We start from the raw sequence: 144,179 nt of genomic DNA, 5'->3' as shown, positions 1-144,179 counted from the left end.
TTACTAAATTTGTTTCCTATGACCAAAATAAAGAAATCGAGAAAGGAAAGAAGGCGTAGAGCCCTCACATCTACCATTCTCAATCTACCACATGAATAATGATAACTCCACTTTATCCAGACAGAATCCGGAGGTTGTGTGTGGGAAGCATGGGAAGAGAGTGGGATGTTGGTGGAAAGAACATAAAGTTGGATCAGGTCAAATCAGGATAGAAAACCTCTAAACAGAGATCCTGGGTTTAATGTTGTAGCTGGGGGGGCTTCAAAAGGGCTCCCACAATTTGTTCAAAACATGGACCAGAGGTGGCCCCCACTAAGTGAGGCTGAAATGCCAGAACTATCTATATCCTACAGAAGAAGACAGGCAAAGGTGTAGGAAGATTGGAATGAGGGAGTCCTTGTCCCGTGAGACCTACTCATCCACCCAGGAAAGGTCGAGGACGCACCTTCACCACAAGTGGGACGGATTTGTGAGGGGCCCCAGAAAACTTGAAAACTCCTCAGGTGCCTGGGTGGCTCAGTCGTTAAGCATCTGCCTTCTGCTCAGGTCATGATCCCAGGGTCCTGGGATCAAGCCCCGCCTCGGGCTCCCTGCTCAGCAGTGAGTCTGCTTCTCCCTCTCCCACTCCCCCTGCTTGTATTCCCTCTGTCGCTGTATCTCTCTCTGTCAAATAAATAAATAAAAACCTTAAAAAAAAAAAAAAGAAGAAAGAAAGAAAACTCTTGTGGCCACTCTTCTCTGCAGGTCACATACTACAGTGGACAGTGCAGCCACTGAACTGGGACCATTAGATGCAATGGGGATAATTGGATTCCAGGGTGGCAGGGGCCAAGTGGCAGCACTTCATTGCCAAAGGCAAGGCAGGTGTGATTATCTCCATCACAGTCAAAGCAGTAATGGAAATAGTCTGACTTGCGGAGATCTATGGTGTTAGCTAATTGATCGTGACGTCCTAAGAAGAGAAATAGATTGACCACCTACTAAATTCTTACTTGATCTGTAGACATGGGAGATTTCTAGGGTGAATAAACAGAAGACTGACTTGAATGATGAAAAATGGATAATCCTAATCCCTCAATCTATTCCCAGACTTGAGCCAGTTTATAGACCCCTTGACTGGAGAGGAGACCAGTTCCCTTGAGGAAGGATCCTGCTACACTGCCAAAAATGTAGACAGTGACTCTTCCACCCAGTCTTACCAGAGGAACCCTTAGCCTTTACACTGTGCAATGCAGGCAAGAAAATAATCAGACTTTTCAGGGATTGCTGGACACTGACTGAATTGACACAAATTCCAAGATTGCTGTGGTCCTCCAGCCAGAGTAGGAGATTTTGGAGGTCAGGTGATCCATCACTGGAGCTTTTGCTCATGTCCATCTTCCCAAACCCACCTTCTGGTTATGCATCTGCAACGCAGAACCCCCAGATGTCAATTTCAAATATATCCTCCAACCTGACTATAAATTAGCGCAAATTTTGTTCATTACCATAAAACCATCTGAGGCTCTTTCTGTCCTTCCTTTTTTAAATTATAAAGAATCTGTGATTTCAAAAAGTTTTAAAGCCCTAGGCTAGATAAAACCAGGTCACGCAGAGTCTTTTTATAGTGGTCATGAGACCAAAGGCTTGTTGGTTCAATTTGGTAAACTCTTTTAGAGAAGGTCTCTGCTCCAAGCCAACACTGATAGAGGAAACCCATCACTCTCTGGGTCTAAGAGGTGCATTAATTCATTGGGCAACTGTGGCTCTTCTAGGCACTTCCAGGTGCATTAGGAGGCCACAAAGTATCAGACAGAAATTATCTCCCATTTCCTTCCCTGTCAGAGTGCTCCCACGAGTGCTCCTCTCTGGATTCTGCCTCGTTTGAGAAGAGCAAGACCATCCACCCATGTCTCCATCTTTTGTGCTCAAGTGTATCTGGGCTGCCCTGGTGACCACCACCATCCAGGGATCATCCACATGTCAGAGTGGCGATGTTGTTGCCATCAGTCATGACCCAACCCCCATCATCTCTTTTGGGTTTGAGGCAGGAAATGCGACATCCCCTGAGAACAGCCCATTACAACATGGTGACTTCATCGTCTCCCTTCTCCATCCATGATTGCTCATCGCTCTGTAACAATCAGGTCCTGCTTGGAAACAAACACCTAAACCCCCCTGTTTGGGCCCCACACACACCAGTCCTCACAGACCAGACCAAGCCTATATAGATGGATGGATGAGGGAGCAGAGGTTCCCAGAGGCTAGAAAGCTGCCAAGGGCACTCCTTCTCGAGAGAAACAGGCAGCACACAATGCCTGTCTCCAAGGGAAAGCCTTGGAGAAGGGGAGCAGCTCGCGTGGGAGGACGGAACCCCCGGCACGCCCAGACCAGGGTCCTTGGCTGGGCCTGAGCTGCTTCTCACACCCAGTTCCTTCTTAGCTCCTGGTCTCGGAGGCCTCGGTCTGATCCTCTTTCCTCTCTGAAACTGGCAGAGTGTCCTTGAGGGCTACCCCAGAGCTACGCAATGGTGACATTCTTCCCAGTCTCTCCCTCCCTTGCGACCTCTGAAGATGGGCCTACGGGGCATCGGTTTGAAGTGTCACATAGCCGATGCCAACAAGGACACGGGATGAGAGAGTCACATGTGAGATTTCAGGATCTCACTGCTTTCATAGCTGCAGGCAGGTGTCAAGGTCCAGACGCCCTTCTGGTATGGAAGGCCATGGGGCGTACACTTAAATTCTGCCTCTGCGATCCTCTTCCTAGGAGGGGTGGATCAGCCCTGCTGTGCCCTGCCAGGGAGGACCCCACAGGTAACACCCAGCAGGGCCAAGTGATGGGGTGTCCTGCGGGCAGTCCCAGGGGTTCTGGTGACAGAAGTAGGGTCCAGGCATGCCAGACGGCTAACTTAGACAGGGATTCAAGCCCATGGGGGAAATGCAGAGACTCAGCCGCTGGACACGAAGTACAAGAGGGCCTGAGTCACAGACAATAAAGGCCAAGTTCTTTCATTCACATATCCACTCAGCAAATATTTCCTGAGCGCTTCTCCACGCCGGGTCGTCTGAGGACCCAGACAGCCACTGGACTGAGTCCTTGGCTTCCAGGGTCTCTCACCCCATAGGGAAGACAACTTACTGGAAAACAAAACTATAGAGTAAAAATTCCAAAAGCCCCCACACTTGTCCGATCCTTCAGTGTTAAAGTGTTAGCATATATTCGTTGAAAAAACATTTGGTGACCCAACCAAAAAACAATACAGAAACTTCTAGAAGCCCACTTTACCTGCAGCACAGCTTCATATCTGGAATCGTGGGCAGAGCAGCATTTCCAGGGGACTAGCGCCAGGCGGGAGGAGCAGGTGAGCCCTGAGGCTGCAGCAGAGGGAGGCTGCATACTGCAGGGAGGGACAGGCCCCCCGCAGGTGGGCAGGAATGCAGACACAGGGCTGGGTTGCTGGGGCCAACCATGGGGTCCCCTCTGTGCTCCCCCAGGTCTGGATGGTGCCCTGCAGGAGCAGCCTCATCTGCAGGTGGGCTCCAGGCCCCATAGGAGCCAGAAGATGGGACAGGGGCTTAGAGCTCTGCAAACCCCAACTCGAGTGCTGTGTTCAGAGTCCCAGGGCCGCCCGGACGGCAGAGAGGGAGGCTGCAGTTCTCAGCGCAAAGTAGTGGAAAATGCTCACGGACAGGCAGTGGAAGAGCTCAGAGCCCGTGATGAGTGAGTGGCAGGGCAGCTTCGTGCAAAGCCCTTTCCTCCAGGAACAGACAGGAGCTTACACAATGTACCACACGTGCCCCCCAGCTCTCTTCATTGGCGACCTCCTAGAGAGGGGGACTGCCCGCCTGAGAGCAAGCAGCCTCCGCGCAGGGCCTCCGGGTCCACAGAGCATGGGCTGGCTCCGCTGTTCTTCCCCGGCAGAGGGGGTGAAAGCCAGCTGGGACCAACGAGAGGTGGCGGCATTGACCTTGGCCTCTGGATTTGATTCTGCTTTACTCACCCCCTCTTAGCTGGGTGGTCTGGAGTACAACCCCTCCCCCCTCAATCTCCTTTCCAAGAAAATGGAGGTAATCAGACTTTTCTCCAGGGTTTTCGGAGAATGAAGCAAGAGCACATATTAAAAATGTGCCGTCCGGGGCTCATCGAATAGTGGGGCTCATGGTGACCTAGAGGAGCAGTGCGCAGGGGGCGGGCTCTAAGCCTGGGTGCATCCTGTCATTCAATCCTGGCAGCAACTCCAGGAGACAGATGCGACCATTATCCTCGTGTTATATGCGTAGAAACTAAAGCACAGAGAAGTTAAGTACAACCTCTTGGATGCCCAAGGTCACCAGACTAAAAGGCAAGTCAGGCCAGAAGCTGCTCCCAGGCCACCGAGTCTGGTCCCTGTGGCCACAGCCACTGGTGCCCACGGCTCACTGAGCAGAAGTGGGGGTAGCCTCGCCGTCTGGCCGACCTTGCATGTTTATTAAGAGAATCAGAAATGAAACAGGGGACGTTCCTAGAAGAGTGCCGGGCCCACTTTGTCGGTATTCAATAAACAGGAATTAATGATTAGCATTACTGTCATTATTATTGCCAGGGCAAAGTGTGTATATACACTCCCTTACCAAGTTCCTGTGTCAGTGAGCTCTTGCCACGATAATGCTGTGTAAGCAATACCCAGGAAACTTCAGTGGCACACAGCAACAAATGTTCAGTGTGTCATCTGTGAGATGCGGGGGTTTGGGCTGAGCTCACATGTCCAGGGCTGGCCAGCTCGCAGCTGATCCAGGATGGCCTCCTGGCAACTCCACTCTGCTCTGCTTGTCTTTCATCCCTGAGCTGACTCGCCCCGGCTTGTTCTCCCAGCAATGACGGAGCGCAAGGGCAGCAGACCCAACTGAGCAGGGGCTTTTGAAGCCTCTGTTTGCATCCCGTTTGCTAACTTCCCGTGGGCCAAAGCAAGTCACATAGCTGAGCCAAAGCCAGGTGGGAGGGTTCTCTCCAGTTGCAGGAAAAGGATGTGGGTAAGAAAGGGTAAAACCATCTATCACAATTCTAACCCCAGTAGCTGCCTGCCACCAGTGTCGTTGCCAGAACCCTCCACCCTCCGTCCCCCGTAAAACTCCACCAGTCCCTTTTATGTTGTGGTTCCTGAACTGCTGGTATGTGGTCAGCACCATTATGCTCCCTGAAGCCAGCCTGTTTTATCTCCAGATGCCAAACACACTGGTAGGCATGAGAGCACACCTGTGAACAAGACAAACAAGGTCTCTGCGTCCCAGGGGAAGAGACATGCAAAAAAAAAAAAAAAAAATCATATAATTTCAGATAATGAAAAATTCTATGAAAAACAGGAACCAGAATTACTTGACGGAGAGAGCCTGAGAGTGGTCTCAGATGACAGCGACCTTTGAGATTCATGTTTATATCCTCAGCCCTAAGCCCAAAGCCGAATACAGAATAGGCTTCAACAAAGGTTAAAAGGAGGATGGATGGATGGATGGATGGATGATGGACGTACAGACACTGAGACCTGCCTGGCACTTCTTGCCATTGCTTCTTCACCACCTTTACTTTCTGTAGCCCACAGGGGCCAGGAAAGATCCCAGAGAGGAGATCCCATGTGCCCTCCACATCTGGAGAGCCAGCCCTGAGACTTCCATTAAGTGTCCTCTCCGCAGACCCAGAGGGTGGGGCATCTCAGCTCTCTGCGGCTAGCAGAGGGAATGCCTTCCTTTTGAACTCCCTGCTCAATGTTGGAAAAGAGTCCACAGAGCTAATGCTGCCCACTGACCCTTTGGAGAAGTCCAGAGCCACTCCTCACCCTTCTGTGTCTGCTCTGGTGTTGGGTGACATAAGGGACACAGAGAAGCATGCACGTTGCCAGCCAACCCTCCCCACCAGATTGCCCGGAGCCCCAGCAGCAGGTTCACCTGCCCCCATATCATGGCTTCTCACCCAAATTTACTGAATGACTGGGTGCCTCGTGTATATATATATTCTTCACAATAACTCACAGATGTTGGTTTTATTACTAACTTCACTGAGAAGTGATGGTAGAATGGAAAGAGGACAGTTCTGAGTCCAGCCGACGTGGATTTAAATCCATATCCCAACCACATCTTAGCCCTGTAACCAGGCATGCTGACGCAGAGTTGAGTGTGACAGTGACAATTCAAATCCTAGAAACCAGCAGACTCAGTGGCGTCTAAAGCGTTCGCAAACATGTTCCAGAAGAGTGCATCTACTGAAAGTTCAGATGTCAGCGGCTTATACTTTTCTTTTTTAAAATACTTACAGAATTGACTGACAAAGTCCATTGAAAACTGAACAAAGTAATAAAAATTACCCAATCGCATCTGACTACAAATAAAAAATTATTTTAAACGATACTTTCTCCCTGACTAAGGCACGGTGGCTTATCAAACGAAGGCTCCCGATGTGCGCTCTGCGGGACAGGAGGGGCAGGTGTCTCATGGGGGTCCTCTTCGCCCAGGTCTCTCTCCTGGGTGGTGAAATTCAAGGCAGACGTGAAGTCAGGGGTAACAAGGGGATGGAAGGGTCTTTGAGCCATTTTCTGGTACAATTTGTACTATGGAAAGTTAGTTTTAATTTATTCCATATGAGTCATGAAAAACATGAAATATGCAGGGGGTTTATCGTAATTCTTGATGAGATAAATACTGTGCTCATGCAATAAAAAAAAATGGAAAATATGTATTTAGTCCAAAAACTTCATTTAAAAAAAGTTAACATAAGGAAATGATTTCCTAGAGAGCCTTTCAGTCTGAGACGAAAGACGGACCCAGCCATCTTAAGGATACAGATCAGATTCATCACTCTGAGTATGTCCCCTGACTAGGACAGGGTTAAGCAATGAGTTTTCCAAGCAGCAAGGTTAAATTCTGCAGAACCCAAGTACATGCTTGCCTACGCTGTGCAACTTAAACCTTGCGCAAACCAAGTCCTGCAGTCCCAACTACCCTGCTTCAAAATGACTAGCCGTGCAACCATGGGCAAGTCACTGAGTGTCTCTGAACTTCAGTTTTCCTATTACCATACTAACTACTTCCCATAGCAGGTGAGAAAAGCAAAGGAAACAATAGAGCTAATTAGGTAAACCACCTAACTTATTTACAGATGTTAGCTACTGTTGCTTTTATAGACTGAAAAGCAGATGCAAAATATTTCCAGGACCTATCATGAGCTCAGCAATGTGCTAGACGCTAAGAAAAGAAATGCAAGAGAAAGCAGAAGATGTGGTCTCTGCTTCCAAGGAGATTGTAAGCAAGTTTTCAGGCACAAAGAGGAAGCAAAGAGGGACTCCTGTAAGATACAAATAAGCAAACTAGTATTTTATGGAACAAGTTACGAATGGCTAGAAGATTCTGAGAGTCAGGTGTGTGTGGGCAGTGAGAGGAAAACACAGTGGGAAGGAAGGTAGGTACCCCATGGGATAGGAGCAAGGCTGGGAAAACTACCAGCTCGGATGTCAGCTTGGCAAACACTGGGATCTCATTTAAGATCTGGTCATCCCCCCAGAGCTGCACGTTTCCCAAATGCGGCCATGGCCCAGCCAGGCCAAGAAATCAGAAGGAAGACCTGGGGAAAGCCTGGTCTCCAGGCTGGCCATGCAAGAGTACTTCTCTGGACCCAGATGCCTCATCTACAAAAGAGGCCACCAATGGCCCTTGCCCACCCCCACCTCTACTGGGAGGAGCTTTGAGAGAGGTCATGCAAACCTTATAGGGACTAAGGACCACCTCCAGGGAGGCCAGCTGGCTGACGGTGGAAACACAGACAAAATGGGGTAGAAGGGAGACGAGGAAGACGTGCACTGAGAGCCTGCCATGCGCCAGGCACGGTGTCATGCACCTGCCACACTATCTCATGAATTCTCTCACCTGGAGCTGAAATTAGTATTCCCATTTTACCAATAAGAAAACTGGCCCTTATAGCAGTTGAGAGTATTGCCCAAGATCCTGTACCTAATAAGTGGAGGAAAGATTTGAACCCAAGTCCTTGAGACACCAAATCACACACTCCACATCACAGAGCTGGAACCGGACCCTGAGTGGGGCAGACATGGCAGGGAGGGCCATAAGCCTCTTCCTTTGTTCTCTCCTCCCCTTGGATGGAAGGGGGAGAAGCTTGAGTTGGAGACATTTGCTGGGGCCCTTGGAAAGGTCTTGGGGGCTAGGAGAGGTAGAGCCAGAGGGTAGCACTTTAAGGGTGACTCACGGCTCCCCCCGCAAGACAGAGAGGGGAGCATCCCAGGGGACCCAGGGCAGGGGCCTCAGTGGGGAAGGACTGGAACTATATACTCTGTCCAGAACCAAAGATGGGGCATCTGACAGGGTGCTCCCTGGAGGGCATGTCTGGGCAGACAGAATAGGTAAGGCAAGGGGCTGGTCTCAGGGGCCACCAAGGTGAAGAAAGCCAGGAGCCTGGGCCCAAAAGTTAGGGAAGGCATCACCTAGGAGGGTACTCAGCCGGATCAGAAGTGGGAAGAGAGGGCACCTGGGTGGCTCAGTCGTTAAGCATCTGCCTTCGGCTCAGGTCATGATCCCAGGGTCCTGGGATCGAGCCCCACATCGGGCTCCCTACTTGGCAGGAAGCCTGCTTCTCCCTCTCCCACTCCCCCTACTTGTGTTCCCTCTCTCGCTGTGTCTCTCTCTGTCAAATAAATAAATAAAATCTTTAAAAAAAAAAAAAAAAGAAGTGGGAAGAGAATTGAAGTCAGGAGCTGAAGAATGCGGGAACAGCACACATAGACTCCGCTTCTCACCCTTGGTACATCATGGGTAGATATGGGTGCAGCCAACCGCAGGGTAAACATGCCCCATCTCCCTGCAAGATCGACGCTAAGTAGTTCCCAACGATATTTTTACATTAGCAGATGGAATAGAACTCAACAATCGCATGAATTTTTGGAATGAAACATGAGACTTCAAAGAAATGTTACAGTTGAGGCAACCACTGGAGCTGCCCCCCAAAACCTCCCAGCCATTAGGCTTTGCAATGGGAAGTTTCTGAAAGGAAACCTAAGGAGGCAAAGAGGTAACACTGCAGAGGGAGGAGAGCAAGGCCCATGCTCAGGGGAGGGCTGAAATTAGATATCTAAAGGACAAGACGGGGGACACAGGAGGCTCAACAGGGGAGCCCTGGACTGGTCTCTGAGGGTCCACTTACACAAATATGGAAAGGTGCCAGCCAAGATGAAAGTCATCTCCTGCTCATCCTGGGTTCTAATGCCAAATCAGCAAATCGAGTGTGTGTCTAAATTGCAAAGGACTCCAGGACAGAAGGAATTATCATCCTTATTATGTAGCATTAACCGGGACAGCCCTGCCCGTCTCCTGATTGGTCCTCGCCTCCCTGGCCACGCCTCCCTCCTCTGTCGCTCCACCCAGCTCCCCGGCTGATGCCCTACCCCAAACACTGCCCCAGGGGCTCTCTCTCTCATCTCCTCATCCACAAGTTACAGGTGTGAGCTTTGCCAATATTTGTTCTCTTTGGCCACTGTTGCTTGGACCCACCGTCCAGACACGGGGTTCTGGCTGAAACACCTCTGCTGCTAGGCCACCCTTGGGGAAGATAGGTCCACAGCATAAGAGGACCAGCAGGGAAGGGAGCCCAGCAACACACACAGGGGTACCCATTATGGGTTGAATTGTGTCCTCCCCCCCCCCAAAAAAAAGAAAAAATTCATATGTTGAAGTCCTAATCCCCATATTTTCCAAATGTGACCTTATTTGAAAGAGAGTCATAATTAGTTAAGATGAGGTCACCCTGGAGTAGGGTGGCCTCTCATGCAGCATGACTGGTGTCCTCATAGACAGGGGAAGTGTGGAGACACAGCACGCAGACGGACATCGTGTGAGCATGAAGGCAGAGCAAGGTGCTGCTTTCACAAGCCACGGATTGCAGAGAATGCCAGCGAATCGGTAGAAGTACCAGCACGGAACAGAACGAACGCCGCTGTTGACACCCTGATCTTGCACTTCCAGCCTGCAGAATGGTGAGGTGACAAGTTTCTGTCGTTGAAACCCCCCAGTGTGTGGCCTTTGTCAGGGCCCAGCCTCTCACCCAGGACTATGGAGGGCTTATGGAAGCTGTGTGTCTGAGCTGGGGCTTAAGGAAACAGAGGGTTCCAGATCGAGAAGGGGCGGGGCATGAACGTTGTTCTGGGCGGAGGAAAGAAGGTGAGCAGCAGGATGGAGATTTTTCCCAATTAAGTACCGCTCGCTTGCTTCCCTAAGTACCAGGCTTCTCGACAGGAAGTGAGAGCTGGTGGTATCCCACGGACCACAGCGAGACTTAGAGCTGGAAAGGCCCTCAGAGATGTAGACACATCTCTGGTCTTACAAATAGGAAAACCCAGGGCAAGGGGGGCAGAAGCTTCTGGGGTCACCCAGGAATCAGAGCCCAGCCGGACCTGGAAGCCAGGCCTCCAGAAACCTGCTACGTGCACTGATTTCTGCCTGCAACATGACTGATGGGACATGGGCTCTGTGTAAGAGCAGGTTTCTCTTTAGAACAAGGCTTTTTAAAAAAATAAGTAAATAAAACTCCCTTAGCCATAGCTTTTGTTGGTATGATACAAAGTATTTTGTGTTCCAGGGTAAAGCTGGCCAGGACGACATGGGAATAGGAGAAGCTGTCGCCCCTCATGGCCTGGGGTGCTGGCACCTGAGGAAAGGGAGCTTCATCTGTGGGTGTTCTCACCTTCCTGAGGACCACTGAGGAGGAGACAGCGTCCAGAACTTCCAACCGCTCACCTGATGACCTAGAATGCACTCCTTTTTCCGCTCAAATTCAGGCTCAGTGACCCACTCTTCCCTGAGATGGTTTGGACTCTTAACTGGATTTAAGGAGAAATTTCACTGTAGAAATCTTTGGGGAGGTTCGACAGGGAGACTCCGAAACTTCCGTAGGTTCACCGGGCTCCCTCATCTGGAGGCAATGTTCTGGGCCGGGTGGGGTGGGGTCCGGCCAGCCGGGGCGCCTCGTCCAAACTAGAGGAGTTGGCTGGAAAAATTCTGAGTCCACCCACACTATTCTCACCCCACTGTCTCCTCTCACGGGCTGTGTGACATCGGACAAGCCCCAACCTCTCTGGGCCTCTGCTATACTGTAGAAGGCAGCTTGGCTATCTCACCTGGAGGGAGGCAGAGGGCTGGTCAGATGAACCTGACATTTCTCCCCACTCTAAAATGCTGAGCTAATTCATAAATGCAAACATTAACATTAAAGATTAAAATGGGCTTGAGTTTGGGAACCACTGAGAGAAGCTCCTCTGATTTCTCTCCTCTCCTCTATGAGCTCCCCTTCCTCCCTTCCTTTGCTTCAAAATTAACCCCTCCTCCATGAAAGGGGGAGGACAGCACCAGTGTGCATGTCCCTCCTGTCTGTCCCTGTCCCCGGCTCTGGATTAACCCTTTATGCCCTGTACATCACCTCATTTAATTCTCAGAACCCTGGGAAGGACTATGGTTGAGCCCATTTCACATATTTGAAAACTGAGGCTCAGAGAGGTGAAACAGCTTGAGGCCAAGGTCCTGATCTCCAAACACACTGGCCCTCTTGCCCTAATGTGACACTGCATCATAGAAGCAAGTTCTACCTTGGATTCTCAACTCTATCCGCTTCTGCCTCCCAAGGGCCAGGCTCCAGCCCCACCCCCACCCCCTTGCACTGTGTCAATCTTAACCAGCTCCCTAACTCTGGCCAGCCAGCCTCCCCCACCTCTATAATGCCCCATGTCCTCCCAGAGACCCAATTCAATGGCCTTTCTTCCAGCCAATGCATTCGTACCATCAACAAGTGCCCCCTGTCTCACGCCACCACAGACACTTCTTTCCTGGAGATTTTTTCCTGTCCAGAGCACCCCTCCTGTGCTTCTTTTATTCTGTAGGATAAGGGGTTGGGGGCAGGGGTATGGACTTAGAGGTTCTGGGCTCATCCCCGATCAGCTACTTCCAAGTCTCACTGATTTTTTTTTTCTCCTAAAGCTTTCTCTGATTCCTGTCTCTTCCCTTCCTGAACCTTCGATATTTCCTCATAAACGACTGCCTTGTGGGAAACACCACCGCACAAGCTATCCACCAGACATGGGGGAAAGGCGTAATCATTTTGTGGATTCATCACCATGTGCTTACAAGAGAAAAATAAAAATCAGGTCATCTTGCTTTCTTAAGAATGCTGATCTGAATGCAAAATTCCAATGCCACAGAATTACACTGTTTATTCAGATAGATGCCAGGGGAAAAAAACTTAGCCCTTCCCAATTCAGGATGCATTCCCCTGGTTAGAAAAGTGGCCTCTCCTCAATGATCAGGAATATTTACAATGTTTTATAGAGAAGAGACTAATATCTTTGAGTAAGAGAAGCATGGGGGGATGGGAGACAACTAAGCTCTAAATTTTGAATGTGGTATCACACAATAGCGTCCTATCTGGAATAGAGAACATGCTCTATTCCAAAGTGTTAAGAATAAGCTTCAGGAATAGAGCTACCATACGATCCAGCAATTGCACTACTGGGTATTTACCCCAAAGATACAAATGTAGGGATCCGAAGGGGTACGTGCACCCCGATGTTTATAGCAGCAATGTCCACAATAGCCAAACTATGGAAAGAGCCAAGATGTCCATCGACAGATGAATGGATAAAGAAGAGGTGGTATATATATACAATGGAATATTATGCAGCCATCAAAAGGAATGAGATCTTGCCATTTGCAACGACGTGGATGGAACTGGAGGGTGTTATGCTGAGCGAAATAAGTCAATCAGAGAAAGACATGTATCATATGACCTCACTGATATGAGGAATTCGTAATCTCAGGAAACAAACTGAGGGTTGCTGGAGTGGGGGGTGGGGTGGGAGGGACAGGATGGCTGGGTGATGGACACTGGGGAGGGTACGTGCTATGGTGAGTGCTGTGAATTGTGCGAGACTGTTGAATCACAGATCTGTACCTCTGAAACAAATAATGCAATATATGGTAAGAAAAAAAAAAAAGAAGATAGCAGGAGGAGAAGAACGAAGGGGGAGAAATTGGAGGGGGAGATGAACCATGAGAGACGATGGACTCTGAAAAACAAACTGAGGGTTCTAGAGGGGAGGGGGTGGGGGGATGGGTTAGCCTGGTGATGGGTATTAAAGAGGGCACGTTCTGCATGGAGCACTGGGTGTTATGCACAAACAAGGAATCATGGAACACTATATCTAAAACTAATGATGTAATGTATGGTGATTAACATAACAATAAAAAAAAAAAAAAGAATGAGCTTCAGTTTCTGGTTCTGACTGCTCCAGACTATAAAAATACACTCCCTTTCTTCTCAAGTTTTCCTAAATGAAGTAAGATTAAAAACAAACAAGCAAACAACAACAACAAAACCTTAGCCAGGAATATTATTTGAAGGTAGAATCTGTCCCAGCTGGAGTACAAACAGTTAACAAAGAAGAGAGAGAGATGCACCAGGAGGCTGCGAATCTTATATTGCCAATTAAAGGACAACCCAAAGCACCATTTACAGAAAAACCAAGTCTACATTAATAGAGGGAGCAATAGGTTCTCATGAAAACCCACGGCCGTGACTACTACCTAGAATAATAGAGTTCTTACACAAGCAGAGGTATGAGAGTGTTGTCTAAATTCTGAAGAGCCCAGATCATTTCTTTGGTTTCTGTTTTGTGATCTCTAAGATGCAGGTAATAATGACATCACAGGGTTGTTGAAAGAAGCAGTTCATCATTTTTTCATGCTTTTCCCAGGGGAGCTCAATAGGTCCTTCGGGACTTTTGTCCTTATTGTCCACGTGATTGAGGGAGCAGAGAGCTATTTATTGAGGGCCCACCGTACATTCGTTGCTCTACAAGATACAGTATGCAGTGGGGGGGGGGGGGGTGCAACCCACGTGATGTTTGGCATGAAACGGTTCAAGAGCAACACACCTCCTAACTTCCGACTCTTGCTGCCAGGACTTCTTTTTAATGGTGTGATCTAGAAGACGTCATGGTGTCTATGTTTCTACCTGACAGCAGAATCTGTTTTCAGCTCACGCGCCAACAAGGAAGTGAGTCTTGCTCCCAAAAGGCATTCACAACACCCCTACTTTCTCCACAGAGCAGTGGAATTCAACACTGAAAGGGAAGTGTGGGAAGCTAAGAACAGAAAGGGAACCATGCCTACATTCACAAGGAGAGCAGGCAGCCAGCATTTTTGCAGAGCGAGGAAGGAAGCTACCCTGCTCAGAGACACAGTGGGAACGGCTGCACTGAAGGAAAATGGGAGCAGGTGCATGCACGGACAAGACAGACACGGGTTCCTGGGCAGGAAGATGCCCGCCATGCCGCCTCAGCGGTGGAGGTGTGTGGCATTCCCGGAGGACGGGCAGAGGGGGCAGTCCTCCCATCCCTGGCCAAGCTGGTTACCAGGAATTCCTTATGGGAAGGTTCTCAGCCCTGGGGGCCTGAGCATTCATCAGTCCAGTCGTCTGGGAAACATGTCTGAGTGCAGCCCAGCCTTACCTAACGAGGATCTCTGGAGGGAGTGCCCTAGCATTTCACAAACATTAATGCCCTTATCCGGTCTTCTGACTCTGCCTCCAATTCTTCTCTATCTTTCCCGCCTTCGTTCTCCTTACGTTTGAACTTGAAGAGAACTCCAGGTTGTGGACCCCTCCATCTCCCTGTACCCTCCTGGTCTCTCTTCCTTTCCAGCACAGTCTGAAGCTCTGTCTTAGTCTGGGTTCTTCAGAGAAACAGAACCAACAGGAGATAGAGAAATTTATTATAAGGACTTGGTTCATGTGATTATAGATGTAGTCCCAAGATCTGCGGTCTGCAAACTGGAGACTCAGGAGAGCAGGTAGCTTAAGTTGAGCCTGAGGGCAGGAGAAGAGCCGTGTCCCAGCTCAAGCCCTCAAGTAGGCACAGTTCCCTCTTGCTCTGCCGTTCTGTTCTATTCAAGTCTTCGACTGATTAGATGAGGCCCACCCACATGGGGGAGGGCCATCTGCTTTACTCAGTCTTCCAATTCAAATGTTAATCTCATCCAGAGGCACCTCTCACCAGACACACCCAGAAGAGTGTTTGACCACATCTCTGGGCATCCCCTGGCCTGGCCAAGTTGACACATAAAATTAACCAGCACAGACTCCATGGTCAATCATGTGGACTCTAGTGAGGGCTTCTGTGATTCCTGCCCTGTAAGATCCAACATCTTCTGCATCTCTACACCCAAGGGGCTCAGGGCTCTTGGGGGTTCCTGGACCTGAAACAACCACAGATTTTTCTCTCCATCGCCAGCTGGATCCTCAGCACCTCCTTTCAACTACTCTCTAACCCTAACCTTCTAATCAGCAATGCCACACATGCACTGCCCCTCTCAAGACCCCCACTTAGACCCTTCCCATGGCCCTGCCACCGCATGCCTCCCTAACTGTAGATCCAGACACACCCACTCTTACCCATCAGGGCTTCATTTTTCCCAATTGCCCAAACTTCTCCACCCACTCTTGATTACGGTCACTTCCTCCCCTCTGACTCTTACCTCTTTCCCTCCCTTTCCCCCTTCCCTTCCTCCTTCCCTCATTCTCCCTCCCTCTCTCCCTTCCTCTCTCTTTCCCCCCCTCCCCATCTTCTCTCCCTACTCACTCTCTCCCTCTCTTCCTTCTCTCTCCCTCTCTTTCTCCCCAGCCCATCTTGCTTCCTTTCCTTCAAACTTCAAACATGCTCAATTCCCTCCCATGCTGTGATTATGAATAATGCTTCCACCCAAAGACGTCTGTGTCCTAATTCCCAGAGTCTGTGAATATGTTACCTTATACAGCAAAAGGGACTTTGCATTGATTTAATCAAGGACCTTGAGTTAGGAAGCTCTGCCTGGATTCCAGGTGGAGCCAATGTATTCACAGGGGTCCTAACAAGAGGAAGGCAGGAGGGTCGGAGTCAGAGGTATGACTACAGAAGCAGAGAGGTCAGAGTGTGGCAAAGAGGGAACCATGAGCTGGGAAGTGCAGATGACCTCTAGAAGCCAGAAGGGCAAGGAAACAGATCCCTCCCCAGAGAGCTTCCAGAAGGAACACAGCCCTTTAGGACTTCTCATCTCTGTAACTTAAAGAGAATATATCTATGCTGTTTTAAGCCCCAAAAGTTGTAGTAATTTGATACAGCAGCCATAGGAAACGAACATACATCTTAAAAATAATCTCCCTCAATCTAAATCCCTCCTTAGGCCACCAGCCAAAACTCTCCTTTCCTTCTTATCCAAACTTTTAAAATTAGTCGTCTGATCTCCTTACTTACACTTCTTCAACCCCCATTCAACCTACTGCTTCCCGTCCCCTCCCTACTGATATGGATTTTATAACTTATTGGTTAGAATAACCTATTGCCAGTGCCATGGGAACCATCCAGCCTGAGAATGTTCGATGAGTTTACTGGAAGGGCGGGGTTGACTGCCACCTCCATACTCACATCTTGAAATTGACAGCTCCACGCCAGACCTCTCCCCGTAGCTTCAAACCACATGCCCACAGCCAGCAGCACGTTTCCACATAGGCACCCGATAGGAGCCTCAAACCCAAGTTGTTTGAAACAAAATTCATTGCCACCGCCTGCCCACTCCCCCCCCCCACACACACACACACAAAAGCCTTGCACTACTCTATTTCAGGTTGCACTGCAATATAGAACATATAACCAAGGTTACAGACCCACGGTTCAACTCGATTACTTACCTCTCCTTCAGTCACCCGTATCCCACCAATCTTGCCAGTCTTGCACCCAAACTATCTCTTGAATCCATACATTTTTCTTCATTCCTCATGGTTGCTATTTTATTTGAGGTCACCATTACTTCTCGCCTGGAATCACCTCTTCATCTATCCACCTGCTTCCACGAGGACAGATCTGTTTTTCCCACTGCAACCAGAGTAATCAATCAGCAGTGGAAAATCGACCGTTTACTCCCTGCTTACAACCTCCCGTGGCTTCCTAGATGAGACAGAGTGTGCTGCGTGGCTTATGAGGCTTTCAATAATCTAATGCCTACCCAGCCTCCCCTGCCCCATTTAACTTCAGACCTTGCCTCGAGCTTCATGCCCTGTCTACACTGTGTGTACCTGGCTCTTCCTTGCTCCCGTGGCTCTTGCTTCTGGTGATTCAGATCCTTCCAATCCTCGTCTCAGTTACTTGTCCTTCAAGACTCCATTCAAGCACCATCTCCTAGAGAAAAGTTTTCTAGACTCCCCCAGGCTGAGCTAGGTTCCCCTCCTCCCGGCTCCCAGAATGTGTCTGCCAGCACTGGGCACAGTGCCTAATGCATCAGTGTTTGCTGAGTGAATAAATGAATACATAACCAGTCCACTAGAGTTAGTAGGTGTGGCTAACAGGTGAGAGAGACGCTTTGGGAGCCCGGTGGAGGCGCCTCCCCCTCCTGGAGAGTCAGGGAAGCCTCTGTGAGAAGGAAGCAACAGATCTGAGCTTGGGAGTGACATAGAGAAAGGAGAGGAATTATGTGCTAGGCAGATAAGCAAAGTCTGCTCCCTGGGCATGTCACCTCTGCAGGTCACACAGGGACCCTGCTTGCTTTAAGGCTCTCTACCACCACGACCCTGAAATTCTTCACTTTTGAACACGGGCACCTGTGTCTTTCCCCTCGCACTGGGCCCACAACTTCGGTACCCAATCATGCAGGTAAGACTGGCTTGTCCAAAGGCATAGGAACATGAGAGTTCAAACCTGACCATAGTTTCAGTGTCTGCCCCTCCCAGCCAGACACTTAAACACAGTAAGAGTGCATCTTGATCTATTTATAAATGTTTAGAGTTTAGGCGGGAAACACCAAATCCACATTTCCAAGCCTTTTTCTGCTCATCACTTAAATACGCGTATCATGGGGAAAATCAAACCCATACGATTTGGATTCATTTACACTTTGCTCATCAAAATGGCCTCCTGCCCCTCCCCACAAGGGCTATCTCATGTCCACGAAGCCATCTTCGCTCCTGTGGAGTCTCTGGGTTTAAAAAAAGGGAGTTTGAACAATCTGAATCTGACTAAAGAAAACTGGATTTAACCCTCAAAAGGTCTGATTACATTTTGCAACTCTACCTCTCCCAGATCAAGGCCGGGGGAGCGGACTTGGCTCAACTCAGTCCCCCAGGTCACCCCAATATCCCTGTGGCAGGCACAAACCCCAAGGAGGGACACTTCATTCCAAGGAGGCAGTGCCTTGATTATGCATTAAGAACTAGAAACTTGGAGGAAATCATATCAATAGCTGCTTGAGGGAAAATAAGCCTCTTGCTCACACTGCTGCATTTAGAATCACAAATCTTTAGGACTGAAAGGGATAACTGAGATCATCCACGATAATGACGACCATCTGCGCAGCACTTTACACTTGATAAATCACTTTCTTATCTAATCTCTGCAGCTATTTTATAAGAGAGGTACTATTATCATCACCCTCAATTCTATCGCTAGGAAAATGAGGCTCAGAAAGGTTGTGTGGATTTCCCAAGCTCACACAACAAATACAATGGTGGGACTCAGACTCATGCCCTGGACACTCCCCCAGGGCTTGTCGCCAACCCTACTCACCACTTCTCAGGGTGAAACAAGGTCAGGATTGTCCACACCCCGGCCAGGCTGGCCAGCACCCATCACGCGCAGGGAGGGGTGACAGAACCAGAACACCCACCTCCTGCCTGGCGTCCTTTCTGCTTCTCCAAGTGATGCTCTTCTCCCTTGTTTGGAAGAAGTCAGGAAGGAAAGGAGCTTATCTCTTCTCATGAGGTTCAAAGAAATAGCTTCATTGTTTCTGACATTGCAACACCCACCCCTTTGAAATAGTCACAAACAGAGTGATTCGCTTTAACATATGTTATCTTTCCCATTCTTGTAACAACCTGGTAAAGTAGATATTCTGTAACCCATCTTCCTCCAAGAGGAAACTGAGAGTCAACGAGAATAAATAATAGCCCCCTATGACCTAAATGGTAAAGAGCTAACAGTGCCAGGACTTAAACCCAAGTTTTCTGGCACCAACCGAAAGATCTTTCCGCTAAGCCACACTGATGGCATTTGGCTGCAATCCCACGAGGACAACCAGTGGCAGAAGATGGAGCTGATGGAAGGAAAAGGGAGGGACGAAAGTTCTCTCCAAGGGCCTGCAAATGCGACAGATTACTATACAACCTGCCTGTTTGGCCAGGATCATTAAAAACTATGGGAGAATTGTATGCATGAGGAACAAGACAGACTGAGAAGAACACAGACTGGCTTAGAGCAAAACTGGAGTACATATGTATATGTATGCAGAAGACTTACTGTTTTACCTCTTCCAAATATATGCAAAGTAAGCTATAAATTAGTACTAATCAGTACCCATGAGGTGAATTAATTAAAAAGTTACAATTCACAAGAGGCCTATGTTACTCAGTAATGGATCACCAAAGCTTATGAATATGAGAATTAATTACTTGCACCAGATGTTGAAGGAATGCTTAATTTCTTGAGCTGTTGGTTGCAAGCATCCACTGATTCTATACAGCTTTGAAATGAAGCTAACATTATTGTGTTTACTAAATCATTATTTTAACAAACTTACTAATGACTTAATATCCAGTGCCTTGCTGTGCTAGGGATCTTATACTCATCATTTCACTGAACCCTCACAACAACTATGTAAGATGAACATAATTATCATCATTTTATATGTGCTAAAAAAAAAAAAAAAAAAAGGCTCTGTGACCTAAGAAGCCAAGGTCACACAAATTACATAAAGGACTGCACATATGAACTCATGTCTGCCAAATTCCACCCAGGCAATGGCATTTGGTTCAAATGAACCCCTGACAATTCTGGTTTCCTAAACTCCAAATGACTGAGAATTTATCCCATTTGTAAACCATTTGGTTTTGCCTGTTTTTCACCCGAAGCTTGGAGAGACTCTTGAATCTTAAATCTGCAGGCACATGAGTCCATTCATTTCATGCTATGTGTTCATTTCCTAACTTGTTTCTCAATTCCACTTGAACCAAAACCAAAATCAAATGTTTTCTGCCTGGTGGGTTGCACACATACAGAGTCAAATTCCAGTCATCACTGCAAGGGCTGAGAAGCAGCATGAGCATAAATAAGCCACAGCCACAAAATCCCAAAACCGCACTGTGTGCGGCTGCAGGAAAAAGGAAGCAGTAGAGAAATTACAATTTAAAAAAATGGATTCCATGTGGTTTTAAGTTTTATGATGTTTTACATTTTAATAGTACTTTTTTTTTATTTTCTACAAGAAACCATTTTTCTTGGGTAATAGAAAACACAGGATAATTATTAAAATTATCAATGACAGTTTGGCTGGGTATAGAATTTTTGAATCACAGACTTTATAAATGTTGTTCCATTGACTGCCTTTACCCAACATTGTAGAAAGAAGTCTGAGGGATCCTTGATTTTGTTTTCCACTGTACTTGTTTGGTGGTGTTTTTTGTTTTTTGCTTTTTGTTTTTTCCTGTCCTGTCTGAAGTTTTTTTAGGATTCTTTTGTTATCCATGGAATTCAGTATTTTCACAGGCCAAGTCAATATGTTTGTCAGACTTACTTAACTCTTCTTGATAAGATTCTCATGACAGGTTCACAAATGACTTGTGGAAACATTTCATTCCATACGATTCTGAATGTTGCTTTCATCATCTTGTATCTATGTCATTTTTTTTCCTCCATCCAATGCTTCACTCATTGATTTGGTGCTCTACCATTATTTCTTCATGACTTGGAATTTCTACTCTGCTATTATGTGTGTCCTTACATTATTTTCTGGCATCTGCTTTATCCCAATAATGGCAATGGAATGTCAGTCAAAATGCAATGAAATATCTTAGGAGATTTAATGTCCTAAAGTTTATAAGAACAAATCCATAAAATGAAATGGGACATTATGGGGGAGGAAGTGGGAAACAGGAGAAATTAAAAGAGGAGAGAGAGCCAGCCAATAAAAGATATTAAAATGAGTTTTAAAGCTAAAATAATAAAAACAGTGGTAGCGCATTGCCAATCTAAGCAGGCAAATCAAGGGAACAGTATAATTTTGTTTATTCTTCAGAAGGTATTTCAACTAGGAAGGGAAAGGACTCTACCTGGCAATGGCAGTGAAGCTCCTAGCTAAGCACTGAGGGGAAAAAATACCATGCTAGAACCTGGACCTACATTTTATAACTTCAGTTCTGAATGAATTTAAAATGTAAATTAAAAAAAAATAAAAATATTTAGCTAAAATTAATAAATATTTATATAATCTTCATCTATAAGAAGGCTTTTTGAAGTATTTCCCCAAATACATTCAAGACCATAAGGTAAAATCTGACAAATTTAAGTCTATCAAAATCAATTAGAAAAATAAATACGGAAAGCAATAGAGAAAGATACCAATGGGAAATTCACCAAAAAAGAGAGAGAAAGAAATACATATGGCCAAAAATAAGAAAAACATTTAACCTCACTATAATCAAAGCATTATAAATTGAAGGAAACTCTTCACATGTTCTCAGCTTCCATCTCTTGCTTCATAGTCTCTATTTTTATGCATTTGTGAGACATAAAGGGAAGATTTGATTAGGAGAGCCTGGTGAGAACTCAAGGTGGCAGAACTTGATGGAAATTGGTCAGAGAGAAGACAAACATGAGCTGGAATAACATAACCATGCCCTGTAATGAGAAAGACAACAGGTAGGACTAGGCTCACATCACAGAAAATTCACCATGGACTGGGGTAGTCAAAGAAGACATTTCAGGAAAATTGGACCCTTGAACTTGAGAAAAGATAACAAGTATGGTGGACTTGGGTATACTCCAAACTTGGCAGCCTGCCTCAGGTGATCAAAATGGCTATGAATTCACAGAAGATAACCAGACAGTAGGAAATTAATTCAGTCTAGATGGCAAGAAAATGTGCTTGTGAGTCATGCTTTATAGTTCAAAAATGTCCTTTGATGCATTATTTTCACATAATCATCTCACCAGTCTTGGTATTAGGCAATTCAGAGACCATGCCCTCATTTTAAGAAGAGGAAACCAAGGCTTAGGGAGATGTGCTCATGTATGTGCAGCTGTATGACTAGATGTTACCAGAGGAGGTACTTCAGCCCCAGCACAGAGGGCAATGCTGCCTTCTTCTTCACCACCTCTGTTGCCACGTAGAATAACAATAACCAGCTCCGTACTTCTACATCACAGCTGCATGGAGTTCAAAGAGTGGATTCTCATCCAAAGTTCAAGTGCTTGTACTAAGGAACACCAACTGGTGTTGGATATAAAACGTTAGTAGACAAGAGTGTTCTTAAAGAATCCAGATGCTCTTACCACCAAGAAACACTTTTTGCTATATATCTAAATCTCTTTCTAGAAAGAGTAGGGAAACATTGTAATGGAAGTATAAAAGTTGCTTGCCCAAGGGCATCATAGCTATAAACACATAAATTAGAATACAAACTAAATGTCAGATACTCTCTAAATTCTCTTTCACCTCTGACCCTTATAGGTACCACAGATTGAGTAGGAGGTAAGCACACACTCGAGAAGAACAAACAGGGCAAGAGGATTGGAAACCATTTGATGATAAGGAGTGGCCAAGGAAACAAGGGACTAGAAATAAGAAGATACTGGTAGACAAGAGTGATGTGTGTGGTGCTGTCTTAGGAAAGACTAACTCAGTTCAAATCGTGTGGCCACAAAGAGGGAAATTGAGACTGAAGTTAAAAGGCCTGGGAGTCAGGGTTTGCTAAAGGGTAGAGCCATCCAAAGATGAAATAAGCAGCTTCCAGGAAAGGGAAAGAGAAGGAGAGGAGGAAAACAGCTGTTGAGCTCCTGTCTTGATCTTTGACGTGCATGACTTCTAAGCCCTACAACAATTTTCATACCTGGGCATTATCAACCCCCTCTTCCAGGCTGGAAAACTGTTACTCAGAAAGAAGCCATCTGATCAACATCAGGGGCACTGAGTTACTGAATGCCCCATCAGGAGGATGTTAAAACAGAGGATGGAATACCAATTTAAATAGATTTGGGCATCACATGTGACAGGTTGTGGAAAAAAAACTTTATGATCCCTTCCAGCCAGGGAATCCCATGATTCTGTTGTGTTTGGGTGTTACTTCCTAATCACAATGAAGTACCGTTTACCTCAAAATACTGAATGGAAAGACAAAGCCCCACTGATACTCAACTGCTGCCACCACCACCATAATCACCACCATGACGACCACCACTGTCATGACCACCACCATGATCACCACCACCATGATCACCACCACCACACCACCATGATCACCACCACCATGATCACCACCACCACACCACCATGATCACCACCACCACACCACCATGATCACCACCACCACACCACCATGATCACCACTACCATTATCATCATTATCAGTAGCAGCATCTGTTGTATGCGGGGGACTAGTATAAACTATAATTACAAATATTGATTGCCATTAAACACAACGGCTGCCGAGGTAAGGATTTTTGTCATCATTTCATGGATGATAAAACTGAGCCAAATTATTTACAAAAGGTCATCAAGCAAGTAAATGGCAGAACTCAGACTCAAGCCCATTGTTGTCTGATTCCAAGCCTGGTACCATCTTCAGAATGCCCCATTCTCTCCCTAATTCCTCCTGCATGCCGCCATGCCAATCTTGCACCTGAGCGCAGAACATACTGCATTAGGAAGGAGAGGAGCAGTGGTTGGAGCAGTCCCTGCTCCCATGGATTTTTTAAAAAATGTGTTCTCCTGCGCAGAGCTACCACAACAAGCATTACTTCCACGCTACTGTACTCCTTGAGAACATAAAGAACTTGATGGCATGATAAGAAGCTGACAGGCTTCTAAGCTCACTGTGACTCCAAAAGGTGGCTCCAGGACACAGTAGCATGCCATCTGAAAGTCCTACCCACAGAACCTCAGGAGGCAAGATGCTACCTTGCAGAGTGCAGCTCATTTGAAAGATTCATCCCCGCAATGCCACATTCCCCTCTCTGGGGATGCTGACTTGGCTTGCCTTCCTTGCAAGGTGCGAAGGCCATCCGTAACTTTCCCCACACTCAGCAATTTTTCTGACTCTCTGGCTCTTTCAGCTGAGGCTGCAATGTTAAACATGTAGTTTTATAAATTAATTCTTTGACGATTCACTCTTGTCAGCTAACTTTTCTCACTGCAATAAGCCAAGGAAGTCGCTTACTAGCAGCTGAATTTTCCACTTTCATGTACTCCCGAGTCCTTTTAATTTAAGACAGTGTTCCAAAACCCCTATTCAGCAAAACTCACCAGTTATACACAGGAATCTCTAAAATGTTCACTTAAAATTAATGGGGAAAGTTATCATCTCATCGTGGCCTTAGATATTTTTAAAAAGTGTCTCAGTATATCCTCAAGAGGAGAAAGGAGACAGAAGACGAATAAGTCTTCAGTGATCATTCAACTCAAAACAACCGCAATCTTTCAGTTTTATTCTCCTCTCCTCAGCTATCATCTGCCCTGTGAATAGCCTGTGCCAAGCTCTAGAAAAGTGTACTACAGGTGAGAGCTCAGAAGAATTCACAGGTGAATAAGGAAGGGACATACAATCCACCATAGGGCAGAGCAGGCAGCCCTCAGAGGTGCAGGGGTGTCCTGGGGCAGCTCTGGGCTGGGAGGCCTGAGCCCTGGGTTTTGGTTCTTCAGCATCCCTAATTTACCCCATACGTTTGCACAAGTTGCTTCCCCTCTAAACTTGCTCATCTATTAAAACAAAACAAAAAAGTAGAATCAGATCATGCTAAGATTCCTTCTACCTCTAGCTTTCTAAGAGTTAAGAATAGCAAAATGTTCCAGGAGAAAAACAAATGTTCTAGCAGAAATGAGGAGAGTGGTTCTCCCTGGCTTGATCTGAGAAAGTGCTGGAAAGGCTGCAGTCATGTGCTGGTCTGTGTGGAATGCCCAGGATGTGGGTGGATCTGGAGGTGAAGAATGTCTGAGAGACATTCTTGTCAAAGGAAACAGATGATACCCCTACTGCTGCTGAAGATGAATGGAGGGGGAAGTAAGGAAGGGGGAGGGACAGAAGGAAAAAGAGGAGCAGGATAATAATAATAATAATATCTGCATAGCCCTTGGTGGTTTATAGACCAGTTCCATACACACTGGCTCCCTTAGCTCTCAGAACTAAGCTGGGAGGCAGGAATCGGCATTTTAGTCCACCTTTATGGACTCAGGGTTGACCCTACATCTAGTAAGTGATGGAGCCAGGATTCAAACCAAGGTCTGGCTGACAGCCAGCCTCACATCATACAACCATGATCACAAGCTCAGGATGCTGCCACCACATGACGTAGTGTCCAAAGGACCTCGGCAGACATGCATTCAGCGGTGTTCACGACAAACATGGTCTCCAGAGGCAATGAAAGAGAGCCCCGCTTGTTCTGTCTTGACCACCTCAGGACCACGGCTTGCAGTTCTGGGTCCCACACTTCATAAGGAAAATTGCCCAACTGGAACATTTCAGAGGATGGTGAGAATCTTTATATCCAAGTAATATTAGGGACAATTGAGGCATGTTGGGTGGCTCTCCTGGAAAAGGGAGGACATAGCCAGTACCTAGCATTGTTTCAGAGTTATCTTAAGGTCTATTGTATCAGCCAGAATCCCAACTGGAAACAGATGGCTGTATCAAATTAGGTTAATCAGAGGAAGATCTGTTTACAGGGGAACTATTTGCAACGGTACAAATGTAGAGGAACCAAAAGGATAAGGTTGGTATCAGAAGAGCTAGCTTGCCTAGACACACAGGATGTTGAGAGGAAGTCATCATTGAAACCTGAAGAAAGTCATGTAGAGAGAAGATGTCCCTGAAAGAAATGGTGACCATCAGTTGGACAGGAAGGACAAAGCCAGTCAAAGGTGACCTCACAAGTAGGAGCCTAGGGAATACAGACAATGAAACTTATTCTTCTCTCTCCTGTCAATTTCCTGCTAAGACACCGTTGTGGCCAAATCCAACCAGAAGTCAGAGCATACAGGACCCCATGGATGAAGTTCCAAGTTAGCCCCCCAGGGCAGACAGCAGAGTGGAGAAGGTGAAGGCAAGGTCCGGAGGGACAAATGGAAGACATCAGACACAGCTAACCCATAGAAGAATTAGACATGGTGTGAGACCACTAGAGAATGGGTGGGGGACCGGGAAAAAGAATTAGGACCAAAGGGATGTTACAAGGAAATGAATTTTAGCTAAATTTTAACATAAGAAAGGAAGAAATTGACAGCCAAAGAGAGCTGAACTAGGAAGGAATATTTCCATAAAGACTACTGAGCTCCCCAGCATTGAACTTCAAGTCAAGGTTAGAAGACCAGTGAGTCAGGAATGCTCTAGAGGAAATCCAATGTTAGGCTGGATTCAATGACTTACAAAGTTTCTTCTAATTGCGATATTCCAACATTTTACGAAAAAATGAAATAAAAAGTAAAATAATAGAAGGGATTTTTTTAATTAATCTAGTAATATTCCCCCCATTTTCCTCCTCAACCTCCTCCCAAATTAAGTATTTGCATTCATCTTACCTGGCAGCTAATAGAAGATGCCTCCTGATTAAGGATGGTACTGGAGATAAAGTTCTGATTAGGCAAAATTCTGGAGACACTTGAGTTGTTTTTAACAACCTTCTGCCTTGTTTATTGTGGCACTAGGATGACCTTGGCCAGGAGAGGGAATGTACTCTCTAGTCCAGACCGCTTCAAAACACTTTCTTCATCTTCTTGAGGAGTGTCACATTTGCTCACAAGATTCTGCTCCGTAATTCCCCACAGTGTCTCTAAAGTGGGAGCAGATTATAATGAGAGAGTAGCTGGCAGATAATTTGACGACTTTATTAATGTTTTAAGTTTTTTCTCTCTTGTTTTCCAAATAATAGTTTTCCCCTTCTTAACTACCAAAGGAGTTTCACTGTGATCACTATCGAGCTTAGTTAAAATCTAGATTTGCTGATGCTTCCATTTCCTGAATTTCCAAACCAATGCTTCAGAGAAGTTTAGCAATTGCATAATTACCCATAATGTACTTTATATACTAGAGGCATCTTGTGGGCTTTGTATTAAGTGAATAATAGCAATGTTGTTTTGAGTGAATAATAGTTTCGTTAACTCCATTGTTACTAATTTACACTTAGAAAACCAAGAAGGTCGTTTGGAAATGTATGCACTGGAATCTGCCATATCTTGGTTACACAATATGCTTTTCATTATTTCACAATGTCTTGAAGAATGGAACTAATAAAGCTGATATTTCATGGTGTCGGGTGCAGACTAGCAGTTTGATGTAATGTTTCAGCTCATGACTCCTTGTATGCAAAGAACAGATTAATCTATTCAACTGGAGAGAAAGACCACCCAAGGTTTAACTGCGCAGGTGAGGCGCAAAAGACTGGCTCACAACTATTTCCTCCCAGAATGAATGTAACCAATTGGCACAACTCCAAAACAAGCATGACAGAGCCATAGGTCAATAGATTCAATTCCTATTCTAGGAGAATAATGAATTAATTCAGTCATGTTCAGTAAGCCAAAATACTGTAGCCATTTGGGGAATCTTTTAGGAGCAATGGTTTGGATTTCTTTGTTCCTACATAGAAATAGTAAGTGGAGGACTTGATCTTGTGACTGGTCCGTGTTATAGCATGTTAGCGAGGAGCTGTTCATGCACAGGCACGCCCCATAAAGGAGGCAAAATGAACCCCGCGTGCCTGGCAAAATCATCAAAATGTGATTCTCGGTGCCAGAACTTCACCCAATCACCAAGAAATCCTTGTCACATGCATAATCTCTCCTACCCTCACTCCAGTATGAGCTTGTTAAGTCCTAAGCTGAATGGGCAATGTCTACCTCTTCTCTACATTTCTTGAGCAAAATCTGCCTTCACTCACACATTTATTCAGACATCATTTATAGATACTCACAGGCACTCCGCCTGCACCGTGCAGGAGGCTTTCACAGACCAGATCTCATCTCATCCGCATCCCGATGCATGCCACTGTGTCATCCCTGGTTTGATCATATCTTCACTCTCTTCCAGCAATGTTGATCCACATGCTTGCTAATGCAGATGGGGAAAACAAACTCAGAGCGGATAATGTGCTTGCCCAAATCACCTGCTGTCTTCGCCTGTTCAGGCTGCTATAACAAAAATACCTTATCATCCACAAAAATTTATTTCTCACATTCCTGGAGGCTGGAAGTCCAAGATCAAGATGCCAGCAGATTCAAAGTCTGACAAGAATTCTCTTCCTGATGCTTAGACAATAGTCTTTTTGCTGTGTCCTCACATAGAAAGGAAGAGGGGGTTTTCTGGAGGTAGGGCACTGATCCCATTCATGAGGACTCCACCCTCATAACCTAATCACCTCCTAAGACCCCCACCTCCCAATACCATCACCCTGGGGATTAAATTTCACCATATAAATTCAGAGGTGGAGAGGGAGGACACAAACTCAGCCTTATCACCCCTGGTAGGAAGTCATAGAGCTGAGGTAGGATTCCAGGTCCGTCATAATGCAAATTTCATGATTCTTCTACTATATCAAACTATGTCAGACCCTGTAGTCTCCCCTAGACTGTAACATAATCCTTTTTCTCATGGGCTCTAACAACATTACAGGGCCCTGTCCCTCACACCCACACATTCAAATGGCTAGTACTTACTGAGAACTTCCGGCATGCCAGGCACTGCTCGAAGTGCCTTACAGGTTGTTGACACATCGTTCAGTCTTCATGACAATAATGAGGAAAGTGACTAATATTATCCTCATTCAACAGATGAGCAAATGAGGCACCAAGATGTTCAGTAACTTTCCCAAGGTCACCCAGCTACAAAGTAGCAAAGTTGAAATTCAAATCCGAGTGTGTGGCTCGAGGCTGTGCTTTTTTAGTCTCCAAACCACTCTGCTTTGAGAGTTCCTCCAACAACACAGAGGCGTTTATTTATGGACAAAGCAACCATTTACTAAATGCCTCCTGCATGCCAGCAGTGAGCAGGTCCTGGGCACCCAAGAGCTAACGAGACAGTGTGGTCCTTTCCGTGCTAGAATTTTAGCATAAGGGGAGAGACAGATATTAAACAAGAGCTATGAAGGAAAACACTTACTACTGGTGAGGCAGAGGTGGGAGACAAGATCCTTTTTAGACTGAGTTGTGAGAAAATGCTTCCTGGATCTAATGGGAGGAGATGCAGCACTTTGGAGAAATGTAAGTGATGCATGGGAATGAGACCCATTCTGTCTCTACAGTTCACGTTCTCCGTCTGAGTTTGCATCTCAACTTGGACGCTTACTAGCTTGGTGGCTTTGACTAGGTTACTTCTTTGAGATACCATCTTCTCATCTATAAAAGGGAATAATAAGGACTTCATAGGTTGCCAGGATCATTAGAAAGAATATAGAGAAAGCACCTAGTCAAGTCCTCACCTCTGTAGATACTGAACAAAGCTTTGTCCTTGCCTTTCCCTCTCTGAGCTGGGGACCATTGTGCCACGGGGGCATGTGTCCATATGAATGTTACAGCTCAGCCACTCTCACACCTGAATTTTCGTGGCCAGACGTGTGAACTGCTCTCAATAAGTGTCTGAAATAAAGCAAATCTGAGTGTGGGCTGTGAATACAGCCCTGTGAAGGCTACATGGGCAAAATGATGCCATCTACTTTTCAGGATCTGCCCTCAAGTGGTAGATCATCAGAATAAGCTCGGTTCTGCTTCAATAACAGGAAAAAACAATCCCAAATGCCCAGAGACTTCAAACAACAAAGGCTTATGCGACTTGTCACCATAACCGACTGGGAAGTCCACTGTACATCATCCTCATTCAGGGACCCAGGCCGACAGCAGTTCCATCCCTGTTTCCAGGGTGGCTGAGACTGGTCAAAGCAAAATGGCAAAGTGAATGCTGGCCCTTGAGGCTTCTGCTCAGACACGACACACATCACCTCTGCCCATGCTGTATCATCCATGACAAGTCACATGGCCACACCTAATTTCCAGAGTCCATGGAAGAGTGATCCTATGCAGTGCCCAGAAGAACAAGAGACAGTCGATGGACCGCTCCAGTGACCCCCACAAAGAGTCTGTAAAGATACTGCACATGCCAGGTGATGGCAGGAGGTGGCTGCGGGGGGTGGGGGGGGAGTCTTCCAGGAGAACCATCAGCATGGCAGCCCAGCAGGCTCCCCTCCCTTCTGGGAAGCTTCTCAACATTACCCAGAGCTTTCCAAGCACTTCCACTCAAGTAGCCCTACTGTCTGGGAAGACAGAGCTCACCCCTCTTCACATTTGAGACCACAGACACCTCCCACTGATGTGCAGTTTCTCTCACGCCTGTGGTTTCATCTTATTAGTTCAGTGGGTTTTGCATCCCGCTCCATCACATAGCACGGTGTGTTTTAACAGCAGAGTCAACGCTTAGTGACAGTGCGCGGTGCTTACCCAGTGTTTCTGCATTACCACTGACCTTATCACCTCCTGCTCCTGGAAAAGCTCAGTAAGAGATCCCTGACAACTACTCTTGGAGTTTTCACAAATTGCCCAAATCTCTAAACCATCATTTTCTTACTTAGATCGTCTTTCTTTTCCTGAATAAAAATATTGCCATTTACTGAGAACCTATTATGTGCCGGCCATTCTCTTATTATCTGATTCAATACATTATCTACATTATGTCATTCCCAAGTCAGAACTGTTTTCTGAGGAAGGCACAGAATGACTGTGGTTTCCAATGATGACAGGACGTAGAGGCTCGGGAAGGCTGGTTTGTCAGAGCCACGCAGTAAGTGGCAGAGAAGGAACGTGAACCCCATTCCAATGCCTCTGAATCCCCCCATTTTTTTCCACTATGACCACTTAGCTTCACTAAGAAATTCCACCTCAGGTTTCCATCAACACAAGAGAGAACCCACAACACCAACTGCATTTCCTTCCATCCTGAGTGTGTGATCTTGGCTTGGTCTCTTTCGGGGACAAACCGAATATAGTGTTGTTCATCAAGAAACACTACATTACCTCACAAGTAGCACCGTGAAGCTCCAGTAACTTACAGGAGCTGAACAGGATGGCCCCGCTCATCAACCCACTAAACAACTCAGATGTCACGCATCAGCCTCACAGCCCCTGGGATGACAATTCACACATGGGGAAGACAAACTCCTATGCAGCACAAGCCCTTGGAGTCCCCAGTGATGAGTCCCACTAGGATTATGTATAAAAGACCCTGCTTCCTGGTCAGGGGGGTGGGGGGTTGGGGCCAAGGGAAAGAAGCAAAGCAGTGGGCTTAAGTGCGGTGTAGTTTTCCTGATGGGCTTACTGGGCTTTTGCTGATCATCCTTGTGTCAGTTAAATGGGGACCCTGGCGGCAGTTCACAGGGGCTCAGCTGGAGGGAAAATCAGCACACAGATCAGCTCCACCTGTCAGGTCCAGTTCCAAAGACAGACAGCCTTTCTGAACACGGTACTGCTAAGTGACAAAGCCACTCCATCTTACATTTTGTAAGAGATGGATCAGAAATGACATTGTAAACATAAAAGCAAAGGCTGATGTAAAAAAAGAAAGAAAAATAGATTGAACAATGAAAAATTGTAAATCCCTACACATCAAAAAAAATTCCCCAAACAAAATTAAAAGGCAAAAGACAACCTAAAGGGGAACATGTTTGTAACTTCAATGATACTGTGTCAATCACATTAATACAGGGTGATTCATACTAATTGAGTTAAAATGTACATTTTTTTTTTAAGGAAAAGGACATTCACAGAAGAACTCTAAATGGTCAGTCAGCATGTCTAAAACATTTATCCGTAATGGTAATTAGGAATACAAATTAAAATAAGGTACCATTTTTCACCTAATTGATCTTTTTTCTCTTTTTAAGATAATTCTGAGTGCTCTTCAGAGGGCCATAATGCAGGCCCTTTCCCTGTGGAGAGTGCTATGTAAATTCTAGGAAAGCAATTTAACAAACTGTATCAAAAGCCCTATGAACATTGTCATCTTTGATCTAGTAATTCCCTTCTGGGAATCTGTCTTGGGAAAATCATCAAAAATGTGGGTAAAGATTTATAGTCCAGAATTTTCAATGTTATTTATAATAACCAACATCAAAAACAAACAAACAAAAAAGAATGGGAGCAACCCAAAGAGCAAAAATAAATAAATTAAAGGCAGGGTAAGGTTAGATAAAACAGGGCAGGGAGCTACAATAGAGTATTGAAAGAATTATATGATGACATGGGGAAATATTCATAATATAGTGTCAGTTTAAAGACAAGCTTTGTTACAACTCTCCTAAAGGAAAATATACAAACATATATGTAAACAGTCATAGCTCATAGCTCACTCGTATGTTCATAAGACAAGAGCAAACACACTAAATTACTGGCAGTGATTATCTCTGAAAGGTACATTATGGATGATTTTTTTTCCTTCTTTAGATTTTTCTGTATTTCCCCAATTTTCCAAACTAACATTATATATATTATTATATATTATGTATTTATTAAATATAGATTTATTAAATATATTATAGATTTATTATATGTAATATATTTATATATTTATTAATATATTATATATTTGTTATATATAATACATATTATACACATATGCATTTTTATAATAAAAATGGTTTTTGAAAACAGTATATGATAGATTGAAAATTTTGCCCCAAATTATTCCCTCCCTGCATCCATGCCCTTGGGTGGTATCTTACCACTGATTCTGAGCTTAGCCACATAACTTGACCAGAGGGATATGAGCCACTGTGTTGCAAACAGCTTACAAGGTGCTTACACCCTGAAGCTTGTCTTAACTTGCTGGACTTGGAATCTGAAAACAACCATAGCATGAAAGAGCCTGAATTAGTCTATTGGGTGCTAAGAGACACATGGTCCAGGTATACCCCTCATCACCCCAGCCATAAGCCAGCTAGCCTCCAGAAACAGAACTTACCAGCCGACCAGCAGCTGACCACAGATGCATAGGGCAAGCCCAGACAGCATCCGCAGAAAAACCACCCAGCTGAGCCAAGCCCAAATTGCCAACCTGGAGAATTATCAAATAAATTGTCATCATTTTAATCCACCAAGATTTGGGGTTTTTTATTATGCAACAAAAACTAAATGATACAGGGAAAAATGTACTCCAGTAGTAAAGTGGAAAAATCTTGGGTTTCCCCATTGGGGGCATTATTTGACCTCTCCAGAACCCCATTTTTTAATCTACAACTTGGGAATAATATCACAGGCTTCCCTGGGTAGTTGTAAGCACCAAATGAATTCATGTACGGGATATATAGTAAGGCTAAATAAATATGCAATGAGTTGGAATCACCATTAATTGTTAGGAACTGTTAAGAGGAAAGAAGCTTTTAAGAGCATGAAGAACAGATGCTCAGGATACGTCCATCTCCACAGCCTAGGAGTGGGTTAAAAATATTATTTTACTAGTCAAAGGATTTCATTACTATGAGCAATGGATAAAGCCTTGGGCTGGTCTATATCCTACCTTTTCTGCTGACTTAGAATATGACATCGGATGCCTTTTATATTGATTAATGCAATTAATTCCTAAATGGTGGTCCCTCACGTCTGAGCCCATTGCAGTGGAGCAAGGGAAGAGCTGTGAGCAGGGTTATTTCAGATGTAAAGCTTAGACTCTCGCAAACTGGTGTCCACTTAGTTCACCTGCCACTCACAGCCCACCCCAGGCCATATGCTTAGCACTCCAGCCAAAGAAAATAGCTTAATATTCTCAAGACAGAGTACACAACTCGTGTACCTTGCTTGTGCCGTTCTTCTGCTTAGAATATCTTTTCCTATAATCAACTCCTAATCATCCTTCAAGACCTACCCCCAGGAAGACTCCTCTGAGCTCCCAGACAAAAGTATCTCCTTCCCTTGTCTTCCTACAGCTGTTTATCTTAGGCCAGGTTCTCTAGAAGTAAGAACTAAGACAGGGATGCTTATGCACGTGATTTATTAAGGAGCTCTCAGGAGGACCCTTAAGGAGGAGAGGGAAGCAGGATAGGGCAATGGGAAAAGCTAAGCAAAGATGTAGACTCAAAGATGTGGAACATAAAAACCACAGAGTTGTGCCACCTTGAGGCAAGAGGTCCATCTGGTCCTCTGTAATCGCTATATCCCTGTGTCCCCATAGGAGTCAACCATTGGCTAGAAGCCATCCTCAGGGAGAGGGCCTAACCTTCCGAACACTTCCAGGGCTGCACCCATGACCCAAGACAATTCTCAAGAGGAGGGAGGAGCCATGGCCAAAGGGATCTAGATGGGCACCAGCAACGTCTGCCTTGGTCCACTCAGCACCACTCAAATGCCTTTGCTACTCACATTAAGTCCACTCCATTTAGGTACAGCTTCGTCAAGATGCTGATGGGTCATCTTTCCTGGAGAAACTTACAAGAGAGGCTGTTCCACTGGTGCCAAGGTCATATCTGAAACTCACCACTTCCCTCCTCCACCGCCCACACTGACTTTCTCTGTTGGCTAGCACCTCTGCTCATCTGTGTGGATTTTCCCGAGGGAGAAGGAGACCCAGATCTTTGCCTGAGGGTGTCTGATGTCTGAGACCTTAATTACCATGGCCTAATCGGGCCATAGCCATGGAACTTGTCCATTTACTGTTAAAATTGAGTGCGGGAGTGCCTAGAAATGCCCAGAGGATCACCTCAGTGCCAAACATATTTCTTCCCATCCTGATTATGAAGCAGCCATCCCACTTCTTCATGATGGCTAGAACCAATTACCGCTACCAATACGGCAACTCCTTTCTTTGCCCCATGATTATGGGCACAAAGAGCCCAAAATGACCAGCAGCGGCTGTAGCTTTAAGTTTAGTGGGCTCTTACTGTACTCCCTGGTGGTAACATTTCCACTGTGGGACCCACGATCTCTAGATCCTCAGAGCCCAAAGTTGCAGAGCTGGCAGGAAGCACAAATTCCTTAAGTGGGTCCCCAGGGGTGACAGTGAGCAGAGCTACTCCTGCTTCTATCTCATAGCTCCTGGACCCGTGCGTCCTATGTATTCCACAGCTCGACTCGCTCCAGAAGCTACACTTCCCACGCCTCCTTGCCCACCGGCTCCCTGAGGGCAACATCTATGTTTATTGATCTCTGTACATATAACAACTCACATTCTACTCACGGTGAGTAGAAGAGAAAAAGTGCTTTCTCATACCCATATACATCATGCGTCTGGATGGTCTGACTCATGTTCCTCCATCAAACCATCAAGAGTATGGTCCTAACTCCTAATACAGGGACAATAGGTCAGAATATTAAATTGGGACCATCCCAGGATACCCGAAAAACAATTGGCTACCCAATTTGGGGGCAGTTCTGTAAAGAGCTAGCAAAGTTAAAAATACAGTTAGCAGTGTATGTGTGGTCTGGAAGAGGGAGGGAGGTGCCAAAGGCCAGGGTTTCCAAGGGCCCTGACCCTGGAGAAAATCTGACTTGGAAGATGAGCTCCGTTTCCCTGCCAGGCAAGGCTCCCTTATGTGGGAATCAGGGCCGAAAGGGGTCACAGCAATGTCAGGTCTCTGTCCCCGGGCCACATCTGTTCTGGCTCTGGGAGTGAGGGCAGGATGGGCGGACCGGTGACTATGGAAATCTCCCTGGCCACAGCCAACCCTGAATATCCTGCCTTGGCCAAAAGGGGCCTGGAGAGGAAGCAGACTCAGAACAATTGGGAAAGGTCTAAAAACCACAGGAGTCTGATGAATAAAGCCAAGAGGCTGCCCAGTGATGCAATTCAAGGGAGACAAAAAAAGAAAGAAAGGGGGGAAAAAGGAAAAGAAGAAAGAAGAACGCCCCAATCCTACCCAGGAGCATTCATCATTCAGCGTGACCTTCCAGGAATCTGCTGACAGACATAAAGTGTTCTGTGTGACTTTCTGCCTGGGACCTGGAATGACTGGGGCTCGCAGAGAAGGGGGGAAGACAGGAAAGGCGGCTGGAGCGCGGGGAAGGTTGGCGGGGGTGGCCTCCGTTACAGGCACGGCGTTGTCGGGCGCCATCTGCTGGTGATGTGAGGAACCACACCCACCTCCCGGACCCAACGAAATAAAACCATGTTTCTGAAAGAAGGTATCTGAACCAGAGAGGAACAAAAAACATATATATATCCACCTATGATGAGCCAGATGCTTCCACATACCTTTCATCTCCTTTGAATGTTACGTTCCTTTTAGGTGAGAATCCCTATGCTCGTTTTGCAGATGGCAAACTGAGATTCAGGGAGAGGATTGATTTCACCGAGGGCTAGAATTGACCAGTCTGAGGTCCTTGCAAAATCATTCCTCCTTCTGAGTCTATGAGGGCTGAACAGTTCCTGGAGCATAAATGCTTGCTGAGTGAATGACCAAGTAAGGCCTGAGTAACTCTTCTTTTTTTTAATTTGTCTGTTATGAGCCCAACAGAATAGGAAAAAGGAAATGCAAAGCTGAGGATGACGGCTGGGTCTGTAGATGGTGCTCGAGAAGGCGCCCAGGATATTTCCTGCCTCCCTCACCATCCCCCAAGGTCACAAACTACTTCGAAGCCTGGGATGGGTTGTGTTGCTTCCTGACCTTTTCCTCGAACCGAGCTGTCCTGGAGAGGCCACAGAAGGGAGAGCTGGGGAGATAGGGCTGTCCAGGCAGGTGCCAGGTTTCAGGGACTTGAACTGGTCCAAGGTGACAGGTGGCAGGCTACCACGGAGGGTTCTGAAAACCCATTTGCTATTGTGACGGCTTTGCTCCAGCCAGCCCCTTGTTTCCTGTCCAGACCCTCCTTCCTCTCAAATGTCTAGTGATATTCAGGTACATCAAGTCTCTTCATGCTACCTACCCCTACCTACCCCTACCTTCCTCCATCCCCTTCTAATCACCCTTCCCCACACATACACAATTCCCCCAAATACAAAAACACACCTACGCGTCCATACTCCCACACACAGACAAAAACTACACCAGCCATGGACTCCAGCACAGCAAACTTCGGCATCCCCAAACACACTGGGATCCATCACCTCTTTGAATCTTTGCAATACTTTTATTCCTCTTATTCTCTCTGGCTGAGATGACTGTCTTCCTCAGGCAAACTCCTATTCAACCTTCAAGACCCATCTCCAATATTACTGCCTGGTGAAACCTCGCTCCAGCCCCCTTCACGATGTAGTGATTCTCTCCTCTGAATACCCAGAGGTCTTTTTTTCATATTTTACTACAACACATAAAGCACGGTCTTCATCTGTGCATGCCCTAGATATAAGTAGTGTTCGTTGAATGAATAAATGAGTGAATGAGCACAGGCTTCTTATAAACGCTCTAAGAAAGAGAAGAGGAGTCGAAGCTGACTTGAAAAGGAAATGCCATCAGTACAATCCCCCAGATTTGGGCACAAGCACCTCTCAACCTTTTGGTCTGGTTCAGAGCCTCTCAACAGGTATGACTGCACTTATGGGGGGAAGGGAAGTGGGAGACCCCTAGCTTTTGGAGGAACAATGCACAGCTAGTCAAAGAGAAAAATGATCCTCCCATGCAGCAGCAGGTCAGGAGGACTGAGACTCGGGAGCCCCAGCCTCCAGCACAGCTACCGTACGAATCTGGTCTAGCACCGGACACTCGTTTCTTGCTCTCAGGCTCTGATCTCTGCTGGTATTTTCCTGGAAAAGGTGCCTTCCAGAGTGCCTAAGCTAGGGAAACAGCATCTTAACTGTTTACTAAATGAATGGTTTAAAAATGAGAGGATAAAAATGATCAAAACCAACGGTAAATCCACTGATCTGAGATTTTCATCCCTATCCCGAGACCCTAAGTCCTCGATTGCAATGGTCCCTCCAGGAAAGAAGGACATCAACATTTAGGAGCATCTACTGTGCACTGGCCACTTGACCTGCACAAAAGTGGCTTCAAGGTAGATGTTGCCATGATTTTCTGGGGGAAAGAGGCTCAGAGAAGCAAACTTCTCCAAAGGTGCCCAGCTTGTCGGTGGGGCAGCAGGTCTCAGTCCCGGGGGGGGTTGACTTCGGCACCCCTGCCCACCCCACTGCACCAGACAGCCTCCCGCTGCACACTGGGGGCTGGAGACCGGGTCACAGAGACTGCTGCTTTCTTTTGTGGTTTGTCCACTAAACGACCCCTTTGCAAGTCTTCGTCCCACTTGGGAATGATATCGACTCTACAGAGGGTTTACGAGAAACCTCCGTTTACCGGGATAGAAACTGCAGACAGGAAGGCAGCCCTTGAGCCCCTGATTTTCATTGGGCAAGCACGTATACCGCCTACCCACCACGGACTAGGGGTGGGCTGGCCGATGGATGCGAGGCTTGCAGAGCAGGGGCTCCGGCCGTTCCTCCCACGGCACACCGTGGGACGCCTGAGCTGCGCATGCCTTGTCTGGGAAGGCAGTTCCTCAGGCTTTAGGAATATAACACTAATTCTGGGTTGCCAATCGGCATGCCACCACTTTTTACCAAAGCTTGGCAAAGGCAGAGAATCGAAATCATGTTCTGCAGGATGTGAAACGAAGTTTCAGCTAGCAAACTCTCGTTCGGCCTTCCTGCATTGTCACGGAGCGCGACAGAAACATCATAGTGTTTGGGTGATCTGGCACCTGCCTCCTTGTCCCCCCTCCTGTCACATGGCTCCCCATCACTGCTGTCACACTGGCTGTCCCTCACTCCCCTGGACACAGCTGGCCCATCCAGGCCCAGGTCTCTGCACTTGCCATTCCTTCTGTCTGGAAAGCCCTTTCCCCAGCTCAGCTCCTGGATGAATCGTTCTCATCCTCAGTGCTCACATTAAACACAGCCCTTCCCTGATCACCTAGCTGAAGCAGCCCACCTCCCCCCACTGGCCCCGAGATAATCCCGCCTCAGCGCCAGAGAGCTTCCTTCAGAGCCTCCTCATGCCCCTGGGGTGACCATCTCTACTTCCAACTGTGCCCGCAATGCCAAATGGCAGGGAATTTCCTCCAGCATTGCTGCAGTGTGAATAGATGAGGGGCCACAGCTGAGCAGAGGCATCGCGAGGAGACGTGAATGGAAGCATCAGGATCTACGTGCTCACATAGCACCGTCCTGGACAAATAGACCTGCTCAACCCTTGGAATGTTCCAGCCTCACAAGGCTCAGGCCGCTCGGAGCAGGTGTCTCAGGGGGACTGCAGTCCTGGCTGAGCTCTCTGAGCTGCTCCAGAAGCACATCTCCAGCCAGCTCCTCTCAGCATTTAGGGGAGACCCACCCAACCAAACACCAGACTCCTGACCCCCAACAAACGGGACAAGAATGTTCTTCACTGTTCAGTTTCGCTTCTCTCCCTGAATCTCGCAGTTGCTCCTATGACCTATGGGCACATCATGCCCTGGCATCCAGCGCCAACTGCCCATTCGGGCCTCGCATCCTGCCACCAGCTCACAGCTCGCCAGCCTCAGGACGCCCTGCAAGCCCTTTGCTTACCCTGTCCCCAGATTGCTTGCTTTGCTTTTCCCTACCTTTAGAATTCAGCACTTCTCTCAAGCTGGCACTACACCTTTAAATTTATATTTCCCTTGTGAGTCTCTTACATCAAGCCTCTTAGATCAATAGATATCAGTTTACCCCACTAGATGGTTGTAAGATCCTAAAGCTAAAGCTAATGTGTGTTAATAGCATATGATTTGCTGGGTGTCAGCACATAGAAAGGTCATGGCCGGGACAGGACAGCGGAGACAGATGCCACAGCAAGGAGCCCACAGAATGGGGTGGAAGGTGGTATGGGGGTGGGGGAGACAGGAAGAGAATGGATTTGGTCAGGCAGACCAGAGTTCAAAACCCACCTCTGACACTTCACAAGGTGGGCTCAAGCCAGACTTCCCTTCATCCCTAAGCAAGATCCTGTTCCTGTGTCACGGGCTCACGTGACAATGAAATGAGATCACATATGTAAAATGCTTGGCACCCGTCAGTCATCGTTCACCCCTCTTCGCCTCCCCTTCCTGCCTCCCCAAGACTCTGTGGCGAGCTGACCCAGCTCCCTTCTCTCCCTGAAATAACTCTTCTCTTTGCCCTTCCTCTAAAGACTCCTCGAAAAGCCACACACTTGTTCCAGAAGAGAAGACGTGTGTGGTGTCTCTGCCTCGACCTCCAGCTCTGGGCTCCAGTCTGAAGCTCTCGGGCTCCTGAGGGATGCGTGCGGGAGAGATGCCTCCCTTAGCCTGTTTGCTTCATCTGTCCATTATCCCGAGGAGACAGGGCGTCTCGCCGTTCCAGCTCTGCCCCTCACCCACCCTGAGGCTGCAGCCGCATGAGACTTCAAATCTCACACCCCGGGTCCAGTCCCAGCCCTGCCACGCACAGGTTGTGCAAGCCTGCCCTCGTCGGCACGATGTGCCTTCACGGGGTGGTATCCTTCCACTTACTGGCCGTGAACTGAGTGCTTGTGCCTCAGGTGTGAATGCGATTCGTAACCCACACACTCATCCTTGTCATCCTGAAGTCAGGAATGGTATTTCTCCACTATTCTTGTATCTGTGAAAATTGGGGTCCTTGGCCAAAATTACAGTCCTCGCCCTGTTGTATTATACCTTATTATAGCTTATCTATCTGCTGGGGTGTCTCTGCCACTTGACAGAGGGGTTCCTGCAGGTGGACGGAGTCTTATCTCTGTCTTCCACTCTGGAAACACAGTCCTGGGCACAGAGGAGATGCTCGGCATAAGTTTGTTGTTGATCAATGACTCACTGAATGAATGACTTCAGTTGAACTAAATCTCTCCCCCAAAACCTCTGGGCCCATTTCTTCAAGCAAGATGGAGACCATATTGCCTCATGAGCCAAATGTAGTGAAGGTTCTCTCCATCAGCTTCTATCACATTTTCTAGAATTCTCCCTAGTGAGATGCCCACCTCCTGCCCAAGTGCCAGTGGATCTCATGCTCCTAGAGGTGCCTCTATCCAAAGGAAAGCCTACGTAATGAACTCCAGGCTCATCGTGTGGGCTTGTAGTGATATCAACACCTCACTGAGGGTCTCATCCTGTGATCTACCTGATGGATCCCCTGTTCAGGAATATCCATGCTCTCAGAGAAAACTGATCACTTGAGATTGGAGACTGAGGTAAGTAAAATCCTAAAAATTGCTGATGGTGACAGTTCAGACCCCACAATCTCTAACAGGGAGCAGGGCTCTTCCACACCCCAGAGGAATATGGCTGAGAAGAGGCTGTGATGTTGTCCATCCACCCAAACACCTATGGGGATACCATTCAAGCCTAGCTACTTTCTAGCCCTGTGACTGAGGGTAAATTAATTTGCCCCCTTGGGCCTCAGTTTCTTCATCTACAAAATGGTGACAACAATACCTATTTGAAGCATTACTGTGAGAATGAGAATAATTAAACAGATAGATTAGCGTAGACAGAACAAGTAGGTAGAGTAAGTAGAGAAACAGAATAATTAGAAACAGAAACCCATCTTATAACGAGCACATTATTGGCTTCACAGAGAGTACTCGCCAAGTGAAACTAAATTTAGTATCTTGAGGAAAAAATAAAATACAATAATTTAGTATCTTGACTCCAGCACTTACTTCTTGTGTGACTTGGGTCAGGATATTTATTCCGTGGACCCTCGATTTTTCATCTAGAGATTGGAAGCAGCTCCTACCCTGCAATCGTGCCGTGGGCGTAACGGAGGGTCACAGATGGGAAACCATCGAGCGGGCCATGTGCAAAATGTCACATTTCCTTCGACTGCTCTTCTATCAGACAGGAGCTCGGGAGAGCAGGCGTCTGATAAAAGATGCCCCTTGCTACAGCTGCAGGGAGATAAGGAGCTGCCCAAAATGCATTCTGGGATTCCAGTTGAGCCTCGAAGCAATGTTTTAAAATGACCCGACAAACCTCCAGTTGCCCCCAGCTGCTGTTCACCACACCTCCTGTCTGCTCGGCCCTGAGATACCCGCATCTTGGCTCCATCCCAGGCCAGCTCCAGAAAGCAGACCTTGCCTTGAGTGAACAACAAACCTGTCAGCGGGAGCTGGGAATGCCTCCCGCGGAAACAGATCGCCCCTTCTCGGGCTGCAGGCTCTCTTCCAGGGAGTGCTGGGCACACAGCCGCACCTGGATGCCTGCCAGCCCAGGGCACACTCGCCCAATTGTGTCAGGACCAGTGCAGAAACAGTATCTGCTCTGAGATGCACAAAGCTGCTGTCAGCCTCTCTCTCCAGGTGCTGCCCGCAGGGAAGCTTGTCAGGGGCCTTTCGGGGACAGCCACGCACTGTGCCTCACACATTCCCTGCGGGGCATCGGGACCTTCCCACGGCTCTCCTCTCGGCATTTGCTTCCAGAAATTCGCAAATGGAATCCAAGTAACTGTGATCGTAGGTGATGTCTTGAAAGGAACGTGTATCACCACATCTTTGAGTTCCATTGTCAGTGTATGCCCCTCACTGTCCCAGCCATCGTCGTCCTGGGCGCCACCGGTAACAGGTGCAATCTAGCCTCTCCAGGGAGCAGAGAACCATAGACCAGTAGAGCCAGAGGGCACTCGCCTAGCAGGTGCCAGGCCCTGCTCCAATGTTCACAAACATGAACTCACTTGACCTGCACCGCAACCAACAGGTACCATCCCCATTTTAAAGGTGAAGGAGCTGAGGCTTGACATGGAGGCTCGGTAACTTGCCCAAGGACACAGCTAAAGAGCCAGGCAGTCTGGCTCCTGAGTGATTGCTCTCAACCACTGCTTATGTGCCCCGGGCCACACTCCCAGGATTCCAGTTATCCCCGCCCATGTCACATGAAATCATAATCACCAATTTATCTATTGGTCTGTCTCTTCAAGCACCCCTGCAACCAGTCTACAAGCCCCCTGAAGCCAAGGATCTGTTCGTTGTGTGGTCATTAGTTATGTGTGAGCATGGCACGTGCCCAGGGTGAAAGGCCTTCGGCAAATGTTGAACGGACAGATACGTAAAGAGATTTCTTAGGAACAAATCCACACATCAGTTTGGAAAAAAACACAATGGAAGAAAATCTAATATGGATCCAATACATAGTCTGTGTCAGAAACTTTCTATGTGATCATGTTTTAATATGCAAGACAGCGCAAGGAAGAAGTATCAGCCTCATTCTACAGACGGGGAAGCTGGGACTCCGAGAGGTAAAGAACATGCCCAAAGCTATTATCCTAGTATTCCCCAGGGTCACAAGAAAATGTTGAAAGTCTATGAAATGGGGGAAAAAACGGATTACCGGGTGTTCTTTCTAGAGCATCTTGTCAAGATATCTGCACCTCCCATACAGCTTTACGCTATCCTCCTACTCTGTAATCTGTAGAAAACCGACAGTAATGCAAATCATTCTTGTCCATGGAAATGCAAATGAATTTCTGTCCTTGGAGATACAATTGATTATTGCCCTGTGGACACTGAACTGCTTTGCATCTACTTGAACATTCATTTCAGTTTCCCGGCTGCCTATATGTGTGTGTTCTTCAAATTCCTCACTGAACCTGTTTTTACATTTTACTGGTTTCCTCATTAATTAATGAGCTAAATAAAATCCTTGGCATGTATTCATTATATATTTCCATGAGAGTCATAATTTTACCTTATTTCAATTTTAGCACCAATTAGGATCCAAATCCAAGGCTGTTGGTTCTTTCCAATTCATTATACACAAGTACACACACACACACACACACACACACACACACACACACACCACTGCTGATCACGAGTTCTTCATCATTAACTTCTCTGTCAAAGGCAAACTCAGCTCAGTTACAACATAAAAGCAACACACATTTAAATCGGTCTTTCTAAAATTGTATTTTTCAATATTGTCTAATAAGAACTGAGTCAGTATGTTTGACTTGAATAATATGGCGGGCCATCCGTGACAGTCCTGCTTTCCCACTATAGCTTGTACTCTAGTCATTTTTGTCCCAAAGAGTTTCTGAGCTCGCCTGCCTCCAGCTCCACCAGATCCAAAGGGCATGAGCCATGTGTTTCCACGGGTTTTTTCCTAAACTACACTGTGGCCCGGAGCAATCTGGCACATACTCAGGGCTAAATAAGGCAGGTGGGAGTGAACTGAATTGAACTGAACTGGACCGAGCTTAGCTTCCTACATCTATCCACGAATACTTGCTTCCCCGCAACGTAGGTCCTGGAGAACAGTGTTCCAGAGATACTATAAGGTTTTATTCCCCCTATAAGGTGATAGGAAGTTTTTCAAGGGAGGAAGAGTGGCTGCTACAATCAGCGGACTCCCGGCTAATAGTCCCAGTGCACCCCCCCAACACACACACACATACACACTCTCTCTCTCTCTCTCTCTCTCACATACTCTCTCTCTCTCTCTCCAGTATCCCTAATATAGACACTGTGGATTATCTCCCATTTTTAAATTTCAACATGGGAATTAAAGGCCAAAGAAGTTAAACTCTAAAATAATTCTTTCAAATTTTTCATTGTTATTGTACACCTGAAACTAACATAACACTGTAATTAACTATAGTGGAGTTAAAAATTTTCAAAGTTTAAAAATTTTTTAAAACACGCATTTTTCATTCTGCTCAGTGTTCGAGAGAGAGGTTGCTGATGGGATTGATTTCAGATGGGCTTGTTCTGAAGCTTCCATTACCAACCCCCTTCCAGGGGAAGGCATGTGATTCTTTTAACACCTGCGAAGGGACAGAAATCCAATGCCCATCTCTCGTATGTCCCATTTTCCCAAAGATCCATTAAGAGCCACCAGATTATCTTAGTACCACCCCCCACACCCACAAAAGTTAGAAAACCCTAGCAAATTCCAAGCCCTGGAGAATTACGATGGCGGGAACAGTCCCTCATAGAGGTCAGAGATCAGCCAAACAGCGTAACGGAGACTTTAAAAATTTCTGGGAGAAGGAAAATAAATGGAAACTATATGAAGAAGTTACATATTCTTGGTTCCAGCCTCATCAGAATACCAGAATGTCTGGCCAGTTGTTTCACATGTTTGTTTGTTTTTTTCTATAAACACAAACCCAGCAGGTCGACTTCACCTTTGAGAAGTTTCATGGTGATGGTTGCAAATTGACTGCTTTCTAGAAAATGACATTAAAAACACCTCTGTCTTCCTGAAAACTTGAGAAATTTGAAGTTTCCATATCTTATTAGAGGCTCTCTTCTGCTTCTTGAAGTCTCTTCGTTTCTGTTTCCCCAGATGTTTCTGCCATCCTGATGCTGAACCAGGTATCGGATCCATCTCCCCTCCCTTCTGCCAGCAGAGCACGTCATGTTTATTTTTAGCTTCTTGTTTCCCAATAATTCCATTTTGGTTTTTTTTTTTTTCCTCTGCAATACCCAAGAAGATGGAATATCCCTCCTGAAACAAGTCCTTCCCTGGGTTCACAGAGGTCTTTATCTTTTTATCGATAAAACCCACTGTCGTGCTGCTGTGGTTGGGCCCACAGTCTGGGGCTTGCAGATCTACAATCAGAGTTGATGAGGCAAAGCACTTCCGAGCCAAGCTGACCCCACTGGAGGGCAAGGATTCAGAAGCTCAAATTCAGTGGGGCTGGGATGGGACTCAGGCATCAGTGATTTTAACAAGCCCCCTCATGTTAATTTTAATGTACAACCATGGTTGAGAATCCCTGCTAGGGAGACCTAGAAGGTTCTCTACTCCTAATCCCCCTCACCGGCATCAGCCACAGCCATATTCTGATGGGAGCACGGCTGCTGCCTCCCCTCGGGGCAAGGGAGACTCGAGGCCCACAGACGGAGTCTGCTAACCTCTGTCTTCCCACCAAGAATCTCCTCTCTTCATGTAAAAGTCACAAGGTTTATTCTCAAAGATTCCTGGCCAAAATGCACCAAAATGTATCGGCTACTGCCCCATCCATCCCACAACTGCAGTATGGACAAACACGGTGAACTAACAGGCATGTGGGAAGTAGGCGCTGAGAATGAAACCACAGAAGAAGCTAGAATAGTAAAGAAGGAGAGCCGGGATGGAGAACACACCTGGATGTGAGGCCACCTGAGACTCCCTACCTATTTCTCCTCAGGGGTGAACATGCCCGTGCCCACCGATCGGGCTTGGGCCAAGAAGTTGGAAGGGACGGGAGCAGAAGCCTGAGGGCCCCCCACAAGCCTTCAGAGCTGGGCCCCAGGGGGCTCCAAGAGGGTCCGACACTTGCTCAACCCAGAAGTGAGCCCTGTCCTGGCTCAGGGGAGGCCTCACGAAGCAGGTCCACCCTTCCTCTTCCTTCCTGTAAAAGACAGCCAGGCACCACTGCAGTGCCCGAGGAAGGGTGAGAAGCAGCTGTGAGACAGGAGCCGTTCCGGAACTCTCCAGAAAGGAGCTTCTCTGGCAGGACCTGGGTCTGAATCTCTCCTGTCCACCTCATTGGGGACAACGAAGTATAACCAAGCTGGACGCATCACCTGCTACTTCCTGCCACCGGGGAGGTGGGGGGTGGTCCTGGGGGGTCAATCACGCGACACGTCTCGAGCTGACCCTGCATCTGCCTGCTCAGTGCCCTTGGGCCAGCTGTCAGCCTGGGTGCCTAGATTCTGTGATGGCTACTTGGGAGAGATGCTGGGTTCCCCCCGGGCTCCCCTCTGTGTCACTGCCATCGTCCATGTGAGCTGTCCCAACAGTCTCCATGAAGTCTCGCTGGAGGCCTGACACTCTGTCCACACTTCCTGAGTGAGCTTTCTAACACACCGCCCAACCAGGCGCCCCTCCTTGCCCTGGCCTGACCCCACCATGCTGCCGCCACCTCCAGTCACACCTCGGGGACACTCCAAGCCCCTCCTCTGACCATAGTCTGCTCATGGCTGCTCCCAGCTCACCATACCACACCGCACCTCCCGGCTGGAAAAGGTCCAGTCATCCTTCCAGACTCTCCAGGCACCCCCTCCCCAGCCCAAAGGAGGCCTTCCTCCACCCTGATAACACCCACCGCTCCCCCAACCCCAGATGAACTCGAACCTGCCTCCCCAGCGCCCCCCCCAGGACACATTTCTGTCACCGTACCTGCCCCACGTCAGCACACAATTACTTTAGATGTCCGTCTGCTCCTGGCCATGAGCTCCTCAGATCCTCTAACACCTGGCATTTTATTGGTCACACAGTAGGTCTTCAAGGTGTTTTATCCCTTCAAACGTTTTTTTTCACTTTCAAATACTAGTCCTGAGGAACATACGAGACCCCACTTGGCCAACATAAAACAGCTTGTGAGTACAGGGATTGGTACTCTCAGAACTGGCCACTAGATGAAATAAACGGGGTTGGCCCTTGGAGACTTTGACTAGTGAAGAAGACTTGTCCCTTGGAAAACAAGAGGAGAACAGGAGAAGCAAGATCCTCCTCTCTTCCTCCCACGAGTCTGCTTCTCCTCCTTTTTATCTCCTCCCTTCCTTTTTGGTTCCTTTTTTAATATGTTTAGTTGGCATCCTTTTATAATTTTCATTCCACCTTTTTTGAGACCAAAATAATATATTCACATAGTTCTAAAAGCCAAAGAGTATTTACCAGAAGACACAGAACAAAATCCAGCCCCGCCCACAGCCCTCTCCTGCTCCTCCAAGACTGGCCCTTTCCGCTCTTTCTTCTGGTATTTGCTTATATATTTCTAAATGATAGGAATGTGCTGTCGTATTTTGATTCATCAAATTTAGATACTACGACAAAGTCGTAGAAGACTTTGTCATCCATGTGTCTTTTCCCATCCCCCAAACTCCTAGTCTGACCACATGATATTTTTAATTTCTATAACTTTTGACTTCTCCTGGGGTTGATAGTCACTCCATTTTTTTTTAATCACTCATCATCTTTACCAAATATTGCTAACTCCTCCTTCTCCCCAAAATACGGTCCGGGAGAAGAAAGCTTCCCAGAAGCATCTCGCATGTCATCAAATACATATCTCCTGTTTTCCCTCCTTTTAAAATCAGGAAAAAAATAGCCTATAAAAGTCAGGTTCAAGTGCCACTTCTCCCAAAGCACACTGACCCTCACCATCACAGGAGGTCTGGGTGGCCGCCTCCCTCCCTGAGGCTGCTCTGGCCCCCGTGTCCCTCTCCCATGTGAATCTCTTCCTTCATCTGTTCTCTCGTCCCGTGTATCAGTTAGATCTGCCAGCTGCTGTCACACAGAAACCTCTGAATCTCAGAGGTGATCACCAAGGAAACACTTCTCACCCTACAACATCCATTTTAGTATTTGGCAGGCTGGCTGCCACACAGTGATTCAGGGACCCAGGTGCCTTTGATCTTGTGGGTCTGCCCTAGGGACCTTTGCTTCCAGCTGATGGATAGAGAGGGGAATGGGGAAAAAGGAACACCTATTTTTTTTTTAACTGCTTCGGCCCAGGGGCAATCCTAGCCCCATTGCTGTTCAGATCCCCACTGCCAAGACACAGTGGCGTGGCCCCACCTAGATGTGGGGCTGAGAAGCTGGGAAACTTAGTCCCTGGGAGGCAGTCGCTTCTCAGCAATGACTCCACAGGAAAGCAGGACTCTGTGGAGGACAGCGGACCACCTCTGCCACACTCCTAGGGCTCAGGGTCTCCAAACTCCCCAGCTCTGCCCCATTTTCACAGGAAGCCCCAAACCAATTAACATTCCCACCAGGATATTATGCACCAAAAATCCAGCAAGCACACAAGTGTCATTCCTTTGTTTTGTTATGCGGTCATCATACATCAGTGGCAAACAAAGAACAGAATACTTGAGTCCTGTGGCCCACCAAACACACTCACCAGCTCACACGCTGGTGTGTCCAGTCGGTAGGTGCCAGGCACCCTGGCAAATCTTGCTGCTCAGCCAGGAGAGGGTGCACTTGGCAAGAGCTCCATTACATATGTCCCGTCTCCACACCAAGCCTAATGGGTCCTTGAAGGTATTTTTGAATTGAAAGGTCAAGCTCTGCTTGGTGAGAGGAACAGGGTCTGGTTTGCATTTGTTTCTGCTCAGAACAGGAAGTGTTTACCCCATTTTATGAAATGTGTTTTCAAAAAGCAAATGCACTGTGGTGCACACAATGATTCAACCCTGAGTAATATGTGGAAGCTGCTTCCAGTCTCTGCACGGCCCGTTCCCCGTTCGTGTCCTCTTGTCACCATCGGCTCAGCCAGAGCGGATGTCGAAGCCTCTCTTTCGTGTAGGGTCCCGTGTGACAGGCACACGGTGTGGTGACCGCCCTGATCTTTGCACGTCTCACCCCTTCGCTTCTCAACATTTTGGCTAAGATCAAGTGCACGTCTCACCTCCATTTTCCCAGAGGCCACTATATGACGGTCATTCTTGTGGGGGCGGTGGGACCAAGCCTGAGAGCACTTGAAATGATGCTAGATGTGGGGACCAGAGTTCCAGCTCTGCCTTTCACTAGTCAGAGGACGTTCGACAAATCAGTCTCTCTGAACTTCAATTTCTTCCATAAAATGGAGTGAGTCATGGTAAAAAATGATCTGAAATAGCAATGATCACAAAACTCAGAGTTGTGCCATATCTTACACTTTCCAAAGCACAGACACTCCAGTGTCGTGTGCCATGATTCGCTCCGTGACAACCCCATAGAGCCAGCAGGGAAGGGGATGATCTCCCACTTCACAGATGAGAAAAGCGACACCCAGGTAGGACCCTGGTGGCCACAAGGAGAGATGGCAAACAGAATACGGGACAGTCCAGATTGCTTCAAATCAACCTTTGTGGGAAGGTACAAAGCGCCAGACACTGCACCAGTTGCTTTGAAAAGAAATAGAAGAGCAGGTCCTTACATGGGGCTCAGGGTTGAGCCGGGATGACACGGGGCAAATGGGCGAACCCCATCCCCTGGCCTGGCCCAGTCTAGCTCAGCAAGTTTAGATGAATTGAATGATGTGACATTCGGCCACCATTGAGAGAGCTTCGTGTGGACCAGCTTTGAAGGAGAATCTGGGGAGGGTGAGGGCAGGCCTGAGAGGAGCCCGAGACTTGCAGCGGGGACAGGAGGCCGGCCAGCAGCTGAAGAAGGTGCAGCACTCCGTAAGCCGGCATGACGAGCTTCGAAGGTGCGTTCCTGCAGGGGTAGTCCACGGGCACGCCAGCTGAGAGACGTTCTTACGGGACTTGCTGCACTGAACATATGAACACGCATATCGATGATTCGTAAGTAGACTGCCTCCCAGAAGCCGTGTCTTAGTCACATGCTTGGGTGAGATGCTCCCACGGACATGGACGACGTGCTTAGTTTCGACGCCTGCCCTTATCCTAGCTCGTGTTTTCAGACACTGGACTGACAGCCCTAATCTATGCCTTGGGTCTGAGTTTCCGTTTTTATACATTCGCTGAGGACGTGACGCTGTTGTAAAAGGATGCCGATGGCCAGGCGCTTCTCCTGTGGGAGAGAAAGCCGGGTCTCCTCGGAAGCCCGAGTCAAAGCCACTGTCCTCGCCTTCTCCTCCATGGGGTCGGCAAGGGTACCTTGGGAGGCCCCCGGTCTGGAGCTTTCTCATCAGCCCGGTTTTGCTGGGCTGGGGTGGTACGAGCTCCGGTGGATCGGAGGCGACCCAAGGTCCCACTCGTCTCCAAGTATCAAGGTAAGGGCCCTCCCTCCACCCTTTCTCCAGGTGCCGAGTGGATTGGGACAGACCTCGGGGCATTGGAGGTGGCTCAGCTATCCTGCCACAGCTCCTGCAGGAGGAGGTACCTCTAGGAGAAGAGGTGCCAGGCCAGTTTCCCCAGCCCCCAGAGAAAGCCACCTCCCATCCCAGGGTCCCCCTAACACCATGCAAAGGCTCTCACCTGACCATCCTAACTCGCTCCCAAAGTAAACAAAACCATAATGCACTGTTTCAAAACAGCTTTGGCTCCCTAGAAGCAGAGCTGCCCACTGGGCTCCCGGAAGCGTGCAGAGGTACGTTCAGGCCACGTTATTAGACAGCAACCACACCCGTGCTGGTTGCAAGCAACCACCCCAGGATCTCTGCTCAGTGGCCCCTCTCCCCTCCCCATGAAGGGGCAGCTCTGGTTGGTGGGGGCCCGGAGCCTCTGCCCCCGTAACCAGAGTGCCGGCCGGCCGGGCTCGAAAGCAGGAAGCAGGCTCTCTCCCTTCCCAAGCTCGGGCACGGAGGCTGTTCTTACACCAGGGTAAAGACTGCTTGGGGAGCCCCCCGCCTTCATGGAGCCAGAGAGGGGAGGCATTCTCCAGCTTTGGACGTGAAAAGAGATATTTAAAAGCCCCAATCTGGCTTCAGGCAATGTCAGTAACTTCGGTCACTTTGGACAGTACAGCTGACCCCTGAGTGCCCATGTGACTCAGTTCATGTTCCATCAGCCAGAACCTTGGAGAGAAGGGTGATGAGCACCCCAAACCCCAATCCCCAAGGGTGCGGATGCTTTAAGCACACAAGATGATGGCAGATAATGTCCACACAGAGGTCTTATGGCACTTCAAAGAGAGAAAATCAGGACGATGGAGTCAGGGTAGTGCCGTCGCCAGCTAAATTCAAGAGTCTCCCTTTCCAAGTCATTGCCACGTTTATCTTATGAGACGGTTTACTGAAGGCCTTCCACCCCGGGTGCAAGAATCTGCAACAGTTCATTCGCAGCCAGAGTCGATGGAAACATGTGATCAGAACTTTCCAGTTGCTGTATTTTGTGGAAGGCAGTGTTAATAATGATTTGAAGGGGGCGCCTGGGTGGCTCAATTGGTTAAGCGACTGCCTTCGGCTCAGGTCATGATCCTGGAGTCCCGGGATCGAGTCCCGCATCGGGCTCCCTGCTCAGCGGGGGGTCTGCTTCTCCCTCTGACCCTCTTCCCGCTCGTGCTCTCTGTCTCTCATTCTCTCTCTCTCAAATAAATAAATAAAATCTTTAAAAAAAAAAAAAAAAAATAATGATTTGAAGGGTGACCTACCATGCTCAAGAGTTGGAAGAACCAAGTTGACAAATGCAATATAAAACACAAATACCTCTGTTATAAACCCCAATCCAACATCATTTCGCCAGCTCCCATTTCCCATCACATAATATTCGTGTTCATTTGAGTCTTATTAGTGTTATAGGTTTAGCTGCAATTAATTTTAAAGGCATTTTGGTTTATTATTGTATAAGGGCTATGGTTTTACGTTGGTACATATTTACACAAAATTATGTAAAAATAATTTAGTGTGCTGCAACGTTCTGAAGACGACTATATTATTTGGAGGAAAAAAAAAATACTGCGTGGGGTTTGTCCACTTTGCACCCCCTCTCGTCCTAAGAAACGCATCGGTTCACAAACCATAAACCGAGTTCTGTGCAAAGTCATATGAGAACGATTTTACTGTAGAAGCTGTGATCTCTGTTATCATCATCCTTTGTGCACTGCATGAAAGCAAGAACACAAACTTTTGTCCAGAACCAAGTCTCTCTCAATAAATCAGAGGTTAACCACCTCACTCAATTAGCAAGCGCCGTTTATTTTTTAGCATATCCCTGAAATATGAATCAAGATGACAAGGAACAAAAACAAAACTATCAAGCCACTCTGGAAGGAAAAAGACGAAGTTCCCAAGTGAACGTGTTACTTGAAAACCATATAAACCATTTCTTCTTAGCTTGGCTCTGTCATCCATCTCAGGAAAGGATGTTTTTACAATCAGAGCAGAAATATGACTGGCGCTCGGACATTTACATTTCTTTGTTGCAAAATCAATGTAACTTGTTCAGATTCCAGCAGCGGAGAAAGCAGCAGAAGTAGTGGTTACTTTCCAAAGTGAAACTTAAAACCACAATCTCCGGGGCACAAAAGGCAGAATGAGTCACCGGAAGAGGCCACTTGCTTGCAAAACTCATTAAAGGCAATGCAGGGCTGAATGGCCTTCCTGTGCCAGGGAAAAGCTAGCTGGCATCAGGACAGCCCCTCCAGGCTCCCACAATTTGGGGGAGGAAGGGAGCCACCAGGAATCTGGGCACAGCCCAGGTCTGCCGTTCACACGCACCCAGCTGCCCGGCCCAGTCGGCGGGCGGAGTCCCCTCCCCGCCGCCAGCCCAAGGAGATGCCGGGAAGGGGGCTAAGGCTGGCAGCTGTGCATCAGAGGGTTCCCACGGCACCCCGTGACTCAATCGAGCCCCCGCAGTGGATTTCCAGGGACCTCCTCCTGCAGCAGCTCCTTTCTGTCCCTCTGGCCCGGCCAGGTTAGTACAGTGCCCAGGCTGCCCCTGGGAACAGAGTGTGGGCCTCCACTGTGTCATCTGGAACCTGAGCATGCCTCAGAATCCTGGGGAGGACATACTAGCTCGGGTCATGGGTCTGGGGTGGGGCCCAAGAACTTGCATTTCTAACAAGCTTCCGGTCGGTGCTGGAGCTGCAGGCTCTGAGACCCACAGATCTAAGTGGTTCTTCGACCTGAACAGCCATCACCCACAAACTGTTCCCTCCTCCGAGCTGGTTAGTGATGTCTGGCCGTGTGCTGTGCCCACTGGAGGCACTTTGGCGCCCAAACAGTCCCCGTAGGGCACTCCTCCCCCTCCCCACCAGCCCTCAACACACCTGGCTGGTCTCCAAGACAAGCACTACGGGGAGGGGCCTTTGTCAAGCCCGGATAATGTTTTTTAAAAAAGGCTGTTGCCTCCAAACCAAAACTGATTGTGCCCCCAGGTGGCCATTTGGGGCCCGCTGGCTCCCAGGGGCCACTTCGATCAGGTCATATTCAGGTTTCCTTTGGGCACCAAGCCTTCCTGCCACAGCAGGGATGCTCCCCCGCTTCGGGCTGGAGCAGGAGTGGGGAAAGGCATCAGAAGCAGGAGGGAGGCACAACGGGCGTTTTGAGCACTTCTGTTTGGTGCAGAGACGGGACGCCCTCCCACCACCCCCAGGCCCGTGGAAGCAGGGCAGTCCCGCTCCACCCAGCCCCCCCACCCCGCGTCTGAAGACAAAGTACAGACGTACAAAGGGAGGAAGAGGGATGAGTGATGGGTTATATGACACAGCTCTCCTGAACAGCTGCTTAGAACAACACTCCCGCTACAACCAGGAAATCCAGATTCCAAAGGAGTTCGGTTTTTCATTTTAATGAGGCCTGCTTAACTTTCCTCCACGACCATGACTATGTCCCAGGGCTGCAGCAGGGCCGCACGCCATTCCCTTTTGGGGGAAAGGGCGCCCTGAGGCCCAGCACTGACGGGCACTGGCCCCACCGTCCGTGTTCCCCGGGCTCCAATGAAAGGGCTGGTGAATCCGGCCGGCTGTGTCAATTTCGAAGACCAAGATAGAAAGTATTTTAAATATTCAGGTGATTACAGCTGAGACACTGGGGAAATTCAAGCTGCCGAACTAGCTATCCTGCACGCGTGTGAGAGCCGCCTACAGCACCGAATGGAAACAGCACAGCCTAGGGGACCGCTGAGAGGAGAGTGGCCAAGGGCGGGAACAGGTGGCGATCACCAGGCCAGAGACTCCAGCTCCTGCTGATTTTTACTTTACAGATAAAAGAGTCTATAGTCTGAAATCAGAGGTGGGATAAATCTGTGATGTTCAGCTACGTGAAGGGGCTTGTTTTGTTTTCAAGATACAGAAGCATTAACTCTGAGTCGCCCAGATGGCCTGCTCGGTTCTGGCTTCGAGAGAAGCTCGGCCTGGGGCCCCGGATAGCCGTCTTTTACGCATTTAGGAACCCGAACTCTTAAAAATTTATCCCAAAACACTTAGGCTGATGCAGGTAAATCAACAGGATGTCTCGGCATGCCAAGGTTGCACAAAATCAATAAGAATTAGGACCGTTTTCAAGTCATCTGTGCAAACTAGCCAAGGGTTTTGATTGATTCAATGAAAAGAGCGGGGCTCCTGGGTGGCTCAGTCGGTTAAGCATCCAACTCTTGATTTCCGCTCAGGTCATGGTCTCCGGGTGGTGAGATCGAGCCCCGCATCGGGCTCTGTGCTTAGCGCGGAGTCTGCTTGTCCCTCGCTCCCTGCCCCTCCCCCACACCGCTCCTGCGCGCGCGCACTCTGTCTCTCAAATAAATAAAATCTTAAAAAAAAAAAAAAAAAAGGCAAGAGAGCCGGCCAGGTGCCCCCGGATTAAGGAAGGCACTTGCTGACCAGGTGCGCAGGTAAGTGCTGAATCCCTAAACTGCACCTTTGAAACTAATACTACACTGTGTGCTAACCGGAATTTAAATAAAAATTCAAGGGAAATGAGTCAGGTACAGCACAGAGAAGAGTCCAAAAGTTGAGGACAGGGAGTGTGAGGCGAGGGAATCTGCACAGTTTATACTTTTATTTTCTGTGTATTATTAGTGTTTTGACATCTGAGAGCCCTTTTGGCTGGGGAGAGCCTGGCAGGCCACTTCCCAGAGGCAGCCAGGGGCCCAGCTGGGGCTCGCCAGTAACATGCCAGCCGACCCATCCAGAGCCAGCCCTCCTGTCTGCTCTGCACGCCCAGAAGCCAACATTCCTCTGCCTTAAACATCCCAGGGCTGGGCACCGGCCCACCAGGGACCACCCCTCCAGCTTGGAGGCTGCGGAAATAATTCAAGCTGGACACCGGTCCTGCCCTGGCTCTCCTTTGGAAAGCCCAGAAAAGGCTCTGGCCTAGGCTCTCACCTCGTTCCAGCCACTTCTGCCTCCTGACCACCCTGGGGCTTCCCCACGGGGCACCGCAAGCATGAAGTGCCTCCCATGTCATTATACTCAGGGATAATGACCTTGGGTTCCTGAGCCTCTCCTGTGTCTCCTCTTGCGGCTGCACCTGACGGAGCAGCTCATTCAAGAACACAGACCAGAGCCTGCCTGTGTGACACAGCGATCATGGGCCAAGCCCTGGAGGAACCTGCATGCACCACACTTAACTGAGCCCACTCTGCTCTCAAGCAGTTCCCACCGGGAGGACGGGCCCCGGACACAGCCTCCCCCAGCCTCCCCCAGCCTCCCCCAGCCTCCCCCCCCTCCCCCGTGCTTACGGAGGGTCAGTACTGCACCAAAGGAAAAGACTGGCTCTTTTATTCCAAATAATAAACAGTTCATAACCTTAAGGATTTTTTGAGTAGAGAATAAAAATGTTTGATATCACACACTAGAAAGAAACTTAATAACTTACCAAAAAACTTTAAAATTCACACGCCTGATTTCCAGAGAAATGGCTCATCCGTCTCCTTTATTACAACGTTTTCTAGCTTTGCAGCCAGCATGACACCGTGGGGCTTACAGTGACTGGGATCATCGTGCCAGCACACACAAATACAGTCCAAGTATTGTAAATTAAATATATTTAAAGTGGTGATCTCAACCTCGAAGTGAAAAGGGAGTTTCCCTGTGAGGGTGTAATCATTTGTCCATGTACTAGGTATGTGTATTCCCCTCGTCACACGGGGTGATCATCTGATGATGCCATGTGGAGGGACTCATCTCCACAGGGCAACTGTGAAATGTGTGGTCCAGACGCAGCATGACCCCAGGGTTACTGGGTAGTAAGTGTGTAAATACAGAAAAACCAGCTGATAGATGCACGAGTGCAGCCACGTACAAATCTCATTTTCGGAAGCCACAAGGCAGGTGTGAATGTTACAGCCCCTCCAGGGGTCACACGCTGGAGGGGACACACATCCGAGTGTGTCACCTCCTGGAGGGCATGCTCTGTTTCGGAGTGCAGCGGTGCGGAGGTGTAAGGTACGTCAAAACTAGGAATGCAGGGTTGCAAGCTCTCCGACGTCCACGTGGAGAGTGACTGCCGCTGGTCGTCCTGATGAAGGGTACGCAGGATGGCACGACGTGGGACACACCACCCCTCCTCAAAGCCGGATCCTCCCCAGTGCAGGGGACAAACTGTGTCAGCCTCTGCAGGCATGTGACCTTATGCTTAGTTCACAACACTTCAAGTTCACCCTGAAATACCCTCATGACAGAATTAATGTAGCCTCTAAAAGTCACTAATGAACAAGCCCAGAGTAGTTAAGGCAGAACTATTTTTAATTATTTTTAATGCCTCCAAAAGGGAATCTGTGCATGCACGTTCCGATTCTAGGCACGTCTGTGACCGACGACACACGTATGTTTGCCTTTCTCCGTCGCGCCAGGCGGACAGTTCCGTGAAGGCGCCCCTCGCTAACGGAGCCCAGCAGCTATGAGGAAGGCAACACCTCTGGATTTTCTTTCACAGAAAGAGTAAAATTTCATTCAACTGTTGCAGGTTCTGACTCTAACAAGGCGATTTAAATAGGAAAGCATTTGCAATCATTGGAGTAAAACACTCTTTAAAAAAATAATACTTCAAAAAGTAAAGCAAAATCTTTTACCAAAATAGTTCTTTCACTTTTCAAATTATTCTCTCCAGAAGCCAATTTTATAAACAAGGAAAGGAATCATCTTCTGCCAACGTAAAGAATGTCACTCGAATTATTACTTATCCACTTGCCCTTAACTCGAGCAGGAAAAGTGAAGGAAAACAAAAAGTACTACCCATAAGCTCCGAAAGAAGGTCAGTGTTATGAGATATACAGAATAAGGCTCTTTGGATAGTCTAACATCTCTATCATTTTAATGTATTCATGACAGTTATAATAGAAAGACTATGGCTAAAATGCTCATAACAATAACCCAACCAGAGTAAAGTAATAAATAAGAGTATCTACAAAGAACATAACGTCTTGAAGCGATTTTCGTAAAACCACCTAGTTTCTTTCAAGAGCTCCCAAGAGAAATCGACATCACCACCACATGGCGTGAGCTCTGTTCGAACCCACGTTTACAGCACCACGCGGCTGGAGAAGGGGGCTGGCGAGTGTGGAGCTCATTCCAAGTGCTGCCCTAGGAATGCTTACTATAATCTGAATTTAAGGCATTGCAAAGTTACAGAGAGCCGGACAAAGCACATTCTAAATAAAAGGCCTGCCACAGATGCATTAAGGCATAGATATTCCAGCCTTAGGCCACAAAAATGGGGGGAAATATACCAACTATCTAGGTTATCTTTAATCAAAGGAATTAAAGAATTTATGGCCTCAGCATCAGCCCTGTCGGCGAATACTGCAGGGAGACCCCCCGGGCCGAGCCAGCACAGTGAGGGTGGAGACCCCGCAGAGGCACGTCTCGGGCCCCTCAGCACACACTGCCACGGATGGAAATGGGCCCCTCCTCTACCAAAGCCCCGTGCGTCTGGCGTGCCTCAACCAAACGGTCATCGGCGGGGACCCCCTGGCGGCCACCTCTGCCCAGGAACCGGTAAAGGACCGCGAGAGTGGACGGGGCAGGGCAGCGTGGCAACCGGCTTGAAGCCACCACGAAGGGATGCCTTCCCGCTCTGAGTGCACCCAACGCCTCGTCTATAAAGTACACCCTTCATATTTCACTAAGAAATGTCCACCCCTGGGGGCCACGGGGAAGTGAGAGAAAGCCCCCTCAGATTTCTCTGCTCTTAAGCAAAGGACCGCACGTCAGGCTCCCGAGCTCCTGCTCCATGGCTCCCAAAACCTGTCCTTTAATCGGGGGTGCTGGTCTTCACATGATGTCGGGAGGTTGCTTGCAACATTTTATGCTGAGGAAGAATGAACATCCTGGTTTTCAAAAGGTGGCAGTGGCTCTCTCCAAAAGGTGAAATTACTGAAGGTATCTGAGCAGGGGAAGTCTGAAGAATGGCTTCTTTTCAGCAATGGGAAAACGTGGTCAACCACTTCGCAGAGTCTCACGTAGCTGGAGGGAGAATGGACAACGTCATTGCCTCCAAGGGACCCCCGGCCAGGTCCCCTGCGCTGTGCCTGGAAGCTAGGAGAGATCCACGGCCCCGGGGAACAGACCACCCTGCTTAACACACTGGCAGTTGTTCTAGAATAATTCCTTGCTAATTAACAGGAAATCAACGAGTGTGCCAAGTAGGACTCACAGAAGGCCCCACGGGCAAGCGGGTGGAACCTGAAAGACCGAAGAAGGGGGACAAGCGGGAGTTGGGGGACGGGAGGAAATCAGCGTGGCAGCGGATGTCCAAGCCTGGGGGGAAGAATCACAGATAAAGCCTCAGAGACTGCTCCACTGTGCAAGGAGATGACCCTGGGCCTTGGGCTAAGGAGACACAGACTTGACCTTCAGCTCTGCCATTTACCAGCTGAGTGACCTTGGGCAAATGGCTTCATCCCTTCTAAGCCACAATCTCAACTGTAAAGGAAAGGAAAAGAAAACTGACCCTGTGTCCCCATGAGAGTTAAATAGAATAACATATGCGACAATAAAATAACTCATATTCGGTGCTCAGTGAATTTATTCAACATCCATTATTAACATTAGCCCTCGCTAATTATTAGCCTTAGGGAAGAAGCCTTAGTTAGCACGAGGGACAAGAGGCCTGGGATCCACTCCCACCAAGCTTGCTATGTAACCTTGGGCAAGTGTCTTGCCCTCTCTGGGCCTCAGGCCCTTCATCTTTATGGAATATGGAGTTGGACTAGATGGGTGTTTCTCAACGTTCCCCGCAATATTCTCTCCCTCCATTTTCTGTGTATTCCCAAGATGTTGTGTCTTAGTCTCTTTGGCCTATACTACAAAAAGAAAGTTGCTGTACTGAACATGCATTTTCAGACCTTTGGGCGCCTCCAACCAGAAATTTTGACAAGCCCAGGCCTCTCCACATGTCCCCAGAGTCCTCCCTGACAGCCACGGGGTCCCTCTCCAGTTCCAATTTGCTAAAAACCAAAAAGGGCTTTCGAAACAAACTCCAGGAATTAGCATGTTCTGAGGCATCAGATACCTTATTAACTAAGGATGAGAGTGTGTATTTAATAAAGGACCCACAAAGGGCTTATGAGGAACATCGTGCTTGCACAGAATGGGGAAAAGCTCCCCTAACAAGCAAGAATTACGTCTTTCCTGGGGATTAAAACAAATTTTTAAAGTACCTCCTGGCCTGAAGACCTATTTGTCTGAGTTCTGTGGCTGTAGGACGCGGCCCCTCCCCATGGGGAACAGCTCATGGCGCGTCGTCAGGGTGTGCGGCAGGCACCAGACCCAAACTGCTGAGTGCTCTGGGTGCTGGCCAGGACCCGTCTGCGCCCCTCTCGCACACAGGCCCTTGGGAGCAAACAGAGCTCCCACACAGACGGTCACAAACCACGGGAGCGAGCGCTGACACTCCCCGTCCGCCCGGGCCCCCTATCCATCTGATTTCTCAGACACAGTGTCCCAGGATCTGAATTGACCATCCCAAGTCTGGTGCCAGAGAGAGCGTGTGCTCTCCGGGGGACGGAGGGGCACTCCCCCCCCCCCAGGAAGGGCCTCGTGTCCTGGCCCAGCATGAGATGACAAGGCGCCAAGTTCCTCCCACACGGAGATCCACCCCGAGCCGAGGCGCCTGAACCCCAGAGTCTCAGGAATGAGAAAACCCCACAGGGCTCCGGGGTACACCCTCACGGGGGCTGGGACCCCTCCTGCCACATCCCTTATGACAGACCTGCCACCAGGTTGCTGCCATTTCTGGGCAGTGTCTCATCAGTTCAGGTGCTTTCTGACCCCGAAGAGAGTTCTCTTCGACCTTCCCCAGACCAGGAAACCCTTTCATGTGGGAGGGTGCTGCGCTGGGGAATGCGGGAGAGCGGGGCCCCCGATGCCGTTGGGGCCGGGGTAAGGAAGGAATCCGTCCCTGCTGTTGTTCCGCCAGCCCGGAGGGGGCCCGGCACTGCCTCCTGTTCTGAAGGATGGAGGAGGCTCTTGGCTCCATCCTCCTCTCTCTCCCCGCGTACCTTGAGAACTGCTTAGGAACAGGCATGACTGGGGGAAGGAGGCGTGTGGGGCGGGCCCCAGGGCCCCCTCCAGCCTACAACCGCCCTCATTTAGGCTAAAGTAAGCTTGAACGGGCATAAGGATCATCTTGGAAGTGAAAATGGGCTCTAGGAGGAACCTAAATCTCTCACCTACCTAAAACGCCCGGTGGGCAACACTCACCGCCACAAGGCCTGAGAAAATGCTCTCCACTCTCACAAGTTAGGAACCCAGAGCGAAGCACACCCAAGTCAAGGGAGATCCTACAGCCGGCCAGGCTGCCTCATTTCAGACAGGAGCCCAATTCCGTCCACTGCCCGGGGAGCCTCGGCTCCAACCACAAGTATGAGAGGAATTCTGACAATTTCTGGTGAGAGCGGTGTGGCAGGTCAGTGTGTGAAGGCACACAGAGTTTCTCGTCCATAAATACAGCTTCACATGATATTTCAATTCGATTACATTTCCAATTTGCACACTAGGCTTTCAGTCCTCACTTGGCAAATCAAAACCACTAGTTTTGAAATTCATTCAATTCCACTCAGTAGCAGAACCTAACCACTGGTTTAAATTGTTGACTCAGAGGGGGCCTGATTTAATGCAGATTGTCCAAAAATTAAGTTTTGGACAAACTACCAGGAGTTAAACTATATTCTCTTTGTAGGAATTAAAAATGAAAATATAGGCAACAAAAAGGCAGAGTGTAAACTGTAAAACATCTTTCCAAGATCGAGACTCTAACAACGTAAGGACACAGCAATCCCACAGAACGTGCACGGTACTCACGAGGAGATGTTGGTCTTTGCGTGTTCCTGTACAAGTTCTCCTTTGGGATTGACAGTAAATATTCTGTTCAAAGACACTCCTACTTGCTTATATGAATACACATCCTATATTTGGGAAAGTATAAATTAGGAAAAAAAAAAGAGCGCATTATAAACACAAATACGGGATATTTCAGATTTGATGCAATATTATAAAATTTTCATTAACCAGAACTCTACTTCCAAGTAGTGCAGAGAAAAAAGTATGTCTGGATGTGAAATTATTAAATCAGTTCCCCCCTCAGGGCCTCCGTGCGCTCATCCGTTCAAGAGCTGAGCTAATGAGTAAACAACCTACCACATCCCCCTGCAATTCTTACACCCCTTAAGGCTATTCTCTGACCCACTTTTTCAGGCATGAGTTTCAAAAGGGGAATTTTCTTACTGGGAAGTTAGTACCCAACTATATTATCCAGAATGCTAAACTCTCCCGCAAATTTGGGTAGTACACATAAAATCTCAAAGCACTTCTTTTACCATATGCAACAATGCTCTGAAAACTTGCGAAGCCAAATTTCACCATGGTGCTAAGGCCTGGCTTTGCAGTTCCCTTCTGGTAGAAAGGGTCTAATCCTTTCGTTCTTGTTCTACTAAACTGGCAAGTGATTTGGAATTTGAAGTTTCTAGTCCCACATTTCAAGCTTTACACTGAAACCCACCAGCCAATCTTCAAAGAAAACTAGAGGCCATAAGATAATTGAAAATCTCCTTACAGCTATTTCTAGCAAGATGGGAATCTGGCTCCCCATGGAGTCGAGACCCACCTTTCAGATGACTGCTGTCAGAAAAGGCGGTAATTTCAAGAGCTCTTTTATATACCCGATCTACTACTTACAGCCGGTCGGTTTCCAAAAGCAGCATAAAAGGGTTCTGTGTTTGGAAAAAACAGGTTTTTGATGTCTGTCAAACACTGGACTTTAAACTTCTCTGGCTTCTTCTCAATCACTTCTCTGTTAAAACAAATAAATAAATAATGGATCAGCTTGAGAGAAGAAGCTTCATTATCATCAAACTATTTCTAAATTCACAGAGGGTAAATCCATACTTTCAAGTCTTCCCACAAAGAAAATGCTAAAGACAAGTAATTTTACTGAAGACCTCCACCAGTCACCCAAGGAACAAAGAATTCCAGACGTAGGAGAAGAGAGAACATCTCCAAACTCGTTTTATGAGGCTAACATAGCCTCAAAAACAAAACTGAAAGAAGAAAAGCATGAGCAAAGTGTGGGCCAATCTCATTCATGAATGGCAGTGCAAACATCCTAAATAAATATGCATATGCAAACTGACTGCAACAGCAAAGCACAGAAGTATTATTCCAGGAATGCAAGAGTAATTCAATACTTTAAACCAATGAATGTAGTCTAACCCATTAACAGATTGAACGAGGAGAAAACATACCATATTTTTTTTTAAAGATTTTATTTATTTATTTGAGAGAGAGAATGAGAGAGAGAGCACATGAGAGGGGGGAGAGTCAGAGGGAGAAGCAGACTCCCTGCTGAGCAGGGAGCCCGATGCGGGACTCGATCCCGGGACTCCAAGATCATGACCTGAGCCGAAGGCAGTCGCCCAACCAACTGAGCCACCCAGGCACCCAGACACAGACAGGGTGTTTGGTACAATTCAACATCTCATCAAGATGAAAAGTCTTAAACCCGGAATAGCAGGGCATACTCTAAACCCACAGCGAACACCCAGTTAACAGTGAAACAACAGGTAGCCGTTACCACCAATTCAACCCAACACTGTGTGGCGGGTCCTCCCTGGCACGGTGATGGAAGGAAGACATAGTTATGAGGATTGGAAAGGAAGGAAAGAGAACTGTCACTATTCACAAAAAAAAAAAAAATACATTAAAAAAAGAGAATCTACAGTTGAATAATCATCATTAATAAGAGATCAATAAGATTGCTGGCTATAAAATCAGTGTACAAAAAAAAATTAATGAACAAAAATCAACTGCACTTTCATGCATCAGAAGAAACAAACAGGTAAAAATGTAATTCCATAAACAGAAATTTAAAATTTAAAATGTCTAGGAATAAACCTAATAGAAGATGTGCCAGACTTTTATGGATAAAATTATAAGCTTTATTGAAATACATTAGGGAAGACCTAAATGAAAAAATACACCATATAGGTGAATTGGAAGACTCAGTATTACAAGGAGATACTGACTCTCCCTAAACTGATGTACAGATTCATTGTAATTTCAATCAACCTCTCGACAGGATTTTGTCTGTATGTCTTTATAAAACTTGATCGTCACAATTACACAAGAAGAGCAAAGGCCAGAAACCAAATCACACATTTATGGACATTTGACTTATGAGCACAATGACAGCTCAAAGCAAGAGGAAATGGGCCATCATTTCAGCAAATGATGGTGGGACAACTGAACATCCCTAGAAGGGAAACCAAAAAAAGAGAGAAAATGGGCCTCTCCTGCACTTAATATGCAACAATCAATTCCTGGTGGATTACACACTTAAACATGAAAGGCAACACCTTTGGATAAAATAATAGGAGCCTCTCTTCCTGCCCACAGCCAGCGAAGCTGTTTTTAATACACAAATAGCACAAACTACAGGGGAAATGGTATGTTCAAGCACATGAAAAGAAGAATTTATGTTCATCACAAGCCATAAACTGGGGAAGGCTCTTTGCAACGCTCTTAAGAAAGGCTATGTATATAGAATCCATCACACACATATCAAAAAGAAAACTGGGAAAACACTTGAGCAGGCACTTCACAGAAGATGAAGCCCAAATGGCCCATAAAGGTACGAAGAGAGACATTTCACACCCACCGGACTAGCAAAAATGTAAATGGCTGACAACGTGTTGGCAAGAAAGCAGAACAAGGGGAGCGCTTACACCCCCCTGTCAGTGCATAAATTGGTTCAACTACTTTGGAAAACAGTTCGGAATGACCTAATGATGCTGAATATGTGCATCCTCTATGGCCAGCAATTCCAATCCTAAGTGTGTACCTTGGAGTACCTAGTGCCCGTGTCCCCCAGTGCAGACACACAAGAAACTGCTTTTAATGGTAAAATCCTGGAAATGACCCAAGCGTCCATCAGCAGTAGGATGGATAAACTGTGGTCGTCCTACAACAGGATACCACACAGAAGTAAAAGCAATGAGTCACAACTCTACTCAACAGTCATGGGAACATAAGGTTGAGCGAGAAAAGCAAGCTCCAGAACATATGATATGTTTACATGAAGGCCACACATGCGCACAATTAAGCATATTGGTCAGGATCACAAATATACACGATAGAACTGTTCCAAAAAGCAGGGAATGATTAACACAAGATTCAGGGAGAGTGGCTACTGTCACTGCTCGGTGGGGAGGGATGGGAGGGTCTAGGACTTCAAAGGGAACGGTCTGACCTGCTTTAGCTGGATGGTGGGTACACTGCTGTTCACTATTTGGTTATCATTTATACCTTGCATGTATTTTAGAAATATTCTTCTGTACCTACTCAAAATGTAATTTAGATGATGATGATGATGATGGTGGTGGTGGTGGTGGTGGTGGTGGTGGTGGTAGACTATCAACCTGAGTATCACAAGACCCCAGGGCTGGTCCTGGCTCTGCAGGGACTTCCGTGGACTCCGGAGCCTTCCCTAAATGTAACACTAAAAGGGTTTTACATTCTGTATCTCAGGACCCTATAGCTGACTGTGATTGAGTCTCAAACTTCAATCCACTCAGGGGAAACCATCCAAATTCAGCTTCCTGCTCCAATCTCAATTTCTATCTCACACACACACAGACACACACACTCAAGCACACTCCCCGGGCACGAGTGTGTGAGTGGGTGGCAGGTGGGGAGGAGGATGTCTGCGTGAGTATAGAGCGCAGGGGCCAGTAAGAGACGACCCGTGGCCCCATGGCCCCGTGCAAGGCTCCTTGTGGGCAGTAAGGTACGCTGGGAGGAAGCAGTGAGGACTGCTGACAAGTACTGAGGTGAGCATCCAGATTGCTCCTTGGCACAGCCTAGGTCTTCGGTGATCTGAATGTGCAGATAATCCCTGGTCCTAACTCACCCTTGAGGTAGTTTTACTCCAGCGAACAACAAAATGTCATTTATCCAAGTCTCAGAGCACCTCAGAAAACCCCAAAGGGAAAAACGTGGCTACTTGTGAAACAGCTTCTTCCTTCCCAGAGCTGGAGGGTCTGTTGTTGCCAAACTCTGGAATTTCACATCTGCCCAGTAACCCAGTCTCGGGGCTTAGCAAAGGCGAGTTGCCTGCTGTCAGTGAGCCCCCCCCACCCCCCGCCATGAGACTGAGCCACACGTATCAGCAACGTGTGCCGTACTCACAGAGGCTTTGTGAAAACGATCTGAATTGCCCTGCTGCCGAAACACAAGAGGGCAGGTAACGAAAACTCAAAGCCAATTTCCACTTTAAAAGGAGAAGCTCCTGGACCAAAAGATGAGGTGTGGGAAACAGATTCCCTCAACTTCTCTGACATTACATGTTTCTAGAATCATAGCATTTCAGGGCTGAAAGGGGACACCTGAGATCGTCTAATCCAACCCTCGCATTCAGCAGCTGAGGACACAGACTCAGGACAGGGAGGCACCGGCTGGTCACACCACCAGCCAGTCGCCAAGCAGAGCCTGGGGCTCTCCGTCCCCACCTGCCGACTGGGTTCCGCCCACCATGTGGATCTGCCTTCATTCCAGTTGAGACCCAGGCAGTATCATCAGAAGTGCACCCAATGAAAGCATCTTGCTAGGGAAGGTCATTCCGGCTCATGGCAGACATGCCCATCAATTCTAGAAGCTCTGCAGGACGGCTGACACAGAGAACGGCTCGGGCTAGAATGCGGTGCTGGAAGGACCAGGCTGTTGGCCGTATCTGTCAGGAGCCCCTCCAGCTCCGAGAGGGAACACACACTGGGAGGAGTCCTTGTTTGGTTTAGTAATTCCTCACTGTCTAAGATCAATCACTTTTGATAGATCTTGGACAGTGGTATTTAAATAAGAAAAAAATGAAAAAGATTGCCTTAAATGTGTATTTAGTGGTCGGGTATTCAAGTAATAAAGTCAACGTTTGCCTCACCTTGCAAATCCGCAGTACTTAACACGTGACAGTGAGTCGCTTGCTACAAATGGTCGACATACATCAGGGACCCCATTTCATTACCATCCGGATTCTACGGAGGCCTACGCTGTCAGGACAGCTCTAGGGATTTACAATACACTATGGCATCCAGAGGTTTGCCTGAATTTCCTCCCCAGAATGCGCAAGTTTCAGTGTGAGATCTTTTACCACAAGAAAAAAATTACAAATCACACAAAACAAAGCTGCGATGGAAAAGGTATCTGCAGAGCTGAGGGAAAACACCCAAGAGGAACCAACATGGTGCTTGGGGTCCATCTGGATTTTTCTGTTGTCTGCATGGTGAGCAGCAGGAAGCAGGTAAGCTGGTCCTCAAATTGAGGCAGAGCCTCTCGCTGGGTCTTGAAGACAGAACTATCTGATACTTAGAACCAGCCTTTGGCAGAACGAACGTCCTGTTATGACCACAATAGATGATGCTTTGAGAGGAGCCTGGGAAGCTGCCCTGGGCCTCAGGGTACAGGGAAGCCCTGTCTTCTCCTCTCCCACCCCAGGGGGGCCAGACTTAGTTTGGCTCAACTTCTCCGAATGAGGCTGTGATGGTGAAGAGAGGGGGGTAATCAGACATTGGCTAGTGATCATCAGAGGACCAGTAAACCAAACCGTGGGGGGCGCCGGGGGGCTCAGCCAGTTAAGCGTCTGCCTTCAGCTCAGGTCATGATCCCAGGATCCTGGGATCGAGCCCCACACTGGGCTCCCTGCTCAGCGGGGAGCCTGCTTCTCCCTCTCCCTCTGCCCCTCCCCTCCTGCTCTCTCACTCTCTCTCAAATAAATAAATAAAATCTTTAAAAACAACAACAACAACAACAACAACAAAATGTGTGAGCACAACTCCCGGAAAGGACAACTCCTCTGGGAGCTAAGGGCCAGGTAGGTGGTGGTGGCAGGTAGAGGGGCCACTTAACCCAGCCCAGGTCCCCGATGAGACGGAATGCAAGTTGATTCTCAGAGTCGTTAGGACTCAGCCCGGCCACGCCGGCGGGGCAGCCGCCCTCTAAGGGAGGACAGCAGGTGCACAGGCTTGAAGTAGAAACACTGTTCCGGAAAAACGGGGGCAGTTCAGCGTGACTGAGTTTTAAGAACTGCAAAGGAGGGCAGGGGGAAGTCAGGAAGAGTCACGTGAGCCGAGCGAATGAATCTGGACTTGATCCCGAGAGCCGTGATGAGCTCATGAAGGGTGAGGCCAGGGGGACAGAGCCAGACCTGCATTTTAGGGTGACCTTCCTGATGCCCACTGTGGGGCAGGGATACGGGTTGCAGCAGAGCAGTTGAGAGGCTCTTCTCGCCAACGCTTCCCGGGGAGGAGGCGAGGGGCCTGGACGGGCCCACAGCTCTGGGGCGGGAGGTGGCTGAGCCGAGCGCCGTACCTGTGCAAGGCCGAAAAGAGACTGCTTGGGCTCAGCAGCAGGGGCCCCTGAGGCAGCACCGTGCCCCTCTCGTTGACCCAGTGCAGGTAGCCCCTCGTCATGTCGGCCATCCCGATGGCCCGCGCAGAACAGTAGAGAAATTTATAGCCATTTCTGAAAAAGAGACAAAGCATTCGCGTGTCATGGCATCACACCACAGAACGGTTCTGCATTCACAAACCCTAACCCGAATGTTTCACACGGAATGACACTGCTGCAAGCTTCCCTCCCCAGCCGAAGGCACATTCTAGAAATATTCTTTTGCATTGAGAACAAAGCCTGAATGCATTTCACGGTCCCTTACTAAGCACTTTCGCTTCCCTCACTTGCTTTAATCCTCTCGAGAACTTCGTTCCGGTAGGTATTTTCCCTCCTCTTCACTGCTAGGGAAACTGAGGCTCTGTGCCAACTGGACGACCTGCCTGTACCCACCGAAGGATTTCCCTCTCTCCGGACCAAATCCCATCTCCCCGTTCTCTTGGCAGCAAAACTCCTTCAAAGGGCTGTGTATCTGCACTGACTGCACATCTCACCCCGTCAACCCACTCCAAGCAGACTCGCTCCCCTGCCTCGCTGGCCCCGTAGGTCCCTGCGATGCCACAGTTCTCATATGGACAGACTGCCCGGCAGCACCCCTTCCTCTGGAACACCTCCGTCCCTCGGCTTCCCACACAGGTCCCCTGGCTCTGTCTCCAACCAGGCTCCACGTGCACAATCCTGGGGTCCTGGGGGCACTGTCCTCCTCAGCACCTAGCTCCCTAGGGGATCACGCCCACTCCCCGAAGGCTCTAAATGCCACATCCAAGCCAAAGCGGTATACAATATTGGTGATGTTGTGATATAATACGGATGTATGTGCTCTTCATCTCGGATCCCAGCATAGAGCTTCTAAGCCCTTGTAATTTCCTGAGTAACAAGCCATATATTATTCAAAAAAAGCCCCTCCCTCCAACCTAAGTTTATGCTACTGAGGTGGTCCTTGGAAGGCGGGGCCGGTTGCCATAGGAACCAACCATGCAATCAGAGGGCTGGTACTTTCAGACCCACCACCACACACACACACACAAATCCTGGGAAAGGGAGAGGGGCTGGAAGTTGAACTCAATCACCAATGGCCAATGATTTGATCAATCATGCCTACATAATGAACCTCCACAAAAACCCTGAATAATGGGGTTCAGGGTTCAGAGAGGTAGGTGAATGCATCCATGTGCTAAGACACACCCCAACCCCATGGAGGGGACCTCACCTCATGTACCCCTTCATCTGGCTGTTCATTTGTAGCCTTTAGAATAAACCGGAGTGTTTGCCTAAGTTCTGTGAGTCATTATAGCAAATTATTAAACCTGACAAGGGGTTGTGGGGACCCCTGATTTGAAGCCAAGGAGGGCAAAAGTGGGGGTAAGCCAGGGACCTCCTACTTATAGCTGGTGTCTAAAGTGGGAGCTGTCTTGTGGGCCTGAGCCCCTAACCTGTAGGGTCTACCCTACCTCCGGGTAGTTGGGGTCAGACCTGAATTGAATTGTTGGACACCCAGGTGGTCTCTACAGAGAATTTCAGAATTGCTCCGTGTGACAGCCCCATGCGTTGGGTGTCCTCAGTGTTGGGAGTGAAAAACAGATCACAGGATTATTCTTCTATTAAACACAACTTTACTACTTTATTAGGACTTCATTTCACTTTTTTTAACCACTGAAAGCTTAGTGTCTATCCAAAATGAGATGTCCTGTTAATATAAAATACATACCATGTTTCAGAGGCTTACTATAAAAACAGAATAGAAGATCTATCCCATTAAGAATTTCTATATTGAATCTTAAAAAAAAAAAAAGAATTTCTATATTGATTACATGTTTAGATGGTAATAGTCTCCATATATTGAACTAAATAAAACACACTTAACATTTTTAAACACCATCTATACATGGCTGTCTCCTGAATTTATACTTCCAGTCCAGGCCCCTCTCTTAATCTCCAGGCCAACACATGCAGCTGCAAACCCCCCATTACTCATGGGATACAGGACAGTACCCCCCATGGGACGTGCCCACAGCCAAACATGCACAGGCGCTCCTGCCGCGACCTCCCCACTCAGCACGCGGCACTCTCTCGCTGGCCCAGGTGTGAGGTCAAACCTCAGGACCACCTGGGTTTCTACTTCTCCTCACAACCACCCCCCCAGCCCCCCACACATCAGCAGGCCCCCTCATTCCACCCCAACAAGGACCCCAAACCACCCCCCAAGTCCCCTGTCGCCGCCACAGTCCTCGTCCACACCTCTGGGACAGGGCCTCCTGTCCTACTCTCCTCCCACAGCAGCCTAAATCAGCTCCCGGCCCCCCACACCAAGTGTGCACACAGAAAGAAAACTCAAAACCCACTCCCATCATGCTCAAAACCCTTCAGAATCTTGTTATGTCCCTCAGATATAATCCAAATTCTTTGCCATGACCTACAGGGCTGGCGAGACCTGGTCCCCGCCCCTCTCTCCAACCCGATCTGCTCCGTCACTCCCGCTTACCAGAAGGTGCCCCTGCCAGTCCTGCGAGGCACCATGCTCATTCCTGCGCTGGGCACCTGCACGTGTTGTTCCTCCCGCCTGCAACACTGTTCCCCACACCTCAGGCTCGCTCCCTCCTTCCCCTCACATCACCTCCCCAGAGGACCCTTCCCTTGCCCCTCTATTTAATAAAACACACCCTTCGCTTACCCTCACTCCAGACACTGAATCTTTGCTCTGCTTTATTTTTCCTAATGGCACTCATCACTAATATTAGAGGATAGTTCCTTGTTTGACAGTATCTCTCATGAATCCATAAGCCCCCCGAGGGCAGGGACTTTGTCTCATTCCTTGCTGTAACCCCAATGCCAAAAACAGTGCTCAGCAAGTCACAGACACTTAGGAAATATTTGCTACATGAGCGAATACAAACTACCCACTTCCAACCCGGCTTATTGTTCCACCATGGATATTTTATGCTGGTCAAGGTACTCGTCTCTACACTTGCTTAATAAATACATCCTTTAAAACCAGGAAACAGGAAAGTTTTAAGACGAAGAGAATCCAGAAATACCAGCTTGTTTGGAATACAGGGATGCATCTGAAAATCAAGCAACCTTTTTCATTAAACATCTTTGTATTTTAGCTGTCTAATTAATGCAATCTTCAAAAAAAAAAAAAAAACCCACTCTGTATATAGCTCTTCACATCAAAGTTCCTAAAAGCTGCCACCTGCAGGGGCTTGAGATGCTAATTTTATTCAAAACTTGATTTTCAAATACATGTCATGGTCTGGTCAGGCCACTGCCTCGTTCTCACCATGCAAGTATTCTGCTTCAAAGGCCGTTACTAAACTTGGCTGGAAAATCAGCTTGAAGACGTCCGGTGGGGTGGGGGGTGGGGGGGGTGGGGGGTGGATGTTAATGCTTGTTGGTGGCACAGGCTTCACCCCCATGAAAGCCGTCTGTGATCCCATCAAATGCTCAACGGCACCAAGTCACCAAAGCTCACTCTCAGGTGAGCCGCTTGGGGTAAGACGCCACACTCAGAAGGGCAGGATGCGCTCCTCCTGTCAACGCACCCCCAGCGGGCGCTCCCACCCTGGGCCCAGGCTGGCCTTGGGATACACATGCGGCCCGCCCAGCCCTGCCCTTCGGGAACAGAACAACACATGGGGAAACCTACCCTCGACAGCAAACGTGGACTACAACACACACACGGATCACTCTTACCCTCTCATATCTCAGCACCTTCAACAGGGCTTGGGAAATACCAGAGCCAAAAAGAAAGAACATTCCACGTCCAGGCTTCGAACTAACGGTTTCTCCATCTGTCCCAGCCTCTGTCTCTCTCTCTTAAAACACTTGACCCAGGCCAATATTAAAGTAGCTTGGAAAGATTATCTTTGGGGCTATTTGCCAAGATAAGCTTCTAGGCTGAAGTTTCCCCACTCCTGACATCTTGGACTGGATAAATAATTGTTGGGGGGCAGGGCAGAAGCCCCAACAATGCCACACTGTGGGACATCTAGCAGCAGGCCTGGCCTCTACCTGCTAGGTGTCCATGACACGCCCCAGGAGGACAACCAGAAACGTCTCCGGACATTGCCATGGGTCTCTGGAGGCCAAAATCGCCCTCAGTTGGGAGCACTATTGTAGAAAAAAGGACCTCTGTAGCCCCATTTTCAGGCCTAGAGGAAGGAAAATCACCCGCTCCCTTAAGGATGGAAGTCTCTATGCCAAACTCAGACTTGTGCTCAGCCCGGCCTCCAAGGCCCCCTGCCCGGAGCCTCCCTTTCATGTTCACCACGCACAGGCTCAGCTCTCAGCCCCACTTCCCGTGACAAGCGTGCTTCTCTTGAAACCCCGCTCGCCCAACAAGGCTCAGCTCGAGCGCCTCCTTCTCCTTGAAACCATCATGGAGTCCTCGTCCCTCCGATCAGAATTAATTTCTCCCTCACATCCATATGAGAAATCTGCATCTCACTGCGTGGCCCCCTCACTGCCTCATTACAGGGGTGCCATCTGCTTCTACAGGACCCAGAGCTCCCTGGGAGAGGGGGGCCTGCAGCCCATACAGCACCCACAACAGCCCCTGGTGCGCAGGTTTGCAATCAGAGTCTGCTCAGTCCTGGGGTTCCCCCGGAGGCCTGGCTTGGTTTGCGATCAGAGTCTGCTCAGTCCTGGGGTTCCCCCGGAGGCCTGGCTTGGTTTGCAATCAGAGTCTGCTCAGTCCTGGGGTTCTCACGGAGGCCCGGCTTCGAAAAGTTCACCTCACGACAGCACATACCCTGGTGACCACAAGCCTGCGACCCGCGGCACCAAGCTTCTGGCCTGGCAGGGACCTCGGGGATCACAAGGCCTAATTTTCCCATCTTAGAGATGAGGAAACCAAAACTGGGAGTGGGGACAAGGTCTGCACATCCAGGGTGAGCTAAGGGCTGTCACCTTGAGAACCCAGGCCCCCCGGCCCCCCAGTCACCTCAGAAGACCTCAAGTGGAGGACAGCACAAGCGCTATGGGCAGGAGAGAAGAGATCGTACTGAGTCTGCTAATTAGGATTTCCGCTCAGCCTCCTGGCTTCACACGGCGCCCTCTTCAGGCCACAGCATTCGTTGTCGCTACGTTGTCGCACCCACGTCGATTTTTAGTTACACCAATATAAAAATATGCATCAAGTAAGGTGCAAAGTCAGAGCAATTATTGTCCAGATTTAGCCCCCAAAAGACCCACTGGCTCAATGATCTAGATATTTTAGGAAACAGTCCTTTACTTTCCTTGTACTTATTGAACATATTTGAACGTGAGGGAGGGTTTCATGTCTTCCACTGGTATTTGTTACAGTTGGTTTTTTGTTTTTTTTTTTTTAAGAGAGTGCAGGTGAGGACGTGGGGAGGGGCAGGGGGAGAGAGAGAATCTCAAGCAGGCTCCACGCTCAGCAGGGAGCCCGACTCGGGGCTTGATCTCACAACCCTGAGATCATGACCTGAGCTGAAACCAAGAGTCTGACGCCTAACCGACTGAGCCACCCAGGCGCCCCTTCTTTTTAATCAATAACCAAGCAAGCTATTTTCTACCCTCTCGATGAACAAGGTGACAAGCAGCCCTACAGATAACTTCTCACAGCTAACTGTATTCAGATAAGTAATTACATTTGGCAAAAAAAATAAATAAAATTGCCCTCATTCTCTGTTGTTTTCAGGCAAGAGGCTATCTGCAAGACTGGTTTTTCCATTAAATACTGCAGTGCCTAAAATTTAAGTGCAGCCTAAGTTCAGAAAAAGCAGGGTGAAGACAGAGTGATCAGTCCCCAAATCCTGAAGTTAACAGCATCACGTTCTTAGTACACCAGCATGCTAAAGCTCTGTGGGCAATCACAGGAGGACATGAGAAGAGTGACCTGGACTCATGAGAAGAGGGAGTCCGCACCGTGACCAGTCCTGAGTCCCTGCCCCTGTCCCTTGGCGACCGCCCAGGGCCCTGGAGGAGGAAGCATGTGGGGCGCTGCCAGGATGGGGGTTCACGCGAACCGACAGTCAGCCATGGGAGCATCACAGCGAGCCCACCTGCGCTAGCACTCCCAACAAGCCAGGCCGAGTCCTGGGCGTCCACAAAGAGCTCAGTCAGGAGGTAAGTAAGAGCTGCCCGGGCTTGCCAACTCCGGCCTGGGAAGGCATGGTGAGGACTATGGCATCCGCGCTGGGCATCACAAGGTGAAAAATACTGAGGCAAAAATCAGAGGTACAGGCATGGCGGGCAGAAGCCATCGTTGGAGTGTAGGTGGGAAAATGGGAAAACGAATCGTGGACCTGGATTACAGCAAGAAGGTCTGGGGAGAAAGTTGGGAAATAAGGGCCTACCTAGCAGAAGGCAGAGAAAGGAGGCTGCACCTCCGTCCGGAGGCACTCAACGCAGGCCCCTGAAGGCCACGGCCAAACCGCGTTTGCGCCGATTGCTCCGGAAACTCTGACCGTCACTGGCCTGTCTGGCTGCACTGAGGACACACACCAAACTCAGTGAATGAATAAACGTCAAGCTCCTTCCTCTCAACCAAACTGAAAACACAGGAAGTATTCTGCACTCATCACTGACCCTCATCGACAGACCTCACTCCCCGTACGCCCACTGATCAAAGTCAAGAATGCTCAGGTGCTCTCTGGTAAGCTACCCTACTTTACTTTCCAAAGAGATATCTTTTCTGGGGAAAAAAAAAAAAAATGCAACTGTGCCCTTCTTCTTTTTTTAATGTACAGTAAGAAAAGGAGTAGATTTATGTTCCAAAGCCCAAAATGATTCAGGCTGTGAGCTTCTCAGTATCCTGACTCATGAGGGCTTCTTCCAACTAAAAATAGATGCAATTTTCAGTGTCGTGCAAGTCCAGGCAGCTCCTCAGTGGATTAATCCTTTTCAACGAGAGAGAGGTCAGCTGCGGTGAGGCTATGGGGAAAGGGACCGGCACACACACCGTCCACAAGACTGCAGACGGGGTGTACCTTTGCAGAGGGCAATCTGGCTCTATTGATCAGATCTTCAAATGCGCTCATCCTCTGACCGGCAATTCTACTTCTGGGAATCCACTTTACAGCAGTCCCTCCCTACGTGCATGCGCCTTCTTTATTTATTTATGGGCTCATCATACATAACAAACACTCTATGTGAGTGCTTAGGACATCAGTCTTGGATCTAGTGAAGAAACTGGAAACTCCGTCCTCCGTGCGCCAACAGAGGACTAGTTAGATACAGCACGGTTTATCCACATTATACAATGTGTGCCGCACTAGAGAATGAGGTAAATCTTACATGTAATGAAACAGAAAGATGTATTACTAAATCCTGGAGGCGTGCGTGTCGGGGGGGGTGTGGGGAGAGCGGAAATGGATTTTAAGGACACCGAGACAGAACCAAACTGTTCATGGTGGCTCCACATCGGGGAGTGGGTTAACCTGGCGGTAGGGCCGAGAGGAAGAAGACACAACCTTCCTACTCTCAAATTTCTCTCGTTTTTCTTATTTCTCTTCATTTTTTTTAAAGAAGCATGTATTACTTTTGTAATTTTTTGAAGAGGAAATCTGGAAAAGTGAGGTCAAGCCAATGAGCGGGGCATCTAAGAGATCAGACGCTCTCAATCCCACCGGGGTACGAGGCCCCGTCCCAGCGACCCCCCGCCCCCACGGCAGCATGAGGCCCAGGCAGCCAGACGCCGTGTCCACTTCGTGACATCCCAAGCACCTGTCACTGGGCTGATCACACAACAGGCATTCAATAAATGCTGGGTAAGTGAATGAACGAGGGGCAGGAAAGTGCGCTGCGTTCATCGGTGCTCACAGAGTACGGGCATAGCTCTGAGTGCCCAGCCCCCGCCCCCCTCTGTCACCTACGTGGGCCAGAGGTGAGCACAGCAGCTTGGGAATCATGGGCCCGGTTTTCCGGCCTGACCTCCACTATGTAATGCCTCATCTTCCTCAGCCAGGGAAAGGAGGGGCTGGCCTGCGCTGGCCTGAGGCCCCTTCCAGCCCAAGTGGCTGCAGAACAGAAAGCGTTGGGGGGAGAGTTCTCGCGGATGAGGAGGCTCTAGTCCACAGAAAGATGGAGAAAGTGACGAGCCAGTGTGGGGAGGGAGAGACCCCAACGGCCCCTGACCCCGGAGACAGAGCAGGGCTGAAGGTGCCCTGCCGCCTGTCAGCAGCTATGGGAATGCGGACCCGCAATTCTGAGGGAACTAATGATATTAATTCTTACAGTAATTTTGAAAAGCTAGTAAGTGACGTAACACGTGCCCGACACAGGAAGCAGTTTAAGATCCACCCTCCCCCCTGGGCGTACCGGTGGGAGGAGACAGAGCAGGCCCTGTCCTGGGCTGTGGCCACACAGCGGAGGACCCCCAGGCCGGCGGACAAGATGAGCACCGCAGCTAAAACCTGCCTGGAATCTGCACCTCTTCGGCCTAAACTACTTGGCTGGGCAGCTATCAGAGGACCATTACCTCACCTCATCTGAGGAGACGTTCCTCAGTAGGAACTGAATCTCAAGCCCTCCCCTAACGCCGCCACCCTTGTTCGGCCAACAGTTTTGGGGCCTCCTATCACTTCCTTTCTTGTCTCTTGGCACTGAATTCACACTTGGGAGTTGGCGGGATGAGCACTCGCTGTGTCCTCAGAATCCTCCACACCCCCACTGACCCCGCTTGACTGAGGTGCACTCCTCTTGCAAGTCACGCTCAAGGTCAAGGTTCCGCGGGCAGAGTGTCATGCACGCACCAACAGCACACGGGAGATGGGGGCAGGCGCCCGGTACTTACTGGCTCACTTTATGGTACAGCTTAGCGATGCCCTGGTGGGTCCAATCCTTGCCCAGGGTGGGCAGAATGTGGCCAAGAGTATCTGATCTAAATAAAGATAGAAATGAGAAAAATACAATAAAAGGGGCATGACAACAGGGGAGAAAGCCCATTCCAATTCACTGTACCAGAAACACCCCATAAAATATGCCAACAAGACCCATGACTTACTTGCTGGAGAGAAAGCACAAACCTAGAGTAATCAGAGGAGAATGCTCACGGAGGGATACATTAACACACGAAAGGGCACCTTCTCACTGATCACGCATCAAGTCCATGACTTGCTAAATCAAAGCGGAAAGGGCATGTGGAAAGACGCTCCTGGGAAGCATCCACATGAGCAACATCCGGGAAACAAGCACCACGACCCAACTACGGCTGTTTAGGGCAAGGATCGAAGATTCCACAGCTGCACCAGAAACGGAACTGCAGGAGCCCCACGGCACCACAGACAGAGAATGGCGATGCCGGATCCAGGCCCCGGGGCCCTACAGGAAGGTAAACTCACCCACGGCCCCTGAGGCGGCCGGACCTACCTGGTGATGGTCCCATCGATGTCTGAGATGATGACTTTGTCATCCCAGTTCCACAGATAGATGGTGCCTTCGCAGCGACACGTGCCTTGGTACTGTGTGGTCACGCTGAACACCACGTCGTTGGGGCCATTCTTCAACTTCAAGCTTTTCTGAAAAACATGAGCCATGTGTCCACTTGAGGGGAAGGCCCAGACTGAGGGCTATTTGGATTCCATTCCATGAGACGCTAGATTAGGACTATTTTGTAAACTCACTGCCCTGGGCCGCTGTATAATTCTGCCTACAGATGAGGATGGTTCTTTCCAGGATTTGGGCCACCTGAACCCAGCTCTCCCCAGAGGCCCCCCTGTAAGGCAAGCTCACCCTCTTCCTGCAGGGTTGAATGACAGGCTGGGAGGCTTGCCACAGGAATCCCACCTTCAGAATAGGACGCACTTACTACTCCGTGAATAAATACGAAGGGCCACAACGGGGGAGACAAGGCCAAGTGTGGAAACATGTTTTCCTGAATAACTGCAGACCCAAGGAATTCACAACAGATCCAGAAAGCAAAATTACCTTTTTGGCGGTTTTGCGTCTCACTGTGGGGACCCTCTCGTGCATGCCAGCTGGCTGCCTAACTCCAGGTCCCCCCAGCATCGCTGGCCTGAGCCACGTGCCACACAACTGCACAGAGGCTGCCAGGCTGAGGGGCGTGCTGGTGGCGTTAACCGGGGGTCTGGCCTGACCCTTTCCCATGAACACCGTCACAGCTTAGCCTGGCCCCCCACTCATTCTTAGGATAAAAGCAAAAGAGGGAGGATACTTGCTCACTGACTGTTCATGGGAAACAAGGTCCAGGGAAAGAGGGGTCTGACTAAAACTGGTGGTACACCCTCACAGAAGAGGACACTGTGACCATGATGGCCCCCTGCCACCTGAAACTCTCTAAACCCCATCGCAAGTGCTTGATTTCCCCCAATTTAGGAGATGCCCTTGAGTCGACAAACATCTCTCTAAAAATGGAAAGAGCCTGCAAGACTCGGGTTTATCAGTCATTTACAACTAAGGGTAAATTAGCTTCCTCAGGCTGCCCTCCTCCAACACTTGAAAGCTCCAGGGCTACATCAGGGGAGACAAAGGGGAAGCGAGACTGTGGGGTCAGCCTGGCCAGGGGCTGAGGCTGGGCCGGAGAGCGGGAGGGGCACCCAGACCACCAGGCCGCTGAGTCTGAGTGGCCCCGCCTTGGCCAGCGCCCGTGCACACGGCGAGGGAAGAACGACACACACACCAGTTGCTCCGAAGTGAGCCGGAGGGTCTTCCTGTAGCTGACATTGGACAACAGAGGGAGGTGGCTTGCACTTGATGGCTTGGCAGCTGCGTGCTCTTCATCACTGGAGGATGATTCATGCTTTATTCTGGAACACAGAGTGATGTAATCACCAATTAGGAAATGCATCTGGGTGGCCATTAAAAATGCATTAGGCCGGAATCAATGACAGAGTCAATCGGGTCTCTCCCGAGTACTGTCTCTCGGGTGGTCATTTACCATATGCCATTACATTTATCAATGAACGCTCACTAACTCCCATTCATATGCCTCCTGCATTATTCATCTGGGGCTGCCGCTCCTCATTCACTTCCCTATTTCCTAGCTATCATCACTCTATTTTAAACCAAGACGCTGCTTCTTCCTGATAAACAGAGTTAAGCTCCCTCCTCCCAAGGAGGATGCTCGTAAACATTCTCTTCTGTTCCGGGTCTAAGGCTGCAGGCCAAGAAGTCCAAATTTCTACACATCCTGAGTGATCAGCTCTGTTTATACCTCTCCAAACACCCATCTCCAAAAAACTAGGTAACTGTAGGACTCCCCACCAGGTGAAGACAAGGAGCATATCAGTCCTCCTCCGGGAGCCCGAGCAGGCTGTCCCACCGGCAAGGGCTACGCACGTCATCTGCCTGTGCAGAACACACAGGGCCAATGCTCCCGACTCTTCCAGATTTCTCCGTTTGGTGAAGGGCTGGGGGTTGCAGGTGGGAAGCAGGCTCTTTTTCTTTAACCAGCTCTTAAAAAGCCTATTGGTTGTTCCCTCCATCAAAATCCTGCTATAGCATAATCCCCAACCCAGCAGCATCAGCCCTGCTCCCTGAGGCCATTACCGTCAAAAATGTCTTGCCACTATACAAAGTGACAACGTGTTTGTTAAGGCTGAGTGGAAAGGGCTGAGTCGGCCCCAAGCAGACACGTCCCATCCTCGGGTGCACACCTCCCTGCAAAGCTTCCTGCTCGGGACATCCCTTTATGCAAGACCGACACGCCTGGGAGCTCCATTTTATCTTTTTATCTCAATGTGCTCTGACCTCTCAATGCTCAAGTCCCCTTGTCCTCCGGCCTCCTCCAGCCTCCCATTCTCCCCCACCTCCCTTCCCCATCCCATGCAGCCTGTTGCTTTCTCATCCCGTGCGTTCCTTCCAGAGCAGTCCCTACAATCCAGGACCATCCCAAACTAGGGAGACATGAGGGAGGGCACCGTGACACAGCACCCACTTCTCTGCTATTTCTAAGAGGAGACGGGCCTCTTTCCACATCTAGAATGAGGGGCCCTTCCCTAAGCACCTGCTGCCCCAGCCCCACGAGAGGGAGACTGTGGGCTGCCGGCTGGCGGACTGGAGCTCATCCGCCTGATGCTCGTTGCGCTGTGCTGGCCACTGTCCATACAGCAGACAGACCGGCCCCTGCTCCCCCGGGCGCTTTGTCTAAACCATCACAGCACAGCAGGATACGTGCTCTGATGGGAAAGCAGACTTGGCCATCACCAGGATACGGTGACTGTGGGGAATGAGCCATGGGGACAGGTCACTGTGTCCACGAAGAAGGACAGAGCGTGACAGCTGGCGTCCTGCTTGGTACATGGTAGGGCCGGGCTACGTGCGCATGAATCTAACCCATGACACTGTGTTTCTAGGTACGGTGAAAACGGCCCGCGGGTTAGAACCCGAGAAGCCCAGGCTGGAACCCCACAGGAGTCAGCTTGTTACCCTCACAGACTGTTCTCCTTTCCGCCCTGGTTTCCTTATCTCAAAATGTAGAGGAGCGAACCGCATCACACCCACCAACACACTCAGGGTACAGGCAGGTGACAGAAAGAGCCGGACTGGGAGACATGAGCCCCACTCACGGAAGGCCTCACGACCAGAGAATTCCTCTCGGGGCCTCTCACTCATCCGGACAATGACATGTTCCAAAGCAACAGAACTTTCCAGTCCCGCCCCCCGCCCCCCGCCCCTAGCGAACAACGCCGGTTCTTCTGAACCTACGACCCACAGGTTTCCCGTTGGGGAGGACATAGTCCTGGAGCCGACCCGGCCGGACATGTGCCCAGGCGGGAACCCAGAGAGAGACCAGGCTGCAGGCCCCTCACTGAATCGGGAAATGGTTCTGCTCCAACCAACCAGTTTGGAGTGAACTGAGATCCGAATGTGAACCAAAGCTCTCATGACACCACACGGATGTGTGCCTCTGCTCAGAGGGCGAGGAAGCAAGGCAGAATAGCTGTTCCTTTCCATTTGCTGCTTAAAAAAAAAAAAGAAACCCACCAACCCCGTGCAGCATGCCGTGTTTGAGGGAAAACAGACCCAAACACTGCAATGGGAGTCGTACAGTTGGCTGCTAGGAGAACCAGCTTAGGGCAAGGATGCGGCATCTGAGGACTCCTCCACCCTGCACGGAACAGGCCCCCGCCCGAGCCCGAGCCCCGGCCCCCACGCTTGCGAGGGCTCGGGAGCTGGTGCCCGCTTTACGCCGCCGCCAAGAAGCAACCAACAAACAAAAGGGCTCATCTCGCTTGAAAGTCTGTGTTCAGAGAGTAGCTGTGAACAACATCTAACTTAGCACTTGTCACCGTGCACATTTTTCAAATAGTATTTTAATGATTTGTGTGGTGACAAGCATTTTGCTCAATTAGGAGACTTCAGGGACCGCTCTGTCAATCAAGCCTGTCAATTAGGAGAGCACTCCAACGCCTTCTCTCCGTCGGCTGCACGGATCCAATTGGGAGGCTCAGCGTCTAAGATGCCAGTAAAAATTAAAAGATTTCCATTTCTCCAAAGAACTCTATGTTAATACCTTTCAAAATCTCAATTACTTCTCACAGGAGTCAAGGCTTCACTTTCCAGGTTTAATAAAGAAGTGCGGCGTGACTAACAACGGTGAACAGTCCTGGATGATTTCTAGTTACCTGGGAACAGCATCTGTGCCAACATTCGAAGAGGATCGTATCGGATGGCAAGAAAATCGGCGATGCTTCAAATGAACCTCGCCGGCCGATGCCGCAGCTCAGGAGGAGCCGCCCTGGGGTCTTGCTGCTCGTCACCCCACCCCCTGACCCCCCAGGGTCCTCCCTGGTCCTCCACGTGGCTGCTGGCAAGGAGAGAGGCCCGACCAGCAGCAGATGCGTGCCACACTGTCAGCTGTTGTCACCTCCCGTGCCCTTCTTTTTAAGATTGATTTATTTATTCTAGAAAGAGAGAGAGAGCGTGCACACAGGGGGAGGGGCAGAAGGAGAGGGAGAATCTCAAGCAGGTGTCCCTCTGAGCTCGGAGTCCTATGCGGGGCTTGATCCCAGGACCCTGAGATGGTGACCTGAGCCGAAATCTAGAGGCAGCCACTTAACCGACTGAGCCACCCAGGCACCCCACGTTCTGTGCCTTTTCAACCTTGGGCCAGGTCCCCCGAGAGCCGCCTCCTGACTGCTCCCATGCAGCCGCCAGAAGCACCCCTCCTGTGTGGCCCTGTGGGGTTTTGCATTCCGGTCTCCTTTCTCGTGAAGATGCCGTGAGAATTAAATCAGCTGATATACGTGGGGTTGGTATCATTCTTAGCCCCATTTTACAGATGGAGGAGGAGACACCGTGGGGCTGACGAATTCACCAAAGCTCACATGGAAGGCTCGCAAAGCCTCTGCTCTGTGTCCTGCTCATGCTGCCTCTCGTGTTTGGAAATCGTAGCTAGGACAGACAGTGTTCTTGAAAAGAATTCCCGGAGAGCAGAGTGTTTCCAGTGCAGCTAAACCGCTGGTTTAAACGCTCAGGACAGGCGAGCTGAGGCCTCTGCCTGTGTCCCCCCCACAGTGCTGCCTCTCTCCTGGGCTGCCTCCCCCCGCTGCTCTGGACATGAACATCACACCTGTTCCTCTGCTCGGATACAGAAACCAGCTTCCCCAAAGCCAGGATTCCAAACCAGGTCCGCCCGACTCCCAAGCCTGCTGCTTACGGCCTGCTGCCCACTCGTGGGCGTGAACGACGACCCCACCGACAGTCCGTTGGCTTCCAGCCCGCCTGCTGTGCACGTCCCCGCACAGGACAGCACATCCTCAGCCTGCGCTCCATCTAGAACACACCCACCTTCTCCCTACCGAGCTCGCTCAAAGTCACACTCAACATTCCAGGTTGGGAAGGTATCCAGAAAATCATGTCTGAAAGCCCTTTTCCAGAGAACGAGCCAGAGATGGAGGGCGAAAAACTGAAAGTCAACCCCGCTTCCCTCTCCAGCGAGGAGGGGCAGAGGGTCCCGTGGGAACCAGCAGTGCCGGGCCCCCCCATGGGAACCAGCAAGGGTGCCCCCAGTAATACTCCAACTGGGAGCTGGCGAGGCCTCTTAGAGTCATCTTCAAAAGGTCCTGCACGTTCTTCTACACACAGAACAATGAAGAAACCAGATTTCTTCCTACTTCCTCCTCTGTGGGTTTCTATTTCTGCAGGGGATTCTGGAAATAAAACAGCTGACAAGGCAGAGCTATGGCCAGGAGGCCAGGACGTGTGCTCTTAGCCTGCCTCTCCTGTGAATCAACAACGTGCTGGGGAAAACTTACCAATTCAGTAATAGCCCAACAATACTTACAAAGTAATCCAAATCAAAACCACACTGAGATACCACCTTACACCAGTTAGAATGGCAAAAATGGACAGGGAAAGAAACAACAAATGTTGGAGAGGTTGTGGAGAAAGGGGAACCCTCTTACGCTGTTGGTGGGAATGCAAGTTGGTACAGCCACTTTGGAAAATGGTGTGGAGGTGCCTCAAAAAATTAAAAATAGAGCTACCCTATGACCCAGCAATTGCACTCCTGGGTATTTACCCCAAAGACACAGATGTAGTGAAAAGAAGGGCCATATGCACCCCAATGTTCATAGCAGCAATGTCCGCAATAGCCAAACTGTGGAAATAGCCGAGATGCCCTTCAACAGGTGAATGGATAAAGAAGATGTGGTCCTTATATACAATGGAATATTGCTCAGGCATCAGAAAGGATGAATACCCAACTTTTACATCAACATGGATGGGACTGGAGGAGATTATGCTACGTGAAATAAGTCAAGCAGAGAAAGTCAATTATCATATGGTTTCACTTATTTATGGAACATAAGGAATAGCATGGAAGACATTAGGAGAAGGAAGGGAAAAATGAAGGGGGGGAAATCGGAGGGAGAGACGAACCATGAGAGACTATGGACTCTGAGAACCAAACAGGGTTTTAGAGGGGAGGGGGGAGGGGGGATTGGTTAGCCCGATGATGGGTATTAAGGAGGGCACGTACTGCATGGAGCACTGGGGGTTACATGAAAACAATGGATCGTGGAACACCACATCAAAAACTAATGATGTATTGTATGGTGACTAACATAACATAATAAAATTAAAAAAAAAAAAAAAGGAATATAGAAAAAGATGAGAAAATTAAATCCAAAGTAAGCAGAAGAAAAGAAATAATAAATAGTGGAGTAGAAATTAATAAGATTGAAAACAGGAAATCAAAAGAGAAAACCAACAAAAAACAAATAAAAAAAAAAAAAAACAATACTTATGAAGCGCCCGCGATGTGTCAAGCATTGGCTTAGCCTCTACGACACAAAAAGGACTAAGATATGCCTCTTGCCTTCCATCAGTTTGTGAGTATTTTCCGCCTGCTAAATAAGGAAGGCAATCCTGGCTTGCTTAAGCGCAGGGATACTCTAAAGGTAAGGTGATAGGTAAAAGGTGCTACATCAGCTCATTCGGCATCGATACACATTATTAGCATCATAACTAGTGCGCGAAGGCTTTGCCCTCAGATCAGAGTTACCCTCAAATCCTGTACAAACAGATTAACCTGAAGACAAAACATTAACAGTATTGATCAGTTGCCAAGTTCATATGAACCCATATCGATACTTAGAAAAGTATCAACATAAGCCCCAGTAAGTATTTAAACCATAAAGGCAATTTCCTTCAGAAAGAAACTCATGTCCACGCTGCTGTGAATGCTCATTTTGTCATCGTCATGGTCAGCAGCAACAGCAGCACTGCTGTTGTAATCTGTACGTCCAGGGCCATCACACAACAAGACCCTGAGCAGCGCTCGAGTTCCGTGACCTCACTGAAGCCTCGCATTTACTTTGCCCAGTAGACGTCCAAGGGGGCAACTGCCTCCATTCGATCGACCACGGGAAACCACGTGAGGTAAATGGCTCCAGGTCGTTGAGCAAACACAGAGCCAGGCCTGCAAGCCAGGTCTGCCTGTATATTTGGTGAACCCCATCAGCACCCGGCAGGCACGTGCCACGCCCTGGGACGCAGAAAGGGGCCGCAAGAGCCCACGTGGACTGGCGCCGTACCTGGTGGCCGTGCTGAGCGCCGACGGCTGTTCCCCGGTGCTGTGGCTCTTTCCAGCCAAGCACTGCTCCGGCTTACTTTCCTGGAGAAGGAGACAAGAAAGAGTCATGGGGTACCAAAGAGAAGGACCTGCACGACACTGCCGGGGTCCCATGACGGGCTCCCCTAAGCCCGGGACAGGGCCCCCAATGCCGTCCCCAGCGTTACACGCCCCAGGCATGGCAGGTCCCAGTCATTCCTTTGCTTGGAAGCGTTCAATTACGCTGAGAAAATTTTTTTGACAGAAATGAGTCTGTTTTCCGTAAGTGTTTGTGGCACCAAACCAAACTTCATAATCACGGGAGCTTATGCAAATGCTTTATCAAGGGCTGCCTGGATACCCGAATATTTTCAAAATATTTTCTTATAATTGCTGATAGAAATGCTCAAAAATACTTTCACGCCATATTTTGCTTGGGAAAACGTGGACGCCTTCTCTCTTTCTCAACACCACACACTCTTAATAGAAAATGCTCTTTCAATGTACTGGAAAGAGCTCTGGAACTCTACGAGATCCGGGCAAGTCCTGGAACCTTCCAGAGCCTTGTCTCCTCACCTATGAAGGGGGGGCAGGATAACATCCAGCTCCTAACGCTGCTGTGAGGACCACAGAGAAGCTGCACGCACGCACACACACACACACACACACACACACAGAGCCTGGCCCACAGCTGGCCAGGGAGGAGAAGACACCCACCGGCCCCACAGACTTCATGGGAATTCATCAGACAGAATTACCCAAGGACAAAGGATGTACAATTAAATCCCATTACTTGGGATCATTTGGTCAGGAGGCAGGTTAATGTTTTCAATGTTAATAAAGAAAACAAGCGAAATAAATAATATATCAGGGTGACCATCTTAACACAGGATGAGCACAAACTATTTCCAAATATTCTTCAGCTTTTTATAAGCACACAAATAATCGATGTGACAATATACTCAGTAATTTTTAATCTATGTATTGAGGTAACTTAGCCACCACTATCCACGATGCTTTATTAGACAAGTTCAAATATATCTATCTATCTGAAATAAATGTATTTCAGTTTTTTTAAGAAATATTTAATTTCGTAACTGTTCCTTCATGCTGGCATTCCTCTTAATTCAAACCGGTGACAATGTGAATACCCTACAATAAATAGGCCTTTGAAATAGGAAATAGCCCTTTGCCTAAATTCTAGAACATTCTACTCTCTAGAAAGGCCCTTTATGTTTTAAGCCACCTCAAGTAAAGCATATGTTTGGTCTAACTTGTTTATACCCCTTGAAGATAATGGGGTAATCAGTAAAACTTGGATATGCTAAGAAAATGTGAAAGAACAATGTTATCTTGATAAAACCCTTCCACCAGACTTTTTCCCTTTGAACTCATGGAATAAATACATTGAGCTCACTGGGGTTTCTGTCAGTATTATAATAACCAACTTGACTGCTGTCCTTGGGGTTTCTTTACACTATATTCCAAAAGTAATCAGCATTCCCTCTAATATTCGCCAAACCCCTCTTATGTGTCCAATATGGGCACCAGGGATAGCCAGGGATCAGAGCCAGACATGGTCTCTGCCTTCCTGGAGTTTAGGATGTGGAGGAGAAAGAGATGTTAATCAAATAGTCACACTAATATGTGTACGACTACAAACCTGGCAAAAATGTATGAAAGCATTTCCCCCAGTCCCGGGCAGGACTATAAGAACAGAGAACGGCAGCCCAGACTAATCTGCTGAGAAAGAATCTTTTGAGACGCTAGTTAATTAAGTGAAGGGGGTGGTAAAGGGGTCCTAGGAACACCAGGCAGAGGAAACGGCATGTGCCAAAGTCCTGGGGTAGAGTGCACGTTCAGCCAGTGAAGCTAAAACAGGGAGGGCAGGGGGTAGAAGGGCAAAAAAGGGCTACAGAGGGAGGCAGGGGCTATGACACACAAACACAGTGAACCATGTTAAGGATATTGGTCTTAATTATGAGAGCCCTGGGAACCCAAAAGCTTTTAAGGAAGGAATAACATAAATTGGACCAGTATCCTACATCAACTAATGCAACTACATTATAGAGGCTGAGAAAGAGAGGGCAAGAAGAGACCAGTGGACCACAGGAAGCAATCCTGGGACAGAGGGTGCTAGCCTACACTTGGGGGAGTGGAACTGGAGAGAGATGGGTACGTCTGAGAAATATTTAAGATGGTAAATTGATAGGGTGTGGTGATGAACTGAATGTGGGAAATGAGGAAAAAGGAAGGGTCTAGCCCGTGAAGGGACACTGGCACCATTTTCTGACTATGGTCCAACAAAGGAAGAATTCACACGAAAACTGTGAGTTCAATCTTGGAAACGACCCAGTTCGAAGTGTCTTGAAGCATTCACATGGAGATGTCCACAGTGCTGGCTACTTGATAAACGGACAGGAAATACAAAAGAATGGTTTGGAAATCAAACATGGGTGAGTGGGGTTGCCTAGGGAAAGGTAGGTGGTCTAAGCAGAAGATAAGACCCTAGGACAACCCCCAACGACCCCCCTGTGGGGGCAGAGCCAGAGTGGGGCCAGCCTTGGGAGGAAGAATGCCAGGCGAACACAGGGGCATGGAGGTCAAGCAAGGAAAGTGCTTCAAGGAATAGGTGAAGAGGCTGACAGAGACCTGGAAAAAAGTACAAGGCATTTATAGAAAGGGACACCAAAGTCATGCATATTTATACACACCATTTAAGTGAAAGGACTGATGAGAATTAGTCTACCACTCTAAGTATTGCCTCATTACAGTTATACTCACAAACAGCAAGAAGATACTTAACTTAGAAAATTAAACTATCGGATTGAATCCCTTCTTTTGACAGATGAAGAAATTCCAGAGGGGCGGTGACTTGGCCATGGGCTCCCAGCCAGGAAACAGGGTTGGGAGGTGAACCCACACCTCCCCTTCCTCTGTGCCTTCCCTACATTCTGGGATGCCTTTCCCTGCTTCAACGCAGAGCTAGCTCGTGAAAACTCAGTATTATGGCTTGTGCTTATTTCTCTGACATACAAGCATGAAAACACACTCCACTACACAAACCCCCAAACTGGCTGAGCTAAGTAGAAACACCCTTTTGTTTTCCATGCTTACCTCTTTGATTGTGGTATTTCTTCCCCTCCATGAAAACCACCATCTTCCTCCCTTTCTGGGCATCTTATCCCTCATGATAGATTCCACAGTGGCCTGTTTTAAATGGATGGTAACATAAATAATGGAACCAAAAAAAGATCAACTTAGCACATCAAACCAAAAGACACACACGCGCAAATTAAAGTAAGATTTAAAAAAAAAAAAATCAGAGAAAACACAACATACTATTTGTGGACCAAAAATTTTCGAGAAGCAAAACCTAATGGCGTCCAAAACCACATGAAGATAACTTAAGCATGAAGACTTAAGAAGATGTTAAAGGAATAAACAAACAACAAATAAAATACAACACAACAACAACAGAAAAAGAAAGCATTGAAAATCATTAGTGATTAGTTAAGACCAGAGGTTTTCAAATTAAAGTGATTTACTGGTTAAACTACTGTTACTCTCAGTATGATGATTATAAAATTAAAAAATGAAATGATTAATATGGAATATAGGGTAAAACGGTTTTAAACAAAGAGTAAAATGCACAGGATCTCTTTAGTAAATGTAAATCACCAAATTGGGACAAACTGAACCCTAGTAGATGCCTTTGGGTCAAAACCTCAAGTATTAAAAAGAAAACTCATACTCACGCCCTAAATAAATCAAAGTTTAATGGAGGAAGATTAAATATTAATCAATAATTTTCTAAAAGAAAATTTCCAAAGAAGAAAATATCTATCTTGAGGCAAATTCCAGCACCAGGTAAACAGTATTTCCTCTCCCTTCCTTGGTTCACAGAACTATCAGGGAACGGACAGCCCCCGCCAGTAACGAAAGAACAATTTACGTCTTTTAACCAAACAGGCTTCAGGTTAAGTGAGAGATTAAAAAATTCACATATTTCGCCTATTGTGCTTCTTGTTATCATTTAAAAGTCCTTACTTGATACAAAAGAAACTGAATACACGGGAAAGCAAACCATGAGTAACCTATTCATAAAGAGGATAATTCATACAGATGTCGATTACCCTATTCCTCCTAGATTCATCCATAAATGTAACAAAACCCCAATTAAAGAAAAAAACTAATAGGATTATTTTCACACCTAGACAAAGCAATTCTAAAGTTCCTTTATAAAACAAATAAAAATAGCCAAGAAAACTCACAGACAGAAGAGTATTACTAGGTAGGTACGAGCCTTACTAGATACTAAAATATACTGAAAATCTATCATAATTATAAGAATGCATGTTGGTACATGAGTGAACATATACATGGAACAGAAGACAAAGTCCAGAAATGAATCTAAATTCATGAAGAAATATCATACACATTGTAGCTGTAACTGCCTATCAGTGGGGGAAGTCATCTAACAAAAGGTACTGAGGTAACTAGGTAGTTATGCCAGACCCGGTTACTTGCCTCCCTGGGCACATCATCCCCTTTCTTTCTTGCCAACACATCCAAAACTCTGTTTAGGAATCAGGTGCAATATGTTCTGACCTCGCTTCATCTACGCCATTCTCGTTCATTCTACTGTTTTGGGAGCAACTGGTTTGGAGGTGATCATGTGACCAAGCTGTGGCCAATGAAATGCGAGAAGTCTGTCTCATCCTTCCTATTTGGGGTGTGGCTGTTGGAGAGGATGATGTGGGGGACAGCCACCTTGTGATCATAAAGGGAAAGCCAAGACAATCACGGAGACGCTCACCCTGAAACTACCAACCTCGAAGATTCTTACTATGTCAGATAATAAACCCTTATTATTCAAGCTACTCGTAGTCATTCTGTTTCCTACAAAGCATCATGATTCAGTAACCAGCTGGGAAAGAGCTGATTTGGTTCCTGATACCTCACTCACTCACAAAAGAAAACCTAGACAGATCAGAGATTTAAGAAAGTACTAGGGGAGAGCGCCTGGGTGGCTCAGGGGGTTAAACATCCAACTCTTGATCTCAGCTCAGGTTTGGATCTCAGGGTCGTGAGTTCAAGCCCCGCATTGGGCTCCACGTTAGGCAGGGAACCTAAATAAAAAAGAAAAAAGAAAAAAAAGAAAGTACCCGGGGGAAAGCTAGCATATTTTCACAAGTTTCAGGAATGGGGAAGCAGGGCCATTCTAAGTGTGATACAAGACCCAACAGCCTTTTTTTTTTTTTTTTTTTTTAAAGATTTTATTTATTTATTTGACAGAGAGAGAGACAGCGAGAGCAGGAACACAAGGGGAGTGGGAGAGGGAGAAGCAGGCTTCCCGCCGAGCAGGGAGCCCGATGTGGGACTCGATCCCAGAACCCTGGGATCACGACCTGAGCCGAAGGCAGACGCTTAACGACTGAGCCACCCAGGCGCCCAAGACCCAACAGCCTTAAAGGATGGACAAATTCTACATATAAAACTAATTCTACATTAAGAAACACCATAAGCAGAGTCAAAGACTTACTGACAGCTTGTAAAGGATATCACAAAGCCTCAGCTTAGGAGCCATGCACACGTCTTTTGTGAGCTAAACCCCTTTAAGTTAAAGGATATTTCTATTGCATTGGTCTTTTTTCTTCCTGATTTGTTAAGAGCTGAGAAATGTAACATAAAAATTTATCCTGGGCCATGAATACCATGAGGGGACAGGGAAGCCAGCAGGGACAAAACAAAACCAGGGAGGAAAACAAGACCTCAGATAAAGTACCACCACAGAGGAGGTCACAATCTCCAAACCCCAAAGCTACCCACACAGGTACGTGCACATCCAAGCACGCACCCCCCGCACACGCGCACACGCGCACACGCAGGGAGGAGTGAGCACGGGCCCAACGACGTCAGAGCAGACTTTCAAGAACCTCGGATATCACAACTATCTGATGGCTACAATATCCAAACCACACGAAGCTCTTGCTGAGCAGACGAGGGAGACAAGGTAAGACATGGTCTTTGCAGCAGAAAGAACGTATAATCTAGTAGGAAGATAGAAGGTGGAAAAACTGAACAATTCCAGGCCGAGTGTCCGGGGAGACCTCGGGGGAGCACGACAGCATGGGGGGCTACAGCGGCCCGCCTGCCCTTCTAGCCCTGCCTCTTCCCGCGGCCACCGCCTGCCCTCTCGTGCGGCTAGGAGCTGCCGGCCCTGCGCTCTCCCCTCCTCGGCCAGTGAGGCCCGGGGCTTGCTTCCCGGCTCACATCTGATGCTCTGTCTCCCTGCACCCACACTGCCATTGGCTCCAGCCCTTCTCTCTCGTCCCCTCGCCGCCCCTGGGCTCTGACATCCGGGCATCTACCCACTCTGCCCCCACCTCCGTCCCTAGCACGGCAGGTGTCGGGAAAGGAGCCCCGGAAGGGGCAGGACTCGGGACTGGGAGGTTTCGCCCTGATAAGCAGGAAGGGGAAGGACCTTCAGGGTGCAAGACGGGCAGATTCCAGACCCCTGACCTCTATAACCATGAACTTCAAAAGAACGTAATGTAATTAACGCCGTGGTTCTGAAGTAAAAGTTAAATTCCAACCGCCCAGATTCGTCTGCCTGTGGTATTTAGTGCCACCTCTTCTGCCTCGTGTTCAAGCTCACCTTTGGCAAGGGTTTCTGGAAGGCCTGCATGGCCAGGAGCAGAGGCGCTGCCGTCGTCCAGTTATAATACCTGATGTGGAAAAATGAAATAGATGTCAAAGACCGAGGCTCGGACTGAAAAATCTCCTAATGTCACGAGAAACAGTCAAGGAAAGCTCTGGAACCCCGGCTGGCTCCTTAATGAGCCCAATGCTGTTGCCAACACCCCGGCCCTCCCCCATTTGCCCTTCACCCTGCTGACCCCACAGCAGCTGCTCTCGGGGGCCAAGCAGAGACTTGCCACACCTCATGGAAAAGGCAACTAGGTACCCCAAGTTAATACCTAAACACCCTCGACTTCCTCTCAGGGGGAAAAGTTTGCTGACAGTCTACAAGAACACCTGCACGTCCCCTGACCCCAGACACCGAAGCCTTCACGGGGTAGATAAGCAGTCTGCGCTGTGACGCCCGCGGACGATGTGGGCCTGCGGCTCACGGGCCAAGGGCCGAGACTGGATGCATTCCGTTATAAAATCTAGTATGGGGCCGCCCGGGTGGCGTAGTCGGCTAAGTGCCCCACTCTTGGTTTCGGCTCAGGTTGTGATCTCAGGGTTGTGGATCGAGCCCCCACATCGGCTCTGCGCTCAGCAGAGAGTCTGCTTGAGATCCTCTCTCTCCCTCTCCCTCTGTCCCTCCCGCTCATGCTCTCTTTCTGTCTCTAAAATAAATAAATACATCTTTTTAAGAAAATCTAGTACAGATGAATATTAAAACCCACAAGATTGACAGTTACACCAACCTACCAACTATATAACAACACGGTATTTTGCCAAGAGTGAAGAGATAATAATAAATTTTAACAAAGACTTCATCTTACATATTTCTAAGGTTTACTGTCTGGGTCTCTGCTTTTGAAAAACTGAAATGCAAACAGTACCACGAGGCAGTCAAAATGACTTTCAAGAGGAACCTACTTATTCCCGATCTTCACCACAAGATTGGGGTCATCAATGAGAGCCGGGTTGTCCACAAACTGTTGATACGACACGGCTTGTTCCAGAAATGCATCTATGAAAGCAATCATAGGGAACAAGGAGAAAACAGAAGGAATATTTTGTTCAAAAAAACAGGCTTAGGTTTCCCTCACTCATTCACAAGTGTTTTCAGCTGTATAGACAATTCTTCAAACGTATTTGTAAAGGGGCTTGAGTTAGTTTGGGGGCAGCGTCTGTGCAGAAATGAAGGGCGGCTGGGGGCAGTCCGAGGACGTGGGGCAAGCGTATGTCCAGGCAGGGAGCAGGTGTGTGGAAAATGCAGTCTCCCTACGCATCTACAGAAGCAGGTGACTGGTAAGTAGATTTAGAAACCAGGCCACGCAGTTTCAGTCACATTCATTGGTGTGAGCTGTGTTGAGCAAGTACTTAATCTCCCCAAGCCTCGGTTCCCTCGTCTGTAACGTGGGGATTAAGAACCACACCTGCTTCCTCGGTGGCTATGAGGCTGGGAAGCACAATGTCCTGCCTAAAGCGAGGGCTCACTCCATGTCAGTGGGTGAGGTGCTGGTCACTGTCACGTGTAGGAAGTGCGGAAGACGCGTGAGGCCTGGCCTCCTGACCCAGCCCCACCACATTCCAGGAGGCAGGAAGGCCGCAGGGGCCGGAGGCCCTGGACCTTAGCCCTGACTTTAGCTTCTGCAACGAGCTCTGGCCAAAGGCTCTGGCCTCCACTCGACATCCCCCATTCAGCTGGCCCTGGCTGGAGCCTTGATGAGGGTTCTGCCCACCTCTCTGGCTCTAATTTGTCCCCACTCCTTCCCTAAGGGGGTCCAATATACCCTGAATGGAACCAAGACCCAGCAGACCCTGGCCACCGGGAGGCACCCATGTCCAGTAGAAAAAGACCCCTTGGTCAGGACGCCAACCCAGACTGTCCATGGCATGTACCTTTGGAATCCTAATTCATACCGCTAGGTACTCTCCTCAGGGGCTCCTGGTCATGGGAATCTGGCCTTATCTGTATGGACCCCCGTGAAAGGACACTCAGTGTGCAAGTGTACCGGGGAGGGGGGGCCATCGGACACCAGCCTTCTCACACCTCTTCCTGGCCCACAGAGTGTGCTCACCTCTTCAAGGCCCCAGAGTGGTTGGTGATAGAGATTTGGAAACAACGTGGCTGGTTATTAGAGGGGTGGGGGGCTTAGAAAGACCTCCTGTGATGGACTAAACCAGCTGGGTCACATTAAGGAACTTAATGTTCAGTTCAGCACCAGGTGATGGATTAGCTGGTTCAGGTTCCAGAATAAGGGGCCCCAGCTTTTGTGTGAGAAGAACTTCACAAAGCCCTGCGGGGACTTCGGGATAGACAGGAGTCTAGGATGGCAGCTCAGGGCTGGAAGGGAAGAGGGTGGCTCCCGAGTGGCAAGGGGATGAAATGCACAGACTCACCCCTTCCCGGCTAGAAAAACAGACCATTGTTGGGGGCGGGGGGGCGTGATGAGAAAGAGAGAACAGTGGAGATGGGAGAGGTGGGAGAGGTGGGAGAGGGACACTCAGGGCCACTAAGACCACTCGAGGAATTCATCAGTTGGTGATGGCTGATGCATCCACTGGGGGTCTTGGGGCCACCTCACCACGTAGCTGTCACGAGACACTGGGAAACCATCGTTCTGGATTTGATGGACACTACAAATTAACTCGCCACCGACGCCAAGCCTATGAGCACCCCTGAGATCCAGCTGGCAAGCGTGCCTGAACGTGCTCAAACTCAGACGTCCCTCCCTCCCCAAGACCCCACAGCCTTTCTGACACTTCCAGTGCCCTGTGTCCCCATAACCCTGACACTCCCACTGGGCTGCAGGCTCCGGAGGGCACCTCTGCAGGACAGGCACAAGGGAAGGAGACACACATCATGCTCAGCAAACACGCCCGACGACAAGCGGCCCCGAAGCCATGTGTGAACAGAGCCCTCAGGGCAGCCAACTGCAAGCCCCCAGCACTTGGGCCGGGAGCTGCAGTGAGTCGTCTGTGCTCTCGCGAACCCGGCCAAGTGAACAGCGACTTCGGACATGAACTAGAGAAGCCCGGGCTTCCGGACGTTCTGGCCATTGGCCACGCGAGGGCGCTCGTGGCCCGAAGACCGGCTCCAGGGCCAGGCTCCCAGGCGGTACCTTTGGTTATCTCCCGATTGTCGCTGAGGCCCCCGCACAGGGAGATGGCGATGGATGGCAGGTCCCTCAGGCTGTCCGACGTGCTCTCCACGCCGCTGTCGACGCCAGAGCTGCCCACGGACTGCGGGGACTGGTTGGCAGACCGGGCCCCGTTGTCGCTGGCGTGTTTGGAGAGTCCAGAAGGATCTCCGCTGGGAGAAGGAAGAGGGGAGATGTTCTGACATCACAGAGAGCAAACGGCTCCCGAGTAGTGACGGAGCTCATCTCAGGACCGTGACAGAGACAGACAAGTGAAATCAACTACCTTGGGAGAGAAGCAATTATTTTAGCCTATTGTCCTCCCGGTGTCGCCTTCCAAGCCTACGTGAAATGAACGGCAGGGAAAGCACGCTGTCCTCAGAGGCCACGGATCTCGCTACCACCCTCGGGGGCCATGGGAGAATCTCTCCTGGGGAGGGAGAGGGCTGTGCAGCTGCCCCCTCTTGGCCACTGAGTGGGGTTGTGGGCCACCACCCCCGCAACGCGACTGTGGCGTCTCCCCGGCAGCCAGCCTCGGGGCCTGCCTTCCTGTTCGCAAGGTGGGAAGCCAGCCACACAGAGATGGCCACACACGTGTCTCCAGAGAAAGTCCATTATTTACTGGCAGCTTTTCACAGTAAAATCCGAGCCTCCCTTTTCTTACTCACCTTCCAATCAAATATAAGGGGGGACAAACCAGACTCACACAGATTAACACAGAAAATGATACGAGGAATAAAAAGAAATTTTACTTTTTGGGAAAATACAGGGCAGCCACTTCAGGATCCATATCCGTGAGGTCATCCAAGTAGACGCCATCAGCACCAAGATGCCTGCTTCGTTTGTCTGAAAGAGCAAACGGGTCGAGTCAGAGCCCTGGTCTTCCACGGACTTGTGAGTAGCTCCGGAAAGCACTTAAACAGAATGTGCAAATTTGCTCCAAAGTGTCCCCACTGGCCCACGAATACATGAGCTGGAGGCCGGCAGCGCGGCAGGACTCCGGAGGCCGACTCACCAAGCCTGCGTGCAACCCACCACTGCCAAGAGCGTGCCCCTGACCGAGTTACACGACCTTGCCGGGCTCCGTCCCCCATCTGAGAAGTGCCTGACGTGTACTGAGCACTCAATCTATTGAAGCGATTGCCACCATCATTATTCAATGATGAAAGCTTTCATTAAGCACGTCCTGGGATCCATAGTCCCAGGCCCGGGGGCCTACACGGCACGTGGGCGGTCACTGCGCACCATGACCGCGGACTTCCTGTTTCCTTCTGCCAGAGAACTACGCCACTGGTTCACACAAATCTAGAAAACTGCACCACACCACGTGGTTAACTGAGCAGGCTTGACGTCACGTCACCCCTCCTGACGTCACCCCTCCTGACGTCACCCCTCCTGACGTGCCACCAGGTGTGTATTCCACCAGCCATTACGGAGCAGTGACTATTCTGAGCACAGAGGAAACAAAGGTAAACCAGACCAAAAGGTTCTTGATCTCACAGAGCACATATATTCTAGTAGGGGAGTTCCCGGCAAAAAAAAATATAAACAAGTGATCCCCCGAAATAGTGATACGCAGCATGCAGAAATTAAAACCAGGCAACGTGCTAGACAGAAACTGGGGGCAGAGGGTGAGGAGACCAGGATTAGCTCAATAATCAACTTCCTCCAGAGCCCCAAGTGGGTGAAAAAGACTTCATGCCTCTGGATCTTAGCGCCCTGATCTAGAAAGTGAGGGGGCTCATGACACCCCCCCGCCCAAGGGTTCCTTCGGTCTGATTCTATAACTAAATTCTGCTAACATCTTCAGCAGAAAGCTGTCCCGGTCCGGCCTCCCCCTTGACGCACTAGGGACCTCCAAGGGAAGGATCGGGAACATGCAGAGCACCAAGTCTACACAGAAGGAGCTGGGGCGCACCGGCCTTCCCACCTTTTTTCCTGGAAGGAGAATCTGTCTTGCTTGCCGTCGGGGCTACGCTGGCAGAGAGAGATTTGGGTTCTTCGATCGTAGGCAAAGGCAGGGCTGCCGCCCCCAAGGCCTCGACATCTTCTTCGTTCACCAACTGCATCTCTGTGGGAGGCTTGCCCGACTCTGGAACGGGCAGCACGGGAGGCCTGGCCAGGGTTGGCGACTGGTCACTAAACGCATCTGAAGACTCACTCTGGATGGTCTGAAAGTGCATCTTATCACAGATTTTTCTACTGTTTAACGGGCTGCAGTCTTTCATCTTGTGTGGAGAGGACTATGTCGAAGGGGCAGAGACAGACAGACAGATAGACAGAATGGTCAGAGCATGGGCAAAGAGAAAAAAGGAGTTAACCGAAGAAAAAGTTAACCCATTAACAATCTGCACAACTGCCTGCCCATTTCGCAGAGAGACAGTTAAGCCTCAGGAGTCACCCGGCGATTTCCCTTCTGCCAAAAGAATCTAAACAGAAGGATACCAGTTCCAAAGCAAATGAACTTTCATATAAAACATCAACTGCCAAAGAGAATGAAGTGGGATCGGTAAAGGCCAACAAACAGAAGTAGCTCAAGTACTCAATGTCCATCCACAAAACGGGAAGTTACTCACAGGATGGGTAGTTCGCAGCAATGACAAGTGAATTACAATGACACATAAAAGCATGATGACGGCTGCCAAGCTCATCTCTGCTGTGAGAGGCAGGAGGACGTTTATCCTTCTGGGGGGGGGGGGGCAGTTTGAGCTGCACCTGCAAAGGGTGGGGCTTCCAAGTGGCTGATTAAGCCCTGCTTCTCTCTGGGTGCAAGTCCCGTGAACACATTCACAGTGCGAAAATGTACCGATCTGTGCACTTACGATCCGGGCATTTCTCTGTACACATGCTATGTTTTTTTTGTTTTTTGTTTTTTTTTTAAGATTTATTTATTTGACAGAGAGAGAGATAGCGAGAGCAGGAACACAAGCAGGGGGAGTGGGAGAGGGAGAAGCAGGCTTCCTGCCGAACAGGGAGCCCGATGTGGGACTCGATCCCAGGACTCTGGGATCATGACCTGAGCCGAAGGCAGACGCTTAACGACTGAGCCACCCAGGCGCCCCACATGCTATGTTTTAATAAAGTTTACCCCCAAAACTAAGTGAATAAGTGGTTGGTTCACATAAGTGGGAAATTAGCATTTCTGATTCTACTTCTCCAAGGAGTGTGTCCAGTTAGGGAAAAGATTTATCCGAACAAAAACCAAAATGCAATTTCTGGGGTTGGAGGGGAGAGGGAGGGTATTCGTTCCTGTATTCGATCTCACGGCTCTAGCACAATGAAAACAACGCTACGGCCCGTCTGTGGTTGGAAGCGTTTTGCCAGAAGAAGTGATGGGTTAGCACTTCACTTTCATGCCACTTCTCCAGCAACAAATGACATGAGCTTGTAAAGACGGCTGGCTGGGTCAGCACTACAGCTTGTGGGCAGAGAAATCAGCGTTGTCCACGAAAGCTAAATACAACCCAGAAAAGGAGAGCATCCACAACTCTACCTCAACAGATCTTCCCTCCATAGAGTTGCCCATCGGGATTCTTAATAGGAATGCTTTCAATGTTCACTCATTCATTCATTCATATTACAAATATTTACTGGGGATACAGGAAGTTGGAGCATCTTCTAGGAGCTTTACAATGTTAGAAAAAAAATTTATAGTAATATATTCAAGATTCTTTTAATAGACTGGAATATGAAACAAAATTTCGTGAAAGAAAAGATTGTGCCTGTTTCATGTTTTTAGAAACTATCTTCGATGTATGGCAGGACTGAGGGGGAAAAACGTACCTTTGCTGCCTGTGGCAATTCTCCCCAAAGCCAAAGCATTTCTAGGTTATTCTTCTGCATCGTCCTATCGGTGGCCTTACTGACCAATTCTGAATCGCTTTTAGGTGTTGAAGGTCGAGAACCTGAAGGACTTAAGAAAAACACAAATCCATGATTAAACTGGGAAGAGTAACTTTTTAAGATATTTTTTGGTCCAGAATTCTATGGTCCAAACAGCCCAGAAAATGCACACAAGCTTCATGACATTCCCCTCTGTGGCCACCAGGGGTCCACAGAACACACAGCCAGGTGGAAGGAGCTCCCAATTTGGGTAACCTATTCCAACCTGCCCCCCAGTTCCAGGTAAAGTTGAGAAGAGGCATGTAGAAAGGAAAATCAAGGAAAAGAGAGATGAAAGTAGAAAGGGAAAAAAAAGTTTGTTCTCATCTCCAAACCACCCATCTTTCCCCACCTCACCCCAAGTTCCCCTCTCCTGCATTCTCAACTTCCAAACCGAGTCTGTCAGCTCTCAGTGCAAAGGGGGTCCTGCCTATCTCAGACATGCACCCATTATATTCTATTTTTAAAATATTTATGAATCTGCACTGGCTTCAAAAACAGGGAAACTGCATCACGTGCCAATTTTGCCGCAAATTCCAGGTGCCAAGAATAAACTCAAACTCCCTAACGTGGCAGGAGCCTCCATGTTGAGATTTCATTAAATACTCTATCTTCCAGGAATACTTCAAAGATCCACCTGTTGGCTAAGGCTTGTTCTGTAACAACGTACCACGAGGCTTAATTCTCAGGCCAGCTTTTAAGTGGTTGTAACTTGTGTTCTCGTCTCTCCACCTTCCCTATTTCTACTCTTTAGACCTGAATGAAGTTTTCCCTCTGTCCAGCCAGAGTGACCAGCCAAGAGTAATCAACTTGTCTACAAACTTCTCACAGTCTCCTAAACAACATCTGGATGAGAAAATATATCCACTTAATCTCTCCCTGCCTTTACTCTCTCGCGTCCTTTCCCCCAGAGTAAGACGATGGTGTTACATGACGCGGGGGACAAAGCTGCCATGTTTTCCTTTCGCACCCCCTTCCACAGACCTCACACTCTCCTGGGTCCCCGCTCACCGTCGTGCTTGGCCTCACAGACCTGTCTGAGTTAGATTTCAACTCCAGCTGAACATAGCTTCCTGTCAGGACAAGGAGCAGGCAGAGATGAAACCAATAGGGACCCTGAATGGCTAAACTGGGCCCAGATCTCTTCAGTCCAGCCATTTGGACCAAAGAGATTGACTGCTCTCTCTCTGTCCTCCATTTCACACCAAGGTGCTCAGAGGCTGGTTCATCGCCCGTGGTGCCCACGGCCCACCAAACCATCCAGGTGGTACGTGGCTACAGTGCGGCCCTCACACTTTATTTTGCCACGTGTGGACAGGAGGACCCTGAGGCAGCATATCGTGGGGGTGCATACAGTGGGACAGCTCTCCCAACACACAAACACGCACACACACCCTGTTCCGCCCCGTGGGAAGTGGTCCCACAGGAGGAAGACTGAGCGCCCCATACATCTAGGCGGTAAAGTGCTCATCACCTCCCAACCTCCCTTGCTCCCTCTAGCCCTGCACAATTACAGGAGGGTCACTGCTTTCCCCGCACTGGTGTGTCCACAACCGTGACCTGAATCCATTTTTTCTCCAGAGTCATCGCAGAAAAAGTCCACTGTAATTGGCTTCCTATCCTCAACAGCATTGCACCCAAACCTCAAATCACTGGTTTAAAAGCCTCCTGCTGTTATATTTTACCACAAAAAATATAATTTATATTTTGTGGAACAATGAATTGTCTTACCCTCTGCACTAAAGTCAGTAAAGCCCGTTAGAGCTTTTCTGGAGCAGGGGGTCAGCACACTTCGTCTGTGAGAGGCCAGAGGCTGAATACGCCAAGCTCTGTGGGTCATGCGATCTTTGTCAGAAGCGCACAATTCTGCCACAGTGGCACAAAGTGGCCACAGACAATACGTGAACGAACCGGCTGTAGTCCCATGGGACCACGGCTGGCCAAGCCCAGCTCTAGAAGAAGGCGAACGCTGAGCACAGGTCTCCCGCGGCGCCAGCTCCAGAACACCAGCTGTCCCGATCCTTGCACAAACACAAGCCCCAAGTTCCCACAGAGCTATTCAGGTTTGCAAACTCATTCATAGAGAAACGAGCCCTGTGTGGAAGTCACGAGCTCGGAGTCCCACCTCTCACGCCCGATACGCCACCGGGATAAATGGCAGCACGTGGGCAACACCAGCCTTTGTCAAAAGGATTCTGGACGCAAATAGACACGCCACGTTCTGCAGGATTCAGACTGAAAGAAGGTGAGTCGGGGAAAGGTCCCCCAGTGCTGGGTGTGATTCAGGAGAAAGACGGTGGTCCCGAAGTTTCCCATTATCAAATATTAGACTTTTAAGGTCAAGGGTTGTTCAAAAAAGTAAGCTCACAAGGTCCATGATGGGTTTTCATAAATAATGCATTTATTAACCACGTGATAGTTTTCAGGAGTTTGCCAGTCCCACGTAGGCAAGTTAGTTTTAACTGTTCACAGCTTAGTTTGCCTCCTTTCAAAATGGCCTTTCCTCTGTACATGTAACCTCCAAATGAAGCACATCCTGAGAGGTGGCTCTTTAATCAAAAAGAAAAACAGTTTCCCATGTAGAAGTCAATCAGAGCTTCATTTGTTAAAGTTTATAAACCATGTACGTCCACCACGTAGCTTGGAGTGTGGACGACATGGAGGGAATGGAGGCAGGAACCTCAGAGGAAAATATAAACCCACGACCCTAAACCTAAAGATCCACCCTAGGCTATGCCCCAAAATTCCATTTTAGAAATGCTGGGGCAACAGGATTCCATTATTCAGACAGTCTAAGAAGCTAATTAAAGAGCTATAATAACTCCCCTTATACGAAAGATCTTATAAACTTATATGTTGAACAACCCTAGACACAAAGCAAAAGTCATATTACCAATTTTTATTTCATTATTCTGTTTTGCAAAGCACTCCACAAAATTAGGAAGAGCTATATGCTTAGCCACAATAATTTCCAGAGAATCAAATTTAGTCATGGAAAAAAAAAATCTAATAATCTACAAATGCTTAAAATCAAAGGCAAATAATCATCTCTATGTATCTCCTTCATAAGTAATTTGGTTAGTCAAATAGATTTGTAAGAGTTAGATCAAAGGTTTCACTTATACAGGTTCTATGAGTTTTCCACGTAAGTAATTTGGTCAGTGATAAACAGACTTGTAAGAGTTAGATCATAGTTTTTATTATCGAAGACATCCCAGTGGGGAAAAGAGCCCCTCTACCTTTCCGAAGCATGGAAGTGGGAAGACTGTGGTGGGCAAGAGCTAGAAAGGCCTCCCTCGGCCGCAACCGCCAAGCGGGGGGCAGTCCTTTGGCAATCTATCGGGCTACTGGATACCACGTGATATACATTAAAAGAAAGAAAAATCATAGGTCAATTAAATTGAACTTCATATAAATTCTTTGACTACTCTCCACAATAACATTTCTAAGAAAATGAACATACGCATCTGACAACAGCAGAACACTCTCTGTTGAAATCACTCAGAAATCAACATGAATTTTTTTGAACCACAAGAACAGGAAACTGCCAAAAGACTCATTTCACTTTCTATTTCATCCATATGGCCATAAAAGATTGTTGTTCTCTGGTCAGAATTTAGTGCTTAATCAAACTACATTCTCCAAAGAATTGATCGTTTCTGCTGCCAGTTGTCTCTTTAAAGAAAATACATAATTCCAAGTATGGAAATGTGTCTATTTATCCTAATTTGTCATTGCACTTGACAGCAATCAGACCCACACGATGTGACAGAGTCGCTATTCTGGATTCATATAGCAAATCAGGAAAGACAGGGGAACATATCCAGGGTTGTGTTTTAAACATTTATTTGAAACTCTTAAAATTAATGTAGAGTGTTTGAACAGATTTTTCAACCTAATAGTGGTTTTTAACCATCCCACGTAATTTTCTTCCTAAAGTACTGTCTTTTTCCCTCCTTAGGGTGCATTTCCACAGACCTAGGGAGACGATGTGGGAGGTTCCAGAAAGGCCTAGTATCTGCACTGTCCATTATGACAGCCACCAGCGGCCCATGGCTATCGAGCACATGAAGTGTGACACGTCCAAACCGAGGTGGTCCTTACACGTGACATACACAATGATCTCAAAGACTTAGTATGAAAACAAGAACGTGAAATATCTCATTAAGAACTTCGTGAAAATGACTTGATGATATTTTGGATATGCTGGGTCAAAGGAACTCCATCATCAAAGTTAACTTTCTCAGTTTCTTTTTACCCTCTAAGGCTGGCTGCTACAAGACTGTAAATGTCCTAGGTAACCAGCATTCTGTTTCTGTTGCACGGGCGGGTCTGCAGACAGACCTCCACGAGGACACCTCCCAGGCCCCCAGCCCCACCCTGGCGGACTAACACTCGCTGTCCTGGTCCTGGCTGGAACCAGGCATGGGACCTATCTAGTTCTCTCGGACTCGGGCTCCAGCGCACGCTGCTCACTGTGCTGTCCCACTGGCGAGATCACTCTGGTGAAACTGGAACGAGGAGTGGTGTTGGGAGGACTCTGGCTTTAGGCGGGGAGCCTTTGCAGCAGGGTTCCTACACTTCCACTGCAAACCACAAGTACATCTAAAACATGAGGAACAAGAATGATCCAAGGTTGGGGCGCCTGGGGGGCTCAGTCAGTCAAGCGTCTGCCTTCAGCTCAGGTCATGATCTGGGGGTCCTGGGATCGAGCCCCGCATTGGGCTCCATGCTCTGCTGGGAGCCTGCTTCTCCCTCTCCCTCTGCCCCCCACCCACTGCTCATTCATTGTTCTCTCTCTCAAATAAATAAAATAAAATCTTAAACAAAAAAAAAAGAAGAAGAATCCAAGGATGTCCCTGTCACTAAGATCGGTGTTTCTCAACCTCTTTCCTTTTTAGCGCACCTCTGGACAGCTGAGGCGTCCCCCCACCCCACCCTGCTGTGGTCCTCCCTCCACCGTGAAACTTGAACACCACAGATGGACTCTGAATCTGCTTATGTGTGAGGCCCCGTGGAGGCCACAAGCCATTATAATATCTAAGAATTCTTTGTTGCCTAAGAACCAATTTTTGTCCCAATGGGGGTATCGTGATACGGTCCCTGCTGAGAACACTCGGTTTCAATCTGTCCCCGCCCCAGTCCTTCTGAGAAGGGCTCCGAAGGGCTCACATATTCTCAGAGCTCTCACTGACTACAAGTCTCTGGGATCTTCAGGACGGCAATCCGCAGCCTGAGCAGGTCTGGTTCTCCAAGTTTATACCCGATTCTAGGGCAATATCAGAGTTATACTAAATATTCCTGATTTCAGCAGAAGGGGTTAAGCATGGGGCGAAGGCATCATTCTAACAGCCCAGAACCACCTTGGTGGCTCCTGAATCGTACTTGAGGGCTAAGTGTCAAGAAAGGCTCGGCCACCTGTTTTCTCCTGCTGACAATTAGCCCTGAGGAACCAGAGTGGTTTTGCTTTCAAGGTCACCTGTGGGGAGTGAAGGGCCCGATATGCAGCTTGATTATGATATCAGAAGTTTATGGTCTGCACATGTCCTTTTTCAATCCTGATCTGTACCTCCTACTCGAAACTGCATTTTTTCACTTTTTACTTATATTTCACTATTTTATTAGACACGTTTCCTGTCACTGACTTTAAATCCTCTGGACCGGGGTGAGCGAACGCACACACTTCCCCCAGCAACTTACCTGGCGCTGGGTGACCACTCTCTATCAGAATTAGGGTACGATGCTGACTGAGGGTAAGTCATGATGGGGGAAGGACTTTCTTTAGAAACATCTTCTTGGAATGCAGGTATATCATTAGGAAGAGTTCTGGAGGGAAAACAAAACAAAACAAAAGACTAACATCAAAGAACTATTAGTGATTATTAGTGATAGATTCACAGTAAAGGCAAGTTTCCCTTTTATCTTGATTATCTCTCTAAGTTCGTTGTAGATAAACATGATCTCTTTCTGACCCACCCACACACATTGCAGGCAGTGGAGAGGAAAAACATGAGACACAGAGACACAAAAATGTGCTCGTGCTTTGGCTGGATTATAAACGTAAAATGACTGTATTCGAGCCTCTGGGCTGAGACTGTATTCGAGCCTCTGGGCTGAGACGTGCACAATGGGGATCCTGCGGCCCCGAAACTGGGCCCAGGAGGCTGAAAAGTCTTACTGTGCATGGGTAGGGCTGCCGAGTAACTGAATGACCACACACAGACCATGCTTCATCTGGCAGAATAAATAAATGATATAAACCAAATGAATCTTATAATTACAAAATGACCGCAAAGCTACCTCATTTCAGGTAGAAAGCATCCATTAAAAAAAATACGATTTGCTCTTTCAGTCACACAGAGGCCATCTATCCATACTTTTGATGTTCCCTGAAATACCCGTCACTAAGTTCTGGAATTAAAAGCCATGAAGGGATGGCAACTATAATAAGCCCAACCACCAGTTTCTGAGCCTATAGCTGATTAGAGGCTATAGTTAGAAAAAGTGACATTGCCAATTTGCCTGTATTTTTAGCCAAGTGGGGGAAAAATCCTATTTTGGATAATGAAGCAGAGGGATACTCCTGATGTTCGTTATCCCTTCTTTATGTTAACAAGATACAAAAATAATTATCAAAAATTATACTGAATTTTAGGGGTGCCTGGGTGGCTCATGTGGTTAAGCGCCCGACTCTTGACTTCGGCTCAGGTCCTGATCTCAGGGTCGTGAGATCGAGCCCTGCATCGGGCGCTGTGCTCAGCAGGACGTCTGCTTGAGATTGTCTCTCCCTCTGCCCCTCCACCCCCCCTAAAAAAAAAAAGAAAAATTATACTGAATTACATAAAGATCTGAAATATCAAGTATACTTTACAAATGAGTTTTGACTTTTAAAACCGGCCATTGTCACTAAAATAGTAATACACAGAAACCAAATTTCAGCACCCTGTTAAAAGCAAAGAAAAGTTGAGCAAGATGACCATGAAACCTCAGGCCTAGTCAACACTGAAAAGGAAAAGTCTGCTTGGAGAAAAAACTGGTCACATTCCACATGTACTTGTAACCTGAAGGCTGTCACAGATCAGTCCCCAGCCACACATCAGCCCAACGGCCGGGTCCACAGTCGGGGCCCAAATAAGAGCAAGCAGGCTCTGAAACAAGAGTTTAGTGCATGAAGTATTAGTTTGCTCACTTCTCTGTCCCTTGGTTCTGTCCTGAATGCTGAAGCGACCAGACGAAGAGGTCGGGTACTACCAACTGCCTTGTAGTTGTAAGCTACCTCAGATCTTTATGCTCCTTGAGGTTGGGTCCACAGAGTTCTAAAACTCAGTCTAAAATGCATTCACATAAGAATAAGGAATAGTGGGGCACCTAGGGGGCTCAGTCGGTTAAGCGTCTGCCTTCAGCTCAGGTCGTGATCCCAGGGTCCTGGGATCAAGTCCCACGTCGGGCTCCCTGCTCAGCAGGGAATCTGCTTCTCCCTCTCCCTCTCCCTCTGCCCCTCCCACCTGCTCCTGCTCATGCTCGCTCTAATAAATAAGATTTTTTAAAAAAAGAAGAAGGAATACTGGGGGGGGGGGGTAGGAAAGAGTTTGTAAGAATCATCTCAAAGAATGAATGCACCCCAACACAGATCTCGCCTTTCATGCACATTTACCTACTGCCGTCCAGCGGGTCGGCCTGGTCGTCCGAGCTCATCTCTATGGGAAACATGTCCTCATCCTCAGATGTGTTCATGTTGTCGTCTCTTTTCAGGGTGTCCAGCTGGGACTTTCTCCTCCTTTTCCTTCTCTTCTTCACTAAAGAGCCGCTCGAAGGGGCCTCACTGGGAGGTAAGGCCTGGGCTGATGCGCTGGGGTCCAGGTTTCTGATCCTGTCTACAGAGCTCCTTTTCAGCTGACACTCCATGCGCGAGCCTCCCTCCGACAGGATAGGGGAGGTGGCCAGGTACATGGGGATCACTTCCTAAAGGACAGAAAATAGTTCTCGAAGAGTCTCGCTAGTTTGGGTTTAAGGAGCAGGGGGATGCCAAAGGCCAGCCGGTGGTCCTTTAGGAGCGTGAGCGCCCTTGGGGAGGGCCACGCGGGGCAGGGGGACTAACGGTCACAGCCACCACGGCTGGAGGCACAGGGCCAGATCGGACAGCCGACCACGAAGTCAACAACGCATTCAATGCCATTTTGTACTGAATCCTGCACTTTCATAATTGTAACAAAGCGAGGTAATGAGTGATTTCAGGCCACCCAGAGTCAACTTTGTTTGAACTATCCAAAGTAAAGAGGGAAATGAGCTTTGAGTCATCACATTACCTGGGAACTGGACTCAATTTGCATTTCAGTGTGTGAGGGTGGGTAGGTGTGAGGAGGGTGAGTGTGTGTGGTGGGGTGTGTGCGTGCGTGCACGTGATTGCATGTAAAAGAGAGAATGTGTATGCGTTTTTTAATATGCACTGAATTAAGATGACAGTAATTAAAAACAAAAATACAGCTGACAGCTCTCCATCCCAAATGCCTGCCTACACCAGAGGGCATCCAGGTATATGGCCGTTGAATAATTAGATCCTGACTCTCTTCTTAAAAAGGAAAAAATACATGGCCTGTCCATTTAAGTTATTTAATAATGATTTACCAGTTTTTTAAAAACTATAACAATCATTTTATTAATGACTTATTTATTATGAGCCACTTGGTAACAAGAAGTAAAGAATATATACAAAGGAGAAGAGAGAAACAGAAACCGGCTCCTGACCCTTTACAGTGGTTTCGAGAACACCCAAAGTGCTGCAGGTATACAATGAACATCTGAAAGACCAAGCCTTAGGCTGAGAGGTGAGAGGTCATCTTGCCCAGCTGCTCAATGGGCCAAATGAAGAAGAAACGCCGACAGTGCTGACAGGGGGTTAAGAGCAAAGGAGGGTCCACACTGGATAGGGAGGGGACAGACCTCCACAAACGGAGGGGGACTCCATCCTGGGGCAATCTGGTGATGAGGGACACAGGCTTCCCCAACTTCCAGCAGCCTTCCAGGGGCAGCCAGGGGCATCTGTAAGGGGCAGAACATACTCTGGACTCCAAAGCCCCGTCCCACCCACAGACACCCTGAAAGCCAGCGGAGCAGGCCCAAGACCCTACAGCTTCCATGGAGGCCTCACCCAAAACACTTCTTCAACTCCCACAGCGTACAATCTGTCCATAGCTAAGGGATAGCAGAAATTTAAAAGGCAAGTATCCATTTGAGATGGAAAGAATTAATAATCGCGAATGAACGATTCTCGGAACCTTCCCTTTAAATAGGGAAGTAATTACAGAAGGGGTAATTACAGAAGATGGGGGCACAGGATGAGGATGCTGGTCCTCCTGTTATGTCACACCTTTGGGGACACCAAAAAGAAGAAGAACCTGGGACGGTTTTATTCTGAAACTGAAACTATGGGGTCCGTTTTCGAGCCTGGAGCTATTTAGAGCTGTTCCTTTTAAATCACGCTATCTTCCCATAAAGCAGCTAGTCTAAGTGGATTTTTCATGAGGAATACAACACAGGATCCCTTCCACGTGGCCTTCTCAAAGAAGGAAAGAGTGAATGCTCACAGCGGCATTACTCCTAACAGCCCAAAGGCAGACACAACCCAAATGTCCACGAACCCCCAAAAGGGTAGAAAATATGGTGTGCGGATACCACGGGCGATGATTCACCCCTACAAAGGGACGAAATCCTGAGCCCGGCTACGGTATGGGTGAGCCCTGATGACTTTATGAGAAGTGAAGGAAGCCAGGCATAAACGACAACATACTTAGGACTGCATTCGTGTGAAAGTTCAGAACAGGGAAATCTAGAGAAACAGAAAGTAAAAGAGTAGTTGCTGAGGGCGCAGGAAGGTGACGGGGTGGGGCCTTGGGGAGAGGTAAGTGATAAGCTACAGGGCACCGGGTTTCTTTTTGGGGGGATGAAAATGTCCTAAAATTGACTGTGGCGACATACCTTAGAAGACTGAAAACCACCGAACTGTATACTTGAAACAGAGAAACTGTATGGTACACAAGCTATATCTTTATAGAGCTGTTAAAAAATTTTTAAGTAATAAAAAATGACAGTGATTTGGTCACTCACTGCACAAAAACTAGAACACTCAGCCCTCTGAGATTCGACACACCAGTGTAACTCGTATCCTTTGGACAACAGCTCGGATGTGATTCGGTTCCTATCTCCTCGGAAACAGTGAGCACGCGGAAGCAGGCCAGGACTGCTGAGTCTTGCTTGTGTGGACACGGCTCGCACCCACCCTGTCAGGCTCACAGATCCCCGGTCCAGATCAACAGCCACGCTTCTCTGCTGCGATGGTCTCCACCAACCAGCACCAGTGCTACTTCTCCACACACACTTCCGCTGGGCCCTCTAGACAAGCATTGCTCAAAATTCAAAACTAGGAAGTCACAGTGACCGCCCACAGCCTTCCTTACCTGATCATTATCAGTCTCTTGAACAAAAAATGCTTCTCCATTATCTCCCAATTTCATGTGCAAGTCCACGGATTCCCCGTTGATTTCTATGTCAACCTGAAGGAAAAAGACACTTCACTAAAACAGGAAACCTCACGGGGGATGCCATGTCTTTACATAGGCATCCTTTAATCACATATATCCCAAAATGATCTCACAATTCCACATCCCAATCAGTCAACCCATCAGAAATGGAGTCTCCTTGCCCCCACCCCCGACCCCGCGCCCGGGGAGGCTGGTGATGGCCCCAGCCAGCAGAGCGCTGCAGGAGATGCTCTATGAATTTCCGCGGCTCCTTTCCTCTGGAGAGGCTCATCCTGTATCCGGCTGCCATGTTGTGCGGCCACCCAGGCCACATGCTGAGGCCACGTGTAAGCATCCTGGCCAACAGCCTCAGAGGAGAGCCCAGCCAGGAGCCCCCGGCCACACGAGTGAGCACCTCTTTAGAGCGGGTCTTCCAGCCGAGGCTCCAGATGGCAGAGGGCAGAGAAAAACTAGCCCTGCTGCACTTGGTCTGAATTTCTGACTCACACAACCCGTGAGCTTAATAAGTAGTTGAGTTTTGCCGCTATGCTTTGGAATAATTTAACTCAATTCGAGTTAGTACTTGTCAATTCAGTGACCAGACCTTTCCAGCATGAAGCCTCAGCTCCAGAGGCCTAAAGCTCTGTCTAAAGACAGAAACACGAGGGGCACCTGGGTGGCTCAGTCGGTTAAGCGTCTGCCTTCGGCTCAGGTCATGGTCCCAGGGTCCTGGGATCGAGCCCCGCATCGGGCTCCCTGCTCAGCGGGAAGCCTGCTTCTCCCTCTCCCACTCCCCCTGCTTATGTTCCCTCTCTCACTGTGTCTCTCTGTCAAATAAATAAATAAAATCTTCAAAGACACAAACACGATGATTTGCTCTAAAGAGAGAACCTGCCCCCCGCCCCAGGTCACCAGGTCCTATGCTCTTACCACTTTCTCTCGGGAACGCAGGACCCCCATCTTCCCAAAGCGCACGTGGAAAGGGGAGCACTGCAGGCTCCCGTTGGGCTGGCGGACAACGATGATGTCGATACATCCGGACAGGGTGGCAGGGTTCAGCCCCTTGTAGAGTTCCTTCACGGTAACAAACACCTGGCCCGCCAACTGCCCCACGTAATTCATGGTTTGAGTCTAGAAAACAGAGACAGACCCACGATCGGTTAATTCAGAGAAGGCATCTATCTGGAGCCAGTCCAGATGAGCTCGTCATCATTACACTGGCTCGACTGCGTTCTGCTCCACTGGAACGGGCTCCATGACACCCACCCCCACTGCCCACCTACCCCCACCCCAGTCCGCAAGCCTGCCAACCTCCACCCTGCCGACCCCGGGAAGCCTCATCCCAGAGAGTGCGGGCTCCTCCCCGCTGGGGCGCCGGCCCCTGCTCACAGCACCCTGATGGCCCTTGCCAGCCGTGCCCGGCTCTGTCGTCATCTGCAGGTTCTACGGCTACCTCTTAAGACTTTTCTCAAGAGAAAAGAGACTGTACTTTATACCTCTTAGGATCTAGCCCCCACCATGCCAAATCCAGTAGGTATTCAATAATATTAGTTGGAAAAAAAAATGACTCTTTTTACTTGAGAAGGAAAAAAGCTGACTTTTTATTTGGAATAATTTCCATCCTGGTGTCGGTCTGCCTAATCGGATTCTGCCCCACGGCGGCTGCAGGGAAAGCGCAGGCTCCGCTCCGGTGGGTCTGCCCGGCTAATCAACTGAAGGCCGGTCAGCAAACATCCAGCGTCTACTCTACACCCAGCCTGGTGCTGGCGACACGGAGATAAAAAAGACAAAGTCCCTATCCCCTGAAGGGACTCCAGGCTCATGAAGGAGACAGAAGGAAACACAGGGAACTAAAATATATGTCAGTGTTGTTCTGTTTTAAGTCGACAGGAGGGGCCAGAGCCGAGGGAGGCGGAGAAGGCCGGGAAGGAGGGCAGACACCAGCAGGGACAGGTGCTCAGGAGCCCGGCCGGAGGGGCTGTGCCTGCCACAGAGAAGATGCAGGGAAGGATGGAGACTTGGAGCCACGCTGGGAGGTCCGGACGTTTCTAAGACGCCAGCCTGAAAGGAGGCAGTAAAGAGGAAATGGAGGTGGAGGGACAGTTGGAGAGAGGCTCGGGGCCGGAGGACCCACAGTGAGCTGGCGCCATGCTCTGGGCCTCTTCCCACAGCTCTGGCTGCCACAACTGCCTTGGTGCCCGTCCTCACCCGCCCGACTGCCCACGTTGGCAGAGCCCGCCCTCCGGTTCCATGGTCTGGCCCTGCCATGTGCCCCGATGGGACTCGGACTCCTCAGACTGGCCCACAGCCCACAAGGGCCAACCCTGCAGCCTTCCTCCTGGGCACCCCCTGCCCTGGGACGTGCCTGTCCTCAGAGGTGTCTGCCCTCACTCGGGGTACCTGCCTCAGGGTGCAGCTCGCTTGGGGCTCCCTTCTTGCCAGCCCGCAGGTCCCTTCTGCCCCCAGCTTAGCTGCACTCACACGTTGGCCCAGTCACAGCTGCTCCCCTCTCCTCTCTGTGCACTTAACACTTTGGGGGCCTCCTCAGGTTCCACCATCTGAGCATGAAAGGTCCACACATTGTGACTTCCAATCGCTGGATCCCAAGACCTCACCCTCTCTCCCAACCATCACGCCCCAATTCTTCAAGGAGACTACCTACCCTACATGGGGGCACAAAGGGACCATGCTGACCCCACCCACTTCGGGTCCCTTACAATGATCCCAGCAACCACCAGCTTACATATACACACCTGTCCCTGACCTGTCTGCACAGTTTGGTTCTGTGAACTTTCTCGCTCAGATGTGTCTCTATTTTTTCGTGTGGTTTTCCTGTCACTTGGCAAAGCCAGATTGTCCTTGAGGCCAAGGATCAAGCCTTGTCTTTGCAAGTTGAAAAAACCAAAAACTACCTTTCTTTTTTTTTCTTTTTAAAGATTTTATTTATTTATTTGACAGAGAGAGACACAGCGAGAGAGGGAACACAAGCAGGGGGAGTGGGGGAGGGAGAAGCGGGCTTCCTGCTGAGCAGGGAGCCCGATGCGGGGCTCGGTCCCAGGACCCTGGGATCATGCCCTGAGCTGAAGGCAGACGCTTAACGACTGAGCCACCCAGGCACCCCAAAAACTACCTTTCATAAGCCTCAGCTCAACCCCTGTGACATAAGCAGAAGCGATATTAGCACCCCCACTTTAGAAATAAGGAAACTGAGCTTACAGGTGGTTGGTTAAAAGCCCTGCACGCCATAGGCAAACAGGAACCACTGACTCGAGGCTAAGTTAGAAGAGGCGAGAGCCCTAAAAACAGTGACAAAACCTACAAAGAACACAAGAAAGCCCTCAGTGGCTCATTTTACAATTTTAAATGACACCCTGTGGATGGATGTGCCCGCCTCCCTCAGACGAGCGACGAGCAGACCCTCCGTGAACACGAGCAGAGATGCACACAGGCCAGCCACCCTTAGATGGAGTCGGGCGCCAGGTGGTCGAGCTCCCACCGCTGACGCAAGTCACATGGACGCAAGAACAGAAAATCGCGCAACTTCTAAGTCTGTGTGGCCGTGCAAGCGAACTAACTTCATGCAAAACGGGAGAGGAGACAGTTCCTGAAGAGATGAAAAATGCAAAAAAAGATTCTTTGGAACCCTGATACCTCTTTTTTTTGTTTTTAGGGTTTTTTTTTAGTAAGCTTTATGCCCAGTGTGGGGCTTGAACTCATGACCCCAAGACCGAGCGTGGCAGGCTCTGCTGTCTGAGCCAGCCAGGCGCCAGGAACCCTGATACTTCTTACAGGGAATCATCTTGCAAAAAATACAAATAAACCATCACATCAATGTGCGATGTAGATTTTAACATATGGTGCTTACCGAGAAGGGTAAACCTCTAACCCTGCAGCTGAGCACAAGCAGTATGAACAACATTTCTGTACGACTGCTTCCGCATGACCTCGTGCCCCAGTGGTATTCACAACGCTGTGGGTACGAGGCCTTTCAGACCAACGAACTAAGGACAAGCAAAAGTGCAATGAAGCAAATGCCCAAGGGCACAGGCCTGGGCCTGAAGCCACCTCTGTTTTGGTTCCACAGTCCCCCTCCCAACTTCATGGCCCTCAGCTGTGGGCCACACCGGTCCCTGATGGGTGACCGACTCCTGCAGCAAGGCTGAACCCATGCCCTCGCCTCTGCGGCTGCTCACACAGCCCTGGAGGACCCGCCGGCCAACCTACTGTAGTCACAACCAAGAGAAAGCTGGTAACTGGATGGTGTGACCACATGTCTGCATCCCGGCCCCTCATCTGTAAGACGAGGACATCGGCCTGGATGACCCGCAAGATCCAATTCCAGCTCCGACTGCCCCAAGATGAAGCCTGAAAGGGCATCTTTAATAATTAAGCGAAATGGCACTCTGCTCTCTTGTTCTCACAATAAAGCATCCCTCCCCCCGGCAATGAACAAACTCAAGGTTATTGTGCAGAATCTGAAGATTTCGAAGGTGGCAGGATCCTGGGCTGTTATTCCGACAGCGTTGTTTGAAAGAAATAAGGCCAGAAATGGGAAGTGACGGGCAGCGCTCCCCACCTCGCAGAGATGGAGCTGGACTCTGACTTCCCAATTCCCGGTCCTGGGATCGTCCCTCCGTGCATGCCACGCGACTGGCCTGGTGTAGTTTTCCCACCACAAATAATCGGAAGTTGCTTTGATTATCTTTAGCTACCCGCTCTATTGAACAACTTATCTGCAAATCTGAAAATGCCTCCTCTTGGAAGCAGGGCATCTGTTCCATAATTCTTAATAAATAATGACAGGGTCATGGCCCCACCTGGCAATACGCTCCCGGGAACTCTCCTCAACACTGACAGGGGCTGCTTTAACTGACCACTGAATGTTTTTTACAAAGAAGACCACCTGGATGGCTACTCTCTCAAGCACAGGAAGAAGCAAGGGTTGGCAAGGCTGGGAAGAAATTGGAACCCATGTGCACTGTTGGTAGGAATGCAAAATGGTGCCACACTATGGATGGAACAGTACAGAATACAGTTCCTCCGAAAATTAAAAATAGAATTACCATATGACCCAGCCATTCCACTTCAAAATATATATGCAAGAAAACCAAAAGCAGGGTCAAAGAGATATTTGCACACCCATACTCACAGAAGCGTTCTCACAATGGCCAAAAGGTGGAAACCACCCAAGTGTCCATCGATGGATGAGTAGATAAATAAACTGTGGTACATACACACAATGGGCTATGAGTCAGCCTTAAAAAGGAAGAAAATTCATATATACGTTATATACACAACATGGATAAACCCAGAGGACATCACGCTAAGTGAAATAAGCCAGTCACAAAAGGACAAATACCGTACGTAGGCTTCTCCTTCTATGTAAACCCCCAGAAACCGGAAGCAGAACCGAGATTACCAGGGGCTGCGGGGAGGAAGGAAGCACAGTTAGCGTTTAATGGGTTAGAGCTTCATTCAGGAGAAGAAACCAAAGCTGGAGCCGGATGGTGATGACGGTGACATGAGAGTGTGAATCTGCTTACACGACGTGTACTGAACTGTACACTTAAAATGATTAGGACAGTAACCATTTCTGTTACGTGTGTTTTACCACCATTTTAAAGGGGTGAGGGGGAATGCTGTACTAACCGGAACTCATTTCAGGAAGGCGACTACTGTTTGCTTGGGCCCAGGAGGCCTGGGACAGGCTTTCCAGGAGGGGGGTGCCCAGTTCAGCCCCGGCACCTGCTTGGCTGAGGGGCGCAGGCAAGTTGGGGGCAAGCATGGCTCTTCTTCATCTCTGCTCTTCCAGGATGTTTTCTAAAGAAGTGCTGGGCAAATACTGGAAGAATACAAGACTAGACCAGCTGGACGCCAGCTCCCAACTTCACTTGCTCAGTTCTGTTGGAAGGAAACGGCTCAAGGAAGAAGCTAATTGGATTTACCTAAAGATAAGAAGCCAGACAAGCCAGCCAGAGAGGCATGCACCTCCCTGCACCTGCCCGTTACTCTCATGACTGCCCTGGCCTCCTGGTGCTCACCACGACACAGGATCCGGCAGTAAAGGCAGTCTTGTGAAGAAGAAAGCATCTTAATTACCTGCAGAGTAACCAAAGTACGACCTGTAAAGAACAAAACAAAATGCTTCCGTATCCAGTTAAATAGCTCTGAGGTCCCGGCTCTACATTCACGCCATGCCAAATTACTTCTAAATCTGTTGATTTCAATCTCAACATTGGGCAGAAAATGGCTGCTTCCCCCGACAGGGCTTCATTTATCACATGAAACAGGATTCCACAACCTATTTCAGAAGTTTTTCAAGGGGAGATAAGCCAAACCTATAAACACCCTCTGTCTGGCCAAACGAAGGCTCTTTAAACTATGCTGTGGATTTTCAGAGCAATTCCGAGGTTAAGAAACGTGTTAAAAATATATATATATATAGGGGCGCCTGGGTGGCTCAGTCGTTAAGCCTCTGCCTTCGGCTCAGGTCATGGTCCCAGGGTCCTGGGATCAAGCCCCGCATCGGGCTCCCTGCTCCGCGGGAAGCCTGCTTCTCCCTCTCCCACTCCCCCTGCTTGTGTTCCCTCTCTCGCTGTGTCTCTGTCTGTCAAATAAATAAATAAAATCTTTAAAAATATATACATATAATTAATATGTTTTATTATAATCAATTATATATATTATTATAATTATAATTATATATTATATAATTAATCATATGTCATTATATATTATATTATAATTAATATTAGTATTAATTATATATTGTATTATATATGATTATTATATATTATACATTTAATATTGAATATTATTACTATTTATTAAATATCCTTAAATATTATGTAATTATAATTATTGTATATGGTTACAATTATATATCATATATACATTTATTATATAATGTATTATATAATATATAATGTAATATAATATATAGTGTAATATATAATTATATTAACTAATATATAATATAATGTATTTCTATAATTAATATATTTTTATATTATATATTATATATATTATATTATATATTAATTATATAGTATATATAGTATATATAATAATATATTAAATAAATATATATATAAATATATATTATATGTAATAATATATATTATTAATATATAATTATATGTGGCGTTTTTTAACGTGGTATCTTCTAGCTTTCCAGAAGATTTCTTAGGCTAATTTTCTGAGGCTATTACATCTCATGGGAGTACCATCTTTTCAGATAGTCTTCCCTGAGTTAGAAACTACTACAGTACTTATATTAGAGATAGACAGATAAAACATTGAGGAACATAAAAATCCAAAAGTATATGTCCACCTGGGATTCTGCTTACAACATTAATAATACAGTGTGTTTAACGTGAATTGCATCAACTATTAAATATGAGGACTTGAATTACTTTAGGCTAAGGCTCTTACCTGTCAATTCTGAAATTGCTTGTTCTACTCATTTGATATGCAAGTGGATAAAAGTGATTTTAATTCCCTTTCCAATTCTTTCAACTAGAACGTTATCAAAGGCACGTTATCTTGGAAATAACGGTCTCTCCACCTTAATTTTGTGGGTTTGCTCCTGGGAAATGAAATTTGGTAGGCAACCTCTAAACATGTGCTTCTCTTCTCCCCTTCTCGGAGAAGGCTGAAAGTCAGGACTCCCGCCTTAACCAAGGTCAAAATGAATGCAAAGCTGCCTCAGTGAATACAACCCTCAGAAGCACCATCTTACATCTCACCTCTACCTCCCTTTCTATGCCCTTCTCTTTAAGAACAGAGTGTCCCGCAGGAGTTCCACAATCCCTCCTTAAACTGCACTTCACACTGCCTCCTCCAGGTCCTCGCCTGGCTGTCCTGGATACCTCGTCCATAAACACACCCAAAACAACTCATGGTTTTGAGAACTGAACCTCCTCCTCGGCCCTCCAGCTCAGTGAACGACCTGACTTCCCATCCAGGGCAGCGGATGAATGTGAGCCGCCATTTTGTCAGGTGGCTGGACAGACCCCATTGGCCAAGCTGGTCTGTTCCACCGAGGACCGGAGGAGGCTGGCTCATCTCTGGGCACCCAGCCCCCCACGATGTGCCTGGCCCATCCCAGGGGCCCAGGAAATGTCTGAAGTCATACACGGCCACATTTCTTGACCCCTCAGGCTGTACTGGACTACATTCTTCAATATCTGCCAGGAGCCGAATTTTATTTATTTTGTTTTTCCGTCTATGAAACTAGGTACCTCTGGGATGATTTATTTGAATTAAATCTATATGGTGATGGTCTCCCAAAAGTGAAAGTGCTTTATTGGCTTGGAACACCTCTCCACTGGTACCGTGGGAACAGAGGACGCAGGGTCAAAGCCGCCTCCGTCATGCGTTCCAAATGTATGCCGCGGAGTCAGGGACTGGAGCTCAGAGACGGGACCTCTGGGGACCACTGCGGGAGCCGGGGTGGAGCAGTGGGCGGTGGGAGGACCGAGTGTGTGTTGTGGAGGCAGCTTCACTGGTCCTCAGGGCTGTTGGGGCCACACAGGTGCGCACAATCCTCTAACGTTTTAACGCGCAATGGCTTGGCAAGCCATCACGTAAAGAGAAATGAGGAACCGAGAGCGAGCTAGGAAAAACCACCGAATGACACTCGAGTGTGAGCAGACGCTAACCTCTGATTCCTCTTCCAGAGGACATCCAAAATGAAACGGAATTCCAGGCTCTCTGAGGACACAAACCTCCTGCGTATACAAGGTGAACTCTTTGTCCCTCATCACAGCCCCAAGGCCGAACCTTATTTTCATGAGGCCCTCGGCGGAGCTGCAGGTACGGCCTGGCTGAGCAGGCCTCGTCCCCGACACCATGGCCAGGAACCCCAGGGTAATGGCTGGAGGCGAGGAGGACAAAATGATGGTGATGGGAAAGACTCCAGTGGGCTTGGAGCACCACAGCGGGTGTCCACCACCAACTCTGGAGAGGAATACTCTGAAGTCATCAGACCAGCGCCCGCATTCATGCTCCAAACCCTTGACGTATCACTAAGTGAATCCCAGAAAAGGGGCCACGCAAACCTCCACGCTACATTTGTACAGCACTTCACAAGGCACAGAAAACCTTCACGTGAGCGAGCTCTGAGCTCATGTGCTAAAAATCTAAGCAACCCTGTGCAGCACTCGAAACCAACATTACTGCCCCCTCTCTGATGAGGAGCCCAGGGTGCCAGGTTTGCGTGATGTTCAGAGTGGCGCGACCAGTGGCAGAGTTGAGGGCAGGAGCCCAGGCTGAACCCCGAGACCCCCCTGTTCTCTGCATAGTCCTGCCTCCCCCCATCTCGGTGCATGAAACTGGTATAAATGGGTGACGCCGAGTCAAAGAAAGTCAGCCGTGTGGCTTTAGCAAAACAGATGGCAATCGTTTAGATCCAAATGTCAAATAATGTTCAGCCCATGTGGACAGGATATCCAGTGCTGTAGAGATGATCACAGATTGTAATTAGAGTCAGAATTACAGAGAGGACCTTCCAGAGCCGGCAGGGAAAGCACAGTCTAGGAGACCAAGCTTCTACGGAGAGCTGACTCAGGGGGAGTGAGCTCACCATCAATGGTGGTCTCATCAAAGAGTCTAAACCACCCTCTGGCAAGAAGGTTGTGGAGGGACTTCAAGAACTCGGCGGTGCTGTAAGTTCACGATCCTGTGACCTGGCCTTAGCAACATCATGAAACCAAGCCTTCATCCCAAGCAAGAAACCATGGGTTGCGAGGGGGAAGGGGTTTGTTTGGGGGTTTTTGTCCCATCACAAAAACAGTGCAGATGTGCAGACCACAAGGTGCAGACCCACCACCCCAGAAGCAGCGCAGCAACTCCGTAAATGAGGGGGCAAGTGCTACGATTTAAAAACGAGAAGAAATTAAGAACGGCAATCATTCTCTCCCAGGAACGTAAAGCTCATGAACACAATGCCCCAAACGAAATTCGCTGCAGACACAGTTTAAGTAACAGGCTCGTAAGGCTTTTCTTGCCAAAAAAGCAGGCCGTGAAACACAAAGGATGAGAGGCTGAAAAACAGAAATCGTACAAAACCTGGGGTCAGATGGCCAGGATGTGATCGTCCTCCTCCAAAATTTGCAAGCTCTGTGCATGGGAGCAAGGTATGAACACCATGTCTCTGACGGGACCTAACCAGCTGTCATCGTGAGCGTGACACAAAATGATCCCCTAGAAAAGGTCTCTGCCCTTGGAAAGCCGGGGGCAAACGTTACCAGTGTCCCTACCTCCCTGAGTAAGTGACTAGACCCATCGGACTTGGTCGCTGGCTCTCAATGTGGTATTTTCACAAGTACTCACACCCTCTTTAGTACTCCACCTCAGGGCCCCCTGGGAGGTAAACCAAAACCTCAAGGACTAAAAAGTCAAAACGGCCTCCTTTAAGTTGCAAGACTTTTCTGGCGCTTTCATCCTCAGAATGATTCATCATTTCCTGGGACCAGCCTGCCTCTCACCAGTGCTTGCTCACACATGCATTCTGCCCCCGCTACCCTCACGGCAGGTGCTTAGGGAACACCTATGGAATCCAGGTTTATGGTACGTCCGGGGAGCTCGACTGGAAAAACAACCCCACATCAGCCCGGGGTGAGGCCTCCCACTTCATGTTCCTGTTATCAGCAGCAGGGACACACCTGGATACACAACAAGCTGGTCTCAAGGGCCAATAGACACCGACCAATTTAACTGTCGGGTCCCAGCCCGCCACCTGCTTTGGTTAAAGGAGCACATCTGAGAGGCTTCTAAACATCCAGAGTTTTCCAGCAACACCAGGCAAAGATAATGCAGCAGCGAACCAGTGTGACACAAACCACTGCCCATTCTCACCCGCCACACAGGTCGGGACGCTGCCCGGAGGGTGCCAATAATAGAGTTTAAACTACTTGTTTACCATAATGATGCAAAGGATAGAATTTTCCCCATCTTGCAGAGAAGGAAACGGAGCTTTAGAGTTGATGTAACTTGCTCAGGGTCCCAGTGCAAGGAAGGGACAGAACAGCACTGGAATCCAGGGTAAGTCTGTATCTAGCATTGTGACAATCCTACAACCCTCCCGTATGACTTGACGGTCCAATCTATGTATAGGGAAGCACACACAGACTTCATATTCCATATGCAGGGAAGTGTAATGCACAGCAAGCGCAAATATCTTCACTTCTCCAATGATGAGGCCAAGATGATCCAAGAGGTACATCTGAATCGATTTGTTTCTTTTCCCTAAGCGAGCGTCTGGCTTGGAAATGGGTCTGCTTGCTCCAGAGATAGGCCTGTGCGTGCCGGTAGGTCCCAGAGTGGCAGGCCAGCCCCCCCGCCCCGCCATCTCCAGGTGGCCCACAGGTAAAGCCAGGAGCCCTGAAAGGGGCTCATTCCTTCGCAGTTAAAGAAGAAAAAGGGCAGAGATTTTGCTAGTAAAGTCTGAATACTCGGGGATAAAATCTCCTCCTCCTCTTTTTATCCTGATCTACAGTAAATATCTGAAAGTTGTCTCTGAGGACAGGTGAGTGAGAGACCAATACCGCCGCCCCCCCCCCCCCCCCCCCCCGCTTCCTGCCCAGATCATTCCTCCTTTCAGGCAGCAAAGATTTCACAGATGCTCACCCTGCACCTGGCTGTGGGTATGGCCCCAGGGAAAGTTCGTTCCTGTCCTTGAGAAGCAGGAAGTCTTCTATCTTAATCGGCTCAGTTATCAACGACTGAATATTGAGGTCCCTTTATAACTTTCCCCAAAACTGAAGAATTTGCCTTGGGGAGTGAGCACCCTGTCACTAGGAGTATTTAAGCCATTCGGCTTTAGTCAGGACTGTTCTTCCTCAAGAATGCAATAAAGGCTGCCTCCCTGGGGTTCTCCCCACAGGTCCTTGAAGGCCCAGGAGGTCTCATTCTGCATTCTCCCCGTTGTCCTGAGGCCATCAGAGGACAGCAAAGTGACTGCCCCTTGCACCCTAACATGCTAGGAACGTGCTGTCAGCACCGCAGCCAGGCCTCAGAGAGACGAGGGTGGGGCCTCCACTCACCAGCCCCCTGCGTTCTCCTCTGAGCACATTCTGTGTCTCCATGTCTGGGATGCGCATCTGACCAACTCTGAGTGAGAACACAAACATCACGCTGCTCCTGGGGCTGGCCAAGATCACATTCACCTGGGAGGTTATGAGGTAAGTGCTGGTATTCAGCCAAAGCATTGAGAAACAAAAACAAACAAAAAAAGACAATTTCAAAGAAATCCCCAAAATGGCCTAATGACTAAGAAGACTTGCAGGGAAATGAAATTGGTTTATACATAGTGTATCTTCCTCTTGCGATTTATATTAACAGCGAAGAAGTCTTCAGAGCATTGCGAGTTGACTTATCAATTGGTAGGAGTGATCAATTACACATAAATGACAAGAAAAGGAAATATGATGCGGTTGCAGCACGAGGCAGAGGAAAGAATACTGGTCTCGGAGTCAAGATACCTAAGTTTCCTCCCTGCCCTGCCACACGGGGGGCACACTTCCTTCCCTCCCTGAGGGTTCTGGACTGAGGAAACCCACCGGCTTCCCTGAGTAGCTCCACAGTCCTCACCATAGTGCTAAGACAAGCTTCTTAAAAGAGTAAAGTTCTGTGCTCCCAACACCCTTGGGGAATCGGGGACTTTGCTGGCAGGCCAGCATGCTCCAGGAAACACTCCCCTCCAAAATAAGGAAATTCACTAGAAAAGCTCGAGATGCTTCTAGAAAGCTTGCAAGTCAGACTAATACTTCCTGCAGAAAAACCAGCTGGCCCAAGCATTCCCCCACCAAAGCCCTTCCTGAGTTAAGCAGGCAGAAAATACAGAGTTCTCGCTCATCACAGCTCAGCTTCAGGACCAGGGGAAGGGGCGAGCCAGCTCCAGGAGGATCCTGCAGGGAGGAGCGTGCGCGGGAGGTGTGGAGAGTGTGTGTCCCGGGGGAGGGGGCTGTTGCCTACTGTGCAGGACAAAGAGAAAGAGCAAAGGCCTGGGGACTCTTCTCCTCCTTCGAGCCCCCCCCCCCCCCCCCCCCCCCCCCGCCAACCACGGGCAGGAGCGCCCCACGCTGGAGCTAATCTGTACAATTCCCCGCACAGGGAAGATGCACGAGAGCAATCTTGTGTGGTTCCAGAAGCGCAGCACAGTGAACGCATTGTCAAGACGAGGGAATGGAGGTCTCATAACTTCTTGCCTAGTGATTACATCAGAAGAATCGGCTTTTCACCCAAAATCAACAGACTCTTTCTCTGGACTTCACAACTTGCCAAGAACCTCTGCTTTCTTGGAAGTTCTGCCAAAATTCAAAACCCTGGTCAGAGCGTTCATGACCCTGCAGTTTTTGCTACCACCACCCATCTCTACAAGATTAAAGTCCGTTTAAGATGGCCTCACACTAACCCAATAGGAGAAATGGGCAAAATACAGGGAGAGGTCACAGAGAGAAAAGTCCATTCGGTCAGTGATACATGAGAAGATACTCAACCCCATTCATAGTTTAAGATAGGCAAAGGCGGCCTCTCAGATGGTCTAGACTCAGAGCATCTCGTAAAAACCGCAGAGTTGGTGACAGCTGGGGAAACCAAGTCATCACCCACTGCTGGTGGGTAATAAACAAGGTGAGCACTGGGGCACATTCATTTCTGGCATGTAATTCCCCAGCAATCCTACTGCTGTAAGATCCATGTACAAAACCATAATTGCGCATTGACTGTAATAGGAAAATTAGAAACAATTTAAATATCTGTACGACTCTGGTTAAATAAACGATGTAACAGAATATCATAAGCCTGCTTAAAAAAAAGAAACATGGAGAGGTAGTCCCACAAATACTAAATCCACAAAGGTATATTGAGTGAAAGGGTACAAAAATATTGATAAAATGAATCCATTTTAAGAATTACATTTACACATACTGAGCTGCACACACACACAAAAAAAATTCGGGACTGATTTACATACCAAACAAGGTCCCCAGGCTGAGCCCTGGGGACCAGGTCTGGGAAACAAGACCTTCGCTTTCACCATTAATATGTCCATAGTGTTGGTTCTGGCTTTTGATTTTTACGTGCATATGTATTACTTGAACAGTAACTTTTAGAGACCTCAGAGAACTGGGTGAGGGATGGAAAACTCTGGCCCCTCAGTGTTGGGGTCTCCGGTCAATGGACTGCTGGGACAAGAGGGGGTGACCGGGGGGTTCCTGCTTTGGTCAGAAAGGTCAGAGGGTGACCACTCAGCTCCTCCAGCATTGGGATTTTGCAACGCTTGGATCTTATAATCCCATGTGATGAGTGTTCTCGGGTCCCTGCCAAGGAGCACAAAAGGCCTGGACAGTAGGGGACGGAGATATCTACACTACGGGGTGGCCAATGCACCAGGCCAAACCACTCCAGGTTTAGACCCCGATCCTCTAGCTCTTAACTATTTAACTCACTAAACGAGCACAAGGTTTGCATCCTCTCTCTACACACCTGCAGGGTCCATGTTTGTGTCTTGGTCAAAAAGAACGTCCTGTTTCTGTGACTTCCACTTCTGTATGACCCCCCACCCACTCCACTCCAGCAATTCATGAAGGGTTAACTATCACCTGATGTTCAAGAGTGTTGCCTACAGCTCAGGGGATAAGAATGAAGACTCTCCTGGAGGCAGGTGGTTGACATTCAGATCCCCACTCTGCCACCCACTAACCTGTGACCACGAGCCAATTACTAACCTCAGCCTCAGTTTCATGTCTGTAAAACAGGATGAACACTGTCCGCCTCAGAGGATTAGTGGCATATGTACAGTACCTTGCAGAGTACAGGCACCAAATGCAAGCCACGTGCTAATCCTGAGGTCACAAAGGCTCCTGGACTCTGAATGAAGGCTCTTGCCTTAACTATTTAAATTGCACCCTCCCAAAAAGAGAGGGGCAAGGAATCGCATAGGTTAAAACTAATACCGAAATATTAGAAGGGTATGTTTCTATTACCATAGGGTAATAATATATTTGTTCAAAAATCTGAGCCCAAAGGCAACCCCAAGATTGGGCAGCATTCTGCGATTATGCAGAATTCACCGGCAGGGAATTCTTTTGCAGAAGCAGTTGCCAAGGAGAACGTCTTGTTGAGCAGCTGCGCCCTGTTATCCCCTGACCTCTGTTGCTTGTTTCTTGTCTCTTGTAAACCAAAGGGTACGCCTAGTGAGACCTGTGAATGCAGAGAAAGATTTTGCCAAAAAGAGAAAGGACACGTATCTAAGGAGACAGAGGGACCTCTGGGAACAAGGCACACAGGGTCAGTGTGCTCACAGTGTCCCAGAAGCGGCCAGCAAACAGGTGTGTCTCGATCACAGGGTCTGTAGTCAGCTTCGTGAGCAATGCAGAGGACATTGCACTGAGGAGCAAACAGACGGCTGATACAGAGCCATGACTGTCCTAACAGCCGGTAGCTTTGTTCTGGAAAGCCCCAGCATTCGGTACAGGCAAAAAATTCTAAGTTGTTGGCGGAATCTTGGTCAAGGGGTTAAAAGATGTGGCCATGATCACCAGCCTGAAAAGCTCCCTGCTCCTCTCCAGCCTGAGCCCCGTCCATTCACTTCCTCCCGACCTCTCAGCTGGGCAGTGGACGTGGCCCAGCCACCCTGAGCCAGTCCCCAGCAGGCAGGGGCTGCCGAGGGCCAGGAGGAAGCCAGAGCCTGGGGTTGCGGGCCCCCCTCCCCACACACCCATGCACTCTTCCTCACTCACCAACCCTCCCTCCCTCCCTCCCCTGGAGCGCGTGATCACAAACACACATATACACATACACACACACGCACGCGCACACACATATCACAGGCTAAAACAAGTTTGACAAAGCAATATCAGATATCTCTCCTTCTATTTCACTTTTTTAAAATGTCTGTGGGCCAACTAAACTGATTTTATGACCAGGAGGTCACAAACTACACTGGGACAAACACTGACCTATGCCTAGACCCAGAGCTCTGTGCAGAGCCGTACTCTTCCTCACGATACTCACACTCCAGCCGATACTCCAGCCTGCCCACAGCCCAGCGCAGCCCAGCCTCTGCCCCTGCTCACTTCTTATGTCTTAGTTTGTTGAATAAAAGGTGGGGAGTGGGGAGGGGGAGGATGTGGGAAGAGGATGAGGTGCACAGGTAAGTGGGGAGGACACAGGAAGGAAGGGGGCAGGCAGATGCAGGACATCAGGACCTTCAGGGCCCTGGGGTCCCCCTGAGCTGGACCTGCTGCCAGGTGCTAAAGCAGGTATTAGGCCCCTCACTCACAGCTTAGAAAGTTCCCATTTCAGAAATGGCCAGCCGATAGGCACTTGGAGTCTTCCATAAATGAAGAATTAAGTTGGGCCTTGCCTGACTTTTTTTCACAAATGCCGTTCCAGTTTTAAGTGAGTGGGCTTACCCCATAATAAACTGCGCCAGAATTCAATAAAATGTAAAGTGTGACGTCCCCCTGCCCAGGGAGCTCGCCCCAGCGCTGACAGTGCGCCACTGATCCATCCTGACCTCCTGTACACCTCAACAGCTCCGGAGTTCGTCCCCCGGTCACACTGCGGGAGTTGATGTGCAAACAGGTCAAGGCACTAGCCTCAGTGTCCCAACTGGATTGCGGCAATTGGTGTGACCCCCCCCCCCGGTCCACCAGCCCTCCCCTGCAAGAAGCTGCCGGCAACCCTCACCCATACCCATCCGAATGCTTGCCCAAATCAGTTTGTCTTGTGTATCCTGAACCCAGAAGAGAGAGGATCCAGGAGAGGCCAACTCACAATAGGAGAGGGGGGTTGGGGAGGGGCCAGTGTTGGTCAGAACTGTCTCAACCCTACAAACAGCCCTCCTCACTGGTACCCTGTGTTCCTCCCTAAAATAATAGGCTCCACAGTGAGTCACTGACCCTGTCTATTTCTTGTATATCTCAGTTAATTTTTACAATAATCTCCTGAATAGGTATGGTTATCTCCACACTTCATAGATGAAGAAACCAAGGCTCAGAGAATTGAAGTCTTTGGCCCAGTGTAACTACAAAGCACTAGACTCAGCACCCCGCAGGCCCAGGGTGGCCTCTTTGAACTATCTTTCCATCTCCTGCCCTCCCCTTCTCTCTGGTCCAGGGCTCTGAGTGCAGCTCACCAGACAAGGGCTGGGCCCACAGACCTCCCTCTGGCCAGGCCAGGCCAGCCAGCCATCCTCACCCCATCCAGGGAGAACTCTCCCCAGCCATTCCTGAGGTCCCCCCAGGACGCAGAGGTCCTTCAGGCCCTCCCATGAACCCTCAAGCTCTGTCCTGTGCAACTAGACTCAGCAGGTAGGTTTGTGCCTTGCAGCATGTTCTTTTCTAGAGTGATAAGATTTTGATAAATGAGACCTGAGATGGGGAGCACACTTGCACAGGGGCCTCCAGCAAGCTCAGGCAGAGCTAAGTTTGGTGCAAGGTTCGGGCACGACCCACGAAGTTCAGGTTCAAGGCTCTGGCCAGGCCCAGCTCCACAACACTACACAGCCCTACATACAAACAAGAAGAAAAGCTCCAAACACACATCCATAAACAAAAAGGCTGGATAATAATACAAATGTTGACAAATATGAAGAATTATCAAAATACAGAACCATAAAACGAACTCTTAGTTCTTCCAACATTTCGGGTGGGGAGGGGAGGGAGGGTGGAGTGTGTGTTTATTTCTCAATTACTACCCATTCCTCAATCGCTTACTTTAATTCATAGGACCCAAATTATAGAAAAACAGATAAATAGTAAATTTCACAATCATCATGCCATTCTTCAGATTAAAAAAAAAAACTGTTACAAGTTCTCATCTTTTCCAAAATACTCCTACTATCCTGGGGATACTATTGGGTGCTAAAAAACTCTCTTGAGTTAATCTGCCGGGTTTTTTAGCTCAAGTTTCCTGTTTGGTGGTCAAACATGGGGTTGACATCTGCTTTCTCCTGCGACTACTCTCCATATAAATTAGCCGCCAGTTACCTACACTGCAGCGCTAAGGCACTTAGAGTTATTTCCAAACCACTACTTTGCATCCTACATTTTCCTGGCCTTCCCCAAAATAAAATTCTTTGTAGGGGCCTGTGATGGAACTAACCAGGCCTAGCACCCACTGGGCCACAGGAAAGATGCACGGAGGCCTGGCAGAGGAGGAACCACACGGTAATCTGAGAACCGGATTCCAACCCTGGTCAACCTGCCACCCAGCAGCTGTGTGACCTTGGTCACGTTGGTCAGCCTCCCTGGGCCTCAGTTTCCTCCACTGCAGAGCAAGAATCCTATGCCCCGGGGAACATTTTCATAAAAGTTCCGGGCGCACCGCAGGGACTACCCGCTGCCCAGCCCGAACCCACCCGTCCCCGCTGGATGGAGCCGATCCCGCCGTCCCGGGGTCCCTCGGCAGACCCCCTCCCCGGGGACCGCCAGGCGGGTCAAGGTCAGCCCTGCGTGTGCCCTGAAAGGGAAGGCCCGAGGGATGCTGGCGACGCCGCCCGGGCCCCGGGCCTGGTCTCCGCCTCCCTCCCCGAAGCACTTCCCCCGAAAGGACCGCGGAGACCGAGCTCGGTCCTCCCGCGTCGGGTCAACCCCGTCCGCCGGCCCCGCTCCCGCCCCGCCGCGCGCCCCCCGCTCTCGGGGCCCCGCCCCGCCCGGCCTTGCCGAGGCTGCGGCCCCTCCCTGATAGCGGCCGGGGCTCCGCCGCGGCTCGGCCTGGGGCTCGGCGAGCGGCGGGCGGCGCGGAGGCGTCTACTCACCGTGCGGCGCGGCGCGCGTGGCCGCCTTTGTATGCAAACACTCTCTGCCCGCCGCGCGCTCGCTGTCACTGCAGACTGCCCCCGCCGGCGGGGGCGGGGCGGAGGCGGGGCGCAGGCGGGGCGGAGGCGGGGCGGAGGCGGGGCGAGTGGGGCCGCGCGAGGGCCCCCGCGAGGCGCGAGCCGCTCTGCAGCTTTCAGGGCCATTCTGGCCCCAGGCAGCCCAGCCTCCTTCGAAGGAAGGCTCCAGTCCGCTAGCCCTTTCTTCACCGCCCACCGCCTGTTGGGCACGACATCTTAGGCCACGTTTCTGATTATCCTATCCAAAGCCAAAGTCATTTATTTAATTCACCAGGCTAGACTGACATGTTCCGGGAAGCCTCTGAATTCAGGGGGCTTTCAACATCAGCTGTAGAGCAGCCAGGTAAAGCGCTCCAAAACCCCCCAGGGCCTGGCGGGCTGCCATCTCGGCCCTACTCTTCAAGAGCGGTGGGACCCAGGCAAGTCCCATAACCTTTCTGACCCGGGATCTTAGTTTCTACAACCATGTCGTGGCAGCCAACCTTGTTGGCCAAATTGCAACTTACACTTATCTTTTCAACATCGGTTCACCTTCATCCTTTATTCAAATGCCCAAGCACTCCTGCTTCATCCATTCATTAAGCAAATACTTGTCAGGCTCTGTTCCAGACACTAAGAACAAGAGAGGGGACCCTGCTCCTTTGGAGCTTCCATTCTCCAGCAAGGAGACAGGCAATGGACGAATAATGAAGAAAACAATCTGTGGCTACCTGATGTAGATCAGATGATCACAGCGGTCACGTTTGAACAGAAATCCTAAATGACAAGAAACACCAGAGTCCTACAAAGATTTGGTGGGCAGAACTTTCTAGAGAGCAGAAACAGCACGTGTAAAGGTCCTGAGGCAGCCCTCTGTGAATGGCTGGAGCCATGGGTAGCTGGAAGGGTAGCAGGGACCAAATCTTTGGGATCTTGTAGGCCAACTAAGAAGTTTAGATATTCCAAGAAGGGTTTTAAGCCTGAGAATTATACGATCTAATTTACATTTTTTAAAACCACTTCTCTGTTATGTGGAAAATGGAGTGTAGGGGGCCAGAGTGGAAGCGCACACACATTACTACAGGAAACCAGAGGAGATGATATGGCTCAGACTGATGGGAGGGTGAGGCGGTTGTGAGAAGTGGAAAGGTTTCAAAAATATTTTGGAGGTAAGTAAACCCATGGATTGGCGGATGTATGGGTGGGGTGGGTATGGGAAATCCAGGGTTAAATCCCCATGTGGAGCTTGAACAACTGAGGGATAATGGTGCTGTTCACTGAGATCCAGAAGGAAGAAGAAGCAGGCCTGGAAGGAAATTCAGGAGTGCAGTTTGGGCCATGCTAAGTTTGAGATGCTTTTCAGCCATCCCAGAGGAGATGTTGGGAAAGCATCTTTAGAGATGTTGGGCTGGCTCTAGATAGAAGATGGGGGTCATCTGCCCTGGGCGCTTTGCCCAGGTGAAGTGTCTTCTTCCAGCTGGCCATCGGTGGATGCGTTCAAGCTGGTCTTGGGGTGACTCCCATCCAGGCAGCCTGTCCCCAGGAAAGCAGGTGACCCCTTCCCATTGGCATTTGGGAGGAGGGGGCTACAAAGTGGATCGTTGTTAACAGGTGAGATTCCTCCACAGGGATGTGTCTCAGAGACCAACGAGGAGAGGTTACCACTGCTGCCGGCAAATTGCAGGGCCCCAGAAGGAAGCATTCTTAGGCTCCCCACTCTCCTAGGGAGTATTTGGCCTCGGAGTCAAGAAGCAAGGCTACCCTAATGGAAAAGCCTTCTGGGGGGAAAGTCCAACTTCAGGCCACTTAAGTGAAGACTCTACTTAAAATAGATCTTGAATTATTAAAATTTGGAGACCAGAGGTCAAACACATAAGAAAATCCAGTCCAAAACACTCATTCTACAAATGATGAACGTGGGGCAGAGTGGGGTTGAGGTTCACCTCGGGTCACCCCAAGTGAAGTCTGATGGCTGCCAAGCTTAGCCTGCCACCTCAGGAGAGGCACTTCCCCTGCTATCCCCATTACTGCCACAATATCTAAACAGAGCCAGATGCTGAAGGGGGGAATTTTTTCAGACAAGCCTCCAGGAGAGAACATGCACTAGATTACATTTCACTTTCTGATCCTGCCTGTCTGGAGTCCCCCTGGCAGGGCCCTTTCTGTGTTGTCAGCTACTAGGCTGGTGACCTGGCTGTGACTCAGCCTGGAAGAGCTGAGGTGATCCCCTTGACCAATCCCTGCACCTGCCGCCTTCAGCCCAACTCGGAAGATAAGAAGGAACCACAGAGATGAGTAAACTTACTCCAGTCTCCAGCAGGAGGAAGAAGGAAGGGCTGAGTGAAGCCAGGGCAAAGCAGCACACACATCCTTGATTCTAAAGACTCAGTTTCACAATCTGGAAAATGGGAGGCAGATCCACTTTGAGGATGGAAAAGTCCATCGTGTAAAATTCATGGCACAGTGGCTGACTTGAAAGATTCTTAAATTCTAAAAACCCCATATATTAGGGAATGGCAACTCCCAGAAGGAGGTAGGTAGGTGTTTGGTGCTTAGCCCCACTGTGATCCAGAGAGACCACCGAGCTCACTCAGCATCAGGACACAGCAGGCTGCTGAGCCCCCCTCCAGGAGGGACACCCAGAGAGTACCAAACAATGACAAGTCCCCAGCTGCAGCAGCTTTTCTGTGCATTAAAAAGTGAGGAGAGTGGTAAAAGCAGCCCTATTCTAGCTGGAAAACTCCCCCCGTTTAGCCAGGGATAATAACTGATTTATCCTGGGAACTCTGAACTTTTCCAGATGTATTACCCACACAATGGAAAGGGCTCTGCACAGGCGAGGGGGGACAGGAGGGGTGAACGCCCCTCTTCACGGGACCTCAGCACGCATTGTCAGTAGGTGTACGGATGACTGGTCTCCTGATGGCTCTGAGGAGTGGCATCCACCGTTAGCTCTGTAAATGCCCCAGGGCAGGAAGGACATTAAAGAAAGAACAGTGAATTTTCCCCCAGAGGGCTGCACTTGATCTCTTGATCTCTGGCAGGGATGACTCGGGCTCTCAGGAAGGGAGGGGATCTCCTCGGGATCCAAGGCCAGTCCTTGGCCTGGTGGGGGGCGGGGGGGGAGGCCTGATGAGATAGGTGATGACTTTAGCACCAGCACCCCCTTGCTCAGGGCCTCAAGAATTAGCTGGGAACCATTAACCACCTGGTGTCACCTCACCCCCCTCAAAGGGTAGGGGACAGAGCAGCCTGGAAGCCGCCAGAGACAGAGTGGGTCCCCTGGGTGCAGGTGGGTGGGCTGACCAAAGCAAGTTTCAAGGGGGGAACAAGCAGGCGTGGGGGGCCCTGAGTCCCACAAGGAGAGGAAGAGGAGGATGGTGGGCCTGGGAAACAAATGTGCTCAACCAAAGCACAAAGGCTCACCCCAAAACTGGAACGAGGATGCTGATTAGGACTGAGGCATCCAAGAGAGCAAAAGAAGTCCCAGGGAGATAAAGGGGAGGGGCTGACGGTGGGCTACAGCTGGATCTTGGAGGCCACACCACCCAATTCAGCCTAACAGAGACCTGGATTAGACAGCATCATGTACCCTCCCTGAGCACGTGCCGAGCGGCTGAGGATGCATAGGAACCGTGTGTGCAGTGCAGCCGCGACGCAAGGAAACCCCCAGGCTTGGGGCACAGGGAGATGCGGCTCACCCAGGGGGCCTGCTCTGGGACAGGGCCCGCTGGGCCCACACCAACTCTCTCTAGAGCAGGCCCTGCGTGAAGTGCTGGGAGCTCCACCAGGGAGCAGACCAGATACGGCATCTGACCTCAGTGAGTGGATGGTTTGGGGTCAGAATCATGGCCAATCGCACAAATACACACACAGAACTGTCCCTCCGGCCAGAGCTGCCATGACCTGAAGGGCTGTACATGGCCGGCCGCAGGTTCGACCCGCTCCAGCCCCGAGGAGGCCGGTTCAGCTGACCTCGGTGCCCTGAGCAGGCCCTCATCTGGGCTAATCTAAGCCAGGTGTGGAGGAGCAGAACCGTGGGCATAAGAACCGCCTGTGCAGAACAGTCTGGTGGGTGCAGAGGTGAAGGAAAGTCCTGGCTGGCCTCCGATGCAGTGAGGGGGAGCACAGCAAGTCCCATGACTGCCCCGGCAGGGCTCCCAGCCTGTGTCCCCTGCGATCAGGAGACGCTGGGACACCCTTTCTCCTCTGGACAAATGGGGAAGATTATAAGGAGCCAGGCAAGGCCCAAAAGAGATTTTTGCTGGGACTAGTACCTTGGTCCCTCTTCCCGGTGCACTCCGGGCCTGCAGGTCCCAGGTCTCTGTTGCTAAAGTGGAAGCCACCCGCCCCAGGTGGAGGAATCCCTTGCCCCCAGAACAGCAAACCAAAAGGAAAACTCCTACAATTTCAGGAGTGGAATTTTAAGCCGATAAATCTGACATTTTCTGGTCAGCACCGAAGAGGTGATCTATCACACAGACCCTCTCCATCCAGTAAAGCAAGATGAGGTAATCCACCTAGTAAGAACACCTGTCCTTCTCCTTAGGGGAAGGTGACCTGGCCTGAAACAATCCTTTCTTCTCTTTTGCTAATTTCTTGCCCCACTCTCCTTCCCATAAGAACCTTGTATTTTGTACAACTCCTCCGAGCTCCCTTGTTGACTTGCAGATGGGACGCTGCCTGATTCATGAATGGCTTCATAAAGCTAATTTGATTTTCAAATTTACTCAGTTAAATTTTGTTTTGTTTTGTTTTTAACTCTGCAAAACAGCCCACACACCTTGGAAGTTGTGTCCTGGAATGTGAGCTCCAGATCAGTGTGTCTCAGTTTACTCTATAGACTTGACCCTTCCCAGCTTGTCCCCAAGCTTACAGTAAACAGTTGTCTTTGCCAGTCCCAAATTGATCATCACCCCATCTGGAAAGGCCTGAGCATTTGCCAATCAGAACGGACACCAGGCAGAGTGGAGCAGAGGTCAGCCGGATTATGGAGGTTAAGAGGGGCTGGGGGAGGACAGATGAGGTGGCAGGAATGAGGCCACTTAGGGAACTTGGGACAACAACCAATAATTAGTGTCTCTAAATTTCTAATATTTTAACCATTGGCAAGGCCATATTAGTGTATCCTAGCTGAATCTACCCAAGAAGAAAACATATTTGGAGTTAACTGGGAAATGCATTTGCTATGGACTGCATGGTAATGTTCTCCCCTGCCCCGCCACCCCCCAATTTATATGTTGAAGCCCCAATTCCCCATATGAGGGCATTTGGAGATGAGGAGGCTTAGGTGAGGTCGTGAAGGAAGAGCCCTTTCAGAAACCTGGACCCACAAAGCGAAGCATAGTGAGTCAACCTCCGACCTAGGTGAGGGAAGCTGGCTCCAGAATAAAGTCAGGTTCCTGCAAAGAGACTAGTAGCCCATTACATTGCTGTGAGCTCTGAGCCAGCCTCAAGCTTACTGCTCAGCTAGCTACTAGGCTTTTCGGCCGATGGAACTTCGCTACCAGTTAAGATAAAATCTATGATGCTGAGTAATACAATCCTTTGTCAGCCCTAAAAAAGACAATTAGGGAAGCAGAAAAGGACTGGATCTGCCAACAAATTATAACATCTGTTAACGTGCAGAATTTAAATGCTGCTTGCCTGTGGTCATCCACATTGGCAGCTCCTTGTTGCCTGCAGCCTAAATACAACCTCTTTAATTATTATTGACCGAGAACCTGGGGCTGGTTGAGGAAAGTAACTCTACATTCTGAGGATTTCAACTCATCTATCTCATCATCTCTTGTTCTTAGAATAAACAAAATCATTCTAGAACTGGACATTCTCACCCACCCCTAATATTCTAGTGCTTCCCACAAAAATGTGTCACATATTAGAATCACCTGGGAAACTGTTACAACTCTCAATGCCCAGGGCAACTCTTGATTTTGGCTCAGGTCATGATCTCAGGATCCTGGGATGGAGCCCTGAGTTGGGCTCTGCGCTCAGCTGCTTGAGGATTCGAGGATTCTCTCCCTCCTTTTCCCTCTGCCCCCCCCCCCCCGCTCATGCTCGCTCTCTCTTAAAAAAAAAAAAAACCTCTCAATGCCCAGACTACAGTCCACAGCCATTAACCACAGTTTCTGGGGGTAGGACCCAGCACCGGTATATTGCACAACTCCCCATGAGATTTCAGGGGACAATCACTTCCAAGAACCAATGTTCTAAGAGCCCACTTCCCTTCAGCCTGTATCCTGGCCATTGTGGCCTCTCTCAAAGCCCACCTTCCCCTCTCCCAGCCCCCTACGCCAAGGGCCACCATATAACTTATATTTCTTCTAAGTGTCCATACAATGGAACCCATACAAGCCAGCTCAAGCAAAGTGAGTGAGTGTGTGTGTGTGTGTGTGTGTGTGTGTGTGTGAATGGAGCATGATATATTCAAAGGAGCAGAGGATTCTGGACGTGGGTCTTGATCTCCTATAGTACTCAGTCCCTTCCCACTGGGTTACCTCTGCCTCCTCTCTCCCCTGCAGCCTGCTGCCTCTGCTCGCCTCCCCCCACGTTCTCCTCCCTCGTCAGTCTGGCCGCCCACAGCCTGCCATGCGCCTCTCGCCTTCACACGCCGTCCGCTTCAGATCCTCCATCTCCCACATTCTGAGAGAAAAATCCCAGCAACCCAGGTCACCCTCTCACCCTGGTATACACAGTCTTAGGTCGCTGACATCCTAGGGATGGCCACCTTAAGGTCATGTGCCCCTCCCTGGTCCAGAGCTCCCTGTTCTGCTCGCATCCCCTTTTCCTTCACCCGGTGCACCCCAGACACAGTGCTAGAGGCTGGAGGAGACGGGGGCCGTGAGCCAGGCGCTGTGCCTTCCTTCCAGGCCTTCTTAAATCCGCCAGGTATCACAGCCTTGGTGTGAGTGAGTACCTTTCTGGAAGAGGAGGGAGGTGCTGTGGAAACGCCCAGAAGGCAGGGTCCACACGAGGCCTAGGAGCCACCCAGGGGAGGGGTCCCCAGCTGGGCTTTTGATCCGCTTCACCTCTTGCTAGTTACGTAATCTAGGGGAAGTCACATTTGACCTCTCTGACCCTCAGTTTCCTTTTCTACTAGATTGGGGTACAAATGCCTGTTTCGTGGGGCTGTGTGGAGGAATCCACGATCGAAAGCATTTGCTGCAATGTCCGGTACAATATACACGGTCCACTCTGTGAACCTGATACTAATAATGATAACTCCTATTTTTTGTATTTACTAGGAACACTTGGGAGCCTGCTAACAAACGCGGTATCAGGTTTGGGCCCTCAGGATGGGGAAGACTTCTGACAGATGAACTGTGTGCGGGTGGAGGCATTTCAGGCCGAAAGAACAGCACCCAGGAACGCACAATAAAGGCGCATGGGGGACGGTGAGCTCTCAGGGTCATGTGTTCCAACTATGGAGGCGGCTCCCCAGTTAGTGTGCGAGAATAAACTCCTATTCTCTTCCTCTTTTCTCCAGTGTCCAGTGTGTGCTGGGCCCACAGGGAGGTCTCAGAAGACATGCTGAGTCACTGATGAATTGATTGGCTGGGTTCAATTAGCACAGGAAGGAATCACTCACTTAGGAGAATGAAAGTCAATTTCCTGGATTAAAACACATGTTCCTTGGACTTAGGAGAGCTGAATTGATTTTCCTTTCACCCAAGGCAGAACATTAATATCACACATAAGGAAAACGACAGGCACCTACAAGGAACATCAAAGATGGTAGAGCAGCAGCCTCTCCCTCCTTCGGCGTCCCTGGGAGCACTCCCTCAGTATCTTCCCAGCCCGCCCCTCCCTCCAGGCCTCATCCCTCCAGGCCTCATCCCCTCCCCAGTCTTGTGAGAGGCACTGTCCAGCCGCAGCTGGAATGCTCCTTGCTGGTGTAAGGGTCAAGCCGAATGGAGAAAAAAACGCAATCCTCCCTGGTGCATTAAGGGAGACAGATTGCCTTCCCTCTCTTTTCTTAGAGCATTTACAATACCACACTTACTATAAATTCCTTCTCTGAGCATTTATGATAGCACACTTATTATAAATTCTTACATCTTTTGAGATGTAAGTAAATCTTCTTAAAGACTAAATAAGCCTCTACTCTGAGCACCTGGACAACTCAGACTTGTTTCAGGGACCTGGAAGCCATCTCTTTGAAACGTAAACATCTCACATCTTTCTCCCAGTATTCCTGGGAGGGTAGGTACCTAACTTCAGCAGGTGCCATGCCTCGCTCCAAGGTGCGGAACTAGGTCCTATCATAAAGGATACTAGAAGTTTCATTTTCCCTTTGGATAGAGGCAATAAGCTATTAACACAGAGGGCCGCCGCATTAGCAGGTAAGCTAGGACGAAGTGTGCGTGACAAATGGTGCTGTCCAGTCCCTCCTGCTTGAGAACTAGTTGTCTTTGAACTTGAGAACATTATGCAATGTGTTGTATCAGCCTGACTATAGGAAGGGATGAAATTTCTTTCTGTCACTGTAATCTCTTAGCCAATTGCCTGTGATACACATCATGTTCTGGTTCGATGTTTATTCAATAAACGTTTTCTTTCTCTTCTCCTTTTGTGGAGAGGTTTTCTGGGGTAGGAGGAGATTTTTTTTTTTTTTTTTTTTAATGATGCATCCTCAACACTGGCCCAGCTATCCTCAGGACATAGGCTTTTCCTGACTCTCAGTTCAGTGAGCCAAGACAGGAAGCTTACAGTATGGCGGGGGACGGGGGGGGCGGCGGTGGGCAGCTAAAGTTAATTCAAGAGAGAAGCACTACAAACCTGATTCTGGCCACAGGGCAAGTTATTATTACTACCTTCCATCCCTCATCCTGTGAATTCTCTCTCAAAGTTAGGTTAGTTAGGACTCCAAAGCATCCATGGATAGAAAGCCCCAATCTATGAACTTAATGTGGAAAAAATTAAATCTTCATTTCACTGATTTCTAACTCAAATTTAGCAGCATCTCCTTCCATTATGAATGCTGGTCACAAAACACAGTAGTCATAACAGGACCTGTGACCAACACCAGCAAAAAAATCACAGATATTTCCATGCCACCTCAAAGTTGTTGCAGATACTACCAAATATTATATACACTCATTACTACTTCAAAATTATGGTTGCTATTAGATCTGCTGCACAGGGACAGGAGAACTGAGGAAGTCAGCTTCTAAGAGCCAGGGACAGGCAGCCAGCCTCCACAGAGGCTTCATCACAACAACAGAGATTTCTACCTCTGCCCCCTCACACGGTCAGGCTAACAAGAACGAGAACCACGGGGTAACAAGAACAGCACGGAGAGAAAAAAGAACATACAAAGGAACCCTCTCTGAGGTTCAGTGCAAGGGAAAGGTCTAAAGATGAGAGTCAAGCAGACATTTCTCTGATAACCCCCACCCTGACCTTAAAACACAAAGTGTTCCAACAGGAAATTGACAGGTTTGGTGAACTAGCAATAGCTCAGGCCTCCACACTGCAGGCCTACCAGGAGGAAAAGCAGGTCCCCTTCTGGAGAGAAAAACAAGTTGTCTAAGTTTCTACAGTTCTACAAGATGTACGCTTTCAAGAAAGAATTATGATGCAAATGGAAAGGCAAGGAGAAAAACCAACACACTCCCAAGAGACAGACAGCAATGGTAAGAGCCAGACTCAGGTATGACACCGATGTTGGAACTATCTGATACGGATTTTTTAAAAAACTAACTAACAGGTTAAAAGTCTCTAACGCATAAGGTATACATTATGCAAGATCAGATGTGTAATTTCACTGTAGAGATGAGAACTGTAAGAATCCAATGAAGATGCTAGAAATGAAAAATACTGTAATGAAGATGAAGAACATCTTCAGTGAACTCATCAGTAGACTCAACATAGTGAGGAAAGAATCAGTGAAGCTGAAGTAAGTTAATTAGGGATTATCCAAACTGAAATGCAAAGAAAAAGAAAGAAAGAGAAGAGAAAAAGAAAAAAGAGAGAGAGCAGGGCATCTAAGAGCTTGGGTCAATATCAAACAGCCTAATATTCATCTAATGGAATTCCACAAGGAGAAGAGAGGGAGAGAACAGGGCAGAAGAAATATTTAAAAAAAAATAATGGCCTAGAATTTTCCAAATTAGTGACAGACAGCAAACCACAGATCCAAGATTCAAAGAACACCAAGCAAGCAAGCAGGATAAATATCAGCACTAACACACATATACACACATGCGTGCACACACAAGCATGTCACACTTGAACTACTGAGAATAAAAGCAAAGAGAAAATCTCAAAGACAGCCAGAGAAAAGACACATTACACAGAGGAACAAGGTAAGCGTTACAGCAGACTTCTCATCGAAAACCATGCAAGAGAGGGGCGCCTGGGTGGCTCAGTTGGTTAAGCGACTGCCTTCGGCTCAGGTCATGATCCTGGAGTCCCTGGATCGAGTCCCGCATCGGGCTCCCTGCTCGGCGGGGAGTCTGCTTCTCCCTCTGACCCTCCCCCCTCTCATGTGCTCTCTCTCTCTCATTCTCTCTGTCTCAAATAAAGAAATAAAATAAAAAATCTTAAAAAAAAAAAAAAAAAAAAAAAACCATGCAAGAGAGCCAGAGTAAATACTGTAGACTTTGCCGAGTCCATTCATCTCTGCTGCAACTAAATTCTGCCCCTCATAGCACAAAAGCAGTCATGGACAATATGTAAACAAAAGGGCATGACTTTGTCCAATAAAACTTCATTTATAAAACAGGTGGTGGACCAGATATGGCCCACGTGACATAGCGTCTCAGCGCCTGGTCTAGCACAAGCATGGTAGCGATGCTGTGTGCTAATGTGAAAGTGAAAGCCCCGAGGACGGGAGGGAACACTTGGGGACGTGCTGTTGCAAGGTCCTTGCTCTACACATGACACGCTATCATATTATTTTAAGGGAAAGTCCAGTTAAAGATGTAAATTATAAGCATTTCAGAAATTAGTAAAAAAAAAATTGGTCAGAGATACAAATAACAAGTCAATAAGGAGATAAGATGGAGTCACAAAAAAATGTTCAATGAACATAAGTGAAGGCAGAAGAAGAGGGAAAAAAGCAAAGGACAGAGGGCACACACAGAAAAGAGCTGGTAAGATGGTGGATTTAAATCCAGCCATATCAAAATCACATTAAATACACCAGTTAAAGGATGACTGGCAGATAGAATACAACAGCATGACCTAGCTAAATACCGTCTACAAGAAATCCACCAGGCAGGGAACTTTGATGGTGGATCCAGGGCTGTATACATTGGTCAATACTCAGAGAACTGTACAGTGCAAAAAATACCACTCTCGGTAAATTTCAAAAGTCAAACAGGATGTAGGAGTGAAGACAGAATGCAGGTGGTGACTCAAATGAGTCTAACTGTATAATAAATGAATCACAGAATCACACTGAGGATGGAGAAGAAAAGAACTGACCTAACTCTGGCAGCAAGTGTTTTGACTGGATAGCATGAGGCTAACAACTACACGAACTGCATATAAACACTGTCCTCCAGCTGATAAATGAGTTTCTCACAGGGGCATGGATTAACAATTCTGAAACTGCTTCATCTGGGTACTGGGTTGAAACCATAAGTAAATAAATTGTAGATAATAGGAGTGAGGTTTCTTGCTGGTGGAGAAAGATTCTACACAAAAGTGAAGGGGGGAAATCCTAGATTGTATCTTGTGGTCTGAACTGGAGTCAGATATGAACTCATGTTTGAGATTCATGGATGGGTGAGTAGGTAGATAGGTAGATAGATAGATAGATGATAGATAGATAGATAGATAGATAGATAGATAGATAGATAGATGATAGATAGATAGGATGGATGGATAAATAGATAAGATAGATCGATCAACATACATGTGTGTCTATGCATAGGTAGGTTACTATACACACACATATGTTTATCTCTTTCCACTGAGAGGGACTAGAAGCAGTGACACTCCAGTAGCAGTGAATACACACACACACACACACACACACACACACACACACACACACACACATCTTGGTTTTTAAATATCATTTTCCAATAAGGGAAACTAGGGTTCACTGAAGAACTGATTCCAGGGACTGAACAGGGGAAGTACCAGATGAACCCAGAAGATCTGTGGTACCACAAAGTAAAGAAGTGCCAAAGAAGAATAAGGAGGAGGGGGAGGAGGAGGAAGGAAGGGAGAGAGAGAGGAGGGAGGGAGGGAGGGAGGAAGGAAGGAAGGAAGGAAGGAAGGAAGGAAGGAAGGAACGGAGGGAGGGAGAAAGAGAGGGAGGGAGAGAGGGAGGGAGGGATGGAGGAAGGAAGGAGATGGGCAAGCATGTTGAAAGAGCACAGGAGCTGACCTGAAACACCTCCCGATGACCAAATTCGGAACTTGTCCAACAAAATAGCATTATTAGATTACAACCCAAATAACTCAAAAAGTTCATGAATCCATATGGAAATAAAAAATAACCGAATAAAGAAGTGAATAATGAAGACGCGGCTCTTCCTTGAAAAATTCCAATTAATAAAAAGAATAAGGGAAGCAGAAAAATCACCATTATAATACCAGTAATAATTGTCATGGGCAGGACCCACTGATGGAAGCTAAGGTTAGTGCACAAAGGTAAAAGCAGAAACAGAATATTTCCAAGGTTTCAAAACATTTAGTAATTACAAAGGGAAGTCAGAGTGAAAAGTCCAGGCAGACATGGCCTTAACCGGGCCATTGAGGTTAACATCTTGCGGATGCACAGTGACACCACCCCCCCTCCCCCGCAGGAAGTACTGGGGCGGCACATCGGCTCTGTTGCCTTTTCCTCAATACCATAACAACTTCAATGTGATCATGAGAAAACATTAGACAAACCCAAATCAAGGGACCCTCTAACCACTCTTCAGCAGTGTCGAGATCATGAAACAAAGGGGACTGAGGAACAGTCACAGACTGGAGGAGACTGGACAATTCAATGCCGTTGAGGATCCTGGATTTGATCCTGGAACAGGAAAAGGAATTGGTAGAATCTGGATAAATTTTGCAGCTTAGTTTTTTAAAAAATGGATCACTGGTTCAATATTGTCACCTACTCTTAGTATCAAATGATTAGTAAAGACCCAAAGGCCCAAGGAGTCTGGGAGAAAGAGCACAGTGAGTTCTCGATGGGAAAAGAGGACACATGACTTATGAAGAGGGGGTGGTTCTGATCCAGACCTTGAAGGATCATCGTATGACAACCAGTAGAAATGAGAAGAGATTTGGGTCAGGTCCGGGGGTAGAGATGGAGCAGCAAGTTTATCAAAGGTTTGGCAGTGGTAAAATCCACAATGTGTTCGGTACTCACTGTGCAGGTTACCAAAGAGAAAATGCCCTTATGGGTTTGTTGAGTGATTAGTATGGAAAGGCAGGCTGAGACCAACACATCATGGCCTCAAATGGCAGCCAAAGAAGTTAGTGCTTTATCCTAAAGGCCCTGAAGAGCCACTTAAAAGCTTTTATAAGTAGGGAGTAAAACATTATGAAACCTCCATTTTATGAAAATGAACTTGGCCATGGTGGGCAGACCACATGGGGTGGGCAGCAGAAGACAATTAAGGTAGACAACTTCTATGATGGTCTACATATCCAGTTATAGGGTCAAGATGTCATCAGGAGCTGATTGCAAACATGGAGAATTGATAAAGGGGCAGCGCATTTCCAAATTTACCCATTTCTAAGTCTGTGTAAATGGAGAGCTCCAGGAAAATAATACCGCCAGTCACCACCCAGGTTCAGGGTGAGATGCAGGAGCATCTCTGCAGTGCTGACTCCATGCTATGAAATGAGAGTCCTTATACACCACCCCCCAGTTAAGTCCTTTTTGGTTGTGGGAAAACGGATTCTTCATTTGTTTCCCCAACTATCCATTAAAGAAGGGCCAAAGATCCAGAAAGAAAAAAAGTGCTTTGGGAACTGTGGTCACATTTTTCCCTGCCAGGGGCCCTCGTGTGAGCACCCGTCTATAGAGACTGCCTGTTTCGAGAAGTCTCTGACTCCCACACCATCCCAATTCAGAAACAAAACAAAGAAAAAAATGACGGTCTTAAAATCCCAATGAAATTGAATTTCCCTTAAGTATTTGTTTGCTAATTACTATTGCATGAGTAATTACTCTCAGTACTACAAATACCTCTGCTCTATGGAATAGAAGAAGGAAAGAGGAGGGAGCTGGTGGGGAGGGAGTGCAGGGAGCCAGAGAGAGGAGCCAAAGGCAAATTTCACCTACTTCACAAGGGTGCTGTGGGCTCCTTGGATCCTGGTCTGGGGATGGAAATTCCCGTCCCTACTGCCTCTTGTCCTTCTAATGGGAATCAGACTCTGGAGATTCCGGTTAGGCACCAACTTGGAGAATTCCCTGAAAATATGCTCAATGTCAGTTGCTGGTACATACATCTAAATGGTATTTCCCTTGCATTTTCCATGTTAATGAGATAAAATATTGGAAAAAATCATTTGTATAAATTAGAATTTTATAATATGGCCATTTATGGCCAGGTTTAGCATTCTTAAAAGGACTCCACTAGAAGGCAATCAATTATACTTAATAGATAAAGAGACTTGTATAAAAGCCCAGAGCAAACCAACTAACAGAAGGTAGAATCGAAACTCCAAGAGCCTTGTAATAGGCTTTAGTGTCCCCAAATGTCAGTCATTGATTCCATTCTCCAGTGAGTTCTGTGCCTGAGAAGCCAGCATGGGGAGATTTTGACATACAACATAGGGAAGAATTTAAAACCTCATTGTGCTCCACCCTCCCTGCCTGTCATTTACCTTAGATGCTGGAGGAAAGCCTAGTCTCCCCCATTTGGAGGGCATATTGGCAGGACCCCATTCACCTTCCATTAACTTCGCATGGGAGTCCCTGTTCACGGGAGCTTTGGCCTGCTGGTCGACCTTCCTCATTCTCCTGGTTGTCTAGTTCTCAGCTGGCTTGGCCACCACTTACTGGCCATCATTAGAATAGGCATGGCTGGCTCCTTCCTGGTCTTGCCCTTCTCTCTTTCTCTTGATCTTGCCCCTCAGCACCCCCTTCCCATTTGCTCTCCTTCCTCATCATCCTTTCCTCTGCAGGGGGTCCAGGAAAAGCTCATTGTTGGGTGGCAGCATTGTGACCACCCCCCTGGGCTTGTGATGTCAGTACTTGGTGGTGCCCTGAGAGAGAAGAAAGATGAATGAGGACTAAGTAAGGCTGCTGCATGGGGCTGGTTTGAGCCCAGCACTGGATTCAGAGCAGAACCTGGTCCACAGTGGGGCTAATAGGAAGCTTGGAGTACAGCATGACCAAATCCCTTCACAAAGTCGGATTTTGCATTGCTGATTTTTGAATTCACAACAGGCTAAGTGGAGGGGATTTTTAATTCAGAAAGCTGCCCCCCAACAAATTGAAGAAATGTTGAGGGAGGAACCTGACTTATCCCTTTTTTACCAAGCATGGAAATTTGGTGTTATGTATCGTGTCTTTGATTAAGAGATTTCTGTAATGGATGCTATTGCCAAAAAAAGCATCAATTCCAAGAAATTTAAGGCTACATATGAACTCTTAAGTCATATGAAGCCTAAGTCACAGGGGGAAATGAGTAGCTACAAGATACAATTGCTGAATTGTTGTCCAATCAACTAAAAATAGTTTTAAACTGGTTATAAAAATGGAAGATTATTCTATGATCAGAATGGGATCCTTTAAAATAAGACAGTTACTTCTGCACAAGCATCTAAAGTCTTTGCTCAGGGGGCACCTAGGTGGCTCAGTCTGTTGAGCGTCCTACTCTTGGTTTCGGCTCAGGTCGTGATCTCAGGGTCAGAGATCGAACCCCGCATTGGGTTCCATGCTCAGTGGGGAGTCTTCTTGAGATTCTCTCCCTCTCCCTCTCTTTCCCTCCTGCCCTTGCCCCCACTCATGTTCGCTTGCACGCACGTGGACACAATCTCTCTCTCTCAAATAATAAATAAATAAAATCTTTTTAAAAAATTAGCCTGCTCAGATGTGAC

At 48.5% G+C, this 144,179-nt stretch overlaps 1 protein-coding gene and 2 long non-coding RNA genes across 8 annotated transcripts in view; 1 reads left to right on the top strand and 2 right to left on the bottom strand.

Moving 5' to 3' along the window:
- The window catches only part of LOC118522071 (uncharacterized), a 92,312-nt gene extending 63,375 nt beyond the window's left edge, over positions 1-28,937 (bottom strand). Inside the window, exons 1-5 of one of the 2 annotated variants that reach the window (XR_013441599.1) lie at positions 28,719-28,937; positions 27,977-28,193; positions 26,586-26,836; positions 18,590-18,735; positions 16,723-16,906 (exon numbers count right to left, since the gene is read on the bottom strand). This is a non-coding gene — a long non-coding RNA (uncharacterized LOC118522071). Of the gene's footprint in view, positions 1-16,722; positions 16,907-17,106; positions 17,229-18,589; positions 18,736-26,585; positions 26,837-27,976; positions 28,194-28,718 lie in introns of those variants that run through there. The other variant, XR_013441600.1, reaches the window with a different exon arrangement.
- Positions 28,938-55,971: 27,034 nt separating this feature from the next.
- Positions 55,972-110,476, bottom strand: LPIN1 (lipin 1). Of its 5 annotated transcripts, none has more exons than XM_036070911.2 (21): positions 110,276-110,476; positions 109,283-109,378; positions 106,483-106,790; positions 104,529-104,654; positions 103,305-103,433; positions 102,068-102,175; positions 98,730-98,859; positions 96,877-97,189; positions 95,699-95,792; positions 94,929-95,119; positions 92,737-92,830; positions 91,784-91,853; positions 88,240-88,332; positions 85,106-85,185; positions 78,745-78,871; positions 77,475-77,623; positions 76,900-76,986; positions 68,064-68,216; positions 62,385-62,499; positions 61,512-61,615; positions 55,972-58,673 (listed from the first exon to the last, which is right to left on the bottom strand). In XM_036070911.2, exons 1-21 carry the CDS (start codon positions 110,465-110,467, stop codon positions 58,514-58,516), a joined length of 2,919 nt encoding a protein of 972 aa, XP_035926804.2. In that variant the 5' UTR covers positions 110,468-110,476; the 3' UTR covers positions 55,972-58,513. The 5 variants fall into 5 exon arrangements, with proteins under 5 accessions (XP_035926804.2, XP_035926805.1, XP_035926806.1 ...); XM_036070912.2 differs by lacking the exon at positions 103,305-103,433 and adding an exon at positions 88,465-88,542; XM_036070913.2 differs by lacking the exon at positions 103,305-103,433.
- Positions 110,477-126,421: 15,945 nt separating this feature from the next.
- Positions 126,422-136,734, top strand: LOC118522070 (uncharacterized). Its single transcript, XR_004910442.2, has 3 exons — positions 126,422-126,666; positions 135,416-135,565; positions 135,658-136,734. It is a non-coding gene; the product is annotated as an uncharacterized LOC118522070 (long non-coding RNA).
- Positions 136,735-144,179: the final 7,445 nt, after the last annotated feature.

The sequence above is a fragment of the Halichoerus grypus genome, chromosome 10, assembly GCF_964656455.1.
Source record: "Halichoerus grypus chromosome 10, mHalGry1.hap1.1, whole genome shotgun sequence".
Taxonomy (NCBI): Eukaryota; Metazoa; Chordata; class Mammalia; order Carnivora; family Phocidae; genus Halichoerus; species Halichoerus grypus.
This window is presented reverse-complemented; position numbering and strand designations above follow the sequence as displayed.

Excerpts from the sequence above, each read along its gene's own strand:
- LPIN1 (XM_036070911.2), bottom strand. The coding sequence starts at position 110,467 with ATGAATTACGTGGGGCAGTTGGCGGGCCAGGTGTTTGTTACCGTGAAG. Across the intron at positions 61,616-62,384 it reads CTTTTGGAAACCGACCGGCT|GATGTGTATTCATATAAGCA; the intron begins GTAAGTAGTAGA and ends TCCCAAATATAG. Across the intron at positions 58,674-61,511 it reads GCAAAGACCAACATCTCCTC|CTACGTGAGACTCTGCGAAG; the intron begins GTGAGTACCGTG and ends TTCTCCCTCCAG.